At 30.3% G+C, this 126058-nt stretch overlaps 20 protein-coding genes across 23 annotated transcripts in view; 11 read left to right on the top strand and 9 right to left on the bottom strand.

Annotated features, from left to right (window-relative positions):
• LOC145753159 (protein fantom-like) overlaps window positions 1-3723 on the bottom strand; it is a 14373-nt gene extending 10650 nt beyond the window's left edge. The window contains exons 1-8 of the mRNA XM_082569555.1: window positions 3634-3723; window positions 3324-3463; window positions 2875-2939; window positions 2535-2635; window positions 2069-2202; window positions 1308-1465; window positions 891-1035; window positions 288-408 (exon numbers count right to left, since the gene is read on the bottom strand). Of these exons, the coding sequence (XP_082425681.1) occupies window positions 288-408; window positions 891-1035; window positions 1308-1465; window positions 2069-2202; window positions 2535-2635; window positions 2875-2939; window positions 3324-3463 (864 nt within the window). The 5' untranslated portion in view covers window positions 3634-3723. The remainder of the gene's footprint in view (window positions 1-287; window positions 409-890; window positions 1036-1307; window positions 1466-2068; window positions 2203-2534; window positions 2636-2874; window positions 2940-3323; window positions 3464-3633) is intronic.
• Window positions 3724-4540: 817 nt separating this feature from the next.
• LOC145752067 (peptidyl-prolyl cis-trans isomerase FKBP8-like) lies at window positions 4541-8424 on the bottom strand. Its single transcript, XM_082568266.1, has 8 exons — window positions 7920-8424; window positions 7493-7656; window positions 7128-7269; window positions 6717-6872; window positions 6195-6376; window positions 5674-5760; window positions 5204-5341; window positions 4541-4806 (listed from the first exon to the last, which is right to left on the bottom strand). Exons 1-8 carry the CDS (start codon window positions 8329-8331, stop codon window positions 4717-4719), a joined length of 1371 nt encoding a protein of 456 aa, XP_082424392.1. The 5' UTR covers window positions 8332-8424; the 3' UTR covers window positions 4541-4716.
• Window positions 8425-8446: 22 nt separating this feature from the next.
• Window positions 8447-9759, bottom strand: LOC145752068 (very-long-chain 3-oxoacyl-CoA reductase-like). Its single transcript, XM_082568267.1, has one exon. It carries the CDS (start codon window positions 9650-9652, stop codon window positions 8711-8713), a length of 942 nt encoding a protein of 313 aa, XP_082424393.1. The 5' UTR covers window positions 9653-9759; the 3' UTR covers window positions 8447-8710.
• A 16725-nt stretch (window positions 9760-26484) lies between these two features.
• On the bottom strand, window positions 26485-29435 carry LOC145752273 (protein YIF1B-like). The gene is made up of 8 exons (XM_082568529.1): window positions 29172-29435; window positions 28484-28704; window positions 28248-28352; window positions 28061-28139; window positions 27836-27893; window positions 27597-27752; window positions 27093-27186; window positions 26485-26990 (listed from the first exon to the last, which is right to left on the bottom strand). Exons 1-8 carry the CDS (start codon window positions 29197-29199, stop codon window positions 26829-26831), a joined length of 903 nt encoding a protein of 300 aa, XP_082424655.1. The 5' UTR covers window positions 29200-29435; the 3' UTR covers window positions 26485-26828.
• A 357-nt stretch (window positions 29436-29792) lies between these two features.
• Window positions 29793-31114, top strand: LOC145752955 (uncharacterized). Its single transcript, XM_082569334.1, has 2 exons — window positions 29793-29886; window positions 30351-31114. The coding sequence occupies exon 2, from the start codon at window positions 30370-30372 to the stop codon at window positions 30994-30996; it is 627 nt and encodes a 208-aa protein (XP_082425460.1). The 5' UTR covers window positions 29793-29886; window positions 30351-30369; the 3' UTR covers window positions 30997-31114.
• Window positions 31115-32441: 1327 nt separating this feature from the next.
• Window positions 32442-35682, bottom strand: LOC145753416 (putative G-protein coupled receptor 139). Its single transcript, XM_082569828.1, has 6 exons — window positions 35143-35682; window positions 34817-34952; window positions 34320-34527; window positions 33665-33858; window positions 33168-33366; window positions 32442-32834 (listed from the first exon to the last, which is right to left on the bottom strand). Exons 1-6 carry the CDS (start codon window positions 35252-35254, stop codon window positions 32442-32444), a joined length of 1242 nt encoding a protein of 413 aa, XP_082425954.1. The 5' UTR covers window positions 35255-35682.
• Window positions 35683-37519: 1837 nt separating this feature from the next.
• Window positions 37520-39575, top strand: LOC145753055 (uncharacterized). The gene is made up of 5 exons (XM_082569440.1): window positions 37520-37608; window positions 37763-38113; window positions 38297-38458; window positions 38548-38808; window positions 38935-39575. Exons 1-5 carry the CDS (start codon window positions 37536-37538, stop codon window positions 39051-39053), a joined length of 966 nt encoding a protein of 321 aa, XP_082425566.1. The 5' UTR covers window positions 37520-37535; the 3' UTR covers window positions 39054-39575.
• A 3766-nt stretch (window positions 39576-43341) lies between these two features.
• On the top strand, window positions 43342-46354 carry LOC145753415 (neuroserpin-like). Its single transcript, XM_082569827.1, has 7 exons — window positions 43342-43350; window positions 43539-43741; window positions 43876-44110; window positions 44628-44822; window positions 45199-45311; window positions 45489-45637; window positions 46158-46354. Exons 1-7 carry the CDS (start codon window positions 43342-43344, stop codon window positions 46352-46354), a joined length of 1101 nt encoding a protein of 366 aa, XP_082425953.1.
• Window positions 46355-47536: 1182 nt separating this feature from the next.
• On the top strand, window positions 47537-48752 carry LOC145752972 (uncharacterized). Its single transcript, XM_082569351.1, has one exon. The coding sequence runs from the start codon at window positions 47578-47580 to the stop codon at window positions 48619-48621; it is 1044 nt and encodes a 347-aa protein (XP_082425477.1). The 5' UTR covers window positions 47537-47577; the 3' UTR covers window positions 48622-48752.
• A 1192-nt stretch (window positions 48753-49944) lies between these two features.
• On the top strand, window positions 49945-51952 carry LOC145752131 (endonuclease domain-containing 1 protein-like). Its single transcript, XM_082568346.1, has one exon. It carries the CDS (start codon window positions 50443-50445, stop codon window positions 51469-51471), a length of 1029 nt encoding a protein of 342 aa, XP_082424472.1. The 5' UTR covers window positions 49945-50442; the 3' UTR covers window positions 51472-51952.
• On the bottom strand, window positions 51716-55260 carry LOC145752130 (elongin-B-like). 2 transcript variants are annotated; one of them, XM_082568345.1, is made up of 5 exons: window positions 53015-54049; window positions 52858-52900; window positions 52615-52764; window positions 52433-52532; window positions 51716-52247 (listed from the first exon to the last, which is right to left on the bottom strand). In XM_082568345.1, exons 2-5 carry the CDS (start codon window positions 52864-52866, stop codon window positions 52144-52146), a joined length of 363 nt encoding a protein of 120 aa, XP_082424471.1. In that variant the 5' UTR covers window positions 52867-52900; window positions 53015-54049; the 3' UTR covers window positions 51716-52143. The 2 variants fall into 2 exon arrangements, 1 of the variants encoding a protein (XP_082424471.1); XR_014283776.1 differs by lacking the exons at window positions 51716-52247; window positions 52433-52532; window positions 52615-52764 and having other exon boundaries at window positions 52862-52900; window positions 53015-55260.
• A 1050-nt stretch (window positions 55261-56310) lies between these two features.
• LOC145753160 (transforming growth factor-beta receptor-associated protein 1-like) lies at window positions 56311-59452 on the top strand. Its single transcript, XM_082569556.1, has one exon. The coding sequence runs from the start codon at window positions 56350-56352 to the stop codon at window positions 59056-59058; it is 2709 nt and encodes a 902-aa protein (XP_082425682.1). The 5' UTR covers window positions 56311-56349; the 3' UTR covers window positions 59059-59452.
• A 7-nt stretch (window positions 59453-59459) lies between these two features.
• LOC145753164 (anaphase-promoting complex subunit 11-like) lies at window positions 59460-60008 on the top strand. Its single transcript, XM_082569562.1, has 2 exons — window positions 59460-59640; window positions 59869-60008. Exons 1-2 carry the CDS (start codon window positions 59502-59504, stop codon window positions 59985-59987), a joined length of 258 nt encoding a protein of 85 aa, XP_082425688.1. The 5' UTR covers window positions 59460-59501; the 3' UTR covers window positions 59988-60008.
• A 49-nt stretch (window positions 60009-60057) lies between these two features.
• On the top strand, window positions 60058-61727 carry LOC145753162 (putative arginine--tRNA ligase, mitochondrial). The gene has a single exon (XM_082569559.1). It carries the CDS (start codon window positions 60058-60060, stop codon window positions 61594-61596), a length of 1539 nt encoding a protein of 512 aa, XP_082425685.1. The 3' UTR covers window positions 61597-61727.
• LOC145753163 (NAD-capped RNA hydrolase NUDT12-like) lies at window positions 61584-65501 on the bottom strand. 2 transcript variants are annotated; one of them, XM_082569560.1, is made up of 7 exons: window positions 65260-65501; window positions 64104-64545; window positions 63582-63724; window positions 63099-63218; window positions 62910-63028; window positions 62669-62849; window positions 61584-62253 (listed from the first exon to the last, which is right to left on the bottom strand). In XM_082569560.1, the coding sequence occupies exons 1-7, from the start codon at window positions 65475-65477 to the stop codon at window positions 62118-62120; spliced, it is 1359 nt and encodes a 452-aa protein (XP_082425686.1). In that variant the 5' UTR covers window positions 65478-65501; the 3' UTR covers window positions 61584-62117. The 2 variants fall into 2 exon arrangements, with proteins under 2 accessions (XP_082425686.1, XP_082425687.1); XM_082569561.1 differs by having other exon boundaries at window positions 65286-65501.
• A 627-nt stretch (window positions 65502-66128) lies between these two features.
• Window positions 66129-77424, bottom strand: LOC145752283 (centrosomal protein 128-like). The gene is made up of 23 exons (XM_082568541.1): window positions 77088-77424; window positions 76612-76768; window positions 76049-76125; window positions 75628-75710; window positions 75108-75290; window positions 74779-74921; window positions 73999-74127; window positions 73666-73826; window positions 72892-73049; window positions 72671-72778; window positions 72096-72223; window positions 71970-72016; window positions 71478-71629; window positions 70776-70875; window positions 70343-70504; window positions 69879-70025; window positions 69385-69549; window positions 68347-68577; window positions 68090-68179; window positions 67553-67655; window positions 67262-67347; window positions 66914-66957; window positions 66129-66697 (listed from the first exon to the last, which is right to left on the bottom strand). The coding sequence occupies exons 1-23, from the start codon at window positions 77364-77366 to the stop codon at window positions 66574-66576; spliced, it is 3057 nt and encodes a 1018-aa protein (XP_082424667.1). The 5' UTR covers window positions 77367-77424; the 3' UTR covers window positions 66129-66573.
• A 7647-nt stretch (window positions 77425-85071) lies between these two features.
• Window positions 85072-86988, top strand: LOC145753414 (homeobox protein ceh-32-like). The gene is made up of 4 exons (XM_082569826.1): window positions 85072-85569; window positions 85730-85873; window positions 86252-86415; window positions 86580-86988. The coding sequence occupies exons 1-4, from the start codon at window positions 85072-85074 to the stop codon at window positions 86986-86988; spliced, it is 1215 nt and encodes a 404-aa protein (XP_082425952.1).
• Window positions 86989-88498: 1510 nt separating this feature from the next.
• LOC145751849 (uncharacterized) lies at window positions 88499-97672 on the bottom strand. Of its 2 annotated transcripts, none has more exons than XM_082567970.1 (15): window positions 96884-97672; window positions 96616-96809; window positions 96158-96319; window positions 95551-95648; window positions 95424-95469; window positions 95097-95197; window positions 94518-94637; window positions 93967-94117; window positions 93585-93730; window positions 92757-92903; window positions 92368-92509; window positions 91565-91734; window positions 91341-91489; window positions 90859-91042; window positions 88499-90321 (listed from the first exon to the last, which is right to left on the bottom strand). In XM_082567970.1, the coding sequence occupies exons 2-15, from the start codon at window positions 96755-96757 to the stop codon at window positions 89209-89211; spliced, it is 2871 nt and encodes a 956-aa protein (XP_082424096.1). In that variant the 5' UTR covers window positions 96758-96809; window positions 96884-97672; the 3' UTR covers window positions 88499-89208. The 2 variants fall into 2 exon arrangements, with proteins under 2 accessions (XP_082424096.1, XP_082424097.1); XM_082567971.1 differs by having other exon boundaries at window positions 96616-97297; window positions 97371-97672.
• A 6201-nt stretch (window positions 97673-103873) lies between these two features.
• LOC145753413 (C4b-binding protein alpha chain-like) lies at window positions 103874-110800 on the top strand. The gene is made up of 16 exons (XM_082569825.1): window positions 103874-103937; window positions 104809-104962; window positions 105192-105262; window positions 105704-105760; window positions 106637-106756; window positions 106978-107166; window positions 107427-107618; window positions 107727-107909; window positions 108208-108393; window positions 108526-108729; window positions 108870-109067; window positions 109561-109743; window positions 109951-110139; window positions 110271-110450; window positions 110540-110716; window positions 110781-110800. Exons 1-16 carry the CDS (start codon window positions 103874-103876, stop codon window positions 110798-110800), a joined length of 2367 nt encoding a protein of 788 aa, XP_082425951.1.
• Window positions 110801-111745: 945 nt separating this feature from the next.
• Window positions 111746-116998, top strand: LOC145753412 (complement receptor type 2-like). Its single transcript, XM_082569824.1, has 12 exons — window positions 111746-111884; window positions 112027-112212; window positions 112557-112748; window positions 113421-113603; window positions 114110-114292; window positions 114462-114665; window positions 115036-115224; window positions 115373-115520; window positions 115982-116117; window positions 116229-116382; window positions 116460-116567; window positions 116871-116998. The coding sequence occupies exons 1-12, from the start codon at window positions 111746-111748 to the stop codon at window positions 116996-116998; spliced, it is 1950 nt and encodes a 649-aa protein (XP_082425950.1).
• Window positions 116999-126058: the final 9060 nt, after the last annotated feature.

Here is a 126058-nt window from a genome sequence, read left to right as displayed (position 1 = left end):
TTAAACAAATTTTATTTAATAGAATTTATTTTTGTTAAGGCCAAAAAAATACATAAAATATTTCCTTTTTTTAATAATAACAGTCAAAATATGGTCGCAACTCGCACTTTAACTTGCCCATAATAATATACTCCCGCACCACTACTACAGATTTTTATTTTGCCAAGGCTTTTAAATATGACATACGTACATATAATGTATTGTCCACCAAGTTTTATTATAAAAGTATATATATATTCACATGCAACATAAATTTCTTCTATATTTAAGTTTATGAGTCGACTTACTTGTAAATTAAGATTGGTATTCTCTGAATCTATGAGATTTGATTTAAGTCGATCCATTTCATTTAAAACTTGGTCGTAACTTCCTCTTATTTGCTCATAGTTCATCTGAAGATCATGAAACCTAATGCAAAATTTATAATATTAAAAACAAAACGTTTACTAAACACTACCAGAGTCTATTATCAATGTGACAAAAATTTAAGTTGCAAAAATATGTAAAAAATTATGTTTTGTTAAAATCATTATTACAACAAGTTTCTCTTTAGTAAGTTATAAAAAAATTAGTTAATTGATTCACAAGAAGGCCAATTCCAACATAATCTCAAAACTACTAAAATAACTAGTCTAGTGTCCGCTGTACAGAATGCATTTTAACTGACATAATTAGTCACATTTTGCCTATATATTGACAATGATACTTCACCCACCACAAGCAACAGTTTTTTTATTATAAAGCTTTTTAACACATTGTTCACTAAGTTTTATTACATATAAATAAACAACAAAAAATAAGCAACAATCTTAACAAACCAGCAACAATCTTAATTAATTAAGATTTAAAAAATACACATGGAAATCCTGATTTTTATAGTTTAAACTTACCTTCCTTCAAGTACTGCAAGATTTGTTGATTTATCTTTCATTTGTCGTTGAATTTTAATGAGCTCTACGTTGTCACCTAGTGTAGAACGTTGAGTTGTGTTAACATGCTCACGGAACTTTAACATTTCATCTTCACGAGAAGCATCTGAGTTAAAAATTAATATAATTTTTTATTGATAGAATTTATAAAATGTTGTTTAAATAAAAAATTTTTAAAATTAAATCTTACATATTTGTATTAGTTTTAAATTATTATTTAAATCTAGTCTAGGCTATTTAAATTGTCCATAAAATCTGGTAATTTAAATTTTCTACAAAATGGCAATATAAGGTTCTACAATAATATTACAAAGGCACTTTTAATAATTATTTTTTATGATTTTTCCAACAAGTTTTACAAAAAAAATTAAAACTTACGAAGTTTATTTAGCTGTGATCTCAACTTCTCATTCTCCTCTTCCATCCTACTTATCTGCTCATGAAAGATTAAAGTTTGCTCCTGGAGAATTTGATTTTCACTTCTTGCTTCCTCCAATAAACTGTGTCCATATCTTGGAGGAGAGGTGGGAGGGTGACTGCAAGAAAAAATAAGAAGATAAATAAAACCAAAATTATATATATATATGAGATTTTTTTATATTAGTGAAATTTTATTTTCCCGTGAAATTTTACCCTAGCTCCGTGAATGCCAGTTATATTTATTTCATAGGCCTATAAATTGGACATATCTTTATTTATATATCACCCACAATACAAAAATGCTAGTTAAACAAAAAAACTGTATACACATAAATAAGTGACAATAATATTTACAAAATGTTTAGTTTAGTATCTTTTGGACACAACTTAAGGTCTTTTCTTTAATACCTATTATTGCGTGCTGCAAGCAATAGCAGCCCAAAACATATAATCAAACAAGAAAAATACCTTTCTTATCTAGATTATATGGATTACATTGTTGTCAAATACAGGTAATGCATCAGTAAATCAGTTTGTTGATAAGTTAATTTTTACAAAAAAAAAACAACAAGTTGACATTGTTGTAGTGTTTAATTTAATAATACAAGTAAAAAATTACATGGCACTAAGCAATGCAAGATTCCACATCAATCATAAGGTCTTGCAATCGATTTTGTTAGCATAGCAACCGCTACAATAAATATTTTTTTTAAATTAACCTTGTTTTATCATTAAACTTTCCAGTTCTTAATTTTTCAGGAGTTTTAGGGGCTCCCCCTGTGTTGATACGAGATTGAACGTGGTTATATGAAGTTGAACGTTTTGTTTGGAGTTGTTGACTTAAGACCCGAATCTAAAATTTAAATTTAAAAATTGTTTAAAAAAATTTTAATTATTATATTTTGACACAAGGGTAAATAAAAAAAAATTGTTTAATTGTTAACATTTAGTACAGATTCCAGGCCTTATAACACCATACAATTTAATTTACACACAGGCTTTTTATTTTTTAAGAAACCTAGCTAACATAAAAAAGGATTTTATTAACTTAAACCTTAATTTGGAGTCTGAGAGGTACAATAATAAATGTTATTTAAATTTCATTTAAAAAACAAATGTTTAAAAGCTGCTACGTCTTTTAAAATTAATTACCAAAATGAAACTGTTATATAACATAAAAATTACTTTTTGTTTAAGCATTTCATTTTCCTTGTTATTTCTTCGAATTAAATCTTGTTGGTTTTCAATCTTTTCCTCCAATTCAACATCCCTGCCTGTTCGTGGCCCTAATATTAACAGAAGAATCTTAGTAAAAATAAATATAAAAAAATGAAAACCTAATTCAAAATCAAGTTTAAAATTTTTTTTAAATATATTCAATTTATCACATATATATAAAACAGCAATATTATTGCAAAATTAGCAAAATAATTCAGTTTAAATTTCTAAAGCACATCATTTATTCTAAAAGCGCATACACAATTAAAATTAGTATAAAATTAATAAGTAATGTAGGAACACACACCTGTTGATTGTTGAACCATTTGTTTCTTTCTATCATTTACCAACCTTACCAATTTTGTTGCCATTCTGTAGAATTAAATTCAAAAAAATAAAAATAATGAGCGTACATTAATATAAACCCAACAAACAAAAACAAACCGAGTTTACCTTATGATTTTCTAAAAACTTTAGAAACATAAAAGTAACAAAAACAATATATTGATAATATATATAAAAAAAACATAGTTAACCATCCCTACCCTTCCTCTCAACTTTAATACCAAAAATGTTCTAAATTCAATTCAACATAAACAATAAATCTGATAAATGCATCTTGTAACTTCGTTATAACAAATACTACATATACATATATATTTTGTATATTAAATTTTTCCCTTTTTCACTCTTTTTTGAAAACCTATTTAAGCTAATAAAATAAATATAATAAAGTGCCAATTACAAAATTTAAACCTTTTAATTTTGTCTTCCTGTTTACGAGCATGAGTCTTCAAGATTTCATTTTCATCTAAAATCCTGAGAAGTTGGTCCTCCAAATCTTCTCGTGGGAGCTTAGCCACTTGGGCACGCTGTTGAGTCTTACCAGCTGACATCTTAAGTGTTAAAATTAATACTTAATTAAATATTGTTAAGAAGTACTTTTATTAAGGCAGTGTAAAAGGAAAAACTTCTGCATAGCCAAAAAGTAATAGACAGATAACTCTTAAAAAACATTTTTTTTTATAATAAAAATTATACAAATACGAAAGAACTTATAACTTACTTTTTATTAATTTATTTTAGAGTTTAGACACTTGTCAACTTTATGGACAAACTTGTAAATGCATCATTATCTTGACTTTAATTAACCTACTAAGTAAGAACAAAAAATCAGTTAAACGTTTTTTTTTTATAAAGAACCATTAGTAAAAAAAAAGTCTTTCTATAAAACCTATCAAAAATATATTGATGTCATAGTGTTTTTATCTGAGTTTAAATAATAAACAGACAGGAATAGAAAATATTAACTTTACTTTCATAACAAACTGAAAAAAAATTCAATTTTATCAAATATTTTTCGCATCGTTGGTTTTAGCATCCCACGTGACAAAATAAAATTAATTTATAGTAACACCATAGAAACATAATATTACTTACTAATAAAAGTTGTACTATATTAATAAAAAAATTTTTTGAAATTAGTGCTTTTAAAAAATTAATTTTTTTATTACAATAACGATTGGTAAAAGTACTTGGCTTATTTTTATTTTAACTTAAATCGGTATAAACTGAACATATACTAATTCGTTAATACAAATCTTGGACTGGCTATTCTACGTTTAGTCTGTTAAGCTAAATCTTCCATATTTATAAAACCTAAATTGACATAAAATTTAACCAAAGAGTGATCCCTAAACGGGACATTCAATTTCTTTAATTCCCGCATACAAAGAAATCTCGACTTTAGAAGACTTTTATTAAAAACAAATATGTGTTTTTCAGTAAATATAGACAGTATAAAAATGCGTTACACATTTATTTTTTGAGTTACTAGCGAATCATTTTTAATATAATAATCCTATTACAAACATTAAAACAATAAACATAACATATAAAAAAAAACTTTTTTTAATTTTTTATTCTTACTAAAATAATTTACTATAATTATAAACAGCCAACTGTAGACCGGATTGTTTTAAAAAAGCTTTTATTTAATGTAAACTAACGAATAAAACGAAACAAAATTAAACTTTAAGTTAAAAATTTAACATGGCCAATATCTTTTAGATATATTTTACAATGTTACAAAATTGTTAAGATTATTAAAAAAATGGGTTAGTTTAAAGGTAAAATGGTGGTATAATTATTATCTATGTGAGAAATATAGGCCAAGTAAAACCGCGCCGGTAACAGCTACTAAAGAACAGCCAAGACTTTTGGGACTAAAAATTGATGCCTAAATTAAACAAAAATGTTAAAAATTCATTTGGTAAAAAAATTGGCCTAATATTAAAAACACACAGACATTATACAGGCAGCGTTGTGTAGTGGTAAAAACACTTCTACACCACACATGAGGTCGTGGGTTCAATCCTAACTGCTCTCATGCTGTAGCGCCCTTAAGTAAGGTCCTATGAATGGTATGAACTCCTGCTGAACCAGCACTTAATCAGCAGCATAATTACCGGGCAATTATAATCTATATAATATCCCAAATCGCTAAAGGCAACTTGAGACTGGGTCGGAGTAACTGTTATTACTCTATGTTTAGGTCGCGCATTCGACCTTCTCACACCGAGGATGAAAATATATACAAAAAAAAAATTATCAAAGAATATTTTTAACATTTTTACCCAAAATGAATTTGAATTAGTTGATTTATTGTTTTCTGTGGTTGCTGGAACTGGTTTGACACCAATCATTTTTTGGTACATTTTCTTTTGTTTTTCTTTTTGTTGTGTTAGTCGTTTTGTTTGTCTTGTTAATTCCGACTAAAAAAGCAATTAATTTTTTTTAATTTTACAAAAAAATAACAGCAGTAAAGGAACAACAAACATTTGGTACTGTGGTTAAACCATATATTAAAATCATAATGTTAGAAAACTTAACATTTTTGAAAAAAATCATTACCAAAAAAACTTAACATTTTTGGTAATGATTTTTAAACATTAACAATCTGGTGACTATGTAAATATAAACACAGTATATAATTTTGTCAAATTTTGTAAGGTAGTTTTTGATATAATTTAGTCCATCTTTTAATAAAAATTAAATTTACCAATATTTTTTTTTTTTAAATTAATTTTTTATAATTTTATCTTGCCTGTATTGCTTTGTCTTCAGGTTTTAGTTCTTTGGCTTTCTTTAAAATATTAACGGCACGAGAGACTTCATTTACTTGAATTAAAATCTAAAAGTAAAAAAAAATAAAATTTTAAAATAAAATAAAAAATAGTAAGATAATAAAGATAGAATCTACAGATGCAGTTATGATACTGTGGTGTAAGTTTCATAAAGACATTTTTTGGTATTACAAAAAAGATATTGATTTTTCAATTCTAGAAGCAGTCGAAAGCTATTATAAAGTACACTTTAATTGAATGGTACATAATGTATTAAAAATTTAATAAATCATTATTAAAATAACCTTGAAATATATACCAAGTCGGTAATAGTAAACAAACCTTAGGCGCAGGTACAAAGGTTTCAGGGCTATACACAAATATTTAACAATAAAGATCATAAATTAGTTTAAGATTTTTTAAATTTTATGGTTCATATTACAAACAACTTAAAATATTAATAAGACCTAATTTAACTAGTCTTAAAATAAGAAAACTCTACCTTTGCCTTGCGGAACAGTGTTTTAACATTATTTGGGTCCAATAGTTCGGCGACATTACAACATTCTAAAGCTTTTTTCCAGTCCTCGTTCATCATATAAGATGCAGCAAGATTGTTGTGACATTTGAGGCTAAAAGAAGCAATCTCTTGTTTTATTTCTTCGGTTTGTGGTTGATTTTGTGCTGTTGTTAAAATGATGATATTTTTATGATAAAATTTTTTGCTCTAACCAGTTAAAATAATCTATAGGTGATGGAAAAAAGAGTTTGTAGATTAAATGTATGATATATTAGCAGATCCCATTGAAAGGCAAGTATTGATCATAATTTGATAATTAAATGCAGCCAGCAATTGACTAGTATTACACTAATTAAACTAAATGGCTTTCGCAACTCTGTTTATTCTTTAAATTTCACTTAGTTTAGGTATTATCATGCCAACATTATCAAACATCAAAATATAATTAATATAATTTTTGGGCACTACTAATTTATTAACACTTGATATATTTTAACAATTGACCTTGTTGTAAAACTTTGGTGCATTTCATATATGTTTGAATCGCTTCAGGAAACTTTTTCTCCATGTAAAGTTGGTTTCCGGATGTTCGTTTTTTGTCCACCCAATCTAATCTTTTTCTTACAGGTACAGAGGTGTTGTATGGTCCTTCATTTATTTCTGAACTCAAACAAAACATGTTTAAAAAAATAATGTACATGAATAGTTCCAATAACTAGGCCAACTTTAGGTAGAACAAATACCTAATAAAACAATATATGTGCTATTTTGTAAAAAGGATTCGATTGGTTATATTTCTGGCCTTTTATTTAGCAATATGATACCAATATTTTAGTTTATAATATGTTGAGCATGGGTATCATATTATTATATTATCACTTTATTAACAGCCACATTTAACTAAAATTAACAAACCTTTAAGAAAAATGTTATAAATTATTGCTGAATTAGGAGGAATGTTTGGAAGTTTTCCGGCTTCACCGTGGCTATACTTTGCATCAGAAAAAACTTCACAGCGCTCATTTAATTCCATTAAATTTACGCAAAGATCTAGTGCCTTAAAGCAAGTAAGCATTTAGAAGAAAACAAAAAAATACTTTAAAAGGCTTTTAAACACATTAATTTTTTTATTTAATTCCTACATTATAAATACGAATTGGTTTTAAATAGATTTTTATTAAAATGTGTAATAGCAAAAAATAGGAATATATATACAATTAATGGTTAATTAAATTAACCAAAAATCAACAAAATTTAAGTTAAGCCATTTATTTAATTACCGGTACAACTTCTTGATCTGCCACAATAAAAATCATATCTTTGTTTTCTTCTACAATATCTCCAGAACTTAACTTTATAGTAACCTCAATATTGACCTCTTGACCCCGCTCTGCTTTAACTCCATTGCCGCTCGAAATTATTTCTTTTATCAATAAACCATTACCTAAAAAAAATAAATTTAATTTGTAAAATTCCAACAAATAAACTTTATTATAATCAAATGCCCACCCTACAGACTGCAATTCTAAGTTGTAATATGGTCACAACTTGAAACGTAATACCGCAAGTGCCGTGAATAACAGTTTTTTTTATTTAAAATCTCTTTAAAATTAAACATATATTGGTCACTAAGGTTTGTTAATTACATTTTTTAAAAGTTAGTGACATTTTTTTGTATTTAAGTTTAAAACAATGAATGCCACCTACCTAATACATCTAATTTTTTGTTTTCTTCAGTTTGTAAAATTTCAAAACTTTCGTCTTTTTGATTTAAATTTTCTTCGTCTTTAACAATATTCTTATCTTTTATGTCATCGTTTAAAAGTGAATAGTCTCCACTGCTTTGAAAGCTCAACGATGCAGAATCGATAACATTTTCAACAAAAGAATTTGCTTTTTCATTAATTAATTTTTCATTTATGTCATTTGTATCACTTTGCATTTCTTCTTCGTGTTTAGGGTTTATATTTTCATTTTCAGTTATATCTTCATTTTGGTCAGTTTTAATAAATTCAACATTTGTGATATCATTGTTAGTAGTTTCATCAGTGTTATAATCCTTCGCTTGTGACTCAGTTATATTAGCCAAATTATTTTCCTTATTTTCTATATTTTCCATTTTTCTGGATTATATAAATTGATTGTTTAAGTTAATTGTTACAAATTTTTAAACAAAATTTTATGATACCTAACTAAATAAAAAACAACTAGCTACGGCATATAAATTGTAGGAGTTGCAATAAGATACCATTGGTGTAATAACATATTATTAAATACAAAAAATAGTTTTTGCAATAAAATGGTAGCAATAAAATAAATAGGTAGCAATAAAATAAAAATAAATCACAATTTTTTCTGTTATCAGTAATTTTCATTAATTATACAACAATCTATTAAATACATTTATTTTAGGGCTATAATGTTTTTTAAAGTGGTTTTAATCTCACGAATTTAAACAAATTTAGTACCACAAAAAGATATTTTAAACTGCAAGTCTTCTATTCTTTTTTTAATTGAGCGACTTTTTGCAATTTTTTTAGGGCAACTTTCCTAATGTTATTATTCATGTTGGCTGAAACCTTGGCATAAATGCTTTCCGGAATTAATCCATAAATTGTAGCTTGCAGAGCATGCGCAAAGCAGCCATAAGATCTGGTTGTTTTACCAATGGTGTTTAAAGTGGAAACAGCAAAACTGGTAGGAGTCGGCACAAAAAAGCTAGGTCTTCGAATCTTTGATAGCTTTGTAGTAACATAGAAAGGCATGACACATTGTACAATAATTCCTCGAGCACTGTATTCGGCATGCAATGACTTGGAGAAACAGTCCACAAACTGTTTTGTTGCAGAGTAAAGGGTGAGTAGAGGAGTCGGCTTCAACGCAGCAGCAGAGGCAATGTTTAAAACTATTCCAGTTTTTTGATCCACCATGTTTGGCAAAACAAGTTCCGTCATTTTAATGACAGAAGTTACATTTAAAGCAATCATCTTTTGTATCATGTCCGGAAGATTTTGGACACCTAAGAAGTATTCTGGAAAAGGGTATGAGATTCCGACGTTGTTAATCAAAATTCCAATATCAAGCTCTTTAATTCCTTCTGCCACGTTTGCCCAAATATCACTTTGTGAAAAATCCACAGCGATTTCTTTAGTTTTTATATTAAAATTTTCCTGCAAATCCTTGGAAACTTTAGCCAATTTTTCTTGGTTTCTGCTGATAAGAACAATATTTTGCCCTTTTTTAGCAAGTTGTTCACAAAAAGCAAGACCTATGCCATCAGTGGCGCCAGTTACCACAGCCCAGCTTCCATACTTCTTTAAATTCGGACATGAACTCAAAAAATAAATATTTATCAAGTCCCAAATGCTAAGCACAATCTTCAAGCCAACGTAGATAGTTAAAACTGTACCAATAGTCTCAAGCATTGAACAACACGCCATTTTGAAGTCAGAAAGTTATATTACAAAAACTTGCTTTGTTACGTAACCTGTTCTGTTGTTTGTAAGACAGTAAGAGCAAATATAATATAAAAAATTAACGGTGTGGTTTAAAACGGGTCTACGTGAAGGGCGGAGTGCATGCAGAGTGCGGACTGTGAAATTATGTGCATCGGGTAAATGATATCATAGCTCCAGTGTGCCACATTTTAATAATGCTTGAGTTTACTTTAGCCCATAGTTGGATTGCTATGCTTTTATGAACTCTGCAAGTCGTGTGTTTAAGGAATTAACATATGCTAACATGTACTATTGAACAAACGTTTTAGAATAAAACTACATTAACGAGATACGTGGATTAAAAAAATAAGCCAAAACTTGATCTGGATTTAAGATAGTTTTCCTTGGTATGTGGTTAAAAGTAAATGTGTTTACTAAAAACTTACAAAAACGGTTTAAATTACAGGCAATTTCATAAAATGTTATAGCCTATAAACACATTGGTTGTTGTTTTGTTGTCGTTCATATTTTCAACTTTAGTTATAATAATCAACTTGTTTTCTTTTGTACTTAATAGCATGAAAGATCTACCAAAAATTATAAAACAAATTTTTTAACTAAAGATAAATTAGATCAAAGAATTTAATAAATAAATATTTTTTTTGTTTAAAATGTTTTCTTAAATTTTGTATTTAAAACTCTTCTTAAACCTATATAATTTAAATTTTCCATCGATTACGTAGCCCAATATAAACTTGGTAGTGACCTTTTTATTTTATTCAAGAATTTTTAATACCCAAGTTTGAGCGAAAATAGCGTGGCATTGCAGCGGTTTAAACTGGAAACCTTTCGGCTCGCAATCTGGTGACATCGCTATATTTTTTACAAATTTACTCCTTATTGCCCCCTTGTGGTTATTGTTTTAATTTAACTAGACTCTAAGGCAGCGGCTTTAAGTCGTGTAAATCCGGCGTTAATTTAATTGTTTGGTTGAATGTTATTACGTCATTAGCTCTTACAGTGACGTCACTATCAAGTTTTAAATATTTTTAGGTAAACATGTTAGCTGTTTTTTTTTATACAAACGTAACAACTGTAGGTAAGTTACATTCCCATTGTTGTTACCAAAAAAACCATGAAAAACATAAGTCCCCCAAATTATACCTTATACCTATCTTATTAACTTGAATGTGGGAAACTTTAAATTTAGGCCTCAAAAATTTACAGTCGATTTAACATATGTTAGTGCTAGGTTTATAATAAAGAAACTTTTCAGTATTATTTCAGATCAGTTTAAATTGTTTTTATTTAACTTTTTTAGTTTGTGAATGGCAAAACTACGTATTTGTATAATAATGTAACGAATCCGCCATCTTATTTTTTTAACCAGGATCTCGGTCCTGCCGAGATCCTGGTTCTTTGAAGTCGTAAAGAATTTTAAAGAAATATTGCTGCAAGAAATTACAATCGTGTGTTTCACACTTGTCGAATATAAAAATAGAAAATATTTATTCAAAATGGACCAATTTCTAACAACATCAATATCTATAGAAATTAAGCGCGTAGTTGAACGCGAGCTCTGGGAAATTAAACGGGAACTAGCGTCCCTGAAAAATAAATTAGATTCAAAGATGTTGTACCAATCAACAGAGCTATCAAGATCTAATCAAGAGCTAGAAAAATATACCGGCGAAACCGACGTCGAAGATTATTTAATGAAATTTGACCTTATGTCAAAGGCCAATGGTTGGGATTCACGGGAAAGCGGCTATAGACTAGCGCTAAGTTTATATGGTAAGGCTGCCAGTATCGTCACCAACTTATCTGGAAGTGACCGTACATCAGTAGCAGTTTTAAAAGATAAACTGCGTAAACGTTTTTCTTCCCCGAAGTTAAATTTATTGAACGAGCTACATAGCCGAAAAAGAAGAATGAACGAATCCTTAGATTCACTTTCAACCGACATTGCCAACATGGTTCGGCAATGTCCGATTTATACCAATTCAAGCACAAAAGAACTAGAAAAATTAAAGATGAATTGTTTCATGAATGCCATAAAACACGATGAAGAATTGCACTCCGCAATTTATCACCATTTACCATCTACAATCGAAAGTGCCCTGGAAACTGGACAACTTTACGAACAGCTGTATCGAATGGATTTAAGCCTTAACTCAATGTCGTGTACCAGCACTAAAGACTACATTACAAAATCAAGCCGTTCTAATTTACCATGTGCGTTTGATCCTATTTCCAGTCCGACAAAACCTTTTTCTTGTACAGAAATAAACACAATTCAACAACCAAAGGCGATTACTATCAAAAAGAAACTAGTTCAGGAAAATGAAACTTTTTATATGCCTATTCGTTCAATATCAAAATCAAATGACGATGATACTATTGAAAAGGAAATTGCCCAGGCCCAATTAGAAGACCCTGATATAATAAATGTAAAACTTTATCTTCGTTCTAAGCCAACTCATAATATAATTTCCACAAAGTTTGATGGCCAGCTATCTTCATTCGTGATCAAAGATGGTGTTCTATTTCGAAAATGGGAGTCGGCATCGGGGTCAAAATTCCACTTACAAATGGTTGTTCCAGCATCGCTGCAGGCAGGGATTTTAAAGAAGGCGAATGAAGGCCATAAGGGGGTTATGTCGACGCTGAAGAGATTACGACGACGTTTTTATTGGACATCATTAAAAGCTGATGTGATTAAATACAAAAGGCAGTGTGCGGGGTGCAAGGAAAGAAAAAGAGATAAAAATGGAGAATCGCGAAGTTTTGTTCCCGGAGAGACGGTCTGGCTTCGTAACAAAAGTTCGGGTGGAAATTTACAAAAAGACATTTGCGCAGCTTTTGTAATTACGCAAAAGCTCAATGACAATACCTATCGCATAAAAAAACCAAAATGTTCAAACAAACCTATGGTCGTTAGCAGAGCAAGGCTTCATAAACTCTGTTAGTTTCATGGTGAATTCGTTTCTTATTTTTGTTGTATATTTTCTGCTTTCATCGGGAAGGGAGGAATGTAACGAATCCGCCATCTTATTGTTTACGCCAAGGTTTTATCTATTCTGCAGATCACATGTTTACACCTATTGCCGATCTGTTACTCCTTATCTCTATCACGTGGCTTAATCACGTGATGTATTAGATTAACTGTTTCGGAAGTATTTGTATTTAGTATTCGTGGTACAAGCTTGTGAACGGTTGTATGTGTATCTTTCCGCAATAATAAACTATAAATTATAATACGGCTTTTCTTACAAAAGACAATCAGACTCGATTGTTACAATAACAACTAAATAATTACTGCAACGCTTTGTATACCAATATTTTAACCATTAATAAAAAGGTGTTTTGTAACCCTTATTAAAATATCATTTTAATGTAATTTATATGTTGCAGGTCGCTTAAACGGCTCAATAAAAAAAAAACAAGAAAGTTATAATTTTTACAACAAAGATTTTTTTATATAATATACTTTTATAATGGGGCCAGAAGATTTGGCCTGCAAAAATAATTCCCGTGTATAATGTCAGAGTAAGACCATATTTTACCGATATTCAAAACAAATTTTTGCAAAAAGTACAGTATATTTAACAGTTTTAATTGGTTGTTACTAGGGATGGAACAAAATTCAAATACCTCGGATTCGTTGAATCCGAGTAATTAAAAATAAGATTCGATCTAATCCGAGTACTCGCTATGACGTCATCAATTTAAATGTCAATCAGCGTAAGCCGAAGTAAACTGCGTAATTCAAATATAAGAGAGCTATTTTACCATTTATTTTTATTACAACTTTTAACGAAATCAAATTAATAGCAATAACTAACTTTTTCTAAATTTACGTGTACTAATGTTAACATTTTCACATGCTTTGACTTCTAACGATTTCGCAATGGCAAAACTACAACCGTCATATTTTTATTTATTTTTCTTTTTTTGGTGTATATTCTATAAAATGTATTTTAATCTATTGTAATTATTATTAATTTAATCTACACTGGGTTTGGTGATCATGCTATAATATACTATGAAATCTTTGTGTTAACATTAATACTTTTGGCATGTTTTAAATCATGAAATTGATTTTGTCATTTTTTCTCGTCGCATTATTGTACTATTTATACACAGAGACATGTTTAACTTAAAAAAAATTAAAAATGAAAAACCACCTCTCTCAAGTTGTTACAACTAATTAAATGTTCATGCGTAAGATTCGGCAGTCGAGTTCAAAAAAAATATTGGACAAGCCCGAATCCTAAAAAAAACTTAGTACTCGAACTCGGATTCGACTCAGCCCATTCCCAGTTGTTACGTTAATGATATTATGTTAGTTTTGAAATATTTTTTTTAAGACTTATGTTTCAAAATCTAATTTTATAAAAGATAAAAGACAAATGTTTTTGACCGGCAAAATTTTACAACTAATCGCTTTCGGCCTAAATTTTTTTTTATTAAACTGCAGGAAGTCTGTAGCGTAAAGCGCAATTTAAGTGTTAGCGTAAGACCATATTTTACCAAATTAAATAAAAAATTTTGCAAAAAGTACGATACATAAAAAAATTGTAATCATTTGTTACTATAAATAATTATGTTAGTTTTTAGAATATTATTTTTTTTAAACTTAGTCTCAAAAACGCAATTTTAAAACGGATTAAATACAAGTGCTTTTGGCCTGCAAAATTTACTTTCCGCCTGCGAAATTTTTTATCTTACTCCGGGATGTCCACGGCATAAAGCCCGCGTATATTTTTAAGGCAAGACCATATTTTATCGATATTCAAATTATAATTTTGCAAAATGTACAATCTATAAGTAAATTTTTTTTGGCTTTGGCAATTATGATATATCTTAGTTTAACTGTTTTTTTAATAATTTATACATTAAAAACTAAATTTAGAATGGATTAAATACAGAAGATTTTCGCTCTTGGTTCTCATTTTTTAACATGTAATAATTAATTTAAAAAAATCAAATTTTGCTATTTGTAAATTAGATTTTGTTTGTTTTTAAATAATTTAATTTTTTTAAATTAAATTTTTTTTTTTTTTGCAAATAAAATTTGTTTTTTGTAAATTGAATTTTTTTTAATTAAATTTTTGTTTAAATAAACAAATTTAGGATTTTTTGTTAGTTTTTGGTTTAAACAGAATAGGTGCTTTCGGTTTGTTACTTAGCACTAAATTTAAAATGTAAAGCTGAGATGAGCTGAATTTTTAATCTGTTCTAAATAATAAACTAAAGTTAAAAACTAGGAGTTATTAATAAACTAAAGTTTGAATCCAAGGGTAAATAATGAACTGTATTTTGAATTTTGGGCTGTATATTAAATAAACTTAGATTTTTTTTATATAGTGGATTGAATACAAAGACGTTAAAAAAATGAAATTCAATTTTCAAATAATTGTTTTAATAAAATTTCTTTCCTTAAATGTTATGCCTATGTGTTTGTTATTGTTTTTTTTTTATATATAAAATGCATTTTATTTCAGTAGGATTGAAATTATAATTAAATTTTTTTGCAATTTCGCTTTAAATATCAGTAATTTAAGTCTAATATCAATGTGATGTACGCTAGCACGAATTTTTCACCTCAAAAGCGCCCGTCTTTTATGCGTTTCAAAATTACGTTTTTGAGATAAAAATATTAAAAAAAAAATTAATATTTAAAAAATTAACATACATATTTATCTTAACAACCGGTTAAAACTTTTTTAACTATTGTACTTTTTGTTAAGTTTTATTTTGAATATTGGTAAAATATGGTCTTGCGTTGAAGTTATACGCGGGCTTTATGCCGCGGACTTCCCGGAAATAAATACAAAAATTTCGCAGGTCGAAAGTAAATTTTGCAGGCCATAATCACTTGTTTTTAATCCGTTTTAAAATTAGGTTTTTGAAACAAAATTTTTTTTAAAATAAATATTATTTTAAAAACTAACATGAATATTTATCGTTACAAAATGATTAATATTTATGTATTTTATTTTTTAAAAATTTAATTTTAAATATTGGTAAAATATGGTTTTACGCTGACTTTATACACGGGAATTTCGTTGCCGACTCTCCACCGTTTTTTGCAAGCCGAATCTTCTCACGGCCGAATCTTCTGGCAACCATTATAATTATTTCAAAGTTAGCTTTGTTATGAAGTATTATTTAAGTTTGGATCTCTATTAATTTCGCACGCCCTTAATGAACAAGGCGTTATAACCTAAGTATGGCAAATGTGCCACCAGATTTTTTAAAATCTGAAATGACGTCATAATTTTACATCGCATGACGTCATTATTTAGGCGTTTATTTTCAAAAACAATAAAAATTAGTTTAAAATATGTTTAATGAATTATTAATATTACTCAACAAACTACCCTTGACTTATTGGTTAATAACTCGAGCTTTAGTTAACTAAATTAAACGATTTAAAGTTTACACGAAAGAAGAAGACTTCACCCACAGCAATCACCCATCAAATTAACTCTATCGCACCCAAGCGGAAAATGCGTAAGCTAACTTTAATACAAATTAAATAAAGAAAAATCACAAGATTGAAAACATAGAAATACATAAAATATACATTCGTAGTTTAGCTTTTTTATTATTATTTCGTCACAGTCCTAATTGTTTTTTAACAATAAAGCCTCATGTAAAAAATATAGTCTCATTGCAGTCGTTTTAACTTTTCCACAAGGTTTGTGTGTTTTAATTTTGAGCATCTGTAGGTACTATTGAAATATAAAGATTATTTCAACGAGCATGTATAGTAAGAAGTTAACCAATTTGTATTAGTTCTGATTTTTTAAAACAAGGTTACCTATAAAAGTAGCTTTTTGATTCTTGTGTAAACCTAAGGATTTTATCATTTTATGTTATTTATATTGTAGATTTAAAAAATGGAACGTTATACTAGGGAAATTGATCTTCCACCTTCATTGTTTCAGCAATCCAGCAAAGGCATCCCTCATTTCCATGCAACTCATGACAATTGTGAAAGTAACAGCAGCAACCCTCTTTGGTAAGTTTACTTTTATACAAAAAACAAGCTTAATGTTGTATATTTCATACAATTGTATTTTCCATGAGCTACCTAATATATGCACGTTAAATTGTGATAGGACTCGTCAAACCAGACCTACAACGTTTCAGCAATCCAGCAAAGGCATCCCTCATTTCCATGCAACTCATGACAATTATGAAAGTAACAGCAGCAACCCTCTTTGGTAAGTTTATTTTTATACAAAAAACAAGCTTAATGTTGTATATTTCATGCAATTGGATTTTCCATAAGCTACCTAATATATGCTCGTTAAATTGTGATAGGACTCGTCAAATCAGAAAGTTTACCCCACTTGTGTGACGTTCCACAAAAATTACAGTTTTTTATCATTTTTTCGTTCATTTCTTCTAGGGTCTTTTTCCGATAGTTACCACTAGATTTTGCTTCAATTCTATTTACAAGCTGAGACTGAGATTGCATGCTACTAGACGACAATTCGTTTGCATGTTTTACAGACATTTCACTTGCACGACATATTTGTACGGTTTTCGTTAAATTTAAGGTTACTTCGCGAAGTAATAATTCTTGCAGTTTCCCAGTGACTGTAAATACAATTTTATCTCTTATCATTCTATCTTTATCTTGAAAATTGCATGCTTCTGCTCTTGTACGCAATTCATTTAGAAAGGTATCAAAAGGTTCTTGGTAAGCCACATTCCAAAAGCGGTATGTTTGTACCACCACATTCTGTCTAGGTGTATAATAGTTTTCTATGGCCTTTAACATTTTATTAGGATCATCTCGATCTTCAGGATCGTCAAATTCAAAATGTTTAGCAATGTCAATTACTTATGGTCCCGCACAATGTAAAATTATAGCTGCGCGTATCTTTTTGTCTTTTGTTGAAGCTCCACTTGCCAGCATGTAAACATCTAACTGCTGTCGCCAATTTCTAAAAGCTTCCGACAAATTACTATCATTGACATTTAATATAGGCGGTAATCGAAAATTAGCTTCTGCCATCTTTTTAAATCCGAATCCGTTTAGCTGCTACCATGTTAATAATCATAATATCTTGATTATTCTTGTAAGTTTATTTGTAGTAGCCACAAGGTTATTAGAACCACAACAAATAAAGTATAACGTTAGGAAAAATGAATTATGAGTCTGACTTAATCAACCTGACCAAAATATCGTACGTGATTGGCTGTTGGTATTCTCTGTTGCGTAACAGTAATCTCTGTTCCGTAACACAAAAATAACAATATATGCTTTTAAATAACAATGGGAGTTTTTACCGCGTAAATCTATAGTGTTATTCAGTTATAAAATTTTTAATAGATAGATTGTGTGACATTTAGGTAGTATTTTTTATTGGTAATTAAAATTAACTAACGGCATTTATGTTAATTTTTTAGAGAATACTACTGTAGTAGATTGCTGATTGCGTTTTTTAAAGCTCAATTTTTAAACATTAACCGGTTATAGTTCTTTAAGACTATTTCTACCAAAAACAGTTCTTTTCTATACTAAAACCGTTTTACCATATTTAATATATTGATTCTTTTGAACTTATTTGAAAATTGTGTAGCCTTTACTTTTATATAAAGTTTTTTAAAGTAGTTAAGGAAGTCAAGTAGGCTTCTACTAACGGTATATATAGTTTATTTTTAGAATATTGCAGGAACAAGAAAGGCAGGGGCAACAGAAGGAAAAAAAAGAAATGAACACTTCAGAAGTAAAATCGCCTTCGAGTATGCTGACTGTGGTACAGCTAAAATATTTTTGTTTTTTAATTTTTAAAAAACTATATTATCCTTTTGTTATTAAAAAACAGCATGTTAAAATTACATCTTAAATACAAATATTTTAGTTTGTTACAACAATTGAGGAGGTTGAGGCCACAATTACTAAATTTGAAACCTCCACCTTGACCAAGTTTGTACAGCGTCAAGTCCATAAGAGTAAAAGTGAGCAAATTTTATGGAACAAGGATTTTGTACCATACAGATTTATTGAAAGTTTTAATATGGAATGTCAACATGGCAAAGACCGTAGCAATAGCTTGAAAGCTAAGAGTAAAGTTATACCAGAGGTAAACCACTTAAATTATATTAATAATGATTTTGCTAAAGATAGGTCAAACTTAAAATTACTTAATAATTTACAATTTATTATTTTCAATTTTTAGCTTATTGATCATTTGGTACCTAGAACATACATGGGCTTACAAGGATCAAAAAAAACAAATTGTCCTGCTAACATTAGCATTACCAAAATAAAACTTTTTCCAACATACAAGGTTTATTTTAACATTTTAACTACTACCTAAAACACAATTGCAACATTATAATAACAAATTACATTTTCAAGATTAATTTTTATGAGTGCAAAGAAGAATTGAAACAACTTAAAAACCGAGTATCCAAAAGTTTAAAGTATGAACTGAGCAACTCACCATCATCTATAAAATCTAGAATTGTTTATAAAATAAATTTTCCACCAAGCCACTCACATGTTGGTCATGTAACTGGAAAGGTTATTTAAAAAAAAATTGTTATATATTTAAATACTTCTATAAAACAAAAAATAATATTAAATTATTGTAACAGGAAGCTGGATATCAGCAGGCAGTGGATAAGCGAATAATTGCTGAAATAGGAAAACTTCTTGACGAAGGTGTAAGCAGTGTCCGTGAACTTAAAAAAGCAATTGCTCTTTATGTTAGACATGATTTATTTAAAGATCAACCCCTGCCATGTCCTACAAATCGAAGATTTTATCCATGCATCAAGGATTTAAAAAACAGCTTTTATTATGCATTTGTAAATAAAAAACTATCAAAATTCGATCCAACCAACGTAAAACTTTTAATTGATGAATGGAAAAAGTCATATGGTACTAATGACAATGTTTTGTATTGACCATATGTGGCAGGAGAAGCAAACAATGTGAAAGAACAAGAAAGTGAATGGGATGAAATTCCTTTTATTAAGTGTAGGCAATCACTTTTATTTGTACATTAATTTGCTTGGCAAAAACGTTTGCTTGAAAGGTATGGGCAAGAGATGTGTCTTTTAGATGCTACCTACAAAACATCAAAATATGTCCTTCCCCTTTTTTTTCTTTGTGTAAAGACCAACGTTAACTATCAAGTTGTTGGGTCCTTTATTATACAAAATGAATCTGCTGATGATATTGAAGAGGCACTTAAAGTTTTGCGAAAATGGTGTCCCAATTGGAATCCCTTATATTTTATGACAGATAAGTGCGATGCTGAAATTCTTGCAATTGAGGCCATTTTTAAAGGTGTTATATATATTAGCCTAAAAAAACATTATATTATTTAAAAAGCATAAATAACAATTAAGCTGTTAATATTTTTTATTTATCGAAAGACTGTAGAGTATTGATTTGTGACTTTCACCGAGAACAAGCATGGGGGAGATGGGTGAGAAAACATGATAATGGCATTGGTGATAAAAGCAAGCAACAATGTGCATTGGGTTTATTGCGATCTGTTGCCTCAGCAGATACTGATGAGATGTTTACAACGGCAATAACTCAGTTGAAAAGTAGTAATATTTGGAATGATAATGCTAAGTTTCAAAGTTATTTTGAAAAATATTGGGAACCTACAAAAGAGGTAATTCAACAAACCATATCTAAGTGTTTAGATTTAATCAAAAAAATAAAATTAAAATCATTATTAATCTTTATTGCATTATTTTGTAGCGCTGGGCTTGGCTCTATAGAGTAAATAAGCTCAAAGTTATTATTAACACAAACAATGGTGTGGAGAGTCAAAACAAAACGTTAAAGGAATGCCATATACGCTTTCGCACAGACAGATCTTTATCTGGAGTTATCTCAGTGTTACATAAAGACTTTTTGCGTGAAAGTTTTCAAAGGTTAGTATATCATTTTTAATATGTGACCCCAATAGTAGCAGTATCATCAAGTTTTGTTTTATATTTTACACCTAAAACGGTAACTGTTGCTTTTTTAGGTACAGAAATGAAAACCTTGCGGCTTCCAATAACTATCGTCAATACCATGGTAATGTTCCTTCTTTTTTACATGATAGACCCCACAACATTATAAAACATTGCATCAAAAGAATGCTTTGTTCAACTGACATTTCTAGTGAATCAATATCAAGAGTAGAAGATATGTTTTATGTGAACAGCGCAGAAACAAAAGAAGTCTATGAAGTTTCTATTTATCAGGGACCAAAATGCTCATGTGTAGACTTTAAAAGAAACTGTTTACCATGCAAACATATGTTTAGCATTTTCAAAAAATTTCCAGATGTGTCATGGGAAAATTTTCCTACATGGTACACAAATTCTCCTTTTATGATTTTGGATCCTTGCATTGTTAATCCTACAAATCCAGTGTACCAAGCTACATGCAAAATTAAACAGACAGTACCACAATGACACGAACCCAATTGTGAATCCAAAACACCATCACAACAACTTAAAATACAAGAGAAAACAAAACACTCAACAATAACGAGAATCTCTAATGCTTTAACAACCATAAGAGATTTATCATTCGATGTTACTTCAGAAGAAGCCTTGTTGAAGGCTGAAGCGACACTAAATGAAGTTATCGAGGATATGAGAAATAATTGTAAACATGATGGTGGGTTGCGAGTGTTGGGATCAGAAGAAAAGATAAAAAAAAAATGGAAAAAAAATCAACCAAAGTAATTAAATCAAATGTAGCAGTTCATGATGAGCTTCCGAGAAAGTATCCAAAGGCAAACAAGTTTGTATCAAGACATGGTAAACATGCTGATTCTATGCGGGACCTATACCGAGTAACTTCTTTGTTTCCAAAAGGGTGTTCCTTTTATGATGATGGGTCCGACTTTCAAATTCTGCCAGTCAAAAAACCCCGTACTAACTATGTAGCAAAAACACCAGTAGCAATTATAAAGAAGGTTACTCCATCTATTGCGGTACTTAAAAAAGGGCTTACTTAAAAACTTGTTAAAAAATGGTCCATATAATATTTCATTAGTAAATATTAAGTCTTTGGATCCCCTTCTTTCCAAGAATGAATTACAAGTTTTACAAGCCAAGAGCTTTAAAATGCTCCTGCATTCCCCCTGTTGCCATGTAAAAAGAAACCTGGCCCTCAAATGTGTTTCCTGAAAAGTTCATTTCGAATTTAATGCAAACGTAAAATTTTATAACTGAATAACACTATAGATTTACGCGGTAAAAACTCCCATTGTTATTTAAAAGCATATATTGTTATTTTTGTGTTACGGAACAGAGATTACTGTTACGCAACAGAGAATACCAACAGCCAATCACGTACGATATTTTGGTCAGGTTGGTTAAGTCAGACTCATGAATTATGGGAACAAAGACAATGCATGAGTTATGACGCTAATATAAACACTTTAATCAACACAACTAAATTTAATTTTTACGATGCTGTTACACTCCTGGGCATTTCCTTTGATGGAATGTTTCCTTATGCTTGTAAATCTCCACTAGGAAGGCAAGTTAAAACAGAAAAAATACCTTTTACACTTAAACTAATTCAAACAGTTAGCAAAATGGCAAGTTTTATTAGGTCAGATGAGGATATAAAAAATGGTTACCACCTGGCTGATATGTTGATGACATCGTGTTTTGTTGCTGGTAATAAGCAAACATATCAACAATTTCAGAAATTTGTTAATAAGGAAATGTCTTTATTAAATGTAATGCAATATAAAATTTCAGTTAAAGAACAAATCCATAACAATATAAAATATTTTGATGTGGTAACTCAATTAGAAAACTTGCAGGATTGCAACAACTTTAACATAAAAAAAATGATTTACAGAAGTTCAACTTTATTTGTTTCAGCAATAGGTAAATTTCATGACATAAAGAAATCTTGCTGCTTTGACATTCTAGAAGTTCTTGTTCAACAAAAAATATTAAATAAAGAAGTTGGTTGTGATCTTAAATTTGCCATTGCTGTTGCATGTGAGACAAGATTACGAGTTTACATGAATGTGAAATCACAAGATGATATGGTTCAACAATCAGAAATAGAAAGTAAAATTATAGATAAAACGGTTGGGATAAAAAGCCTTGTTGAATATTTTTTAATAATTTCAACATTTCAAGAAAATTTATTTGACCTTGATAAAATAGCAAAACCTAAAATAATTTTGGTTCCAGCAATATGTTATATTTTAGGTTCTTATACCTATGCTATAAAGTGGTGGAACCCGAAAATATTTAAAACTGAGCTTACCAACAACTCAAAAAGTGACGGTGATAATTGTCATTTTTGGATTGGAAAATGCAAATACAAGCTCGGTCTTTATAAAAAAGCAATGTCCGATTTTCGAACTTCACTTACGATTTATCAACAAATTAATGACTATCCAACTAAAAGTAGGGTTGTTGCTATTCGTCGTTATTGGATTGGGAAGTGCAAATATGAGCTCCGTCACTATAAAGACGCATTAACCGATTTTTAAATTTTACTTGAAAACTACAAACAAATTAATGCTACTCCAACTAAAAGCAGTGTTGCTTATTGTCATTACAGAATTGGATTGTGCAAATATGAGCTCTGTCAATATAAAGAAGCATTATCCGATTTCCAAATTTCACTTAAAATCCACCAACAGATTAATGTTGATCCAACTGAAAGCAGTGTTGCTTATTGTTATTACAGAATTGGATTGTGCAAATATGAGCTCTGTCAATATAAAGACGCATTATCCGATTTCCAAATTTCACTTGAATTCCACAAACAATTTGATGACGATCCAACTAAAAGCAGTGTTGCTTATTGTCATTATTGGATTGAATTGTGCAAATATGAGCTCGGTCAATATAAAAAAGCTTTATTTGAAATGCAAACTTCACATGAAATTCAACAATTAATTGTTAACGATTCGACTAACAGCAGAGCTGTCGTTAATTGTCCACGTTTATTGCAAAGTGCAAATTTAAGCTAGGTAACTAGATTTATTTGATAAATAAAATATGGTTCGAAATTGTTTGATTTTTTTTATAAATATAATTTATTTAGTAGGTTTATTAATTAAATTATAAATTTAAATATGAACTTTTTTATATTTAAACCTAATTTTAACAAGCGAACACGCACTCATAGATATTGTAATATAAAAGTAAACTAAATTTAAAAGCAAAATACCGATCTTAATTTTTTAGTAATCAAACAAGTATTAAAATATAATAATAACAAAACAATTAAAACAAAAATTTTACACATTGTTTACTTATATTTTAACATTTTACTTAAATTTTCAACCAATATTTTTTACTTTAATGGACAGCGAAAAGGACGATTTTTGACGGCGACCAGAAAGCTATTAAATTATTCAAGCGTTAAACTTAGACTGATTCGTTATTTTATAAAAAAACTAAAATAATGATTAAACGATATTTAGCTAGAGTTAAATCTTCATTTTAAATAGCAACATACAAAATAATAATACCAACAACATATTAAAATTTCAGCAAATTTAATCTTTAAATTTTAATAATAAAATATATTAATTAGTAATTAGTGACATTTAAATGTCGTTAATAGGAGGTTTGCGATTCGTTGGGATAATAACAAACATACTAAAAATTCAGAACTTTTAGTTTTAAAGAACAAAAGTTATCGTCTTTCAAAATTTGTCAAATAAGAATAAAAACAATAATAATAATAATAAATATAATGACAATAACAATATGTTTCGAAATCTAAGATTTCGAACCATAATTATAAAGAAGCATTATCAGATTTTCAAACTTCACTTGAAATACATCAAAAAATTGTAGACGATCCAACTAACAGCGTTGATGTTGCTAACGATCATTATTTAATTGGAAAGTGTAAATATCAGCTTAGTCAAAATAAAGAAGCATTATCAGATTTTCAAACTTCACTTGAAATCTACCAAACAACTGATGAATATCCAACTAAGAGTGATGATGTTGTTAATCGTCGTTATTGGATTGGCTTGTGCAAATATGAGCTAGGTCAATATAAAGAAGCATTAGCTGATTTTAAAACTTTACTTGTAATTCAACAACAAATTATTGACGATCCAACTAAAAGCAGTGACGTTGCTAACAACCATTATTGGATTGGATTGTGCAGATATGAACTTGGTCAATAAGAAAAAGCATTATCTGATTTCCAAACTTCGCTCACGATCTACCAACATACTAATCAGAATCAAGATATGATTATGAATTGTCAACATTGGATTGGAAAATGTGAGGCCATGTCATTTATTTTAAAGTTTGTTGTAAAGAAATGTTAAGGCACAAATGATCAGCTTTTGAACCTGAATAAATATTGATAGTATTTTACTCTTATATATGTTTAAAAATATTTATATCGTGTGCAGATTTGTGCCTTAAAACCATGCTAAAACAATATATATTTGTAAAAAAATACTTTTGTTTGAAAAAGCCTTTTTCTTTTTTTTGCATATGTTATGTTATAACCATGTTTTAGCTGTTTTTTATGCGATTCATTTAAAGCTTATTAAACAGTTTTTATATCAAAATATTAAAGCACATATTTTTTATAGTAATATTAAACTTGATAAGGTGTACAAATTTAATTGTGTTTTTAAATGTTTTTTCTATATTTCAGAATTATTAGGATTTATTTAAAAATATTTAAATTGGTTTGATAACTGGAACTGCTACAGTGACATCACAAAGCCTGTTGTAAACTTCATGAAGAAATGTGATTTAACATTGGAAAACTGCAAACTAGTGAAATAAAATCAAAGTAGCCTAATTAGTGTTTGGTATTTTGTTGTCCTATAGGTATTTGCAATATTGATTAGTTCTTTAAAACTACGTTCCCTAACTTATTAATGTATTTTTTAGGCTTGTAAAATAATATTTGTAATAATAAACAGTTTAACTAATTAAAAATATGTATGTAAAGTTTTAATATAGTTCCATTTACTGTTTTATTATTTTCCTATAACCTTTAAGAAAATAAATTTTAAGGTTAAACCCCAATAAAGAAATCAGCACGTTATGGCTTAGAAACGAAAATTTAAACCCCATTATTTTTGGAAAACTAAAACATATATGTTAAATATGACATCTTAAATTTATAAGCACATAAGAGCTTTCTCTTTAACAAAATACTTATAAGGGTCAATATCAGATGTCTAGAATACTAATTTTGTTAAATATTACTAAAAAGTTAAAATTTACAACTTTCTACGAAGATTCAGTTGTACCATTAATGGCCAATTCACGATAGGTTTGTGCCATCATTTAGTCAAATGTTTCGTCCTGGGTTAATCTTTGGTCTTTTTGAACTCCAAAACCAGTCGTAACAGCTTAGGCTAGCGATAACAGAGTAGCTTTATTTTCGTCCAAAAGCTTTTAACGAAATTTCCGCCGTCTGGTTAAGCGGTCATGGCAGCGAACTACGAGCCGAAAGATTTCGAATTCGAGCCGCACCATTGCCTCATCATTTGCCCTTGAGCCCGCGTTTACAGATAGCTTATACACGTCACAATATCACACCCATACCCAATAAAAAATATAATACCTATCAGCTATCACCTTAAAGTAATATGAAAAAAAAATAATGTTCTCTAGAATATTAACATTCTTTTTTGCAAAATTAGGAAGAAAATTAAATTTGTTTTAAGGATGATTTATGTCGATACCGACCAAAAACTGATGTATAATGCTCTTGTTGGCCCCTGTATCCCACTTTTAGATAGCACCATTCATATATCAGTAACTGCTGCGTATAGTTTTTTTACGCCGAGACATCACAAAAATTACCAAACAAATGGTTTATTTCTAGAAGTAAGCAACTATTAGTTGTTGTACACCACAAAAGTTAAGAGCTTGTTAGTTTATAACTATATACTACATCATGTCTAACATGCACTTTAAATATTCCTTTAACAATATCTTTTACATCTATAAAAACAAAGCATTCAAAACTGTTTTTTAAAAAATAAATTTGCAGAATATATTTTTTTTACAGGACCTAATTATTTTAACTATATTACAACACTTAAAAATACGGTAAATTAAATATAAGCTCTCATTACATTCAAATTCATACCCAGCCTATAGCATTACATAAAGCCAAGTTAGGTGCTTTGTTATTATGATATTTAAAATAAAATTCTTAATTTATTGCACTGAGATGATAGGTTAACCAATACATAAGTAAAGGTTGAATAAGGGAAATAAATAATGTCAAATACATTCTTCTTTTACCCCCAGTATTTGTACCCAATCCAGATTCATCCGCACTATGGGGTAATATTTTTAACCTTAGTGTTTTTAGCTGCAAAAGGGTAATAATAGTTTTATGTTTAGTAATATACAAAACAGTGCAAAAATTTGCTATTTCAATGATGAATAATTTTATATAAAATTTCTGACTTACTGAAAAATAAGTGATTGTTATACTTGAGTAGCAAAGAACAACCCAGTATCCAGTTGAGTGAAAAATAAGACCACTGGTAAGTATGGCTATCATTCTAAAGACAAATAAATCAAAATTAAAAATTGGATAAATAAAAAAGATCAATTAACTGTAACAAATTTTACATATATAAACAATGTTTAGTTATTCTGTGTTTTCGTATCTAAATGCCCTGGGTGTGCCAAATTTTGTATCAAACCAATTTTTTGAAAAAAAAATTATTCTGTCGACTAACAATCAATAAAAGGAAAACGAAAAAAGCAATTTGGTTGATGTTCTTGTTTTTGCGGTTACTTTTTGACAGGCCGCTAAAGGGTATACCTTATTATAACTCCAGTTGTAGAATCACAACTGTGAGACTACAAACCAACTATATAATTATGAATTTATTTATTTTTTAAACAAAGGTAAATTATATTTAACATATACATAATTACGATTATACCAATACATGAGCTTACTTACCCAACATATTTGTAGCCACAGTAAGATATCACATCCCAGCTGGACAAATCTGTTTTAGCATTTACTAAATAAAGACTAAACATAATAATGCAAATTTCAATTGCATACCAAACAAATGCACTACTAGCTTGCATTCCCAGTTCTTCTGGGTTGAATCTGTAAATTAAATATTGATTGCATAACTTTATAAAATATACTACTTATTTTTCTTGTTAGTTAAAATAAATAACTTTACTTACTTTCCGCTAAGTCCTAGAGACACGCCAGCAAGTAGAATGTAAGTAACATAGGCCATTACTAAAAAAAAATGCATTTGAGAAAAATCTGAAACATTTTTTACAATCTATTTAAAAAAACATGAAAAGCAGGGTTACTAAAATAGCCTACAAACTTAAGTTTAATTAAATCTTGTTTAAACAATTTTCATTAAACTGATTTAACAAGTGTTTGCAATATTTGTAGACCTGGTATGTATAAATCTGGGGCATTTACATCAAACCTAGGTGCAACTGGTGTATCTTCGTGATATTGGACACTCCATTCCTACAAAATAATATATATTTGTCATTAAAATGATCAACATTGATTAACAATAATTTTATGTTCAATAACGTTTTACTTGTAAGAATTTAATTTTAACTTTAAACATACCTGATGAGTAAATGGAAAGGACAAAAGGGCAAGTTTTTTAGCTACGTAGGATGTATCAACAGCAAAATAATATTTTAATTTCGAAATTGAAATGTACTTATCAACCTAAAAGAGCAATAAAATTAATTAACTTTTTCTTGCAAGTCTTTAAAAGCCTACGTTTAATATTGTTCTGTTAAAGTATATACAATATAACCTAATCACATATAACATTTAAATAGCTTATTAAAAATCACATTTTTTTCGAGCATATCTTTTCCATGTCCAGCCAGACTGTGTCCATATTGCATTGCCATATTAGCCATGGGATCATTGATTAAGTTAGAACCAGGAAAGGCTCCCGGTTGCATTGGCTGGCCTTGTTGTATTCCATATTCACCTCCCTGTCGCATCTGACTTGTGTCCTCAAATAATTGGGGATCACCCGGTACTAAACCTCTTTGTCTAGCCTGCGAATCTAGGGAGTAAACATTCACAAATTACAATTCTTATTTTTTTGTAGAAATTATGCTTGTAGTAATATTTTTATAGATGATCGATTTTAGTTACACTTGTTGGTTTTGTACATTGCCGACCAAAATTTTTTATTATAATGCTAAAGATTTTAAATTGATAAAAATTTTGCATATGCTGACAAAAAGAGATGATGCTAACAAAGTATAAAAATTTTGCCCCTTTTTTCATTTTATAAAATTTTGTTAATGTTAACACTTGTTCTTGCTATTTTCTGTACCCCGCAACTTTTGCATCTTTTACTTTAACACTAACCCAATAACCATATATTTAAATTCTTGGTATAACATTTTAAGGAATAATACCTTGCCTATGCTATGTTAAGTATGTTACATGTAGATGTACATCATACAGACATGTCTATATGCCGAGCAATTATACAGTGCAGTATACATAAATAAACCAACTTACTTTGACTGTGTCCGATCGGAGCATTCATTTTAAACGTACTCAGGCCTTGCTTAGATTATCCCAAGATAAATAATCAACAAATCAATAAGCAGCAAACACAGGCGACACGCCTACAGACTGATAAATGGCAGGCCCAACAAGTGGATATTCCTTTATTAATTAGAAGGGACTTAACGCACTAACAGACTGTTTTTTTATATGTTAGATTAAAGATTTGATGAGCATTAAAGCAAGCAAAACAACGAACTAAAAAAGAAAGAGTGTTTTGCCGTGTTGTCCATTGTCTTTGATACGCATCAGTGTTTTTTTTTATCCATATTTATCCTCGTTGTAAAAAATAATTTATTGACTTTTAGCAATTATCAGAACACCACAGCAATAATAATATTTTAAGCAATTTAGCAAACAAAGAGTTTATAAAACACCCAGACCTTTAAACTAATTAATTTATAGTTTAAAAAAAAGACGAGTCGATCCGTACTCGGGTATATACGATCATTGCTCAGGGTTATGCGTCCTAGACGATCCGTACTCGTAACAACCGCTGTAAAACACTCCGCACAAGCACTCCGCTTTTTACATAGTGCCCAAATATTTGTCTGTAATTTATCCTCGCGTTAATGAACCGTTGCATTGTAAACATAAGAACTTAAAAAACTTCACAACCAAAAACCTTACGGCCCCTGGGACATGCCTTTTGTAAATATAAGTAAAGGTATATTTTTGCATTTATTTTTGAAGGTCAAAGGTGCAAAATAAAAAGGACTTGTAGGCCAAATATACCTTGATAATAGGTTAAATATATCATTCATGTTTAATATAGAACAGTTTTAAAGTATATTTTTTTTTCTGTATATATTTTTATCCTCGATGTGGGAAAGTCGAATGCGCGACTTAAACATAGAGTCAGTTACTCCGACCCAGTCTCGAGTTGCCTGTAGATTATAATTGCCCGATAATTATACTGCTGATTAAGTGCTGGCTCAGCAAGAGTTCGTACCGTTTATAGCGCCTTACTCAAGGACGCTACAGCATGAGATCAGTGGGGATTAAACCCACGACCTCATGTGTGATGTAGCAAGTGTTCTTACCACTACACCGCGCTGCCGGTTTATTGACAACAATTTTTTTAAATAATAAGATTCAAGTATTAAACTAATTGATTTTTACAATTTTTAGGCATTAACATCATCTGATCATGTTAAATTTAAGAAGAATAACTGGGCTTGGTCTAACAGATGCATATCCCATTTGTACCTACATAAACAAACATTTTTTTTATACTGGTACCAATAAAATGTCAAAGGATTACTATGATATCCTAAATGTATCCAAAAATGCTTCCGAAAAAGAAATCAAATCTGCCTATTTTCAGTTGGCAAAAAAGTATCATCCGGATTCCAACCCAGGAGACAAAGATGCAGCAAAAAAATTTCAAGACATTTCCGAAGCCTATGATATTTTGGGAAAAAGTAAAACCAAAAAAGATTATGACATGTTTGGTTCACACAACAATAGTAGCCATGGCAACTATCAAAGTCCATTTGGCAAACATAACACCAACAGCCAGCAACAATGGACTTATCAACATACAAATATAAACGAAAAGGAAGCTGCAGAAATGTTTCAAAAATTAATGAAAGAATTTTCTTCTCAACAATTTTCTCAAACAAACACTAAAAAAGGTCCCTTGAATTTTATATTGTCGAAAGCATTTGAAGGATTGGGAAATAAACTAATCAAAGATATGATGAATTCTGAAAATTCATTTGAAATTAAACAAACCCCACAAGGATTTAAATTTACTAAAAAGAAAAATAAATAATATCCATTAATTTAAGCCTAGGTCACAATTTTAAATGAAAGCTATCTTTTGTTAAATTAATAAAGTTCACAACCAAGTTAATTCCAATATCTTTATTACATAAGGTCCTTGGTTTAATCCCCACTGCAGTGCTTTTATGCATTAGCACCCTTAAAAAAGGCCCTAAAAACTAGTGCTGAACCTGCGCTTAATCACAGCGTAATTATTGGGCAATTATATTCTATAATATACCAAACTGCGAAAGACAACTCGAAACTGGCTTGGAGTAACTAATGTTAATGTTACTCTATGTTTAAGTCATGAAGTCGACCTTCCCACAACATGTATGGATAATGGTCAAAATGCTTGATATGCCCATGCGGATAACATGTATTCGTTGGCCGTCGATCAAAAAATTTAATTGATCCTTAAAGATATCTTTTATGCGAATTAAAAATCCTATTTAGATTTCAATTAAGTAAAAAACATTTGACCGTATATATACGACTACTTGGGTACAGGTTTCTATTTGCTACAATATTTTATATTATAGGAAGCTACTGTAGTTCAATTGCATTAATATTTATAAGCTATCCTAAATAGGTGTTTGCTATAAAAATAGCTACTTGATGCACATGACATACTAATACTATTACTTTGTTATACAAGAAAAAATTCTTTAAATATAATAGATGTCTAACGTTACATTCTAAAAGTGTAAGCAGGCCAAACAAACATACCGACTAAGAAAAACTGTCACAAGCAAAGTTCTATAACCAACAAGCTCTATTTAGTCTATAACAAACAAACCAAGACACACAACAAGCGCAAGGCATCTAACAAAAAGAACTAGCGAGCAACCTAAAGACAACGACGGATGAAGGCGTAAAAACTTGAGCCAAATTCAGGAGAAAAACAGTTGCTGACATAGCGTAGGTGATCCGATATCCAAAATTAAGCGAACAGTCGATCAAAGCTATCGGCCTAAAGGCACTACAAGTTGATCAGACGCACTTATAGAACCAATGAATATCCACGTACGGAGAAGCGGTTGGCCTCCCAGTGTTGCTGGGAGGCCTCCCATTTAAACTTACTCCAACTGTAAGATCAACATCGAAATCTTAAGCCTAGATTAAGCCTAAAATAAACCTGTTTGTGGTTCTTTGGTAAAAGTCTAGTTTCGACTTAAGCGTAAGTTAAAGCTTTGGTCTTGGGTTTACTTAAAAAATATATCATACATCTTGCATCTTATAAATATTGGTAAAGCCTAAAATTTATAAAAAGTTGTATCTACAAAATAAGTTTTATGCAATATCTGTCTTTACCAACTACAGTAAGTTATTATTTATAAATTTTTCGCATTTATTTTAATATAAATATTTTACAAAAAAATAACAGCAAAAGAAAAAGAAACGATTATTCTATAATTTCCTGAGAATGTTATCTAAATAATCAAAAACAATATTTTAAAACTTTTCTGCTTGAATAATATCGTTTTTGTTAGTTGGCTTACATTTTCCTTTTTTATATATTCGTAACTGTGGACTGCGCAATGCAATGTTGGGATTGGAAGCACCAGCGTTAAGATTTTTTTTAAAACAGCATAACCTATCGCTGTTAATATTAAAACAAAGTTTTGAAGATATAGATTTCCATGCTGCAGCACGAAATTTTTTAACTGTCATACAATAAAGAAAAAAATTTAACGCCGAATTGCTAAGACCGATAAGAGCCGCCACTGAGGCAACAAACTCGTCCTTTTTACTTGCATGGCTATGCGCGTCCACGTGTTCCATCAACAAAATCTCTTGGGGAAGCCAAAGCACTACAAATACACATCCAATAACCAGCATCATAATCTAAATTGAAATAAACAAATGAAATCCTATTTTCCTTCACTGCATGAGGTCCTGGGTTCTATTCCTAGTGATCTCATCCTGTATTTCCCTTGAGTAACTATGAACAGTTATGAACTTCTGCTGAACCAGTGCTTAATTAGCAGCTTAATTACTGGGCAATTATAATCTGTAATACCACAAACTGCTACAAGCAATTCGGGACTGGGTCGGGGTAGTGATGTTACTCTATATTTAGGTCGCGCATTTGACGTTTCCACATCGAGGATAAAGATATATAAAAAAAAAACATATAATTTTTTAAAACTTACGAAAGGCAGACTACAAAAACCTTACCGTTATTCTTCTGCCCAATCGATTACTAAACGTGTTTGTACTTTTTTTGCGGCAGTGCAGATTACGAAAGATCGCAATGTTTAGAAAAAGCAAAACGACGTAGGGGACCCAAAAGGCAAGACCAATGTGAAATATAAGGTTGATCACAAATGCGCTTTTATTTGACAAACTAGACACCAATGAGCAGCCTTCGATATATCTTTAAAAAAACAACAAAACACTTGTAAAAAATGATACAATCAACTACAGTAATTTAAAAAAAGGCAAATTTGCATTTGTTACCACGACCAGTCTCTAGTTGTTCAAAATTTGAAAAAAATAATTTTGGCTGATATTGATAGTGTGGATGGTTTTTAACTTGAGGTTTAGTGATTATAGCGCCTTAGTCTAAGGTGCTAGGACATGAAAGCAATTAACATTTGCATGGTCTTGTTGTGTATATTGAAATTTTACATTGAAATTTTTACATATACCCAACATTTAAGTAATCGACTTACACAATCTTGCTCTTGTTTTCTAAATCTAAAGTAATGTTTGTATATCTTAAAGAATTAAAAACTTCTGTTGAATTTATTATCGACGACGAACTATTTGTTGTGTTGTAATGATTTTCTTCTGTTTTAAACACAGGACCAACTGCCAAAAATGGAGTAGCCATTGCAACAGAAACTGTATACACAGCAATCGTTACCTTAAATAACAAATTATACTTTAAAATAAAATACCACTTGAGTTTTAATGTTTAAGTAAGTTAAAATAATTTAAAGTAAATTTTTGAATTACCCTAATTTTTTTTAAAGGAAAAAAACAGGAAAAATCGATAAAATTGATACGCGTGAAACTATCCTAAAAATTGGTCAATAAAATATGATTTAAGCATATCATTGTATATGTCAGTTTTTTTGTTTTTTTATCGATTTTGTTACTGCCATTTTAAATAATTTTAAATAAAAACCAATAAATCCCACGATACTTACAAAAGCATCATCAAAATTATAATATACAGATCACATATAGAGTAAACTCGGTCAATGTATTCTAGATCACATGGCAACTAATAACATAAGTATTCTACATTTACATACGTAAGCCCAGTCTTTGTATTATAACCTTTCAAACGATCTATCTTAACTATATTACCAAGATTCTTACCCTTTTAGCATTTTTGGCGTTTAAGTTAATTTCCCTGTAAGTAAACGGAAAAGAAACTGCGAGAAATCGATCAAAAGCCATAACCACGAGAAGCCACGCCGACGCGTTGTGAAACGTGTGCATTGAAAATCTATGCCAGCGGCAAAGATAGATCTCATAAAAGAACCCAGATGCTTCAGGCACATATAACCAGGCTACAATGCAATACCTATAACAATTAAGTTGTATAACTTGCAGAGAATTAAAATAGCCTATAGGAACAATTTTAATGCCTTTTTTATGTAACCTTATTAGAAAAATCAATTAAAAAGGCGAAGAAAATTCAGCTATTTTATTCCAAAAAAAACATAAACTGATAATTAATTAAACCACAAACAGAATTGTCTTAAAAAAAATTATGTAAAACAAAATCAATGTTATCGTGTTTTTGTAACACAGATTCAATAACTTAATTTAACTATAAAATTTAACATCAACCATTGTGAGTATAAACTAACCTTAGAATTCCAGTAAAAAACAGCATTCCGTTATCGGCAATTGCAAGAGCTATGACGTACACCCTATAGACATCCGATAATATTTTCTCCCGTCCACGTTTTCGCTGTGATAACAAAGCAATCGAAAAAGTATTTCCTAACAAAAAACATGTTTATTCTAAAAAATATATTTTCATAAACAGGACATGCCTATCATTACATTTATGTTGTTACAGTAATGTGCTACTAAGGCTATACTTCGCCTATAATATGTATGTAGCAATTTAAAATATTTATATAACAATAACTATTCATGTTTAGTTGAAATAATAATCATAAACACTTACCGAATATTCCAATTAAAGCTATAGAAAGAAACACGGCAAATAAAATCGTCTGTTGGGTAATGGAAATGGAGGAGCATTTTGTGGCTAAAGTAGTATTGTCTGAATCCTCCATTACTTAAATCTGAATATAAAAAATTGAACACGTTTGTTAATATTGAAACAATAAACATTTTGTTAATATATAAAAAAAAACAATAATGGCTATTTCGTAAGCCTTAAAGACCGACTATTGCTGGAAAAATTAATTCAAAAATACTTTTTTTAGAATTGAATTTTTTTAATTTTTCTATTAGATTAAAACTCCTTTTTAGCATCAAGTTCAAACTAAACCAATTACGATAACCTCAAAAGTTCAAAACTAAACCAATTACGATAACCTCAAAACTTTACATGGTCGATAATATGCCAAACCGTAAATCAAATTAAACGCGATTTTGAAAACCTAATCAATATAACTGATTAACGGAAGTTTAAAAACTAGCTTATTCGCTTATTGAATCAGAGCATACAAAAAGCTAGCCAATTTAACAAAGGCTTACTTAGTACTTTAAAAATAGAATGACTTAAATTTAGTACAAACATAAATGCTTTTAAACTGATTTTTTATACTGATTAAATTTACGGTTAATCAAAAAATAAAATTTAATAGCATAAAACAAGTTGGTATTTATATAGTTCCATCAGATATTCCCTACAATTTACTCTTTTGAAATCCATTTTTATTTTTGGTTTTAATAAATTGGGCCTTTTATGTTAACCCTGGTAAACATCATTAACCCTTTCGCTTGATTTTAAAGCAAAATAAGGCATTTTGGTTTAGGCCTTAGAATTTTGTTACGATTGAATTTTAAACAAATAACTAACCATGTCTTATACCACATACAGTAGAGCGACTTTTGGATAAGCTAAATTTAAATATATTTCCAGACAATTTCTGACCGCGAAATCTATCGTTATCAACAGTGACGAACAACTTAACATTTAGCAGGACGCATTGTATTTAAATGCATTCTGCCTAAAATGCAAAAACATTACGGTATAAGGTTTTTTATAAATCTTCTACTGCTGTCCAATGAAAAACTACATATCTCATAGTCTACATCTATTAAACGGTAACTATCTAATAAAGTCTAAATAAGCTTAAAATAAAACCAGATATTTGTACAATTTAACGTTTCTGCTTGACTACACATTTTTGTGGTGTTTAGCCTTCTGAATGAGTAACTTAGTTTGTTGGCCTACAGCTATCGTTGCACACGCTTATATGTGCGATTTGAATTAATTATATCTTGACACTATATTTGGAAAACACAAGAATTACTTTTTAAAGGCAGATTTTTATTTTATCGTTTTTTTTTTTTGTTTTTTTTGTCGCGGCTTGCGGGCTACTTTACGAATCATTAATTATTGATTTACGGAAAAAAAAGAAATTGCGTTACGACTTAAAAAATAGTTAAATAAAAATCATTTTCGTCAAATAGTTCTTATTTAATTACACAAAATAAACTTCAGTAAAATATTTTGTATATTGTGCGCTCGGCCAAAAAATTCTACAAAACAAAGATGATTAATAAAATATGATAACAATTACTGGGTTTTCTTAAAATTAAGTTACTTGCGAACGTCACAATTCGATTTTCCAATAACAGAATTAAATTTCGCTTAACATTTTTAACTATAAAGATTTTGATCGAGTTACTTTGATCAGTAAAAACATGATATTTTCAAATTTTTTTTCGTATTTTTTTAAATTTAGCTTTAAGCCATTTTTGTTTGCCTATTTAAGAACGGTTTAAAAAATATTTTCGTAACACGTGTATTTTACATATAACTTTTTACTATTTAAATAAACAGATTTATGTGGTTAGTAGGGCTTGATGATCTTATTTGCCAACAAAATACCATAATTAAATTCTATACCACTTGGATGCTGCTAAATTTTTTTTTAACAACGACATTTGTTATATGTAGAAAACAGACAAATAATATAGTTTTTATGTAAAGGTGATTTCAATTTCTAGGCCCGGATTTTGGGCTGAGACGAAACAAAGATAACTTTTCTTAACGCCTAAAACAACTTGAAGATAATCGAGTATTATGATAATGACACCAGCGTCATGTACTTAGATGAAAGGTTCTTAAAGTAATATTTTGGTTAAATTTAGCTATTAAAAAGTCAACAATGCTAAGTTGAAGTGTTATCTACTGAATGGGTTGGTTACAATACAGTGCTCTTACTTTTGATTGGTAATAAAATCACCTACCTATTGCCTAAGCACGTCAGGGCCATTACACAATTCCCATGGCAACAAGAGATTTGACTACTTTAAATTAAGGCACAAATCAGTAGGCCACCTTTATATTTTTGTAACTTAAAGAGTGAACTTCTCAAAATGAATTCTGGCAATATCAGGCCCGAATTTCAAGAAAAGGCAAGACAATTTTGGACGAATACAACTGCGCTCGGTAAAATGCATTTATAACAGAACCCCACTTAACCTTCTGTATAACTGTTTTATAAACAATTTTCATAGATATATAAATGTTTTAACTTAAATATACATGTGTTAATTGTTTCCTTTATATTTTAAAACGTGTAATTTAAAAATTTTTACCACAGCTTCGGGAGCTACCAGTGGAATTCGCGACCTTAGAGGGAGTATTAACAAAACGTTTGCGGATTTTAAAATCAAGACTGGGCAGGATATACAAAATTTAAGTACCCAAAAAATAGGCGAGTACTTCCGAGAGAGCTACCTTCGTCGACAACAACAAATTCGCAATTGGAAAGTGGCAGTTACTCTTGGCTTTGTGGTAATTGGAATGATGTTAATGGTTGTCGCGCTTTCCCTGCCAGAATGGTTTATATTGATTCAATTCGAAAGTATTGAAGGTCACGTTGGGTTCTTTCATCGATGTGTGTATGGACCATTGCCAGATACCAAGACGTGTTTGGAGAATACCATGTCAGGTAAAAAACTTTCTGAAAAACAAAATTTTTTTATTGATACGGAAAAAAAAAAAGTTTTTTATTTCTACCTCATTTAACTTTACTAGAACCCTAAATACCAAATGTACGAAAAGATAGGTATATTTTAATTATAAAAACGTTAAATTAAGCAAATACGGGTTAGTGTGCCTTATTTTTTTTTAGAGACCGCCACCTGCGTTGCAATGTTTATTATGGCGCTGTTAAGTTCGCTGGGGGCCTTCTTCTGCGGTATTTACCGCGTCATCAAAACAAAAGGAAGGCCCAAAGCGAACGACTCTCAGTCAACAGCTTTTAAGCGAATGAGGTTTTTGATACTGACTTCAGGTAAATTCGAAAAAAATCGTATTTAATAAAAAGAAATCCGTAAATAATGTAAGACAATTTTTTTTTAATAATTATCAATTTTTATATAGCTGTTTGTAGCTTTTGTGGAGTTGGCTCGTTTACCTACTTATACCACAACTACTTATATCCTGTCGCTGCAAGCTACGTGTTGGGTTGGTTGGCTACTGGTTTTCTATTAACGGGAGGTCTTTTGGGTTACTGCTTCGAGGAAAAACAAGATAGCGAAAGTACCGTAGACAACCTTGTAAGGGAAAAAATAACTGAGAGTAGGCAATACTGCAAAGTGATTTCACCTACTGTTTACAAGACGAAAATTCAAAAACACGAAGGTGAGTAAGGCGACAAACTATTAACAAATCAGACTTTTTTAAAAATAAATTTTGAGTAAAAAATCCACGGAGTAATTTAAAATTAAATATTTGAAACTACTATGTTTTTTTTTAATTTTATTATAGCAACAACTACAACTAAAGAAGTATGGAACCCCCCGACAATTGGAGCCAGAACTAGTCGCGGAGTTTCTTTGCCAAACCTTAGCAAAAACAAAAGTGTAGGGGTGCAGTCTAGTTCTTAATGGTGAACTTTTTATTCGATGTATAGTTGTATTAGATTTTAGCTTTGTTATAGTGAAACGCTTAATTTTTCTTTGTAGCAAACTGTTTTTAATTTGTACTAAAACAAATTACGAATTTGTGAAATTGAGAATATTATCATTTGATCAAAAACCACTTGACTAAATAGAAATTTGGCCAAAAACTACATGCCTGAAACGCCCTTTAAGCGATAGCAAGACATTTTACTTACCCCACATTGCCTAAACCTTTCTTTAAAAATGCTCTTTATTTTGTCAAAAAAATGTCAACCTAATTATGGGTAAGATGTCGTTTTTAGGACGTAAAATTGTACACAATATAAAACTGATAAGCTGATTATTATAAAATTATTTCTTTTTAGATTTTGTTGTTTTTCTAGCTAGTAGATGTTGCTACTGAGTAAATAGTTAACCATTTTTCACGCAACAAAAAAGTCGACTTTAGTAACGTGACTTTAAAGTTAATAAATTTTAATTTTATAAATGAACTATTTAAATCATTAAAAAAATTATATATAAAAAACTTACGATCTTGATTTGTTTAAATTAAATTCCATTTTTAGCAACTGTCGCCTTAATTGTAGTGTTTATTTTATCCAATGCTAGAATGCTACTTTAGATAAATATTAGACACATGATGGCGTCTCTGAGTAGCCGTGGCAAAAATAACTTTACGTAAAAATGTACGTCCGTTAGTGTGATATACGGCCATGGGCAACAGACAACGCCGAAAGGTTCAGGGTATAAGTTGCATCAAGACCACGCACGCTATTAGCGCTTGGTCCTCGCCTACACTCATAGCTAAAGGTCGTCACAACAGCATATTTTTCCCCTCAAAAATTAAAACCTATTTCTATTAGAAGATTTTAAGAAAAAACGTTGAAACTACAAAGAGCTTAAGTTTTCTATATTCATCACATTAATTTTAAGCTAATCCACAAAAAATAAATCAGTCATTTTCTAATATGACGTGATTCCAATAACTTAATTATTGTGTAAAAACAACAAAAAAAAACGATAAAAACACCAGCTAAGACGTAAGATATTTTGTGTCTTAATAATCATTTTAAGTTGTTTTTTTGTTATAAATTAAAAAAAAAAAACTTTTGTTCGTTGGGCTTTATTTGGCCCAAAAGGTATAACTGCAACAATTAAGGATCGAATTCGTAAGTTATAAAGTCAATAAAATGGTTCGTAAAGTAACGTAGGTATTTTTCGCGGAAGTGTCCAGCTTGCTAGGTCTTTAATGTGGCTTTTAAGTGCGACTGAATCGAATATTTTATGTAGCGTAACCTAATCCGAGTAAAAAGGCCCCCTTTATAGACTTTAATTACTATTTCAAGGCGGCACGTGTGCGTAAAATCCCGGTTTCAAGTCGCTCTCATTGCAATTTAAATAGATTAGACATAGCAACAACATGTAATACATCCTGGAGGACGATTTGTAGCTAAACGAGCGTACTTACTATAGGCTTGGATCATATTCTGTTTTAAAAATATGTAATTACGTTCGAGAAGAGGCCTGTTTAATGATACGGTTTAACGGTGTGGTCAATATGTTGCGGAAAAAATTTAATCCTTTCCTAGTATTTTGAAGAGGCGACGTTTATTTACAATAACAAGATTAACTCAAAACAACCGAACTAAAAAGATTTGAATGCTAAATTTAAACGAAAATGGCTAAAATGATTTATAAATTAACCAACTCAATACTTTAAAAGTTTCAAATATAAATTTTTAAAAATAAACCTATTCCACAAAAGCACTGGTGGGTGGAATACACAAGTGGTTGTCGTAACCGGCAACAAATAGTTATTTTTTTACAGTTTACCTATAATAAACAACATGCTTAAAATAGTTTAATACATTTCGAAAAAATTAAACAAAATAATGACATTGTGTTGATAAATATTAAATAATTATAAATAAATTATTAATATGTTTGAATCCTTATTATCATGGTTCTTGCTTAGTTGCTTAACGCTTTAAAAAGATTTGCAAATGTGTTCCTTGATAAACTTTCAGTGAATATTCAAAAGCACATTTTTTAAGTAAAAACAAAATTGTTATCGTTTCAATCAGATAATAATTAATATGACGAAAGCACCGGCATAATTAAAATTCTAGCCATTTCTGTTACGAAATCATGACATCATCAAAACTAGAACGGAGAATTGAAAGCTTAATTTCGGGTTTGCAACAGGATAATGTTTCACACAGTGGTTTTTGTGTCAACTGCTATCATGGATAACGTCGAACTACAAAAGCCGCAACGTGTTATCAATTAAGGATTTATTCCAACGTTCAAGTAGGAATCTGTGGGCGTGAATATCCGCGCAGTTTCGAAATCTTCGCGAAAACAAAATCGCAACGTCTGCTGACGTCATTTAAAATCTCAAAGCTGGGCGAAAAATAAAAAAAAAGTGTTGTGAATTTTAAATTAGTACACCAACCAGGCTTTTAATATTAAATCGCTATCAATATTCCAGTGTTAAAAATTCTTTAAAATTTGAATTATTAATTCCAAAAATTATCTTAATTTAATAGGGCCCCTTATACATTAATTTAACATAAAATAGTTATTTCAAACACAAAAGGTGTAATTTTTTCAACTGTCATATTATTATAAGAACGATGCCAAGTCATGCTGCAACTGCAATTAAATTTAAGCGGTTAAACCGATTTTTAAACCTCAAAATTATTGAAAATATTTTACATTTTTTTTACGTAGGCTCTTTTTGTTTCTGTTGTGTTAAAAACTTGATTATAAAAAATAGGAGATTCACAGTATCTATGATTTACATAAAACAAAATTGAGATTCGAATCAAATTTCATAGTCTTACACTATATATCACTGTCAATGTTATCTTAGATAATCAACGTCAATTGTAAAAAAATGTCTAACTGGTGACGTCATTTGTCAATTTAATTGTTATGAGTAAGATATTGAAAATGATTGACATTGCAAAATCACAGGTATTCGGAAAAAAACTTAGTTTTTAGATATGAATATACGTAATTCAAATGTGGAAAATAAAAGTGTTAAGTAAATGTCGGTAAGTTCATATCCATAAAAGCCTTTTAGACCGGCCTGTGGTACTAATGTTTGTTTTCGAATGCAAATATTCCTAATATATCATTGCCATTGAACTACATATCTTAACCAGATCTTAATAGAAAGCCCATCTTAATTGAATTGGGTATATTTAAGGCCTTATAAAGGCGTCATTTGTGGCTTATTTGTATACGTTATAGTTTGTGGATTTTCACATCAAGGACCACCGTATAGTTTTATCTTAACGCTAATTACAACTTATTGACTATGACAAATTTCTGCCGGATGACATCAATAAAATTCGATGGTTATAAGTGCAATTAAAATTCAACAGTAAAGAATAAGGTACAATAGTAGCATCTTTAAATAAAGTGATTTAGCGAACGAGATATATGTGTATGTCCAACTTATATGCCTACAAAATAAATAAAACTGTCCCTTTTGGTTATTAGGTGAATTATCAAGAGCAAATATTGGTTGCAAGTTGCGACCATATTACGACAATTAAAAATGCTGACTGTAGAGCTGGCTATCGAGTAAAAAAGTTAAAAAATTTATCCGGGTAAATAGTGCAAACGCAATATACAAAACATGTTTATGGGAACACCTTGATTGGCGGATTACGAAAATGTTTTGACTTGTCTAGAACATGTTGTTTATGTTTCAGTTTTAAAAAGGTGTTTGGGTTGTTAAACGTGATACAAATAATTACCGTGAAGGAAGGAAAGTCAATTAAACAAGATAATCAACTATGTGATCGCAGCCGATTACTCAAGATAAGTTCAGTCACAAAGTAAACCAATGTAACAACGTATGAACTAAAGTACATCAACATTACAAACTGTGTATTAACAAAAACTGCTTCAATTGTTCATAAAACGCACGAGTTTTTTTAGTGCCCGCATTTTTTTTGTAAAGCACTCTAAATTTTGTTTTCGAAAAAATACATTTTTCCTTTTTTTAATATACCCTTTTAAAATTGGTGAATATAAAAGAAAGTACGATCATTCGTAACAACCAGATATACCTAAGTCATATCAAAATAGTTTCATCAAGTAATGTTATTTTTTATTAAATATTAACATACATTATTTTTAGTTGTTTTTTTTATAGAAGTATAAAATTTCTTGATCAATCTAAAAAAAAAAAATTAAAAAAATGAATTTTTATTTATTTGGGATTTTAATTGCGAGCCATATTTTAACGAGTGAAACAATGCCATCGGTAAGTAAAAATTTATTAAACAAGGTTAAATCAAATTTTTACCTTATATTTATTTTTTTAAATATGTTAATTCAACGTATATTAAATTTATTTTTAAAAGGCGCGTTAGTTTTTAAAACTTTTAAAAAGTCGACATATGTTTAGGCTACTATAGTCTACACTACGTTAAACAATTAAGTCATTTTCAGGTTATTTACGGAAGAATTCTAAATTCACTGGACGTAACATCCGAACTGGACGCAGAATATTTTCAAGAAGTGGTGGAAGGCTACCGAAATTTTTCGTTACAAATTTTGATCAATTTACCAGGTCGAACGAACGTGATTTACTCGCCTTACGGAATTGCTAACATCCTGGGCATGCTAAGGCTCGGAGCAACAGGCAATACAAGGTAATTACCAAATTTAATTATAAACAACAAATGTCCATCAAATCAAAAAAATTGTTTTAAAAAGATTAATTTACAAACAAATAAATTTTCTTGAAGTCAAGACAATTTATTTGACCTAACAGTTTACTATTTAGGTCCAGTCTGGACAATTTATCCCTGTTCCGGGATCAAACTTTTAACATGAAAATAAAACACATGCGGTCGCTTGTTTTCCCCGATGCCGGACAAAGTCCAACGGAGTTCCTAACTAAAACAACTGTTTTTATGGCCACCCAACAAAGAGAGCTAATGCTAAGCAATTATTTAAGAAGCGTGTACTACTTTTTTAATGCAAAAGGAATATATTTGGACTATATAAATAACCCGCATGTAGGTTTCATTAAATACCATGTATTAGATAAATTACTGTTAAAACTAATTATAGACACCGTTAAATAAGTTCGTGTAGCTATGCCCACTGTGTTAATTGTTGGTTATAACTAAATACTTGTGGTAACTCGAAACATGGTGTATACATCGTGTATGTTTATAAACGATAAAATCAGTAAATTCAAAACAGTACACTTAAACGAAACTGGCAGCGTAGTGTAGTGGTAAGAACACTTGCTACACCACATGAGGTCGTGGGTTCAATTCCCACTGCTCTTATGCTGTAGCGCACTTGAGTAGGGCGCTATAAACAGTATAAATTCCTGCTGATCCAGCACTTAATCAGCAGCATAATTATTTATCTATACTATCCCAAACTGCCACAGGCAACTCGAGATTGGTTTGGGGTAACAGTTTTTACTTTATATTTAGGCCGCGCATTCGACCTTTCCACAAAAAGATATTTACATAAAAAATAAATAAGCTACATTTTAACATGCATGCATAAATATTCCAGTTTTCTTTGCGCCAAATGAATCAGTGGGCAAGTAACAACACGCGCGGTCAAATTCAAGAGCTGTTTACAACCGACGACATTACAACTGACACCAAAATAGTTTTGGCAAACACGGTTTACTTTAGTGGAAAGTGGGCTGAGAAATTTCAAGTGGTAGAAAACGGAAACTTCTATACCGGGAATAAAGTTATTCAGGTAATTAAAAATTTCTACCAAATTAAGATACAACCTACGTGAATTAAACTGAAACAACTGATTTGTTTGTGTAAAATAATTGTTTTTTTTCATATTCGTGTTAAGCATTTTGTTTAATTAATAACCCGTCGATTAATTTTAAGCTTAGCGGAAATTTATGCAATTTATAGTGCCTTACTTAAGGATTTATAAAAAAAGCGGTAATCGAACCAGAGACCCCATGTTGCAAAACTAGGGGTTTTAACATTCATCATGCTTTACTACTTTACAGTAAAAAAATTATGTTTTTTTTCCACCATTTTTAAAGTAATAAACTTCCTAGATTCGATTTTTTCGTAATTTCTAAACAACTACGCACAACTTTTTATTATTTAAGGTGCCGATGATGATGTCTAAGATATTTTTTACTCGGGCTCGAATATCGTGCACTACCAATCGAAATTGTGCGAGAAACACATACGGACCTGATATTATAGAAATTCCATTTGGGTAAGCAATTACGGGTTTTAAAGCCTACTTTTTTACTGGCTACCTAAATATTAAATGTAGTTATAATCCGGCCTACTAAACTGGTATTAAATAATTTAAGAATATGCAGTGGAAACCTATAACAAACGTATTAAAATGTGTTATTACTATATTATTAACTCAACATTTTAATTTCAGTGGTGGAAAAACACGTATGGTTATCATTTCTTCTACTAATCAAATAAGCATAGGCCGACTACAGCGAAATTTGTTAGAAAACCTTTCGCGCTGGAGAAACGAAGTTACTGACCAATTTGTGACGTTGACCATGCCTCAATTTACAGTAAGTAAATAAATTATTTACAATAAAAAGAAACTATACATAGATAGCTTATCAAAATTTAAACAAAAATAAATACTTTATTAATAAAAGTAAAAATCAATGTATATTTTTGTGCTAAAACATGAAAAATATATTTGCATTACAAGTAATAGTAGCTCATGTGAAATACCCGATTCATGTAGTCATATTTTAAATTCTTTTCAAAACCATAAGGCAAACATAGGCTGCAATGCTGCAAAAACTGTTAGGTATAATTATATTTTTTTAAATTAAAGCTTAAATCGGAAATCAATTTAAAACGGGTGCTACAACAACTCGGATTAAGAAATATATTTGACCCCGTAAGAGCCGAATTCGCGGCGATGTCAAGAAACAACGTTGCTGTATCTAAAGGTGGTTTGATATATACCTTATTATTTGACTTTAATTATACATTATTAACGTTAATATTTAGCATTTTATATACTTATGTTGGCCATGGTAGTAGTTACTTATACTAACTTAACAACATAAATTTCTTTTAGTATTACACAAAGCAACATTCCAGTTTAATTCAACTGGCGTGACGGCTTCTTCCGCTTCTTCGTCCTCAATTATTCTCAGAAGCAACGACATCTCAACACACGTTCAAATAAACAGACCGTTTATATTTTTAATAGAAGATATTTACACAGGAGCGCTAATGTTCATGGGCCGCGTCATATCTCCAACAAAAACTTGAAAAATATTTGATTTCTTACGAAAAAGAAAGTGGTCTAAGGCCTATAATTGCTCGAGGCAGTAATGTTTGATGACAAACAAAACAAAACGAAATTCAATTTGAACTGGAAATACAACATAAACTTAAGCAGCACAAAAAGTAAAATAGTCAAGGTCTTTCAAAAGAACACTTTTTTAGAGGTGCTTTTTAAATTATTATAAAAGCACGTCGCATAATTAAAAGGGCACTTTAATCAGATAGCAGTTAAATAACATTATTTTAATAAATTTCAAAACAGTAATGTATTGCGAAATATCAGCGTAAGTTTTTTTATTTGTTGATTTTATTTATTTTAATTTATTTGATTTGTACTATCGCTGTTAAATAAAATACGTGTATAAATATGATGGAATTAAGAAAAAATTGCGGAAGGAAAATATTGCATAAAACTTGAAGTATATTTTTTATATACTATAATAAAATATTTGCCAAATGTCAGTCTAAGCAAATTAAAAAAGCTGTAAATTTTATTGTGGTACAATGTAAACACTATTTAAAAAAATGCATTTAGCCACGATAAGTCAAGGATATTACAACATATATGATAAACTTTGCTCGTAAAAAAGCCATTTCAAAGGGTGGCGCAATGTAGACAAAACTTGGTTTACAAGTTAGGGGGAAACGAAATCAAGTAAATAAAAGCAAAACGTTTGCAAAAAATCCATGTAGAGTTAAAGCAACTAACCTAGGTATTTTAAGACATTTTTGTCCAGATTATACTTAAATAGATTAAGTAAACGATGTTTCTGTTAAGTATAGGATGTTTCAATTTTTAATGTTGAGAGCCTAATTATGAACTGGGAAAAAACATGTATGTGTTGTGTATCAATTGTTGCGTTAAATGCTTATTACTTGCCTTAATGAAAAGCCATTAAGGCGTTGTGAGGTCAATGGTTTGGCTAAGTTGGAAACTGTTTGTTTGTTATATGATATCTATGGCTGAGTATTGTTTAGCAAGCCTTTTTTGATATTAAATTTCATAACAAATAAGCTTAGGAATGCCGCGAAACTAAAAAAAGGAGAATAGAACTGCGCACAACACGTATTTTAGAAAACCTTGAACAATTTTATGTTTGAACTGAATAGAAACCGGATAAGATAAAATAAGAACTGTAAAATTTACTCGTTATTTTATTTAAGATTGTTTGACCTAAATTTTTAATTTAAATTCTTTAACTTCAATTATGAATTTGTTTATTAATTTATATCAGTTACTGCTGCTGATATCCTTGTCTTATAGTTTTCAAGAAATTCACAAGAAGACTAAAGTTATAAATGACTTTTTGCCTGCATGTCAATTATATTTTCATGGCACCCCGTGGCCTATGCTTAAAGATGTAGAAGAAACTGGTTTAGTAAAATTGTGCCAAAATAGAAAACTTGAAGATGAAGAAAGCCAAATACTTTTTGCAACATTATTTGACACGGTTTCAAGGACACCAATTTACACAGCTAATGTCGTTACATTAAGTTTAAATGGCACAAGATACCCTCGACCTAGTTCAAGATACTGGCAAAGAATATCTGACGGAATCTGTAATTATGTCAATGAGACTCTTCCGTTAAAGCCTATTCAATCACTTATAGAACGTGCAAACAAATCAGCTATGATAATCTGCGATAGCTTACAAGCAATACCCGATGACTATAAGAATAACGGATTTGACCTTACTAGAGGGCATCTATCTCCAAACTCTATTAACAGTCAAAATGAACAAAAACAGAAAGGTACATTTACACTTACTAATGCTGCTCCACAATTTGCAAATTTTAACGGTATTTCCTGGAGGGAATTTGAATGTGTAATACAGTATGCTGTAACTATTTTTTCACCTGATGAGGAGGTTTACATTATGACTGGTACTTATGGCACAGCATTAGATAGTGAAGGAAATCCATGGTGGTTATATTCAAAGGATAGGCATGAAAAACGAGTAAAAGTTCCAAAATATTACTGGAAAGCTGTGTGTTATCCAGGAACTTCTGAAAAGGAACCCTGGGCTGTAGCTGTTATACAAGAGAATGCCAATATTAAAAAACACGCGCAGTATGAGGATCTTATTACTTTAAAGGAATTTGCGTCCAAATATTTTGACGACTTGCCATTTGGTCCAAGTTGCATGAACGCAACCTTTGGTAGATTTGCTACTCTTTCGGAGAACTGGGACCAGGTCGTTAAAAAGGGTTGCGCACCAATCTTGCTAAAACCCACAGTAAACGTAGAATAATAAACAAAGAAGTAATAAAATGTACTGTGTAACTTCACAATATATAAACAGATTGTAAATTATATCAGGAGCAAACGTAAATCTTGTAATATTTTTTTTATTACACTTTTGTGCCAATAAAAATTTTGTTTCCACGAAGTGTTCACTTATATGGTTAAAATTGCATAACAATTGTACACGAAAGAAAAAATATGTAAAAATTTTGTTTAAATGGTTAGCACTAGAAGTTGTAATAGCCTTGTTAAAATCACTATCACAATATTAAACTTTACTAAGCAACACACGTGAATACTTACAATACCTGGTTGCTAGTGTGTTGCAAATACGCCCAATAAAAATAAATTTACGAAATACAAAAACACAAAACAACTTTTTGTGTAGACAAACTTGGTAAAGCAAAAGCAATTCAGAGTTAACTTATTAAAATTTTTATTTCGGCTAAAAAACACGTTGTGGTTTTAACACTTCGTGTTATGCGTAATAATAACACACAACACAAAATGCACTAGATCCCTGAAAAAAAAATGCAATATATACAATAACAGAGTTAACCAAAAATTTGGCCGCTAATATTAAACACTACACATTATGTAAATTTACAAAAATATATTTGAGCAAGGTATGAAAACGTTTCATATAAAAAAAAGGAGAAATAACAAGGCACCATTTGTTTATATGTTTTCTTAATAGTAATAAATTGTGCCTTTCTCAAGTTATAATAAACCATTTGTTGCTTCGTTTTTCGCTTATTTAGGCATTAATTTATTTGTTTACGTCAAATGATGCAATAGGCAGTAATAGTTGAAACTTTGAACTGCGATAATTTGAACTTCCGTTTCTGATGTGTCATCAGATATACAACAAACACAAAACAAATCACTTTATAAGAGAAAGTTTTTTGAATCTGAACAAGCAAAGCAATAAAAGCTACTGAGGAAATTGTAAACGGCATTCGCTTATTAAAATTTATTAGTATGTCGCAATACAGACAAAACTTGGTTTACACATAAGGGGATACCCGAAAAAGAGTATTTCAGTTAGAATTTTGCATTGGATTAAAACCGAGACAAATGTGCGGTAATACCCATTGACTTTATAAGCTATTATGCTTTTTGTAACTTGAATAGAATTACTAAGCGTTTTTTAAGCAATTTTACAATAGTAGGATGCGGCAAAAATAGACTGCTATTTTGCAGTTTCGTTTTTTTCGGGGGGAGGGGGCAAAATTAAACGAGAGTAGGTTTACAGAAATAGTGTAAGAAGACCTATTTTTCGGTCGTTTTTAACGTATTGGTTAGGTTATATTGGTTTGGTGTGATTTATTTAATAATTATTAATAAGACGAAGTGTTTGTTGCTAATAATAGGTACGCATCATGTAAGACAAAATAATAAATCAAACGAATTTATGGCGGAACCCTATAGCAGATATGTTTATTTTTGACATCAGGTTACAACCTGCATGGAGCTTAGCAACGCCGGGAAATTACAAACAAAGCAATCTCCTTTTTTTGCTTTAAAACATTTGCTGAAGGAAGTAGGAAACCCTATTAAAATATAACATATAAACAATACCTTTTTATATAACGTTATTATCTGCGCTTAATGACCAATATCCGTACATGCAAAGTACCAGTCTGGTTAGTAGCAATATTTTGTCTATGTTAACACACAAACTAACATTTAATTCATCTACGACCTCATAAGGCAGTAAGGTAACACAGCACTGGAATTAAAAATTAACCACCTAAAAAATAAACTATTTTACATTTTATTATAGATTGCTCAATCTACATTTCTTTACTAATATAGATTTTAAATCATGATTTTATTTGTTTTTTACATTTTTTTGCAACTGCTATCCTTGTCTTATAGTTTACAACAAAAGACAGCTGACCCACATGATTTTTTGCCTGCTTGCAACTCATATTTTCATGGCTCACCTTGGCCTATGCTAAAAGGTGTGGAAGAAACTGGTCTTGTAAAATTATGCCAAAATGAAAAACTTGAAAATGGTGAAAGTCAAATACTTTTTGCCACATTATTTGACACAGTTTCAAGAATACCAATTTACACAGCTAACCTTGTTACATTAAGTGTAAATGGTACCGAATTTCCCCGCCCTGGATCTGGATACTGGCAACGCGTATCTTATGGAATCTGTAATAATGACAAACATACTTTGCCTTTAAAACCAATCCAATCTCTCATTGACCATGCAAATGATTCTGTTATGACATCATGTGATGGTTTACAAGCAATACCAGAGGATTACTTCAAAAATGGATTTGACCTAGACAGAGGACACTTATCCCCAAACTCTATTAACAGTCAAAATAAGCAGAAACAAGAAGGTACATTTACACTTACCAATGCTGCTCCACAATTCGCAAAATTTAACAGAAACTCATGGAGGGAATTTGAATGTGTTGTACAGTATGCTATAACTAATTTCTCACCTGATGAGGAGGTTTACATTATGACTGGTACTTATGGCACAGCATTAAATAGTGAAGGAAATTCATGGTGGTTATATTCAAAGGATAACAATGAAAAACGAGTAAAAATTCCGAAATATTACTGGAAAGCTGTGTGTTATCCAGGTAGTTCTAAACAAGAATCTTGGGCTGTAGCCGTTATACAAGAAAATGTTGATATTGAAAAAACTGCTGATTTCAATGACTTCATGACCTTAGAGCAATTTGCATCAATTTATTTTGACGACTTGCCTTTCGACACAAATTGCATGAACTCAGGCTTTGGTAGATTTGCCACCCTTTTTGAAGATTGGCACAAGGTCGTGAAGGAGGATTGTGCACCAAGTTGGTTAAAACCCAAGGAAGAGTTATAAACGAAAGCGTATTATATGAAGCACTAAAAAACTATTTTTGCACAACATTTCTGTTAAACAGATTGAATAACTTGTTACTTAAACAATCAAGTACTTATATTTGTAAATGGTTATATTGTTTTGTTATTATTGGTTATGTTTTTTTATTATTATCATAAGTATTTTAAGGAAATTGATTTTATTATTAACAGTGAATATTTTTAATAACCCCCAATACTATATTGTAGGCCAACAATGTTCAATAATATTTAACCTATAAAAAAAGGTCAGTATTGTATCTTGTATTTTTTGTATAACCTTTCGTATTAAGTATTAAAAAGTTTTGAATGGAATTTTTACCAAACAATTATTTTATTTTAAAATGGTTACACAGTGTTAATTTGAAATTATATAAACAAGTTGCAAGGTATATGAACTATTTTTTTCCAACTTAAATTTAACCAACTGTTCTGATTTAATAAAAAAGTTGTGATATTTGTGTTCATTTCAGTTAGGTTTTTTAATATAAAAGTTGTATATTCAAAGTCAAAATAGGTCTCAATTGTGCCAAAATGGCACACTATATAAACTTAAATAAAACAAAACGAAGAAACAGCATTAACATTTCATAACCATTGTAGAAGAGTAAAAGTGTGATGTTTGAATATAAAATTGATAGCATCCCAAGTAAAACTACTTTTTCTGATCACCAGTTGCAGTACCATCATGAGGTTTCATTACATCGGGAAGCTCAGGAGGGGAAGAATACTCCTCCACATTAACAGGTTCACATACGTCTATTAAAAACAGCTTACTGTTTTATCATAGAAAACAATTTTACCAAATAGACATTTGACCAACAATGAGACATTTTCTATTAAGCCCAGCTTACCCAAACCCTTAGAAAATGCTTTTAATTTTTGAAGAAATGTTGAGCTAAATTTTGGTAAAATGTCATTCTGGTTTTCATTTTTGCACTTACCATCTTTTTTAACTGCCAATTTAAGATATGCTGGTGCCTGGGCCTTAGCTGTAGCTTGCGTATATCCACTATCTGCTAAAGATTTGTTGTCATCTAAAACCTTAAAAATTAAAAAAAATTTTTTGGTCAACCATTACCAAGTAATAATAAAAAATTTCATTTGAAAATGATGTCCATTTTACCTGGTCATTGGTTCCATCATAAAGCACTTGATCATCAGTAGACACCTTTAATATTCCTTCAATAATCTTTTTTAGTTCTAAAACCGTGTTTGATTCCTTGGCGTCAGCAAATATGGTGGTTTTATTTCGCCGAATGGTTAAAAATATTTCCTGTATGAGGTTGTATGTTGTTTTCCGTATAATCAATCGGATACCGAAGTCTATTTTTAAATATTAGGCAATTTAAATAATTTTTATACTTACTGTACTCATTGTAACGTTTTTTGTAGCCTTTTTTCCTTTCAATCTAAAAAAAAAATAAAATCTCTGTGAAATGTATAATTTAATAAATCAAATCTACAAATACAAATATTTACTTAAAAAATGAAAATTTTATCCGAATAAAAAAATAACAACTTACAATTCCAAGTAGGTCTTGAAGAAAATTGTCAGAGAATAAAACTTATATTAAAAAATCATCGACCACCTAATTTTAACCTGGAATAAACACAGTAATTATTCAGAGAAACAAATTATTTACAATTGTTCCCATTAAACAAACATTAAATTGGGGGTGTACGAAGTACACAAGAATAAAAATTGATAACATTGGCGTGTAGTATATGTATATTAAAACACGAATATTAATATATTTTCAGCATTTTTTGCATAAAAATCAAATTACTTATACTTGCTATGATATGCGAAGTACTACACAGAAATACAAAAAATGTTTGTTATGTACTTTACACATAATTCAAATTGAAACATGACTGAGAGTGGGTAATAATAATTTTCTAAAACAACAAAACATTATGCGAGATGGGTTTATACAGCAAATATTATAAAAAAATAATTAATTTTATTACAAAATAAAACTACATGTCGTAAATTAAAAATATATATATACAACATATCCTTTAAAATGGTAAACATCTAATTGAATAACAAAAACATGTTACCATAAAATTTAAATATAACGTATGTTAACTTATATATATACACATATACAACAAAATAAAAAATCACCCCTTTAAAATTAAAACATATTTAAAAAAGTTATGCCAGTTGAAAAAATGATTTAAAAAAAATCTTACAGTTTAAGACGATTTTAATGAAAAATAAAAACACCCAACTAAATATTTATTAAAAATTATATAAATTTCCATTATTGGTTTACTGTTACCAATTCTGTACAATGTTTAAAGCAATCTTATATTTTATAAGCAAGCAACAAAGTTCCATAAATTAATTAAACTGCCAATATTATATTTCTCAAAAAATCTTATAATTATGGCTTACACAAACTTGCAGAACGGCAGTAAGCCACTTCTGTAATTCAAAATTAAAACACTATGTTGCATAGGGTTTAATAATGTTTTTACTGTCTTAAAATATATATACATAAGGTTAAAATCAATTAGAAAGTTAAACACTGTTTCAGGGGTAGGTGAACATCAATTTTTTTTTTAATTTCAAAAGTTACTGCGACTTTTCCTCGCCTGTTTTTCTCGGGGGAATCGTAAATATGTTTATTTTTAGATGATTTGCAATCTGTTTGTAAGTGTGCGATAAATATTGCAAGAGATCAACACTGGAATGAATAAAGCAGATCCACAACAGAAAATACTCGTTTATCAGACAGCCAAAGTACTGGTTTAAAAATAAAAATAAAGGTCCAAGTAGTGAGGTATCTAAAAGCTGAAGCTCACTTCTTGTCATGTGTGCCACAACCAATCTATTCGTTGCCTTTGCTGAAACTAACCCAAAAAAGAGAAGAAAAAGAACGGGGTGGTTTTGACACAGCAAGGTCTTAGACTGCGATGCGATGCTTACGGCAAACATTATGATTATGCTGATATTAAAAAATGGAGATATAACACTGGTGTCTGCGATAGTTGCACCATTTTCACCGCAACCGCCTTTAAAAATCAAACTTGCAAACCTATAGTAGGTCATAGTTGTTCCAACAAATACAAATAAGACCGGTAATGTGTGTAGAGGATAGCCCAATATTGGTATTGCTGAACTCCATATTGCAGGCCCAAATTTTCCTGTCACGAAAAACACGAGAATAGTATAGAGCTGCAGTTCAGTGACATCTATTTTACCGAATTCTAAAACCCCAGTGACGTAAGAGCACCAATGACTAAAATAGAATGCAAAGTATGATGAAATGCACATATAGGTGATAATCCACATGTGATTACCCAATTGCATTGTGCAGCCTATAGCAATTGAAACAAAAACTGTCGAAATGGAATCACAGCCATGGTCAAAGAGTTCGCCAAGAGGCGATGACGTTCCAGTCCTTCTTGCTTGCTTTCCATCTATAGCATCTAATGACTGATAAATAAACAACCCAATTCCATTCACAACATAGACCCATCCTGGTGCAGTTTCCGTTGCTGTTGGACAGTATGCCATTAACAGAAATGCAGTTACTATGTTAATAACCAAACCAATAATTGTTATCATGTTTGGGGCGATCCACATTGGAAACAGCTCAACGAGCCACCTCCAAAAAACTTGAAAATAAGGCTCGATTAGCGAAGTTCCATTTGAGTTGTATTTATGAGTTTCCAATCTTTTTAGCTGGAGAGGAGATAGAACTTCCATTTTACAACAATTGTAAACAAGCACAAATTTATACCTAGAACACTAGTTATCCTTAAATAAAAATCAACAAAGAGGTTATATAAATTTTAAACAAAAATCCACTAGCCTCTAAAAAGTCCCCGAATAGTAAATACAAATTAGAAATGGCTTAAATAAAAGCTGTTATTTTCCTGGTTAAAGTATGCCTTTTGAATAAAAGTTTTTTTTTTACACACTGTTCCGCTTTTTTGTTGTGATACGAAATTCTTTTAAAATCGCTGGCGGTGCAGCTGTCCAGTCAACTTTTTTTTACACTTACACTTTTTTTTAAATTAACGGCTAATGAAATGCACATGTAGGTGGCTTAAACTGTTAAAATATAACCTTATAATTAACTAGAAATAAAAGCAAACGGCTACAAATGACAAAAAGTCATTCTTAGCGTCCATGGTTCCTTAAAAGCACGTTGACGAACCTTTAAAACGAATTCATGATCAAAGTTCAATTTAGACAAGCGAAAAAATAACAACCAACAACAAATTTCATTTAGTTACCTTTACAAAACTGATCAGAAAAAATAATATGCTTGACTACGTTTGCTATCCAAGCGTAAAATTTAATTTTAACTTTATAATTCTTGCTTGAATTATTATAATGAATTTTAATATAAAAAATTTAAAATAAAAAATGTGTTTTGTAATTAGATGTTCGTGTTTTATTTCTCCTTACTACTTTTAGTTAAGACCACTACTTTTTTTTGCATTTTTCGAAACTGCCGGTATTTTGATGACGGCGTTTAGTATAGATTGTTTAACGTTAAAAGGTCGTTTACACATTAATTATACAGCGGTGTATTGATTTGCCTATACAGTCAGTACGTTCTAAGTAGGTATTCAATTATCTAATTTTTTTAGTACTAGCTGCTGAGGAAACACGGACAGACGGAGCATTACTAAATTTTAAGACGAAACAAGCTATTAAAATTTTTTTTAAAATACTCTAATTTTGTATATACATCCTTTATATCATTTTTTAAACATGCTTGTGTGCAGCATTGTAAAATGGCCAGCCTCAATAAACTACATTTATATTCAATATTTGTTAATAAAAAATAGATATTTTGTAAAAAGAGTTTTGTTTAAACTATCATTAACCATCATGAGTGTGAAGGTATTTGATCTTCAACTTTTAGTTGGAAGAGAAAAAATTATGGGAGACAAACCGAAAGTATGCATCGAGAGTATTGAATCATGCGGAAAAAACCTGTACATTGGGACAAACAATTCTAGTATCCATCTCTACTTTTTAGAAATTTCTCTTACAGAAAATCAAAAAAGTGAAAAAATTGTCGCCAATTATAAAACTATGAAACACTTGGCTATGAAAAAGGCAGTGATTCAAATTAAATCTGCCACTGCCTTAAATCACTTGATGGTAAATTGTGATAACACATTGTTGTTGTTAAGTATGCTCGATTTAACTATAAATCCAATTCTGAGCGCCAAAATTAAAAACATGAAAACCTTTTGCATCAACGAACGTCCCACTAATCATAACCCATTTTGTGTTGAGATCTGTGTGTCCTTTGTCAAAAAGAAAAATCTTCAGATTTACCAACTTCAGGAGGATGCCATAGTTCCTATGATCGAAGTAGCAATGCCAGAACATGCCCTTAACTTTAGCATTGATAACAAAGATATCTGTGCTTGTACCCATACATTTTATATGACTATCGATTCAGAAACTGGAACCAGACAGGAGTTGTTACCGTTTAGTAATGTCGATGGAAATTTACCCATGATACATTGTGTTGGACCATCGGAGTTTATAATTGCTGCCACAAATGCTTTGGGTGTGTTTGTCTCACCCGACGGAACATCGAATAAACCACCCTTGCAATGGTCACAGAGTGTTTTTACCACTTCTGTTGCCCACCCATTTATTATTGCTCTTGATGATGAATTTATAACCATACACAGCATTTTGGACCAGCGCCAAAAGCAGAGTATTCGCTTTCAGGGGGGCTCCATTACGCAAAGTTGTAGTGGTGGTATGGTGCTTATTTGTTCTCCAAAAGATGTATTTTTAATGGTTCCGATTCCCTTGCAAACTCAATTGGAAACTTTGCTTTCTGAAAAAAAGGTTGATGAAGCCTTAGCCACCTTAGAAGCATCGCAAAACAAATTTTCCCCCGAACGGTATGTGGTTCTTTGTAACATGGTTAATTCCATGTCTGCGTTTATTTATTTTCAAGACTTTGAATTTGATGATGCATTGCTTTATTTTAATAATGGCAAAATGGACCCAAGGGAGCTGATTTCATTGTTTCCCGCTCTTCTGCCAAAAACGTCCAGTTTTTATAGAGCTGTTCCAAAGCTAAACAACATTGCAGATGTTGAACAAATGTGCAAGAATGATGCAGTGAAGATTGCAGAATGCAAAGAATTTTTGGCCTTGTATTTAGAATTAGTGTGTGAAGATTTAATTTCACATCTGAATAATGAAGATAAATCGATTTATGCAGAAAACTTAAGCTCAAGTGATTTAAATATTTTGGTTTCCGAAGTAATTTTTTCCACAATACTTCTTTTTGCTGAACTGGATAAGCAAGAACCAATACTGCATTTTCTTCAGCAAAAATTAACTGTGGGCACTCAATCTACGGTGCTTATAGATTTAATTCCAGCTGATGATATAGCTATACTGGTTTCAAATTTAAAAGAAAGGAATAGTTTACATGTAGCAGCATGCATGTTGCTTAGCTCGGGAGATCTAGATAATGCAATGCGAACATGGCATGTTTTAGTTGATGAAAAAATTAAAGACCGCTCCTTTCCTGGATTAAGTTATGTTGCGAGCCAGTTGGCACAATTCTGTGATCAACCTCAATTGATATGGCATCACACTGAGTGGATACTCCGAATCAACGAAACTGCTGGTGCTAAAGTATTTACCGGGATGATAAATTCTAAATTGAAGAAAGACGATTTGGTAAAACCTGATGCAGTTATCAGCTTTCTTCACCAATATCCTACTGCTTTGTTGCAATATCTTCACAACTTGGTAATGGTGAAAAATATTGACAAGGAAAAGTTTCATACCCTTCTTGCCGTTATGCGTCTTGACTCTGTTATCAAAGCCCATGATCAAAAAGATATGACTAGTTTTGCTTCGCTTCGACTTGAGTTACAGAAAGTTTTACGCTTCTCCTCACTCTACAGAGTTCAGCTTATTTTGGAAAAAGCCAAAGAGTATGATTTGTATGAAGAACAGGTGATATTATACAGTAAATTAGGTGATTACAAGCATGCACTCGAAACCCTGGTACACAAAATCAAGGACCCTGGTGCAGCCAAAATGTACTGTCTGGAACAAAGTAAGAATAACCCGGAGTTTAAAAAAAATATTTTCCAAAAACTTCTCTATGTTTATGTGCAAGACATTATCAGTTCAAACGGAAACAGCGGCTCCACGGAAGCTGCAATAGAGCTTTTAAACAATCATTCCTCAAATTTTGACCCAGAGAGTGTTCTCCACAGCATACCAAAGCAATGGTCCATAACGGTTCTATCTAACTATCTGCACCATTCACTAAGGCAGCCCTCACATGAATGTAGAAATAAAGTGTTAGAGTACAAGCTTGCCAGATCTGAAGTCCTTAACTTACAAAAACAAAGTTTGCATCTTGACTCTACCCCTGTGGTTCTTCAGGAAAACAAATTATGTTTGGTATGTAACCGAGTGATATCTGGGAATACATTTGCAAGATACCCTAATGGAATTGTTGTTCATACCCACTGCAGTAAAAACAAATACATTTGTCCAGTTACAGGAAACTTATTTCGGACACTAAAAAAAACTGATTAAATCTTTATTTATTTCTCCTATAATTGTTCCTTATTAAAAAAATTGTATAGTTTTTTAAATTGCTAACTTTTTTGGGGCCATTTTTCGTTTATATTTTAGACAAATTATTGGTGTTATTTTTTGTTCCTTTAATTTATTTTCAACAATAATAGCTAATCACTGTACCTGTATTAAAAATGTGCAATACTTTTAAATGATTTTCTATTGTACCCATGCAGTTCTCCTTTGATTTAATATAAAACATTAAAGTCTAAATAACCAACATCTGTATAACATACAATATATTTAGTAAGCTTTAAATTTAAACCTGTTCAATATTCATATAACATATTATTGGTTAAATTAGTTTTTAATGAAACTTTTTATTTAATTACAAAAATTTCTTTTAAATTTTAGACAAGTGTAGGGCTATCAGGCAAAAATAGGTAAGTTATAGCTATATTATGAAAGTTACGATAAAGAAATGGCATCCAGTAGCAAGATGGAAATGGCAGGCTTCAGATGAAAGCTGTGGTATATGTAGATACCCCTTCGAATATTGCTGTTCCAATTGCAAAACTGCTGGTGATGACTGCCCTATAGGTAAAAAAAAACTAATGGAGGCACCTAAATATCTGTTCGATAATGCTTTCTTGTTATTTAAACAGTACCCACCACAAATGTATCAATCCACCCATGATAGTTTCACTTTAAGATCATTAGCAATAAGTGAAAAATACTAAATTTTTGCAGTATTGTTTAGAATTCTTAAATTTTCAAGTTCATTTAAAATTTATGTATTTGGTTTAATTGATCTTATATTTGTTTTAGTTTGGGGCCAGTGCACACACTGTTTTCATATGCATTGTATATTAAGATGGCTTCAGTCCCAGCCCATGAACCAACAATGCCCTATGTGTCGCCAGGATTGGAAATTTAAAGACACCTAAACAGCATTCCAATTATTTGTTTCTTTAGTTTTTAGATGTTTTTTCTTGGCAGGCATTTAATGATATTGTAATGTTGTTTGTTAAAAATGTATCCCAAATTCTAGTAAGCCGAAGACTAACAAACTATGCTGCCAATACCTTAATTCAAGAAATACAAGAACATAAATTCAATTACGGGTTTCACACCAAAAAGTTCAAAAATATAAATCCTAAAAAAATTATCGTTGAATTCAGCTCGCCCAATATAGCAAAGATTTTTCATGCTGGACACTTTAGGTCAACTATTATAGGAAATGTGATCAGCAATTTATTAAAACAGGCGGGACATGACGTTTACAAAATAAACTACCTCGGTGACTGGGGGTTTCAATTTGCGTTGCTTGCCGCTGGATTTGAAAAATATGGTGACGAAGAAAAACTAAAAGAAACACCACTTGAACATTTGTATAATGTCTATATTAAAACTTCAAAGTTGGTCACACCAGAACTAAAGGATATCGCACAACAAGTGTTTTTAAAAATGGAACAGGGGGATGAAGTGACTTTAAAGTTTTGGAAAACATGCCGCAATGAAAGCCTAAAGGAATTTAAAAGAATATACGACTTGCTTGATATTCAATTTGATGAATACTCTGGCGAATCAAAATTTCACTATAAAATAAAACATAATGTTCTAGATAAACTAAAAGAAAAAGGATTACTTAAGACAATGGAGGACCAGGCAATTTGTGTTGATTTATCAGGTTGCAATTGGATAACTCAAAATGATAATGCCACCAAACATCCTGTTATCCTTAAAAACAATGGAACATCTCTTTATCTGACCAGGGATGTGGTTGCAGCCCAGGAAAGATATAACAATCATAAGTTTGATCATATGATTTATGTAACTGACTTTTCTCAAGGTGTTCATTTTCAACAACTGTTTGCTATGTTAGAGAAGCTAGGTCATGGTTGGGCCAAAAAAGATGAGAACATTCTAGTACACAAAACTTTTGGGAGAATTATAAAAATGCAGTCTCGAACTGGAAACAGCGTCGCGTTTGTTAAAATATTTAACGAAGCAGTAGAAGCCATTCAAACAGATCGCTTAAAACATTCCACTAGAAAAAAAGTTTCTGAGACTGAAAACAAAGTTGTACAAACCTTAGCTTTGACTAGCTTGATATGCCTAGATCTAAAATCGTCACTCAATAAAGATTATAAATTTACATGGGATGCAGTGTTGGCTTGGAAAGGCAACAGCGGCATATTTTTACAGTATACACACTGTCGGCTATGCAGTCTTGAGCGCAACTGTGGAGTGACCATCAATTGGAATGCGAACATTGCCCATATTGACCAACAAACTGATTTAATTTCTATGCTTGATATGTTGTCGGAATACAAAAACTTTACCGAGTCGGCAGTAAACTTATTAGAACCATGCATTATTGTTCAATATTTATTTAAATTAAGCCATTTGGTTGCAAAGGCGCTAAAAACGAACCCAGTCAAAGGACAAAACATTGATAAAGCTGAAGCTGTTTTGCTTTGTTTTTGTAGTGCTAAACAAGTACTCGGCAATGGTTTAAGAATTTTGGGTGTTACACCACTTGAAAAAATGTAATACCTTATTCCCAAAAATATTTTAACGTGTTTAAATTTTGTCAAAAAAGCTTGACTTAAAACATTTTACTATGTGACGTACAACAGCATTTTTTTGTTTTAAACCTTCCCAACCAAATAAAAAACATTATTTAATAATTATGGTGTTTATTTATTATTAAGTTATAGTAATAAATCAACTTAAGTTAAAAAGGTAGACTACATTATAAATTTTAATATAGATAAATTATGGTAAATATAGCAAAATCTAAAAATAGGCTAAATAAAATTTTGAACTTTTAAGATAAGGATTTTCTTGACACCTAAGTCAAATTTTATAATAAGAATTGAAATTCTGGTTTTATAAATGTTATTCTGGATTTTTTGGAATGGAATAGGCCTATCCATTTTTCTTCTTTATTGCCTACTTTTAGCACTATTAAAAAACTTTTGTTCTTAAAAATATATATAGAATCAATTAAAATAAATTAGATATGCGTAGATTTAGGAAATAAAAAATTAAATGTTTCAACAAATATAAAGTTATAAATTTGAGGTAATCTGTAACCATGATTTAATAAGTTGGTGTGCAATGGCATAAGGTGGGGGAACTTTTAAACCTTTTGGTCGATGAAATCCTTCGGCCAAAGATTCGGCAACTGTCTGTCTATCAAACCATCTGCAAAACGGATAGGTTATATTATACCATATTGAATAATTATTATATATATTTAAGTTTGTTATATAAAGTAAGTATATACTTTGTGTGATAACATTTAAAAATCTTGTTTAATAGGTCGCATACATTTGTTTACATCACTTTTTGATAAATTTGCTTAGCAGGTTAAATATTGGGCAATTATGATTATATTCCTAAGTGGAAAAGTCAACTCTAGACTGGGTACGGGCGTAATACATTACCCCGTTAGACTGGGTACTGGCGTATTACGTTACCTATTTAGGGCCATAAATGTGCCTTTTCAATCAAGGATATATTATATGTATATAAAGTTTAAAATTAATTGTTAAAAACAAAATATATATCAAAAAAATTTTAAAGTCATAACATTTACTGTAAAAATATTAACACTCACTTTGCATCTTCCAATTCCACTTCATCTATTTTTATATCGTCACAAAGTGCATTTCCAATCAAACCTATCATTAAGTTTGAGGGAAAGGGCCATGGTTGTGATGAATGATATTTAAGTTTACCAACCCTTACACCTGTTTCTTCCAACACCTCCCTTCTAGCCGCATCCTCAATACTTTCACCTTTAAAATTAGGGTAGTTAAAAATAAATAAAATTCACTTAAAATTTGTTCTAAGAATACCTGGTTCCATAAATCCAGCAACACAAGAATACATCATTGGCGGAAACCGCTTTTGTCTACCAAGAAGACATTTAGTTCCATCTTTGGAAGTAATAAGTGCAATTACAACCGGATCTGTCCTGAAATGGTTAAATTCTATTTTAATTAATGCTATTTTGGTTTATTTTAATACATGATTACCGTGTCTACCTTGGAAAAGAAGTGTTATGAGCACCTTGTGTTGTTATGCAGTCGTCAAAAGTACAAACTCTCTTATAACCTGAATCCCCCATTTTTGTTTTATTTCCGCAGGTTGGACAAAAAAGATATCTATAAACAATTTTTTTTATTTAATAATTTTAATGCTTTGAATGGAAAAAAATACCAATATTCCTGCGATGTGACGGAAAAAGGGATAACATCAAATTTATAACCAAAACATGCCAAAATGTTACATGTTTATAAATAACTTTATAGTATAACATGGTCAAGAAACCAAAATATATTTAAAAAAAATAATGTAAAAATATTACAACCCTAACAGCAAATACTAACTAACGAAAAACCAGGACAACAAAGGTAGAAATAGTTACAATTTCACAATTCACTTTAACATTTTTTTAAAATTTATTCTGCATCCCACTAAATCAACATTAATATTAGAAACTTGTGTGATTAAAATAATAAGCTTACCTATCATTCCAAGCCAACACTGATCTAGCTTGGGCAACCATACCCGATTGTTTCTTTTTTACCACAGTTATTCCTGCATTGTAAGCACGATCCACAAACATTCCCTGGTAATCTTCTATTGGTAATTCTTTCTCAGTTGGTTTCTAATTAAAACAAAGTAAAAGTATAAGTAAAACTAAGATACAATTTAGGAAGATACGACAATATCAAAGTAAAAAACACGCCTTTTTGTACTTGCTCAGTTTACTATTTAATTAAATTTATAAAAAGGGTCCAATAATATTTTAAACCAACCCGAAAATTTTTTAAGTTTAAAATACCAGATTGGGCAAAGTGTAAAAATAAAACCCCATAGTTTACTTTGAACAATTTAACGTATGTTCTAAATGCAGTTAATTGTTACAGTTTGTCAAAAAATAAATATTAGGTATACCAATCTTGAAAACATTTATTAAATTCTTTAACAGAAACATAACAAATAAATGTTATTAATGTTTAGGTTAAAGTTTTAATTAAACTCACCTTTTTAAAGTTGATTGCAAAATATGCAAAGTCATCTTCACTACCGCATTGTGTTTCCCTCAACAATTTTCCAATGTCAATATTACCAGTTCCTAAAAAAATAATATCATTTTCCAAATCATGAGTGAGTGCTTTCTCAATGGTGGGCCAATCTAAAAACACAGCTTCATTTTCCGAGTCTTTCTTAGTAACTAGTAATTGCAACTCAGCAAAGACCATAAACCTGGATTTTTCGCTTTCCATAGCAGACTTAATATGATCTAAATCAGTTCGCTTATAAGATTGACGATCAATCGAGGAATGTCCATAAAAATTAACCTGCTCAAATATTGGAGTCTTGTTGGAAACGTTTTGAAAGAGTTTGGTGATTGAGCGTTGGTTCCAGAATTTAGCAATGTCAATTGCCGACTGGCCACTTTTGTTCATAGTTTTAGGATCGGACCTAGAAAAATAAGATATATTTAAAAAAAAAATTAAATCTATTTTTTATATTTTTGGAACACTTATGAAAGATAAGTGGTTTTGTCTTATATTTATTGCAAGATTAAAATGGAAAAATTTTGCACAGTCATTGTGATCCTAACTGTACAAACAAGTTTTAAATACTTGAAGTAAACAAAGCTCTTTTTAAAAAAATGCAAGTAATATTTCAACAGTAAGTTTAAAATAACAGAACATCTAATTTTTTATAAACCTTTAAGTGATTATTTGATTATTTGTTTATAATTTTCTAACAAAATTTCTTTTGCAATTAATTACAAACTTATTTGTTATAGTTTTGTATGCTTAAAAATTAATAAAATCTATTTTAGTTCTACAGCTTAGCACATTGTGCCCAAAATTAGACTTATATACAGCATTAAGCCAGCTTATGCAAAAAAACTTTACACAACATATTATTCATTTTCCCATATATATACTTCTTAAAAACATTTTCACTATTTCTACAAGTTGAATTACAATTATTAACAACTTATCTTAAAATTAAGCGTTGCAGCAAAATCATGTAAATCACACATTAATACTTTTAATTTTGTGTCAAATATATTTTGCCTTACAACTTTATTAGATGTTATTAGATAAATCAAGTGTAACAAAACACAAGCATTTAAAACTTATGCTTAATTATGCCCGTTGTTTATAGAAAAATAGATACCCATTTTTAAGTAAAAACTCCACAACCTCCAAATGGCCATTCCTCGTTGCAAGCATAAGTGCTGTCCAACCGCGTTCGTCCGTAGCATCTTTCGGGAGTGCAGAGTGGAAAATGCCTCCACCTTGCAGCGATTTGAGATCTCCGTGCTCAGCGGCTTCCAGCATTTTGTCAACATAAATCTTTTGCATATTACTGTTGTCATATTTTTTATCAGTCATCGCAATTGCATATCTGTAAACGAGAATTATGAATTGATACAAAATACTAATAACACTACTGAAAAACGGCGTCATAACTGAATGTGACATTTTTGCTTAATTTCTGTTTTTTTTACGTTTTTAAATATCCTCGATCTCGATATCAATATGTACGCTAACTTTTGTTACATTTATACAATCTCAAAATAATTTTCAATATTTTTGGATTTGTTTACTTGGTAAAATAGCCCAAAAGCTTTGAGCCAAAAAACTTTTGGCTCGACACAATAAAACACCGATATCGCCTTTCATAGGCACCATATAGGGAAAAATAATGAATATCGATCTAAAGCAATGTCTTTAACTAGTTCCCCTCCGCGGTTTTTAAATGCTGCAAAAGTGGGTTATTTTTTAAACAGATTAGGAGAAGTTAAATTATAGAATACAACCTTTGACAATCTCGTAAATTATCAGACTGTAGTGAATTTGAATGCAAACCCCTGCAAGTGTATATAGTATATTTATTCTGTAACCTTCCTTTTATAAACGCCACAAAGATAAAGTCTACATCTTTAAAATTGTGTATTTTAATATAAATCTTTTACTAGCATAATATATAATAATAAATTTCTCTACATACAATAAAAAATCTATTAAAAAAATCTAGGCACAATTAGTAACATTATATATAAATGTGAAAAAATGGATTTACCCTGAATAAAACGTGAAAAGCAACAAAAAGCACTAAAAATTAATAACGAACCATCATTAAAATCATAATCTAAAACAACTAATTCTATAGTTCGGCACACATTAAAAAAAGGTTAAAAATACTACCATAGATTTTTAAATATTTTTTAGAAAATGAGTAAAAATTAACTCAATAAACTAATGTTGCTATATACAATACTTACATTACTTAAAACATTGTAATTTAACAATAAATATTAGCTATAATTATTGTATCAGTAACTACAACGGGCAAGAAACTAGAATTTTTAAATTATATCACCTCTGCATATCAATTCAAAATAAAAATAAAATTATAATTAAATTAAAAAAAAACCTTAATACAATTTACAGCATTACATTTAATTAAGAAAGAAAAAAAAATTACTCAGGTTCTTTTATTAGGAGAGGGCGATCTTCTATAATTTCTTGGGTTCAATCTAGTGACGTGACCTTCTTTTTTTCCCTGGTCTTCCAAATCGGCTTGTAGTGAATTGATGGTGTCTTTATATCTTTAAAACATAAAAATAGAGTTATAAGAGTCTTCTTTTTATTGAAAAATGTTGATTCTAATTTTATGTTGAATATATTTACCACAAAATGATGGTTTGATTTTAGTGTAATAAATAACTATTATTGAATCAACAAAATTAATTATTTAAGCTAGTTAAACACGCATATCAAAAATTAAAATTGTAAAGTTTGTTGATATCCACATCATAACTTACTTCATATATCGTTGGTGTATTTTTTCTCTCTCCTTTTGAGATTCCTAAAAGTAAAAAAATTCACAAAATCTGATAAATAAACATTTTTTAGGTGTCAATACTTACTAAACATAAAAAAAAAACTTGGTTACCCAACTCAGTCTTAATTTGTATTTGGCAGTTGGTATAATTACTGATTATAATTTCGCAACAATTAGTCTGCAGATTAATTTTAAACTTGTTAGAAGTTTGTTCCATTAATAGAGCCATACTTAAGGTTGCTACACCACAGAAATAAAGGAAATCGAACCCCTAACCATATTTAGTAAGATGACTGATTAGTTTCAAACTGGTTGAAATAACACTTACATTTTGAAGACTACAAGTTAGATTAGTGACCTTGTCTTCAAGATCATGAACTATGATCCGTGCTTCTTTGTTCTCAAGAAGTAAAGCTAAAATAATAACATATTTTTCAACTTAATATAACAACCATAATCTTTAATACATTTAAGCAAAAAATGCAAGTTTTTTTTTATTATTATTATTTTTTTTTAATAAGTATTTTTTTAAGTTCAACTTTAACTAGGCATATTTTTATTGAATATACAAAATCAATTTAAATTAAGATATTGCAAAAAAAGAATTTGAAAAACTTACAAGCTTTCTCTTTGCTTAGAGAATCGATCAATTTATGTTGTTCTGTGACTTCTTCAATTAAATGATCTTGGTCCCCTTTAAGTGATTTATAACAGTTTTTCATCTATTAAAAGCAAATATTTTAGTTAACAATGCTTTTTTTAATACCGTATTTTTTTAATATTTTTTTTTTAATTTTTTTAATACACAAGATTGTAACACATAAAATACAAAATGTTTAAACTTGTTTTTAAATTGTCTACAAAAAAACAGTATTGGACAATACTCATAATGTAATAGACTGTACAGAGATATTTTTTATTGTTATAACATAGGTAAGTATTACATAAAGTAAAAAATAATGTTTTCAAATAGTAACTTGGCATAAAGTATTTCAACAAAAAATTTAAAATAAAGCTAAAAATTGCTGAATATTTTTCTTCATGCCTATTATAATAAAACAGCACAGCTTAACACTAATTTTTTGTAAGCAGTTTTTACATTTAGTTTTAATGTAGTTTTAATGTAAAGTTGAACAACTGACAAAAATGTAATTACCTCTTCTTTTTGTTTATCTAGTTCATCCAATAGTTTTAGTCTGTGATCAAGTTTGGCCTGGACTTCGAACTTCACAGAATCCAATTTTTTCTGAAAACAATTTTATTAATATTATTAATATCTAGTTTGACAAACTTTTTGAACAACATTTCGTTGCAACATTTTTATCTCATGGTAACTATTAAAAATTTAATTTAAGATAAATCTATATCAACTTTAGTCATATCATTTAAATAATAATTCAACAAAAAAATTACCCTTAGCATTAAGATCCATACATGAATATCATTACTAGATTCCGAGAAAGATTTTGTCATTTGATCCGACGTCACCAGACCCAAAATAATCTGAAGTTCATTAACATCTTGGGAAATTCCATTATTAGCAACCTCGAGACATTGTTCCAACTTTCTTACTTTATCCCGAGACCAAAGTAGATCCACGTCCAGTTGTTCTATTCTTGCATTGTTATGGCCAAGTTCTTTGTACTACAATATTAAAAGAGTTTAATTGCAATGTAAGACGAAAAAACTTTTAACTTTAAAAGTCACTGAAATTACAAGCTTTAAAATGTTGTCTTTTTATTTTATTTTTGGTATATATTTTTATCCTCGATGTGGGAAGGTCGAATGCATGACCTAAACATAGAGTAACATCAGTTATTCCGACCCAGTCTCGAGTTGCCTTTTAGCAGTTTGGGATATCAAAAGATTATATAATTGCCCGGTAACTATGCTGCTGATTAAGTGTTGGTTCTGTAGGAGTTACTGTTTATATACTGTTTATAGCGCCTTACTCAAGGGTGCTACAGCATGAAAGCAATGGGGATTAAACCCCCAACCTTATGGTGGTGTAGCAAGTGTTCTTACCACTACACCATGCTGCCGGTATATTATGTTTATTATGACTTAACAACTATAACAGAATATGGTCATATCACCAAAAACATATATACATAACGAGCTTAGTGGACAATATATATATTTGCATGTCCAATTTATAACCTTGAAAAAAATAACATTCGTGGTGTGCGGGCAAATAATCGCAAATATTATTTCCGTCCTTAGAGCAAGCTATTATTTAATTCTAGTTTAACGAATGGACCAAAAAGGCTATTTCACCGACTATGAGATGAGACATTTTTTTTGATCCCTTTCTACCCTACCCTGTGAAATGCCCTTAAAATTTTGATCCTTAGAATTTTGGTTTTCAAGGAAAACTTCCCTCAGTTAAATAATTTTTAGTCATAAGAGCAGATTCCATATGATTAGTATATCATAAAAATTTAGATTTACATTTTTTTCGTAGGTTGAGTTCAGAAGTTGATATTTTTCTCTATAAACTTGGTTTTCCATTTCAAGTCTTCGTAAATCGGAGGATTTTGAGTTAAGTTCATCTTTGGTTTCCTTCAATATTTTTTGGACTTCCTTGTGTAAACATTTTTCTTCATTCATATCCATCTGTTATAAAAAAAATAGATAAAGGTAGATAAAATAATTATTTTATTTAGATTTATGTTATTTTTACCATGCTACATTTAATAAATGTAAGCATGAGAAATATATATTAAACAATAAATTATGGAGAAGATTGTTGCAATTAACTGTGGAGTCAGCAAAATTTTTTAACAAAATAAAATAAAAAACATAAGCACGGCATAAAACAACCATTATAAGAACTGGGTACACTTTGTTATTAAAATAAATACTAACATACAAAAGTCACCAAAACCAAACTAGAGACCAGTTTGATAGTTGGCAAACTTAGTATGCAGGATTTAAATACTTACATTAATCTTGTGAATTTCACTTTCAAGTAAGCAGCGCTCGTTGTTTGCCTTTTTGCTTACATCTTGTACGGCTTGTATTTTCTCAACCTCGCCCGAGTGAATTTCAGAGTTTAGTTTCTGGAGTTCAGATTTGTGAGTGGAGCGTTCCTAGTATAAAGTAAGTGTTTAAATAACAAGTGTTAAAAATGTTTTAAAATAAAATGTTTTTGCAAAAATATTTTAGAAAAAAATTATTAGTGAAATTTAAAGCGAGTTTTACAATATTATGACAGGGTAAGTTGCCTTTATACCAAAAAAAACAAACTTTTTTTAAAAAAAAAACTTTATATTTTTTTTCTTACTTTTTAAAGTGATGTTAATTTTAACACTAACTACAATATTAATTTTGTAGTTTAAATATTTAGTTTTGAACTATAGCCATTTAAAATCTACAAAAAGTTGATGACAAACAATTTTGTTTTTACAATGTTTAGTTGTTTGTGAACTGAGTTAACTTCCAACTTCATCGCTTCCATTTGTTTGTTGTTCGACTCCAAAACTTTTTCGGCCTCGCTGAATTTCATTTTTTCACTTAAAATCTCAGATTGCAAATTTGAGTTTTCTCTTTTAGCATTACCAATTTCCGACTAAAATCAAACGCACAAATAAAAGAAAATGTATATAGTTTTAAATCAGTATTTTTTTATTCACATCATTGAAATGAATAAAATAATCTTTAAATAAAATCATAACAATTTTATTCTAAGATAAATTAACTTTAAAAATCGCAAGCACAAAAAAGGTGAAAAAATATCCAAATAAAACCAAAAAGAAGATTATTATAGTCAAGGTTAATATAAACACATTATTAGAATTATAATTATTATATTTGTATGTTAATGATTTAATTCAAGTCACCTGAACATTTTCAATTTGTTTTTTAGTGAAGTCGCACATTGATCTCAAACTATCATTTTCTCTGTGGGATTTTTCTAATGCACAATTGGTTGCAGTTATTCTAAAAACAACGTAATTTTATGAAAAGTATGCAGGCGAGTTGCACTAGTTTATATGTAGGACTACACATAACTACATTTAAACCATTGTATTCGATAATGTTAGCAAAATCCATTGGGCAAACTGACCTTCAAAAAAAAACATTTGACCAAAATTTGGGGAAACATTTTTTTTAATTGAAAAGCATTCCTTAGAGAATGGGTCAGGGAAAAGTTAAAAAAACAGTGTAATAATGTGAACAAGGATTTGACATTCAAAAAAATGTCTATTTGGTAAAATAGTTTTTGATGATATGATAGTAATTTTATCTGTACAGAACTGAATAAGAAGCAAAATGTCTTTTAGTTTACATGAAGTCCTGCCTAACTTTTTCCTTTACTTAAACTAATAAGCTCAAAAACCTGTGCAGTATTTTTATGAGTCCTTTGAAATAATAAATACGTTAAATATGGATAACTTAAAAAAATTATTTAAATTCAGATATCATAGAAAATATTAAAGCTTATCAGCCTAATTTGGCATGGGATTTAAATAAATACTTTTTTACTGTATTTAAAACATGATTTTAATTAATCTTTTTTTAAAAAAACCTATATAACTTACTTGTTTGATAAATCTTTTATTTTCTCTTCATATTGTCTCATATTTAGGTTCGAGTCGTCCAAATTTTTTGCCAGCATCATTTTCTCTTCAGCAAACTTTGTCATCTCGACGTCATATTTATGTAATTGCTCAGCCATCTCTGCTCGTTTGCCCTAAGTTGTCAATAAAAGTAAAAACTTATTAAACACAATATGCTATACTATCCTGTATGTGATAAGGCCAACAGGCTAAACACAAATTAATATTTTTTAGTTTAGACCTTATAATATTGCTTTATAATTAACCTGCCCAGTAATTTGAGGGTGCAGTATTGTAGAAGCATTGGGGATTAAACCAAAGATCTTATGTAGTAAAGTCAATCCATTAGATTAATTAATAATAAGTAGTCACACATTTAAGCTTGATGAAAATCCAACCAGGCTTTGTGATAGTTTTTTATTTTATTTTTAGGTAAAAATTTTAAACAATAATTCAAAAAAAATTATGACTTACAATGCCATTCTCTACTTCCAATCGGAGATTCTCTACTTGCTGGAAGGCTTACAAAATATCATAAAGTTAATTAATTTAGAATATTATTTTTAGTGGTTTAGTTTAAATTTAAAAAAAAAAAACTACCATTATTTGCTTGCGTTTTGCTGACTACATTTTGTCGAGCCAAATCTTCGTTTTTGAGATTAAGTTGATGAACTTTTTCGTTCAATCTTTCAACATCTTTTTCACACTTTCTACACTTTTGTTTCCAACTAGATAGAAAAACAATTAAACTGTAGTCTTAATGTTAAGTTAACTAACATTAAACAATTCAGTAAAACAAAAATTTGATTAAAGTAGAATATATAGTTAAAATTTCAGCCCCTGTTTAAGGTACCATAGTAACTAAACATAAATAAAAGGTTTGCTAACAACCAATCACACAAGAGAAAAAATTGAAAAGCACCTCTTTTATAGTAATACAACAAAGCTACTTTAATGTTGATGAAAAAACTTTATCATAGGATTTTAGGTAAATAATATGTCGCAAACAAAATTAAAAAAAAATTAACTAATTTGCTCTAATTTTTATGTAAATTTTTTAATTTTGTTAAATACCAAAAACTTTTTTTTTTGCGTAAGGTTACCTTGTGTAACTAGGTTCTTTGTTTTTAGATGTATGTTTATATTAAATTATTTCAAATGTTTTAAAAACATACTGTCTGATTGTGTCCTGAGCCGTACTCTTCAGCTCCTCATTTTCCTTTTCGGCAGCCATTTTTCGTTCCACCATTTTTTGAAAATCACTTTCGTATTTTTCTGTCTCCCTGTTGTAACAAAAATCATCTTTTAAAAAAACACAATAGCACAATTAAATATTAAAACTTCTACTCAGAAAATCCCTTTGATAACATTTATTAAAAACTGAAAATCAAATTACTTGACTTGGTCTTTAAACTTGGATATTGTGTCTTCAAGCTGTCTGTAATTATAATCGTTTGATCTTTCAGATTCAACAAATTTTCGCTGAGTTTCGTTTAATTCGTTCAAGGTTCGACTGAGGGCCATATCTTTTTTCTCAAGGTCTTTGGTCAAAACCTGACATAAAAATTAAAAAGGTAGTGTAAAATTAGGTCTGTAAAACATAGACATTTGCTGCTTTTTTTAACAACCTTACATAAGTGAATTTAGCTGGCAGTTAATTACTTAATGCCTAAAGTTTAATTTTTACTTTTATCATAGCAATCTGGTGATCATTAAATAATCTCCACACTTATTTTCCAAGCTAGTTTTTAAATATAATTTTTTAAAACATGATTAACTAAAAGTGCTGTGAAACTACATTGCTTTTTCAGGTGTAAAGGAACTTTTGATTGCCATGTATTTTGTTAAGTAAGTTCTTTTTGCGTTAAATTAACAGGTCGCCGACATTTATTTTAATGAACATTTTTGATCCAGTAAGGGTGTAAAAAAAGAGTATTTGTAAAAATGATTGCAATTTATAAAATTTGACTAATTTGGTTACGTTTTTTCGGCTATTATTTTTTTAATAAAAACCTTTAAAGTGTGTTGCTCAATTCGTTTAAATTTAACATTGACTTGTGTAATTTAAATCGACTTGAGTTGATTCCAAAATTGGGTTTTTGCATCACTTATTTTAACTTTACTAATTAACAATTTATAGTTGAGAAAAAACCTGATGTTTTATGTTTACCTCAATGTGGTCGGAGAGGTGTTGTCTCTGCCTCTCGCTTTTTTCCAAATTCCTCCTCACTTCATCAAGTTGGACAACTCCTCCGGATCGTTTTATCGCAGCTCTGAGGTCGTCGATTTCATTTGCTTGTCTTAATCTCTCACATTCCTGACGTTCTAAACCTAAAAAAGTATAAAGAAATTAAAAAAAGAACTAATAAATTAAGAATTAAAAGCAAATAAATAAATAAAAGAAAAATTAAAACTTGAAAACTGTTTTTTTAAATTTTTTGTGTAATATAAATAAACTAGCGATTTATATCAAATTATGAAAAATTGAAAAACCATATTTTACCTGCTAATTTTTCCTTCATCTCAAACTCTTTTTCTATCTTGGATTTTTGCTCCATTGCCTGCCTTTCAATATCATGCTTGAGGTTAGCACGTTCTTTATCTGATTGGGTAATAAGATTTCTCAGTTCATCTAAAAGAAAAAAAAATTTGAAAATATATTTGCATGTCAGAGAAATTTAATGTTTTTGCGTACACTTTTTGTATTTGTTTATACGATGTGGATAGTTTATTCACCAATTTTTTGACTTAAATAAAGATGTTTGTTACCCTGGCGCAATCTTGAGTTACTTAAACAGTTTTGGATATATTTGATTACATCTGATCACTAATTGGTCTGCTGATTGGATTTTGGCTTAGCAGAAGTTTATAGCATCATACTTTAGGGGACTACAGCATTAAAGGCAGCATGGTGTATTGGTAAGAACACTTGCTACCCCACCATGAGGTCGTGGATTCAATCCCCACTGTATAACTGGTACTCCTGCTGAGCCAGCACTTAATCAGCAGCATAATTACCGGGCAATTAAAAGTTCTATAATATCCCGAACTGCTAAAGGCAACTCGAGAATGGGTCGGAGTAACTGATGTTACTCTATGTTTAGGTTGTGCATTCGACCTTCCCACATTAAGAATAAATTTATACCCAAAAAAAAGCAGTAGGGATTTAACCCTTAATCTAATGTAATAAATCTAACCATTTTAGCAAATTGAATCAACCTTTCTTTATTTAGAAAAAAGTGGACATACATTTTAGCTTGTAAATTAAGTATAACATTTTTACTTATTTGTGACACGAGGGCTTCCCGACCTCCCTCCGATTGTTCCAACCTTCTTCTTGTAATCTCTAATTCACTTTCAACATTTCTTTTACTGTTCTCCATATCAAGAAATCTGTTCCTTGATCCAAAATCATCATCCAGTTGCCTTTGTGAATGCATTTTTAGAAATTTAGTTATATATATATATCAAAACATACAAATTATGGTAAAACCACAGAAAACAATGTTTATAGCCTATATACAATTTATCCAATTTTGCAACACATTGTTTAAATTTTTGCCCGAAAAAAATAGTTTTCATTTTTCAGGCCCTAAAGCCTATAAAACTGACCTGGTTTGGCTTTTTCTTAACACGCTATCAGCAACTCTGCTTGCCATCTGGGATTCCAAATTACGATCTTTACTCAAACCTTTTTCGATTTCCTTTAACCTTTGTTCTACCCGATCTGGAGGTCTTACCAACCTCATGCTTTCATTAAGGTCGTTAATTGCTCTTCGTGTCCCAGTTTCAGATCTAAAATTTAAAAGAAATTAATTATACTTGAAAAGTAGTATAGGAATTGCTGTAACCAAAAACCATTTTACCGAATAGACTATTAAAAAAAGCAATTTTACTAACAATGGGACATTTTCTAATAACCATCTTACCCCAACTCCATTTTAAAAAAAAAAACTTAAATTTCTGAAAATATGTTGACCTAAAATTTCGATAAAAAGTTGTTTTTAAAATTTCGTTTTTTAGGCTAGTGTTTTATTTACATGTCAAACAATTTAATTTAGATATAATTTGTTGATGACTGGTTATATTAAAGACATAAATAGAAATTTCAGCAGCTTATTAAAATAATTACCGGATTCTTTGTGATATTTCATCATTAAGATCGCGCTCCAATTTTGCTTGATTCGACGATAAATCAGTCACTGTTTCGTGGATCTAAAAATTATAGAATGGCAAATGCTAGAGTGAGTTTTTTTGATATTACTCCAAGAGTCAGCCTCTCAAATATTTTTTTGAAGAAATGTAGACAGGGGTGTAAAGAATTTTTGTGGTTTAAAAAGTTTTTATTTTAGGTTTAAAAAAAACAATGTTGAAACGGAGGGTTTTAAATTGAAGTCCTTGGTCCCAAAAATTAAAAAAGGGCATTGTTGGTAGCCCTTTTTATGCCACCTTCAAACTATCTATATTTGGATTCATTTTCAAAAGCTACAACTGTCATACACAAAACTTGCTGAGTTGCAAAATAAATGAGTTTTAATTTAAATTATTAATACCACAGATGAATAATGATCTCCCCCTCCACCATGTCTGTTGAAACCCAAACTACTTGATGGTCGTTTTGTGCTCCTTCCTAGATCAATGAAAAAAAAATTATTAACAAATTTAATTTCTGATGCAGTTTCAGCTAGTTGTTTAGGCCCTTTTAATACAACTTTTAATTTAAATAACTATTTTTTTTTATAAAAATGATAATGTAATGTGTTTGAACATATAAAAAATTACAACGATTTATTTTCGAATATTAAAATTTACAAAAAAAAAAAAATTAATATATATTTATAATTATTTTTTTATTTAATAATTTTAAAAGTGTTTAAAATTCAAAACAAATAAAATAGTATACAACTTCTTAAGGGTAATAAATAAGTTAAATTTACAAAAAATTAGGCTATAAAAAAATTTAAAACTTTTATACCATTGACATGATAACCAAACTATGTTGGCAACTACGTGAAATTAAAATAACTTCTCAAGACCAGCGTTATTTCATTTTTTTATGATTAGAAACAAATCAAAACATAAATAAACCTTAAAAACTAAATAATCAAAAGATTACCCAATAAATCAGTTTCAGAGTTGTAATTTCTTGTTCTTGGTGCCACGGAAGAAGATCTTAGTTCACTCCGATGTAAAGTTTCGTTTCCGTTAAGAAGTGTTCGTCTTTTTCGTGATGATTTCAAACGACCAATTGAACCCTCTAAATCTTCTTGCAGCTAAATTTAAAAATTAATTAATTATAAATAAAAAGGTAAGAGTTATTGGTTAGTTAATATTTAGATAAATGCACTAAAGCATTGGGTAATCACCCATTTACCTATAAAGTTTTAATGGTTAGTGCACATTGGAAAAATTATGTTAAGCAACATTTATGTAAAGTAAAATTATTTAAAAAAAAAAAAAAATTAAAACAGTTTAAAAAACAATACACAATTTAAGGCAAACTGAGACCATTTTAGATAAAAAAAAATGCGAAAGTATGATACGAATACAGTAAATATATTATTAGTTTGTAAAAAAATATATATTAAATACTTTTGTCAAAGCAGACATTGAATCATCTTGAACATCTCGGTACTCTGATAATTTACTGTCGACACCACTTAAATTTCGTGCCGCATCATCAAGGTTGTCAGCAATCCTGTATACTCTACGACTCAGGGAATCAGGATCTGCGATGGTGACATGCCGATTTCGGTTCCGGAGAATTCCTTCCGATGGAGCGGAAGGTAATCTTCTTCTACTGGAAGAAAAGTTGTTTCGCGAAGAGCTTTCGCTGGATGAGGAATAGCGATGCACACTGCTTTGTGACATTTTATTTGTTGATAACTTACTATGAAATTTAAACTAAACCATTGCAAATTAAATAATAATCACATTTACTAAAAAAATGTGAGTAAGTTTAGATTAAAAAATTAATAATGAGTTATCACTTTATACATTGGTCATATTTATATTCTGTTTATGTAGCATATGCTGGTTAACACTGCAAAACTTAAATTTTCTACACCAAAGATTTACACTAGTAAACAATTTGCAAACTTTTAGGTAATTTTTTAAACATTTATCTCGTAACTACTTACAGACTTAGTTTTACTAAAATTTATGCCACCTTACTGCTTTATGCTCATTTCTAATAAAATTTTTATAAAATCTTTTTGCACAAGTTCAGGTCAGCAAGTGGTTTTTCTTACAGATAACAGAATACATGTGACATGAAACCATAAAAACTTTAAATAAGAAAATATACAACATTATCTAATGCACATTTTTCTTTTTATCATTTAAACGCTCGAGCAACCTGCTAGAAAGTTAATCAGTCAGCTTATTACATTAATCAGTCGATTGAGAGTAATTAAATTATAAATTTATTAAATTCTTGTACTTTCAATTATGGTCAGACAGTTTCTAAAGTTTAATTCTAAATTTAAAAAAAAAATATATATAACTCTAAGTTCAAAGGCAACTGTTATTAAAACAATTATACCGTTAGTATTAAGCCAATCTTTATATTTAATTAAAAATACATCCGAAATTAGTCGTGTTTAGTATTCGTAACTGTCAATCTGTTTACACTGCAATAGATAGCCTGATAGCAACAAAGCAAAACAAGTAGAGAAATATCATTTAAACACACCGCCGGTTGGGTAAACACTTTAAGATAATTACGCAAAATATAAAAAATAAAAGTTTTAACTACAATTATTATTAAAGTTCGAAATCTTGGATTCCGAAACAGTATTCTAGTTTTAATATAAATTCTAAACAACTAAACAATACATAAAAATGACACTTTTATTATTTATTCTTGGTTATTTCCTGAAAAGCACGTATACATTTTGTGCATTTAATAACACTTTTTTTTCTTTTGATTTTAACTATGTTATTGTCAAAATTTTAATTATGTTATTGAAACATATTGTTTTTGTCAGTGTATTTATTATTGTTTTTTTCTTTCTAGTCAGAATTTCGAAAGACGATAACTTCTGTTCTTTAAAATTAAAAGTTCCAAATTTTCAGTATGGATGTTATTATCCTAATGTGTAGCAAACCTTCTATTAACGAACTCTCATTAGTGTTTGTTAAAATGTTTCAGAAAATACAAGGCTCCCGTATAACTAAACTTTACAAAGCCGAAAAATGTTTTGTTTAAATGTCGCTGGGAAAAAAAACAAAATTGTTCCGTTATAAAAACCACGCTAATTACTGACCTAAGTTTTAGGCTCTTTTGTAAGATTGCTACAAATTAAAAAAAGTTTTTTTACTGGGAAACTTAAGCAGAGATCAATATGTGTCAAATTCGTGCGTTACAACAAAGATTAAAAGTTTTAAAATATTCTTTAAAATTAAACGCGTGAATTTACAAATCTATATTACTCGCCACTGCAATCTAGCGGGAAGAAAAACTGATAAATTTTAGTGACTACAATCCATCAACTCGTTTTATTTGAACACATTAGCAGAACTTACACTAAAAATAGATGTATGAAATATATTTAAGGGGCAAATTTAAAATACAAAATAACAAAATCAATTTAAAACATAGAATAAGTCCAGTTTTTGGCACTATTAGAGTTTGCTTTTCAATTTGCTTTTTGTTTGTTGAAAAAAACTTCCGAATCCCAACTATTTCTACAATTAAAAAAAAAATAAATAAAAAAGAACTAAAATGAAGAAATCATAATATAAACAAATAAATGAAAAAGTTGTTAAATTAAGTGGCTATGTTATGATACTTAGTAAATGTAGGTGTAAAAAATGTATACACTTAATATTTTTATTATTATTATTATTAAGAACGCAGATTCTATAAAAAAAATCATTCAAACGAATTAGTGTGGGATGACAGACACTAAAACAGAAATTAAGTGGAAAGAATTTAAATGAAAAAAAAACATTGGAATGGATTTTATAAAAGCTGACTTTCAACGGATACATTCAAAGCGGATAATTTAAAATGGAAACAAATAAAACAACTTATATAAAACGGATTTAAATGAAAAGGAATTAAATGTAAATTGAAGATTGATATTTTGCTTCCAAATTTTTTTTATGTATTACGATAAAACTCTAAAAACTGTTTTAAACTTTAGTTTTTGTTTATTTATTAAAATGTAATACATGTTTTATTGTTAAAAAACAAATATCGATATTTTGCTTAAAAATTTTGTTTAGTTATATCTTGCAATATCAATGCGTGCATGTTTATTAAAAATATTAAAAAAATTTAATGAGATTTATAATTTGTTTAATAGATTTATATGTATATAAAAATATTAATTCGATTTTACTATTTTTGCCTTAAGTTTCTATTATGAAAATTTCCATCTGTTCTGCGTCTTGCAAGAGGGCGCTATCGTGTCGACTATGCATTGTTTGCTATTTACTGTTTTTTATACATGGCGGCGGTTTACAGGCCAACAAGTTTTACCTTTAAGTCCCACTGCAGCCACAATATTTGTTTTCGAAACAGGTAGCTTAAACACGTAACAACAAAATTAGCAAACAAAAGGTTTTTAACTTTATTTTTAAAATCAAGACCTATCAGACATCAGTACGTTACTTGATGCTGGGGCTACCACCACTATACTTCTTATATAATACTATATTATGCCTCTTATGATTTTACTTCTATTAAAAAGGTATTTAAACTATTTCAGTAAGATATCATATTATATATTTTTTAATATTTTTTTAAAAAGAAGAATTTTGTTGTGATGGTAAGCTTGTGCATTAAATTAAAAAAATATTCGAAATATTTCAGTAATATTAAATTTATTAATAAATTAAAGTATCTTAACGTTTATAATTTTAAATGGCTTTATTGTAATTCCCATTTGCTTTAAAATTTTCAAAATACAAAATTAGTCATAATATTTTTTTTATCAATGGTTATCATTATCATGTGGAATTAAAGATTTTAAATTGTAGACCACACAACCGACATTATGACGTCACAAAACAGTTGACTATGGTTCGATGCCGGTGGTCGGACGTCAATTACAATAAGTCGATTATTTCCGCAAAATATTTAAAAGCTTTATTAGCTCATGTACCATTTTATGGACTTTATCAAAAACGCACTGTAGCCAATATTAAAGATATTTTCAAACACCCTAAAAGTAAATGTGTTCATTTATAGTATTCATTTTACCCTTAACTAAATAAGTCACGACAAAGGGTAATCCAGGTAAAATATCGGGCTTTAAATCACTCTCAGCACAAATCGAATGACAACAAATTAGACGAAGAAAACAAGACCATTTGTTCGCATCGGTAACAACAGTATCCCGCAGCGCGTTAACGAACGCCACAGTAATTCTATTGAAGGCATTGGCGCCCTACTACACAGGCGCTTATATCTGTTATGACATGTCCGTGTTATTAAGATATAAACTAAGATCGAAGTAATTTTTTGCTTCTTAGTAATCTCGTTGGTATATACGTGGGTATAGACGACAATATCTTGAAATAGATTAAACTCCTGTAGAGTTTTTATATTAATAATCCCCATACAGGCTAATTAGAAATCATTTTATTTGAACAACGAAATATCCTTTACTTCAAAATTGTATTTTTTATTTTGAGCAATATTAAATATTAAATCCAATTAATAAACTAAATTTTTTTGTTGTTAATTGGGAAAAAATATTAAAATAAATTATTAAAATAAAATTAGTTTTTTTTTAGGAAAAATATATTTAAAACTTAATCAAGATTTTTTAATACGTAATACTACTTAATTTTTAAAACTGCTTATTTGTTAAGAGACGACAATTTAAGATTGTTGGTGACCTTCAAAAAAAATTTTTTATCCTATTTTTATTAATAAATATTCAATGATATAAATTTGAACCAAATAAAAAATAAAATATATTATATATTTTATCGTAATTAATATTAATTTAATTTATATTGGGTTTGGTGACCATGCCATAACATACTTAAAATCTTTATGTAAACATTAATACTTTTGGCATGTTTTAAATCATAAAATTGATTTTGTCATTTTTTCCCGTCGCATTGTTGTAATATTAATTGTATATCGTATTTATTATTTACTTTTATCAACGCGCGAAAAACCAAAATAAAAAAACAAAAATATTCTAGCTTTATAAGCGTATTAACTTCCCTTGCATTAACTTTAACACAAGTAAAATAATTTTTATCAATCATCGACCCAGTTTAAAATAAAAGGTAATTTATCTAATATACAATACTGCCATAATTACGTTAATCTTAAATCCCATTGTATTGGTATTTAGATCTTTGATTTGTAGTACAAAGAGAACCCTGACAATAGATGAGATATTAAGAACAAAATTCCCCCAAGGAGCATATTTTTTTACAATAAATTACGTAAGATTAGTAAAGGTGTTTTGAGGTAACAATATATTAATTCTACCTTCACAAACAAATCCTATTTTAGTTGATTAAGGTCACTAGTTCATTAAATATTCTTTTTAAAAAACAAAATATTTGTAGAAATCCTTTTAAATAAGCAAAAAATATTACTATTTTTATTATATTCATAAAAAAATATTACATTCTTTATTTTTAAAAATATCATTATTTTTTATCATATTTATAAAAAAATTATTATATTTCTTTTTTAAAAAAATATTATAAATTTTTATCATCCTTACCTTTATTAAAGTAAAATACAAATAAACTTAATATATGTATTAAAATATAATAAACAACTTTAATTAACATACTTGATTTATTAATTTTGTGATAAATATCAAAGTAACAAATAGATAGTAAAAATAACGCCATTAATTAAAGTTTGTTACATTTTAAAATAAATTCTATACTTGTGTTATTAATGCACATTTAAATTTTACTATATAATTTTAACAATTTAATAAAAAATAATTTTATTCAAAAATACAATAAAAAAAATAATTTTAAAATATAATTGACGGAAAAAATTCATTAGCAATAACGAGCTAAAATCTAACAGAATTACTTACTTACCTATGCTTATACTTAGTGACATATTTTTAAGGACGTATTTTAAATCGTAATGTTAGCGGAAGAACAAATCTATAAGCGAAGCAAAAGAGTTTAGTCCCCAAGCAAACCACATTATACGCTCTACTAATATTCCAATAGAAATATGTCCAAAAAATAAAAAAATAACATTAGTGTAGCGTGCTAGACACAAATAAAAATGTAAATAAAAATTTTAAAATATTTAATTTAAAAAAAAATTGAAAGTTTTTATTTAACACAAAAAAAGTTGTGTTATATTTTTTAAACATAATTTTAATAACAAAATATTTAAATTTTTTTATTTTTTTATCTAAGCATTTTTTTAAAGGTCAGATGTTTTACTATCGATAAATTTCTTGAATTTATTTGTTAGTCATGATTAATTTACAACTTTTGCTTGATCGTAGGTAATTTCTAATGATCGATACAATATATTTAATCAATTGTGCTCGCAATCCAATAATGCTTAACGCAAAACCGAATAACTCGCCGAAATTTCTTTAAAAAAATTCTTTTCGCCAATCACGGCGAGGGATCAGGCGGGCCAGATTTTTTAATAACACGGCCCGATTCGGCGATGAAGTGATATAATGAACGCGAAGTGCTCTTTAATGGGGAAAAGCTAAATAAACGCGACCACAAAACGGATTAATGATTTCAAGGAGTTAAAACGAAATGCAATTGTGTCTTTAACTTCGCCCTTAAACAGGTTAGGCTAATTCGGTTTGGGATTCGACGAGTCGGCAGCGCACCATTACCGTTCGATCGAACAGCGCACGCCGTCTTCGCGAAAGATTGACACGATTTTCTATGACCACGTGACCGACTCGCGTGCGCCATTTTGTTTCTACACACCGCTTGAATGTTGTGACAGCGGATCAACGAAAACCAATTGGCGCAATTAAAACTTAATCTCCAGAAATCGAAGTATTAACATAAATGTTTTTTTAGTCGGTATGTTATTTGAAATGGCCTTTGAAAGTCTAAAAACCGCAGCAATTTGAAACAAAAGCGACAAAGAAAACAGAGAACAACACTATTATCCCGATCTAAAATAAATGCGGTTATATCCTAAAGTATTTTATTTCGGGGATTTTAATTCAAATAATAACATTAATTAGTTGTTACCTAAATTGTGAATGTTTTTATTTACGATAAGTGTTTTTGTAATAATGCAATAAATAACGCGATTAGATTTTGCCAGTAAAAATTAAAGATGGCGTTAATACATCATATTTAAAAAATATAGGTATTTTAAAAAATTATGAACGATCGAACTAATTTGTACACGTATACGTAAAACGCAGGTCATTTATTAATCATCGGCCTACTTTCTTATTGAAAACCTGTCACTTTTCACTCGGACAATGCAAGATAATTTCGAACTGTTTTAAGCTTGTAAATGCTTCAATCATCTTGGATTACCACCGTATGAGGTAATACTGGGCTCCCCGTGACGTCATTTGCAGGCGAGAATTTTCCTACAGTCTCACGTATTACTTAAGTTGCCGTAATCTTGTTTGTACATGCTTGTTAGTCGGTAGGCATAGTGCTCTAAGTAAATATAGTATTGTTACCTAATATGCCGTCAATCAAGGCCCGCTGTGTGCATTTGTTATGCAGCAAGGCGACTAATTGAGCTTTTATCTTTTGAAACGATCATTTCATATCAAAAATTCTATTGTCGTATGAAAATAACTACATCTATATATTTTTACCTATATTAAAAATCAAACTTTACTATTTTTTGTGGTATATAATTTGTTTTATATGGTAAAATAATTTTACATAAGGCCCTAATGCATTATCAGCGTTATTAAAATAAAAAATAAACAATAATTTAAACTAAAATTTGGATTAAAAATGTAAAATTTGGAATTAATATATGTACATTTGTGAATAAAATTATACAAACATTACCTTCTCTTTTTTTATTAAATTTCAAGACACATTTTTTAATATTAAAATTTAATTTAAAAATAAATTAAATTATTACAACAAAAGTATCAAGTAATGCTATATAAAAAATAACTAAAATCAAATGTGTACGTCTTGTTTTAAATTATATTCTTTCAAAGTTTAAAAAATAACTTTAATTCAATTTTTTTAATATTTAATTATTTAACATGAGCGATAATAGTGTGGTAACATTATACAAGATCAATAAACTTAAAAGAAAACCTTATGTTAGTTAAACACAGGCAAAGTCAATATTTAGTCTTGTAATCTGAATATTAATCCCGATTTGGAAAGTAATCGGGTTGGAGCACCCGGGTAGCGTTTGATGCCCTGCAATAAACCTAAGTGAATCTACAAAAGAAATGAAAGAGCGGATTATAAATATCAGAAAAAGGGAGGCGGGAATATGCTTGGACGTAAAGGGCGATAGGTTGTCATTCCTACATTGATATCTTGACAGTATAGGCTAATAAGCAGCATAGAGGAATATAGAAATTAAACATTACTTTATAAAGTTTTAAATATTAGAAATTTATATTGAATTTTTGAAAGAAATTTAAAGATGCTTTTTAATCGAAATGAAATGCAAGAGCACACCAGTCATTCCCCTGATACGACAACGTCAACGATGCCATCTCCAAAACAGAGTATTATCAACTTTTTGGCCCAGACCGCCGACGCGCGAGCCAACCTAGAAGTACTCTGCCCCAGCATTCGCCCCAACATCCTAGCAGCTGCAAACGCTTTGCGGTCCCTCTTTAACCAAAATCTAAACGCCAACCTTACGCCGCCAACACAACCTTTTCCGGTTTTGACGTTCAGCCCCTCTCAGATTGCGACGGTTTGTGCCAGCCTTCAGGAAAGTGGGGATATTGAGCGATTGGCCCGGTTCCTCTGGTCTCTTCCGGCTGTACCGGGAGTTCTAGAAGTTTTAAACACAAACGAAACCGTGTTACGTGCTCGAGCCATGGTTGCTTACCACCAGGGCCATTTTCGCGACCTGTACGCCATTTTGGAAAATCACCGATTTCAGCAAAAAGATTCCCACGGCAAATTGCAGGTAAATATTAGGAAGCGTTTGTAAATAAGTTTAACACCATTTAACTTATTTAAAACGATGCGAGCTTATCTAATTTTAATTATCCTAAGTTTGAGTTTTTAATTTATTAATTTTTAAACACCAAACAATAATTAAAAAAATGACCAAAATATTTTTGAAGGCGATGTGGCTGGAAGCTCATTACCGCGAGGCGGAAAAGTTAAGAGGAAGACCGCTCGGCCCCGTCGACAAATACCGCATCCGGAAGAAGTTTCCCCTTCCCAGAACCATCTGGGACGGGGAGCAAAAAACTCACTGCTTTAAAGTAAGTTTTGTTTATATTGCTAAAAAGTCGTTAGAATAATTTTTTACCGGAAAAAAAGTAAGACTTCGGTTCCCAGTATATTATCCAATACCATATTTAAAAATTAAATGTCATTTAGAACCAGATTTCAGATTTAATTTTTATATAACACAATAATTTATAAATTAGATTTACATTTTAAATGGGGTGCCAAATAATAACTTGATTTTTATACCCAACTTTCTGTTGATTATTTTGTCATAATAATTTGTTTTAATATGTGTTTATAATTTTTATTTAAAAAACAAAAAAATTCATGTCTAAGGCAGTTGTTTACATCAATAAATTTTTAAAACAATATTCTTATACAGCAAAATATTTATATTAATTTTCATTTAGGAACGAACGAGAAGCCTATTGCGCGAATGGTATCTTCAAGACCCTTACCCGAACCCAACCAAAAAACGGGAGCTGGCTCTTGCCACGGGACTTACCCCAACACAAGTGGGTAACTGGTTTAAAAACCGTCGACAACGAGATAGAGCAGCAGCCGCAAAAAACAAGTAAAAATTTAATTAAAATTATTTGCAAAAAAACGCATTTTGTTTAACGTCTAAAGTTTACCATTTTGTTTTATTTAAAATAGTTGTTTTTAATTTTAATTTTTAGTTTAAATTAAGATTTTTAGATTTATCAAATTTAAAATTTTTTTTTTTGTAATTCGCAGTCGACTTCAACAAATAGACACTGTCAGCCCGCGTCAGAAAAGTCCCTCGCCCCAATCCTACCCGAACGAAATGCTACGTAACTACGCTCACCCAAGTAATTCTTTTTGGTCCGGCAAATTTCATAATTTTAGCCTGAACATGGCGAACTTTTCCAAACTTCAATCTGCCGAGAACAGCATGTTTGCGCAGGCTGCTGCCAAGCCGCCGAGTTCGGCCATGTTTTTTCCGATATCACCGCAAACGACGCCGACGCAAAATTCGTCCTCGCCGACGCATCTCTTGTCGCCCGAGTCGCCCAATTCCAATTACAACGACGATGAAGGTAACAAAAGCGATGGTACCAGTGACCAAGAAACAATTCGTGTGAAAAAATTGGAAAGCACTAATAAAGTGGTACAACTAGTATAAGACAACTCGTAGTCGCACATACAGTAGCGGTAAAGTTTTTATTTTTTGCACTCTTTTTGTTTCACTTTGTGCAACCCCGTTGGTGTAGAATACAAATATTTTCAATTTCATGTTTGATAAAATGTTACTTGCACAAGCGGCTCTGGTTGGAAACATTTGAATAAAGGAAATGCGGATTGACATTTTCATATTTAATCTTTTAACGAATTACTCGACGTCAAAGGAGTTTAATGCCAGCAAATTCGAGTAATATTTCCTACGCAGTCGGTCTGTGCTTAGCAGTCCTCGGAGAATAGGTTTTAGGTAGTCCATAAGTAGTGACTAATTTTTATAATACCAGCGTTAAGAACGACGCAGGGAATGTAATTAAAATAATGCTTGGATATTGTGAAACGTACAACCATTATCGACCTAAGCGATTGATATTGTTCAGATTGAGGCAATCAAAAAATAAATAAGTACGTATTAGTAACCTCGTGAGAAACGCTATATCCATAGAGGTTTAAAAAGCTAAACCAGTAATTAATATAATAATCATCATAATCATAGAAAGCGTTTCTACTGAGGTTAAAACCCATGCTTAAAGTATACCAGATACACATTTTATCATTTTTATAAATTTAGTTTATAATTAGGTACATAAAGTTGCGCAAACAGTATACGCAATTAGGAGACTTAGAAAGCGTAGGCTGTCGTTTTTTCTTCAGCAAAAGCGCATATAAACAACCGTACAAAACAAATAAGTATAATCGCTTGTCATAACGAAACTGGTCGAAAATATTGATCCAATTATTGTTCCTTTTAAAATTACGCATGACAGTAAGGTGAAATCTATTCACAAAGATCTAAATCTACAATGACATTTCCCTTACGTTTAGATAGAATATGCTTTGCCTTATTTAAAAAAAATGGTAGCGATTCTACTTGTAAGTTTTATGTTAAACGAATTATTGAGTGGTATCAAAATATCTTATTTAAAAAAAATCTATTTAAAACAATAATGTTAACTTACTCATAATTGTAAAAGTTGTGACAAAATGTTTTTTTTTACAAAGTTTCAGGAAGTATTTTCTTATATTAAACACAAATTTGCAGTTGTGTTAGTATAGTTATATTAGATAAAAAAACAAAACCTTTTTTTCCACATCTACCAGGAAAAATGGCATCATGTGCTGATTCAAATTAACATAAACAAACGTTTTGATCCACATGTGACACAGTTTATATTAAGAGTTTTTTGTTACTGGAGCTGCAAAAGTTTTTTTTGTATTAAATCAACCTTACTTGTAAGTTGTTTTTAGACTTTTGAATTCATTGCTTTTAATGCTTAAGTATACATTTCAGCTTTAAAAATCCATCTTTATTATGAAAAAATGGTAAAATTCAACCCAGAACTTCATGAAATAAAGTGTTTCAACAACAACACTACATCAGGCTTTGGACAAACTGAAGCATGCTTAAAAACTTACCTTGTTTTTTTAAAAAATTCTAGAATTAGTATAACTAAAGGTAACCTGTATCTAGTTACATTTATTATAGTTTCGCTAAACAAATTCTGTTTATAACACAAAATTGCACCAGACTAAATAAAACGCATTATTATATAGGTCTATACAAAAAACCATGATATACATCCTAATAGAATAAAAAGTAACAATATATTAAGAATACGAGATAGAAAAGAATGCTTTATGTACAAAATTATGTCTTGAATTTTTTACCTGAAACATGTAAAACTCAACAGTTTGTTTTAAATGGTAAAACTATTTACCAAAACATTAATTAAAAAAACAATTAATGGCATAGACCAAAGAGCAAGTATAAAAAGGGATACTGCAATTTTACAGAGTGATTTACAAAAACTTTTAACATTATTGAACTAAATCCAATCATTTAAAAAGAAAGATAATATTCAACTTTAAACAGTAGATAAGAATGCTCCAAAGAGAAAGCACAAACAAAAAATAAGCTAGAGAAATTTCACACATTTAAAAAAAGGTTTGAAAATTATTTTGAAATCAACCGCACGTACTTTAGCAAATAAAACAATTTGTGCACCCAATTTACCGGCGTAATCGAATCAAACAGCCCTGCACGCATTTAAAACAAAACAGAAAAATATTTAGAAAAAAGTTTCGCACCAAATTTTTTTGTTGTCGTATTTTTTAGCAAAATTTCAAAGAAAAAGGTAATCGAAAAGAAAGTAACAATTAAAGTCTATTAGGAATGTGGAAACAGGCTAAGATCAAAGTGAGTTACAGTGACATTGGTTTCAGTATCTGTTGAAGATTTTTCAATATTATCGGAGTTGGTATATTCTGATGCTTTCTCAGAAACATTTATTCCACCTCCTTCCCTATTTTCAATACTGACATTGTCCAAACTAGGTAATTGTGCGGTGATATTTTTATCATCACCATGACAGTTCTTGTGATCATCAACATTTTTATGATCCTTGCGTTTATGATTGTCATGATCACTTTCATTATCCTCGTGGTCATTTTCATGATCCTCATGATCACTTTCATGATCGCTTTCATGATCACTTTCATGATCCTCATGATCCTTATGATCCCTTTCATGATCTTCATGATCACTTTCATGATGTATCAGTACACTTTCAGGATTTTTATTACAATTTTCCCTGTTATGATTCTCATGATAAACGTCATGATCTTCATTATTTGCGAGGTCATTTTGATGATCAACATAATCCCCTTTTTGATCTTCATGAGCATTTTTATGATCTATATAAGCACTTTCAGAATCATGATTAAAATTGTCATTTTCAGGATTTACCGACAAACTTGTTTCACTCTTCCTAGAACTTTTATTAGTTGTCACATCAGTTTTACAGTTTTCATCTTTTACTTTATTGTCGGGTGTGATAAGGGTCTCATCTGAAATGTCAGGTTTTTGTTCAGATTCATCAACATTTGATAGATTTTTTACATCACAGGTATTCATTTCATGGCCTAAATTATTGTTGTCCTTTTGAATTTGATTAGATGCTGATGTAGGAGGACTCTCTTCTGGTGGATTTTCAAAAATATCGAATGATTCCTCTTCTGAAGTTTCGGTAACATCTGTGATATTTTGTTTTGGCAATTTATCTTCAGATGCTGATAAATTAGTGATAGGTTTATGCTGATCAGATTGTGAAGTTTCTGTGTTATTGACATTGGTGTGCATAAAGGTAACTGCTTCTTTAGAAGTATCTGGTTTTATGTCAGGAGTTTCAGGCAATGATGGTAAAGTTTTCGAGGTTTCTTGATTTTCGTTTGATTTTGATCTTTTTTCAATTTCACAACTGCTATACATTATCGGTAAAACCTAAAATTTTACAGTAAACTGCTTTTTAAAGAAATTTGAAAGCACATATAAATCAAATCCTATTTTTATATGTACAATTTAAGTATATTTACTAATAAGGTTTTTTAGATAATAAATAGTGCTTAGAAATGTATTTCTTTGTGTTGTGGCTATGTCATATCAGAACTGATTTCATACAGGTAGTATTAAATTTTATATTAAATTATAAACTGCCAGCTAAAATGCCTAATAATAAATTTTTAAAACAACTTTAGCCATGAATTAAATAATATTTATGCAGATAAAATTTTTTGAATGTTTGTAAGCCAAGGGTTTTGCCCACTACATGCTGTCGCCTTAATAAATACTTTCACAAAAAAAAGGTTGCCCTTATTTACGATGTAAAAAAATAAACCATGTGTTGTAGTATGTATATGTCGTGAAAACAACCTTCCCACATTGAGGATAAAGATATATGTATATAAAAAAAAAACTTTAAAATTAATTTTTTTAATTTTAACAGTTACTCTAATTAATATTATTAAACTATAGTCTTACATGATGATATGATACACTATTGCTGGGTAGAAACTCAGGTGAATTTATGGGACTGTCATCGGCGTAAGACGCAAATAACTTATCACTGTTTGATGCAAAGTTATTGTTGCTGTTGTTTGAGCTTTTGGTTGGCATAGCTGAAGTGTTGACCGGCGAATTTGCAGCATTTGTCATGTCCATATACCTGGTATAAACCTTACAATTATAATATCTTATTATAGATTGATTTTCAAGTAATACTGATTGATAGCTCATCCTTCCAAGGCATTTTACTTGTTGTATTGTGGTAGTAACTCATCCAGCGATAATTTACCCATGCACAACAAATGGCAGTTTTATTTATTTTGTACTTCTACATAATTAACATATATATAATGTCCATAAAGCCACCATTGTTTTATATGTGAGGTCACTTTTTAAAATTATTTTAATTGTTGTTTTATAGGAAAACATATACAATAACAATATATTGTTTTGTATACCTGAGTCCAGACGCAACATCTTCTTCTGTTTTTCGGGCTCGATCTTTTTGAACGTTTAGCACTCTTCTTAGAGCATTTTCCTTGTTTCTGGCGGCGTACAGTAAAATGTCGGAAAAAAGCGACTCCTGCTTTTCTTGCAGCTCTTTCAACTGTATTAAATTTGGGTTATACATAATTAAATGGAGTACTTGTCAAAGTAAAATGAAATATTAGCGACTATTTACCGTTGTGTCTTTAGAATTTGGTTTATCAATATCAAGACGAAGCAGTGAATAATTAATTTTAAACGCTAAGCTAAGAGCCATTAATCCAGCAACTTTGATGTTGTTGTTTCTAAGATCCAGGCGAATTATTCGCGGTGATTCTGCCAGAAATTCTGCCAGAGCTATTGCACCTAAAAACAAATGTGTTTAAAATAATATTTTTGATATTATGTTACCTTAACAACCCCAGACATTTTTAACCTACAAAAAAATAGGGGGACAACTTAAAACGGGCTTACCTAAGCCTACTTAACTTAAGCCAACATAATTTGGGAATGAATATCTGTAAAAAAGTCTTGTCTTAAAAAAAGTTACGTCTTAAAAAAAGTTTTTTGTTAGAAAAGTATTAATAATTTTGCTCTAAATTTATTTTAAACGGTTTAACATTTTTATCAAGCTATAAATATTAGTGTTTCATAACCATAATTTGCAAACTCTTTTAACTTAGGCTTGCATATTTGCACAACATACTGACATAGTTATTTTAACACACAGTAGCTATTTATAAATATTACAAATATCACATAATAAAAACATATTATAGTTATGCTGATATAAAGTTATCAATTCAAATTATCAAAAATAAAGTTATCAAATATGCATTGTTTGTTTTTGTAAGGTATACAAGTTTATTCAGCCAATAGGTGTATAGCAATGGTAGTAACACACTCACCTAAAATACAGGATATCCGTGTAATATTGTTTGAAAATTACCAAGATTATATATATACAATATTTATTAGTTGTAAACAAATTATATTTACCTTCGCAAGTTAGTTTTGCACCAACTAATCCCAATCTTAACAAGGAATGATTTTGAAGTAACCCTTCTTTAAGTTTTGATACCCCGTCATCACCCAACACATTCTGACCCAGGTTCAACGTCGACAAACTGACAATATGTCGCTAAAGTAACAGGAAAAAAATAAATATGCATTGATAGAGTAATTGCTTAAGAATTTAATTACAGGAAGGGCAGAAGACACTTCCTTGTTTTTATATTGCTTGCTTTACTCTGCTTTAAAGGCCTCCAAATCTCTAACACAGTCAATTTTAATTTAAACGAAAACTGATAGGGCGAAAGCCAAATTTAAAATTCAAAAACGCAAAAACAAAATATCAATTTAAATTAAGAAGAACGTAAACACCATACCAATGTCATGGCAAGTTTAGCCATGCTTTGGTGCGAAATTTGGTTGTTCCACAACACCAGCGTTTGAAGACCAGCAACGCCATTTACATTATTATGTGATTGGTTTTGGCTCATTAGACCAGCACAAATATGGCAAAGTCCAGCGTCCTGTATTTAAATGCAAATTAAATTTAAAGAAGAAATTAAACTAAACTTTTTTATGCAAAAATACTATTGGTAAATATTACAATATGACTCAACATTAGTCAGGCTGTACACATTACATGTTTTGGTTAGAACACGTTTTGATTTTTCCTAATAACATGTTATCAGTCCTAAAGATCATACTCAAGTAGTTAATTACATGACCGTACTAACTTTATTTAATGACTTAAATATAATTGGCAATTAACAATAAAATAATTTTACATAACCTAATGTTAATTAATCTATGAAAATGAATATTTTGATTCAAAACACATTTTATACATAAACTGATTGTTGAGGTTAATTCAACTAATGTATTTAACTTATAGCATTAAACGGATCTAGCTCATTTTATTAAAGAATTTTTAAGATTTTTTAAATGCTAGAATAAACTTTATCCAGCCATATATTAAAAACTAAAACAAAAGTTTAGTAAATAACGTTTTATCAAAATTTGGGTCTTCCCAGAAAAAGGTTATAATAAGAGGGGTAAATAAAAAAATGTTGGTAAAATGGTATTTTCGGTATCTTGTTTTTAAAGGACAACAGTAATTCAGTTTTAACAGTTGTTATTTAATTTATACACACAAATATTTTAGTTTAAAATATAGTCTTAAAAAAATACATTTTTGTTTATAAAACCTGTATTAAATTGTTTCTTATATCCAGCAGTTGCAGAATGATGTTGGATCTTAGTAGATTAGCAATCTGTAGGGCATCTGTTGAAAGCAGGCGATTGTCAGCCAGAAATAATTCTCTAAGTGTTGTGTTCATTCTTAATGCAGCCACTAGAAGTATAACGGTTTAAAAAAAAGTTTAAAATCGTGTTGTTTTCTTACAAAAAATTGCTTTTAAATAAGACTCCGAATTAAGTCAATAATTGTATACACATAAAAATTCAACTTTTTTTTAAAAAAAATATAGCATTATAATTTATTGTCTGTATTTTGCAAAATGCAGTATTTAACAACCATTTAAATAAAATTTACAGTTCCCAAAAGTACAAACTATAAGTCCAACAAACCTATAAGTAACATAGGCCTTCCACTGAGCATAGCATTTTCAAGATGAAGGGTTACAAGTGTGTTACTTAATCTCAGTGCTCTACCAACAAATGGAACGGCTTGATCCGTTAGAGGCACGCTGTGTCCATCAAATAACCGTAAACACGACATCTAAATTTCCATATAAACAAACAGAATTATTTCAATGTGTATGGAGGTGTTTCTTTATTTAGTAAAACTGTATGTCTAGTGTTTTATGCCCTAAAACATGTTGAAACTGGACTGTTCCTAATCTGCTTTAATTATCTTTGTTAAACTTTAATATATTGCATGTCAGACTAGACACATATATAATCAAAACCATTTGGCCACATTGACATTTTTCCAACAAAAATTTTGAGAAACGATATTTCGCTTAAATTTGGGTCAACATATATTTTTAGAAAATAAGGGAGTATTTTCAAAAGTGGGTAAGGGTAAAAAAGGGTTAAAAAAAGTCTTGTTGTCAGTAAGATGGCACTTTCAGTCAAACATCTATTCAATTAAATGTATGATAAAAAATAATATTTACCTTTCTCATCATATGAGCAGCAGCTTGCCAACCTCTTGTCCCAAAATTTCGGTTAAAACCAATCAATACATTTACAGCAGATTCATAATATTCAATCATGTCGAACAGTGCTGCAGCAGACTAAAAAGTATAAATGAGTACACTTAAGATTTAATACAGAAAAAAGTTTAAAAATATTATATAGCTAAAATTTATGCGATTTAAAATATAATTTTTTTGTATATATTTATTCGCAATGTGGGAAGGTCGACTTCCCAGCTTAAACATAGAATAACACCAGTTACCCGGGCCCAGCCTCAAGTTGGTGTCTAAAGTTTAGAATATTATAGTTTCTAATTGCTCGACAATTTTAAGCTGCTGATAAAGTGCTGGCTCAACAGAAGTTTAAACTGTTTATAGTGCCTTACTCAAGGGCGCTACAGCACGAGAGCAGTGGGATCGAACCAAGGACCTCATGTAGTGAAGCCAAATGTTTTGACCACTTCACCATGCTGCTGGTAAGATTTTAAGATTTACCAAAAATAAGATTTTTAAGATTTAATAATTCATAGTTTTATTTTTAAACACAAATTATCTTACATCATCGTCTAAGTTTGTTGCCTCCAGATCCATGATAACAAATTGAACTCTTTTAAAAACAGCTTCAAGTGTTTCAACAACCTTTGAATCCAATTTTTCCCCTAATGTCAATAAAAAATTTGGTTAGACGAAAAATAAAAATTTTTAATATTTTATTTTTTAAATTTATTAAGGCTGTATTGATTAACGAGAAATATTACATTTTCTTAAGTTCCATTAGGTATCAAAGTATAGCAGTACTGGGAGTTAAATCCAAAACCCCAAAATTAATAGGAGGACATACTAGTTAGATTAGACCGTTATCTACCAATGAGCATAGCCACTTACCTTTCAATGTTAAAGAGTGGGTTCTTATTGAAAAGTCCTTAATTTCCTAAAAATTAACAATAAATTATCAAAAAATCCTTGCCAAAAGTTTAAAATGATTAACTTAAAATTCAATTCAAGGAAATACCTGTAGTTGAACTAGTAGTTTTGTTATGGGTTTGACCCCCCAGTGTTGACAGGATTGTGTATAAGCTTGAATTAATTCCTCTGTAGAGGTAAACTTTGCTAAAAAACAAAAACATTTTCACTTTTAAGTAATTGAAAAGTAAACAAAAAAAAAAAATAAACATGGATATTTTATCAAGTCCTATTTGACGATTCAGTATTAAAAAAAATGATAAGAAATGTTTTCTGAAATAAACTGTCATTGAAATATTTGTTTTTTTTACAGATCGACACATTCAAAAATCGAACACAAGACCGTAGAATCTTAACATAAAGTAACACAAGACCGTAGAATCTTAACATAAAAAACTGTTGTTACATTAACTCCATTTAAAGTCATTGGTGGTTTAAATATTACCACTCTGAGTTTGTAATGTTTATAGCACCTTACTTGCTGCTACTACATAAAATTAGTGTAGCTTAAACCCCAAACCTATGTGGTTAAGTTAACCAACCTAACCACTTTGGATTTAAGTTATAAGAATTTAACTAAAATTGGCTCTTTTTCTTAAAGTTTTCGGTTATTTAAACGTTTTTTTTTTGTTTAAACGATTTATAAGAACACTAACCAGATGCCCATGGATTTCGGGGTTCACCGTAACCACTTATAATCTTGTCGCCATCAGGAAAGCTCACTCTTCGGGAATAATTTTTAATCTTTTGTTGCGATAAAATACTGCTCACGTTGTTGCTTTGTTGTTGAAAACTTTTTGACATTTCTGCCACAGTGTCTTAAAAATAATAAAAAAAACATCATATAAACATTAAAAATGCACTGCCTAATTATACAATGCCTTTTACTTAATGATTCATCAGTAATGTTTTTATTAAAATTATACGATTATAAAAAGAAATACTAAAAAATCTAAACAAAAAATATTTTTTTCTTAAATGAATTTAATTGGCTTTAACTTTAGGCAACAAATTACAAACTTAATAACTAATTTATATAAATTGTATTTACACTCAAAGCACAATTTTTTTTAAAAAGGCAGACACTAAGCATTAAAGCATAAATTGTAAATACCATCTTTGTTTTCAGCCAGCTCATAAATTGGTTCATTTTCCTCTGGTTCAAGTATTCTTGGCGAATTTAAGGAAATTGAATTTATTGAAGCTTCGGTGATATAATCACTATTGTCCCTTATATCGGCTGCCGATAACGACATGATAATATTTTATAAAATATGATCCACTTATTTAATTTTGACAGTCGAAGTACTGGCCAAAAAGTAAAAAAATTGGAGTTAATAAATGAGTTAATAAAACAAAAAAATAATGAGCAGTACTAAAACCTTTAAAGTCGAACCCGCATAATCTCTCAGCTCTTTAGGTAAATACCGCATTCATCCCAAAGTAAAATACAAAAATGCCGTTCCGTCCTCCATTTCGCAAATTTTTGTTAATGTTTACATATAGGCCAACACTATCCCGCATCCCATACTTTAGTATTGTCCAAAATAATACATTTCGGCAATTGACACGAAAGTTAAGAAAGACAATAAGCAGATAGACCTTTTTACAGATACTTATAAAATTTACAAGATTGAAGTATCAAATAGACCAAACTTATTATAAATGGGTATTAAAAGGATCAAAGGGATCAAATGTATACTAAATGGTTAACGAATAAATTGAATGGATCAAATGGATCACATGTTAAAGTTCATGCTGAATGGCAGAATGGGTAAGGCTGTACAGCTGTCAGGCTGTAAAGGTAGGGGTTAAGTTAAATTTTATTTATCAACTTCTCTAATTATCAATTAACGTTTTGGTGCCCACCTTTGTCCTTAAATATGTTTTTTTGGTGTGACTTACTCTTATTAGCCTGCTAGACAGCTAGAGCTATAGAGTGACACTAGAGTAACTGTCTAAGATGGACCAAGAGCAGAAGAGTGTCAAGTATAAAAGGCCTGACTGAAAACTTGCTATGTCCGTTTGTTGTTTGTATGTAAAAAAAAGGTAAACGTAACATTTCACTTTAAAGTCTTTAATATTAAAACTATTTTATAACTGAACGGGCCTGACCGCAAACAAAACGTGTTTACTATCTTTGTCAAAACTTAAAATGTGGCAGTTTTTTACCTAAATGCAATGTTTTCGTTTTCTTTTTGTAAACAGAGATTATAACCAAAACTGTGGTGCCGTGAAAAAATTGTGATAAAAATATAAAAACTTTAAAATAAGGATGTAGAAATCGGCATTACAATAACAAATGGTACTAATATTATAACATTTTTTCAAATTATGATTAAATGACTAAAATGTTGGTCCATAACAATTTTTAACAATCGAAAAAGCTTTTTCGCATATACCACCGTAGATATATTTCTGCATAATACATGTTATCGAATACCTGAATATACATTATATTTTAATGTATACATCAATATTCAATATATATCAATGTATGCGTATATATAAGTACTTTTATGTATAAACCATTTTGCAAAGCCTAAAAAGGTGACGTTTTGTCCTGTAGATTACTTCCTGTTCCTGCAGGTATTGAACGGCCATATCCAAATAAAGGATTAGAAGCATTTATAGTCAGTTGCCTTTCTTCAAGACATTTGTTTAATTTCAAAAATATTTTAGCTATAAATTATTTTCCTATATTTTTTGATGTTTTAAAACATATTTTTTTTGATGTTTTAAACCATATTACTTCTTGCATTACATTTTATAAGAAATATTTGTTACTTTTTACGTGTTTTTTATTTACTACCTTTTTACTTGTTTTTTATTTGTTAAATAAAACAAAAGAATGTTATACTTTTTTACATTTGTTACATATTTACTGGTTCATGATGATTTATATATTACATAATATACGACAAATATACGTTTCATTATTAAGACCATGTAAAATACAATCGACTCTTAGTCCTGCGATGGTTGCTCTGTAAAGTTCATAAAACATCGCTCCAGTTGGGCATTTGTTATTCCGTTTTCTGCAAAAAATAAAACAATTAAATAATTTAAATGTTACCGTTGATGTTTAAAAACCCTCTTTAACAATATTTTTTTTAAATTTATTACGATAATATTAAAAAATAGACTGTCGATTCGTGTAGTAGAAGCTATTAATTAATTGGCAATTTGATTACCGTTTTTTTATAAAAAACATATCGGGCTAGTTAACGTAATAGTCGATAAATTTTACAAAAAATTTGAGCGGGCATCTGGGGAATTTTGATTTATGAAAAAAACGTTTTTATATAGCTACCCGATTCACCATGGTACAATAATTTATAAAGATAATGAGGTCTTTGACGTATGCATTTTGCTGTTTTATTAGCGTGTATATATTTTATTTCTATATAGGTTGCGTCATTATATTTATTCTATGCTGTTAATTTTGAACAATACGAAACATTTTTTTAAGAAAATCAACCCGTGTATATCTCAATATTTTATGCAGTCAATTTAGGCGGAACCTTCTCGAAGCCTAATAACTCTCTCGCTGTTAATTATTCACCTTCCCAGGGGCACACAAAATATTATATTTTACGCATCTCTTATTGAATTATTTGATAACATAATGCCAATGCTATTTGTATTTCTAAAAATCTAATTAGTTGCGCACCAACAGATTTCGAGCTGTGTCCTTTTAAGAAATCCCTTGTAAAAATAATAGTGTTGACCGGAACCGTAAATATCGTTAGGTTAATTACAATTTTTGCTTTTGAAATAAATTAGGTTTATTTTATTAATAATCACCTCTTAGTTTTAGAAAGAAAATGAACTCTTTTATAATATAGTTGAAATCCGTACCAATCTTGAAATCGTATCTATCCTCTAAAACACAAATAAAAATGACAATTAATTTTAAATTTGCAATAATTTGTTTACTGAATTCATTTTTTTGAAATTGCAAATTACCAAGGTTTATATCGCTTCGTTTTCCGAACAGTTTTTGAAGTGCACCTAAATTTTTAAAACATTTAATTATTTTGCTGATTTGAAAAAAAATACAAACCAAGGAACTATTATCAAAAATAACAAACAAGAACCCAACAAAGTTAAAACGAATCTATTTATAATATAACGGCAAACAACAAACATTTTTATTAAAATTTCATTTTTAAATAAACTAACCTAATCCACCGTTGTATCCCACACTGTTTAACGTCCAGCCGCCTTGATTTCTATATGGTCTTTTTACTCCAACGAATTCTCCCTACACAAAGGTTAAGGAATGGTTTTAATATAAAACTAGGTTTAGATTTAATTCTTATGTGATCATTAAAAGATAAGGCTATACTGGCAATAAATTTTTTTATCAAGATTAGTAACAACCTTTGCATTTCCTAACAAGACCAACATGGTTGACAGTAGTAATAAAAGGCCAACAGTCTTCGTATAGTTAGTTCCGAACATTTTTCACTTTTCTGTCTAAATATATATGTTTTTTATATAGTTGTAAAATTACGCGTAATTAAAAAAAATATTTAATTTTATTTTTTACCTATTCCTTTACTTACATTTTATAGTAGGTAGTTTTAAAAATAATTTTTAACTGAGCTATAGCCATGGTGGGGTTGTTGCTTTTATAGAATTTTCTTTTTTTTTATTTTCTTAAAATTTTTTTTATAACATCTGGACGTATAGATTTGGCCTTTCTGGGTAATTAAATATATCTTGGATGTTTATTAACTGATTTATGACCTTTAAAAACGTTGATTTTCTTCTTTTTTTAATTTAAAAAAAATATACAGTGGGCCCTTAATATTATACAGACTGTTGGATTCGTCAAATTTTTATAAAAATGTCAAAAAATCAAATTTTAAAACTGAAAAAAAAAGATTGAAGTTAAATATATTTTGATAACTTTAGTTAAGTTGTTTTAAAATATCATATTATTGGCGTTAAAAAATATTTTGTAGCAAATTTAATTTTAATTATGAAAAATCTAATTTTTAAACCCTTGCAGGGTCAACAGGCAAATAATTTAATTTAAAAATACATTGTCGATATCCGAATAACACAATTTGTAAAACATGTGTAATCTTACTAAATAGTGTGAACCTACATAGAATAATTGTCGTTATTTGACAATGTGTTATCGGAAGCATATGGGCATCATAACTGAATATTGACATAATTATTTTGGTTGACAAGTTAAGTAATGGAGAACAAATAAATTTTCGACCTTCGATTTATTTGAAGACAATAAAATTATACGAACATTGCTTGTAATAAACATATATTACATAATTAAACGCGCAACGAGGCTGTTAGAATAAATAGGTTTATTGTAGTAAGAATATTGATACAAAAACAACATTTAGCGTGTACAAATACGTCAGCTTATTACGAAGAATAAACATTCTATGTTAACAAACCTTGAAAATTTAACGATTTTTCCAGTTTTTGACATATTTGGTTTTCGCGTTTTTTTCGATTTATAATATTTTTGTAAAAAATTAGCAAGGTGAATTTTAAAATCGATTTCTTAAAAAGGTAAGTACTTTAAACTATTAGGAAGCCTATTTTGAAAATGTAATTCTTGAAATTTAAAAAGTAGCGTAGCATTTCAATTTTAATCTTTTTTACTTTTTATCTTCTGAATTATTTGTATTACATTTTAGCCACAGTATTCGCCATTGAGTCTGCAGCGTTTACGAATACCCCAAACCAGGATCGCTAGAACTTTAAAAATACGAACCTATCACCTTCATATAATATAAAAATAAATTATTTGTTTTAAAGTTCTTTTGTTTAAGTTTTTTATTTAAAACCTTTCTTAGTGCCACATGTAGGATCACTTGTACTTTACGGTTCTCAGAAAAATTCTCGTACTTTAAGGCCCTACCCAATTGTCTTTTGTTCTTTACTTGCCTAGCTGATTATCTCGTATAGTTAACGGTCCTAGCAAATTCCGTCTCGTGCTATACGGTTTTTTAAATTTCAGAGAACCGTTAAGTACAATTAAGTGGTCCCACATGTCATCAGGTTACGAATTGAAACGTTTCGAATTTGAACCACTATTGATATACTATACGGCTTTGAACCCAGCGTTCATGGCTATAACTTGAAACACGTCACAACATTTTTCCAATAAAAATATAAAGCCAATTTGAGGTAAAAAAATATATTCAGGTTCTAAAGTGTTATGGCATCTAATAACATGCTGTGTGGTTCAAGGTTTAAGTCCGGTCAAAGCCGCGCTGGTCGCCCTTGAGCAAGGTGTTGCATGAATAGATATCAGTAACACAACTCACTTCAATATAATATAAAATAAATATTTGTTTTTTAAAATGGTTTTTAAACTTTTGCTCGTTAATGCTTTATCTGCTAAAGATTAGTTTTTGTGTCATTATTATAAAAATTAAAACATGTGTTGTTGTCCATCCGAAATAATATAAATTACTTGGCATAAGATGGAATTTTTATTCTTTTTTATTTTTTGAATTTGATTCGCACCAAAGCACGGTACTTGGTCTACTCTTGGCTTTTATAAAAACACAAACGAAAATATGACACCATATTCGTTGAAATGCTTAAGGCAAACAGTGCAGTTAACTAAGGTTTAAGTTTTCGAAATTTTAAGGCTTTACCAAGGCTGTGATTATTGGTTGTTAAAATTTCTTTCTGCTTTTTAAAATGTTATTTACGTTTTGCTTTTACTTGAAATATTTATGTGAAATAAAATTGACAGAGCTATATTGATATATCTTACTAAAGATTAAACTTTTTTTAACAAAAAGAACAATTATTACATATGACAATTGTTGGATCCACTAAAGGCTTAGTTAACCTACTGTTTTGCTTTCTTTAAACAGCGACAAAATTTATAAATTTAGGCATTTTATTTACCATTAACCAAATAATAACATAAACATCAGATTGAATAAAGCATACAAAATAAAGCTTGTAACTAAAAATGAAGAATGAGATCTTAAGTAAAAACTTACGGAAAAAACATTATTTAATTTCATACAATATCAATTTAATTATTTTAGAAAATAGTATAAATCTAATTAATTTTTTAAGGTAATATCTATCAATAATATAGGCCTATAATAGATTTTTTCAAGCACATTTTAGTATCACATTTGCAAGTAAGGGCAAATTTATTATTTGGTATAAGTCGTTATAACGTACAAATAAGTAAGATTTTTAAGGCCTATGTTTTTTAAGTTATATTTAAACCTTAACTATATGGGACCGGTACTAGCCTTTGACTACGCCTATGCCCGGGGCCAGAGTACTTCGGTAAAAATATTAACTTTAAATTTCTGCTACAAATTTAAGAGAAAAGAGATAATCATTCAGATAATCATGTTGTAAATTCACAGGCTCAACTAATTTCTGCCCAAATCACCCTTTTTAAATCGATTTCTATTTAAATTTGAAGTCAAAATGCCGTAAAATCAGCTTGAACAACACGTTGTCATTTTATTTAAAATTTAGTTAAAAAATGCCATTGTTTTTATATCCATGAACAAGGTACTACTCAGAGTCCATCACGTATAGGAGATGCCTACGGCAAAGCAATGGAATACAATATAACTGTTATTTGTCACCTACGGTAATTCGAATACACGAAATAAATATTAGATTATGACAAGTAATTGTACCATTGCAATTTTAATGCCATGTCATATTATAATAATTGCGATACATTTCGGCTAGGATTAATAAACGGCAATAATGTTTTTTCAGGATGACAATTACAAAAACTATTTATTAAAACGTATGTTATGCTTATATTCTATGTCTTATAATATGTCATTTTTAACAAGTAAAGCCTGCGATATATTTTAAAGGGAGCAAAATTGTTGTACAAAATTTGGTTACCTTTTTTTAAGTGGCCTGGGGCCATGTAATTTCAAATTTAACCCAAATGAATGGTGACCTGCTATCTAAATATTTAACAGTATGACCGCTAACGTTGATGGATAATTCAAACGGTTACGTGGCCTATATATTTTCATACGTTTTACCAGAAAATTAATTAACTAATTATTAAAACTGTTTGCGGAAGAGTAAATAAAAAAGAATTGAAAAAAAGGGGCTGTCGTATTTAATAATTGGATTTTGCATTTTAAATTTAATTTAAAAACCGATCGCAAAAAGAAAGGAGACGAATTCTTTTTTAAACAGTTATTATGATTAAACATGTAACAACTTTATTTACATTTTTTGCAGCAGCTAGGGAGTGCTTGTTCATAAGTCAAATATGGGGATGCCTAAACTGTTTGGGTTAGCCGTACTTTTTGTTTTTGCAATTTTCTTAAAGACGACGTTTTCAATTAGGTCTTGCGGCATTTCGATTCTAAATGGACGAGATCCCTGCTTTGCCTCAAGAACAGGAATTAGTGAATTCGCGTGTAGAAATAACACGTGAGTATAAAATCATTTAATCTGAATTTGTCTATACCTGAATTATTCTTTAAAACAAAGCATTTTATTTTAAGAAATTGTTGCTGGGACGAAGAATATGCAAACACAGGCTTTCCAAGATGCTTTCGTAAACGTATGTATTGTTAGTTTTTAATTTTTTAGACGCAGAATTGCATATTAATTGGGGTTTATTTATTTTAGGAAATGTTTTGAACACGGCTTTCAGAACAACTGTAAGTCCAGCAGGCCTAGGTGCCCGAAACCCAAACGGCGGTAAGCTCGTAATATATTTATTAATATAATAAAACGTTATAAAACGATATTTAAATGCGGTAAAACGATATTTAAATACGTAGAATTTTTTTTATAAATATTATAGTTTTTAGTTCATGTATTATCGTTTATCATGTATCCACAAAGTTTTGGCCCAAAATCTTGCTCAAATGTAGGTATATTTTTTTGGTCGATAGACCAAACCTTGGTTGTTTGTGGGCGCTTAAATATATTGTTGCACAAAGAAATTGTGCATAAATTACCAAGGTTCCGACGTATTGGCCATGCGAGGAAATTAAAATAATTTGATTTCTGTGTTGAGACACATTCGGTTACAGGATCTCGTGACCTAAAATGTTGCGAGTTTGTCTTATTATTATGGCTAGTAATGGCATCGGGTTTCAGTTCTAAAAGGCTTGCTTTAAACCACTTATCGATTGTTTACATTACCTATTGTCACATCCTTAAAAAAATGTTTTTTACATCGCTGCTATAGGGTATATGGAAACAGTGCAAAACTTTAAACCATATGGTCAAGTAGACCCAAGATTTTTTCTTAATATTTACAATATATACATATTTATTTCAATTTGTGCAGCAAGCCTTTTGAGTTTTGGAGGAGAGACTGGATTTCCAGGTTCAAAGATTCTTGTTCATTGCGTTCGAAGCGGTAGAACTACCGATCCTTTTGGCTTCTCAGCCCGTAGAAATCCCTTTTTAGGGCGACCCGGAAACTGCTATACTACTGACCCGTAAATTTTTAAATTATTTTAACCCTAATATTTATCAAATATTAGTTTTTTTTGTTGACAACGTTAAAAAAATATATAAAATGGGTTTATGTTGTAACTTTTTAGGTAAGTTTTATAAAAACCTAAGTTTTTCTATTCAATATGGTTAAAGGCTTACTTAACTTACTACGACGACACTCTAACTTTTAAGATGATAAGTGAATTAATATTCGTTTTCTTACATATAAAGTGGAACTTGCTTCCGAAGAGGTTGTTGCTGGGACCGAAATTCGAATACATGCTACTCAGGCACATTTTATGGTGAGTTAAGTGATATTGATATAGTTTAATTACTTTACACTTAAACAAAACACAAGGAACGGTAAGCATTTGGAACTATTTATAATTGTCCTATTGATTTTTGTTACGTATAGTTGGATTACAAAATAAAATCAAAAAAAGGTATGTGTGCCAATCACATAAATCGTGTGCCAGTCACACAAAAACGTTTCGAACCATGCGCCGACTGGTAGCAGTCGAACGGAAGTCTGCGGCCGGCACAAATCCCTTGTTTAAATTTTGGCGTTCTTAACATGTCGTTATCGGCAAAGCAGCAAGCTCCTGCATCACAGCTGATGAATAACTTGTAAAAAAGTTGTTGTCAATTTTTATTAATAAAAATAGAAAAATTTTTTTTAGAAAAGATCAGCTTCCCCCCAAAAAGTTACAATTGAATATTAACCCCCTTTTTAATATTTTTAGTTATCAGGCTTCGACGAAATTGTCCACCAGGGTTCACTTCGCCGCCTAGATGCGATGGTAAGTGACCTAAGGCATTTTTTTGCTTTAAGCTGGCACGATAGAAAATTTAAATTAAGTTTTACACCAGGCTAGGCGAATCGTTGGTTTATTGATAAATATTTACCTTATAAAATAATCGTATTACGCCATAGTTTCCTTTTTTTATTCGCAAAATATTTAAAAAGAAAGTGGTACCAAGCGATACCATGGGCGAAAAAAGTCATATTACGCCCACAGGCTAAAAAGTCAAATCGTTGGATTTCGTAACTAACTTTTTTTAACCAGTCACAAGAATGCGAAATTTATCAACTTGCGCTTTAACGAAAGGGCGTGGCTTTAAGGCCATGTAAAATTTTCGTGCTGCGTTATATAAAATTTACATAAAAACAACACTTTTTGCAAGGTTTTCTTAATACTTTGCAACAAAAAAGGTTTTTTCTAATCTTTTATTACACTATTGAAAATAAAAATATTAAAATTATATAGGGTAGATTTTTAAATAAAAATGAGTTTATAATGTGTAAACGATATATAGAAACGATCCGCAATAATTTTATATTATTTGCCTTTGAGCCTGTTGTTAATGAAAAGGTTAATCAAACTGATATTACAACCTTTTCTTAAAACAAATCCCATACCCGTAAGATAGTACCAAAAAAATATTAAAATATTGGATACAAATAGCAGTGATCTAACTACGTTTAATTTTTTAAAGACATAGTAAAATGTTTTAAAAGAGATCTAGACTTAAAAATGAAAATTTAGGTTGAAGTTCAAAAATTAAAAAAGAATTATCGATATTAAGTTAACCTAAAGTGTTTTTTTTTCTGTAGGTTATGTCGTCATAAAGTGTTTATTGTTATTAAAAGTTTATTGTTAATCAATTTTTTATAGAAATTGATGAATGCACAACTGATCCCGTTGGCTGCAATGGAAATGGTGTATGCACAGACAGAATAAACGGATTTGACTGTGATTGTATGCCTGGATTCGCGGGACCAAACTGTCGAAGAGGTAAGCAATGTATATTTATAATAATACTACAGTTGCTTTATTTAAACTATTGCATGCTCACTGCCTCTGTCTATCCTAAAACTATCCTTTATTAGGAACAATTTTATCGTTTTACCTTTTTACAATAAGTTATTCAAAAAAACATTTCATTAGGGTCATGCCCAACCCCTTCTCTTTTGTTATTAAAAAGTTTTAATACCTTAAAAACATTTGTGTTTAAGGTTGTGGAAGTTTTCCTACAATTGCTGGAGGAATGACTGATATACCCAATGATGAGGGCTTTGTACCTGGTTCTACGGTAACCTATTCCTGTCCCCCTGGTTCTTTAATAGATAGTCCCGTTAATATATATTCATGCAGTCCTTCAACATTCCAATGGAGTTCTCTTGTTGCACCTAATTGTATTGTAGGTTGGTAAATTAAGTTACTTGTTTGTTTATCGTTGTTAAAAAAGTTTGTTTATCGTTGTAAAAAAGTGCTGTGTTTATTCTGTTACGTCTTTTTTATTTATTTAGCAGATTTTTTTACAGATTATACAACTTGATAACTTTTTTCTTATTTAAATGGAATTCCACACACATTAATATATACATAAAACGAATAAATAAAATAGTATAATTATCCGAAAATAACCAACATTATGTTTTTACTAATAAAACTTTTATTTAAGGGTGTGGTCAGCCACCAAGTCCCATTTCTGGGTTTTATCAGCCCCCCCTGTTGGCATTTAGTCCAGGAAATGTAGTTACATACGAATGTAATCTCGGTTTTTCAATTTCCGGTGATTTATCCAACACTTGCAATGAAGCAAGTCCTGGCATGTATGTGTGGTCCAATGCGGCAGCGGTTTGTACTCAAAATGGCAAGTAAAAACTTTGATTACTTGAAATAATTTTTAATGAGTAACATTTTTTGTTCAACTAAAATAACATTTTTTGTATAGACATTTAAAAGGCGTTATTTTTTTTAGAATGCCCAATTCCTCCTCCGATAACTGTCGGCTCAGGGTCTGTCGATATTACGGTGCCACAGCCTCCAAATGCATTGGCAACTTATACATGTGATTCTCCATTTGCGCCTGCAACAAATCCAGTACTTACATGTCAGTATGATGGAACTTGGTCACCCTCTTACTCTCCGCAATGTGTTATAGGTTCGATGCATTTTTAAATAGGCTATTTAATGTTTATAGACCATTACAAAGCAATAAAACCAGACAACCAAACTAAGGATACATTAACCCTACCAACTTACTAACACTTTTTTTTGTTGGATTTTTTTTATTAAAACAAACCCCCAGGAGATATTGTTTTTTTTTTGGTTGATTGGACAAGAGGGGATTTGTCCTTGCGTTAAATAGAAGGGGTCATTATGATAACGGAAACCTGTGATTTTCAGGCTTTTTGACTTAATGTTTCTACATGCATATATTTTGTAAATTTATTTTGTAGATTGTGGAGGACCTCCAATCAGCGCTGCAGTAACCTTTTCCGAGTTTAAACCTCCCCCATTTTTTCCTGGAGAATCGGTTACTTATAGCTGTGTGGATTCAACAATGGCCATTGATGGTCCTACTAACAATATTTGCCAAAGCAGCGGAGACTGGTCTATACCAACTGCACCCACTTGTAGCTCGGGTAAAAAGTTTTATAAATTTATAGTGCATGCGGTAAAATTCAATATTTAGTGTTAGTTTTTGTTAGCGTTTTTTTGTCAACGGTATGTAATCCAATTTTTACACTGTACAAAAATGCTTTATTTTTATTTAGCTTGTCCGTCTCTTCCGGTAGTCCCTGCTTCCAACACTCCTACACCTGTTCAAAGTACATATTCACAAGGAACAACCGTTACATATACATGTGAAGCTGGCTTTGCGCTTCAGGGGGGACCTAATTCCGGACAAATCACATGCATTTCGCCTATACCCGGCTCACTAGAATGGTCTGCGCCAACCCCGGCTTGTGACCCAATTAGTATGATTTTTTTGTTTTAAAACAAAATCAAATATAAACAAGACCAATAATTTTAATCATCTATTCACTGTTTAAAATTAAATTACATCATTGATCCACTAACTTTGTTTACAATAATAAGCAATAACAATTATTTTTAGCGTGTGCTAGTCCTCCACCAAGTTTCTCAGGTTCTATTACATCTCCAACTCCTAATGTAGGCACTCTATATTTTGTGAATGGGTTTGTGTCATATTCCTGCACCGGAAGTTTGGTTCTTGTCGGTAGCCGTATGAATACATGCCAAGAAAATGGCGAATGGTCTCAAACCATTCCTAACCTACCACAATGTGTTATGCGTAAGTCTTTTTGTAAAGATCGGTCCGATTCTCACTGCTTCTATCTTATAGTGCCCTAAAGCAAGATGCTATAAATGGTACTTTTTTTTGCTAAAGACAAAAACAATCAGCAGGCTAACAAATCTGGCAATTTTTTTAACGTTGTCAAAAACTGATAATGACAACTTGAAACTGGTTTTGGGTAACAATTGTTGCCTTCTGTTTAGGCCCAGAAATCGTCCTTACCATTCTTTTCAAACACAAACTTTTTTGTATTTTTAAAAATAGTAATTAAGTACAATTAAAAAAATATTAAACAAAATGTGTTTTTTAATAACTTGTATTTACACAATACAAGCATATAAAAAATTTTATTGTAAAAAATAACTACGAAACAATTAACCCCTGATTTAACTGCTTGTTTAAATAAATATTTATCCATATCCTATGTGATTATATTTATTTAACTTTACTATGATTTTATTCCAATTTTTAATTAATTACTCGTTTTTAGCATGTCCATCACCACCTGTTATTGTTTCACCGGGCTCAATGACAACCCAAGATCAATATTTACCCGGTGACATTGTGACTTACAGCTGTACTGGTACATCACTGGTGCTTAATGGGCAAGCGGAAAACATGTGCCAGTCCACCGATTCCAATTGGGCTTTACCTGCCCCGATGTGTGTTGTGCGTAAGTACTAATATAATATTTCGGAAGCCGCTTACATATTAAAAATTAAAAATAAAAAATTTAATAACCTGTACTTTACTGTCCTTAAATGAACTCACTTCCATTGGTCCAACTATTTTTTCAAAAACAATGTAGTCCAAAGTGCTTGTTGTACAAATAAATGATCTTAAAAATTCAAGCTAAAATATTTGCATTTTAATGTTTTAGCTTGTTCTAATCCGCCAGCTATCGCTTCCCCTGGGTATATTATGGAAGTGGGTCCTTACATTCCTGGAGATTCTATAAATTATGCATGTCCTGATGGTTTTGCCATCGTGAGCGGAAATATAAATAGCTTTTGTCAACCCGACTTTTCGTGGTCCGATCCAGTCCCAAATCCAAGGCAATGTGCACGAGGTTAGTATATTTAATTTATTATATTAATTTATTTTTGTATTTTTTTTTGAAAATGTCATTTAAAAATAATTTATTTGCTATATAAATATTTAAATCAAAAAAAAAAAAATTAATCCTCTTTTTTATTTTAGTTTGTGGGGATCCCCCTGTAACTGTAGGGGTAACTTCTGTCTCAGGCGACACCGCTCCCTACTTTACCGGTGAAACAGTTCAATACGCATGCGATACACCGGGGGATTTTGTTTCGGGACCTGCTGATAGTACGTGTAATGGCATGACGTGGTCTTTAGCTGAACCTCTATGTGTTTCTGGTGTGTTTTTAGTTTTCATCTTTTTACATTCGATTTTTTTCAGTTTTTTTTTTAAAAAACACAGTGAACAAAACATTTTTGTTTTTTAGAATGTACTTTGCCAGATATGGCGTCAGGTATTGGTGGTGCAACCGCACCATTCCTAGATGGAGATCAAATACAATATATGTGTCCGATGCCATCAATTCTAGATCCCCCTGATGATGGAATAAGGACTTGTCAAGAAACTGGCATGTTTGATTCTGGAGCTCCAACTTGTGTCATTCGTAAGTAAAACTTCTGGTGTGGCATTTTCCAATTAATTAACAATTTAAAACTTTGATTTTTTAGTACCTCTTTTTTTGAAATAAACTAGACTTAGTGCATTAGTGGATACAACTAACGATGTAAACTTTTATAGCGTGCGGTGCCCCCCCCATGATAACTGATGGAACGTTTTCTCCTCCGATGGGGCCATATGCCCCGACAGAGGTCGTCACATATACATGCAACACTGATGTTCCTAGAGCATTAACTCGAGGTGCAGTAACAACCACTTGTACAGTACAATCTCAAACCCTGTCAGACTGGGACTCTCTAGATCCGCGTCTTTGCTCACCAGGTAATACCAATATAATACTTGGTTTAGTTTATGTTTTAAGAAGTGTCTTATCTTACCTATATTTATTTAATAGTTTGTCCCGATCCACCTACACTAATTGGTAGTGGATCTAGAATGGGAATGCCCCCTTACACAGAAAATTCCTTAGTTGAATATGTTTGCGATCTTAACCACGCTTTGAGGGACGGAATGGAGTTTATTAACTGTCTTAACTCAGCAGGCTTAAACTGGGACGGACCACTGCCAGATCCTCGAGAGTGTGCACCAAGTATATAAATAACCGCATTTGAATCTTTTTAATATAAATTGAAAAAAAAATTATCCTTGATGTGGAAGGATCAACTTTACGACCTAAACATAGGGTTACCTTTACCCCGACCTAGTCTCGAGTGAACTTTGGCAGTTTGGAATAATGGGGTTAAAGATTATTGCCTTAATATTTATCTGCTAATTGATATGTCGCTCGATGGAATCAACACCGTTTAATTTGCGTTATTTTTATTTATATATATATATTTTTTTTTATATCACCTTAAGGTAATGGATTTTATATTTTTTATTGGGTAGGGGTGTGATATCGTGACTTGTTGAAGCTATCCGTAAACGCCGGGCTTAAGGGCGAAATTAATTTGCGTTATTTTGTATAGCTTGTCCTGATCCTCCTCCTATGCCACCTGCTGGCGGGGTTACGATTATGGCAGCGACGGGCCCCTACTTTGAAGGGGATAGTATAACATATATGTGCGACGATCCTGCCTTATCACTAGAAGATAATTTAAATACATGTATAGGTGGCTCTTGGTCAAGATCAAATATTCCTGATTGCCAAAGGGGTATGTTATCTAGTTTAACGTGGCTAATGTTTTGTTTTTTTTAAATTGTTTCTTGAGTTACAGTACATTTTTTTGGAATGTAAGCGTAGTTGTGAAAAAATAGATTGTATTATTAATTCAACAACTTTGTTTTGTGCAACAGCTTGCCCTACCGTGCCAACAACACCAGGGGTCAGTATTATGGACCCGCAAAATAATTATTATCCTGCTGATTCGGTTATTTATGAATGTGACAATGCATTGGCCCGCATAGTACCAGGAGACGCGAGTACTAATATTTGCAACGCTATGTCCCAATGGACTACGAGTGCACCATCTTGTGAAGAACGTAAGTTTATAAATAGAAGATGAAGATAACGTAAATTAAGTTTTTTTTGCAAATTTGCAACGAGTCTCCTGTTTTATTTTTTATTGTGCCATATACGGTGTAATTTTTAAATTAAAAATGTTTGTGAAACAAATACTTGTTTGTTACTATAGTTCAAAAAGTTAATAAATACATTTAGTATTTGTGGTAGGTTATAAAATATAAAATCGAATTTTTCCGTTTTTTTTTCTGTGAGATTAATGTTAAACTTGCAGTACACCTAATTATGAGTTTAATTGATGCGTAAAGTCCTTGGCAAAAAAAACAGAATTTGCAAAATACCAATTTATATTACATACTTTTAGCTTGTCCGGTTGTTCCTACGGTAGAGAACGCTGACGCTGATCCCCAGGGAGGACCCACAGCCCCTCCTTATTTTCCGGGCGACACAATCCATTATGAGTGCTTCTCTACGCACACAATAAATGGGGATGGAGTCCAAAATTGTGTAACCGGTTCCATGTGGTCTTTAGTTACGCTACCAACCTGTTTAATAAGTATATCACGTTTTTTTATATTTGTGTATTTATTTAATATTGACTTTATCTAGCCTACTTCTTAGCCCAAACAAAGAGTAACATTTGTTATCCAATTTTAAGTTGCCTTTTACGGTTATTGTGCCTTGCTTAATGGTAATATAATGGTAACATGGGAGCAGTGGAGATTAAACCCAGGGCCTCATGAAGCGAATTGTAAAATAAGATGTTTAGACAACGATTATATTTTTTCGAAAAAATTGTTGATACTTCATTCGATTTTTAAATTTTTTTTTACATTACCTTAAGGTGACAGGTTTTTAAATTTTTTATTGGGAAAGAGTGTGCTGACGTGTTTGAGCTATCTGTAAACGCTGGGCTCAAGGGCAAACAGTGCGGATCGAACCATAATCCTTTCGGCTCGTAGTCCGCTGCCACGACTGCTTAGCCACACTACCGGACTAAATTTCGTTATTTTTTTTCCGTATCACCTTAATGTGATAGATTTTTAATTTTTGTTTATTGGGAAAAGGTGTGCTGTTATGACGTGTTTGAGCTATCCGTAAACGCCGGGCTCAGAGGCGAATAGTGTGGCAATGGTTCGGCTCGAAACCGAAACCTTTCGGCTCGTAGTCCGCTGCCATGACCGGTTCACCACACTACCAGAGTAATTTTCGTTAATAATTTAAACAGATTGTCCTGCTGCACCACGTCCCCCTAGCGATGGTGTTACGATTATGCCCGCTGGTCCTTATGTTGAAGGTATAAGTATAACCTACACGTGCACAGGGTCTGGACTTACGTTACTTGATGATACCAACATGTGTAATGCTATGGGAAATTGGGAAAGAACTATAATACCAGAATGCCAACAGGGTAAGTGTTTAAAATTAAAAACGATGACAAAATAACTGGTCATTACTGGCTATACCTTAAAAATTTTTTGTATTTTTAAATATTCAAGTCAAAAACGCGTGTATGGGAATTATGTTTTTTTTTTAAAGGTTTGACTTTACTACCTTCATTTTTATCCATATTTTAATCATCAATTTAAATCGTATTTTAAAAGATTTAGGCTTTTCTTTTATTAGGTAATATTACGTAAACCATGCCTTTAATTAAAACATTCAAATATTAGGAAAACGTCTGTTTAAAGTTTGTTTTTGATTAATTAAGTTTTATTTATTGTTTAAATTTTAGTTTACTCGTAATATATTAAATACGTGTTAAGTTGTATTATTTAGTAACATAGTTAACGCCTAAAAATAGACAAACTTTGGTATTAACAACTTAAATTCTACCTCGTATCTTATTTAGAGGTGGCCAAGTTTTGTTGCTTACTGTTAGGAATTTACGATATAAAACTGATTTACTTGTAACAGCTTGCCCAATGGTACCTACTACATCTGACCTTATGGTTACTCCTGAACAGGCTCGCTACTACCCGGGCGACGATGTTAGCTATACTTGTATTGATCCGACTCATATGCTAATACCCTCCCCATCTACAAACATGTGTTCTAGTGCGTCAATATGGACAAATACAGTTCCGTCGTGCATACCACGTAATATTGACTTTCTTTTTTTTGTAAATTAAAATAAATTTAACTATATCTCATGTTAATAGAAATTATACAAAAATATTAAAGTTTAACGTTACCAGACATTAATCAAAAGATGTATTGTATGTATGAACTACAAACGAGACTTTAAATTTGGTGTTATGTATATTAGCCTGTCCACCTGTGCCGATGATCACCAATTTCTTTATGTTTGTTGGTGATGGAGACGCCGGTCCAACGTTTTATCCAGATGAAAACGGAATGTACACTTGTGATACAAACTTCCAACTTCAAGGAAGTCCAGCAAACCAATGCCAAGCGGGATCAACATGGCAAATCCCCCAAGACGATCCCGGGTTGCCCGAATGTGTCATGGGTAAATAAACAATTTGGAATCGGTTGCTCGAACACAGTCATTGCTTGCAAATATAATAATGCCTTTTTTAAAATAGTATACCTCTCTCATCTTCTTATTAAATTGGGTGCTCCATTTTTTATCGTTATAAATAAACTCACTTACTGGTGAGATTATTTTATTTTGGGCTTTACGCTTTTTGTTGGTTAGGCTTGACTTTTTTTTGTTTGGCGCTTATTGAGTCCGAAGCGAAATAAAAGGTTAACTAATAAGGCTAATTAAGAGGTGGTCTAAACAAAAGCGAAACAAAAGGTAAACTAAACAAACGCGTAATGAAAGGTGGACAAAAAAAAGTCCACTTATTTGTAATCATATCTGTTTATTAATCAAGATTGTCCCGCTGTCCCAACAACAACAGCATACACGGTCATAGACATACAGGGTTCTTCTCCTTACAATAATGGAGATATGGTCCAATACTCCTGTGTCGATCCAGGCTTCTCAATACAAGGAGACGAGGATACAAACACTTGCAATAACGGAGTTTGGTCCCGTTCTGTACCACCACCTTGTGTACAAAGTAAAATCTGCTACATTTTAAACTTAAAATATTGTTAAATAATATCTAGAAGGGCTCATAAAAAGTTCTTTTTTTAATGAAATAAAACTTAAGTGGGTTAATTTTAAATAAAAACTTTTAAATTTTTTTTAAATTGTTTGGGGTTTAGATTATGATGTAATGATTTCATATGACCAAACTAGAGGTGGAGCTGACTGCTCTGGGTTTATGAATGTGCCACCTTTTATATATGACGTAGACCCGTACACAATGGCTAATTTTCCAGACTTGTATCAAGAACAGGTCGCAATAATTAAGTAAGAACTTATGTAGTGACGAAAACACATTTGGTTTTAATTGTAGAAGCTCTTACCATTAGCGTTTTGTTTAATTTTTAATAAATCAGGTTTTGTTTTAAATTTTTTTTTTGTATATATCTTTATCCTCGATGTGGGAAAGTCGAATACGCGACTTAAACATAGAGTAACATCAGTTACTCCGACCCAGTCTCGAGTTGCCTGTGGCAGTTTGGGATATTATAGATTATAATTACCCAGTAATTATACTGCTGATTAAGTGCTGGCTCAGCAGGAGTTCATACCGTTTATAGCGCCTTACTCAAGTGCGCTACAGCATGAGATCAGTGGGGATTGAACCAACGACCCCATGTGTGGTGTAGCAAGTGTTCTTACCACTACACCACGCTGCCGGTCTCATATAAAATGTTGCAGTTTTTTTTATACTGATTTTGCTAATGTATAAAACTGTTATAACACAGCCTAGCCAATCTGCTTAACCCAGGATTGAGCAAAACACGTATAGGATTAATTGTTCAGGATTCTGGTCTATGTGAGCCGGATGATGTTTTGAGAACATTGGATATGGCGTGGGATGTAACTGCGGCTAGAAATAATGTTTGTACTTTAAACCTACTACTTTAAAGGAATCATTTACTTTGTGTAATTTTTGTAATGAAATAAGAAATGTTGTTATAACGCGACTTAAAGAATTTTTTTTATTTTTAGCTACAAAGGGATTTTGATTGTAACACTGACAATTTTGCCGTTGCTGGTCGTTGTGCCATAGATGCATTCACTGAACCGGCAGGAGCGGATAGAGCCGAAGCAACAAACTACATAATTATGTTTGTTCATGATTCGGAAGAGATAACAATGCGAGGTTTATTTTACTTAATTTTTTTAAATAGGAATCACATCAAATCCTATTTTAACAACTTTTTTTATCCAAATATTTAGATATGACAATCTCTACTTTTGATATGTTACAATCAAATCCACCAACCGTAGTATTTGCAATTCTTACTCTACCAACGACAGATCCAAATTTTGGTTTAAGTGCCGCTTGTAAGTTTTAGATTTATTTAAATCAGCTTTTATTTATTTTAATTTAGCATTCAAGTAAACACGCAAATTTTACTATTAACTCATGGACCGTTTAAATTTTACGTTGCCTTAGCTATGTTTTTTTTTATAATTAAATCGATGATAATGCAAGTATTTTTAAAACATTTGGTTGGACCTTGCATCGCTTAGTTTCTTTTAATGTTTTTTTGACATTATTACCCTAAAAAATAATATTAAAAACAAATTTTACATTTCAACCAATTTTAAAAAATTCACACAACTTTTACGTTTCAATTTATTTAGTCTGGGGAGAATTTGTATGCCAGAAGTTTGCCCAACCAGATTGTAGTTCGGGGCGATTTTTAGGATCTGTTTATGAAGCAGCAACTACTTTGTTTGCCAGACTAGATGCCGCATTAGCCAACATATAAGCTACACCCTTTTGTTTACTTTAAGCATACTAACATAAGTTTAACATTTTTAATTATATGTGAAAAAAAATGTAATACAATTTTTTTACGATTTGTTTAGGCCTTTAATTTTTTTAATTTTGAGGTAATATTGTAACTTTTTTGTAAATAAACATTTTAATTGGTGACTACATTTGTTATGTTGTTTAGCTATTAACCGAAATTCACTAAAGGCTGTCCTAGATTTTAAAATAAAATAATGAAAAAGTAAAATTACGCATTTACAGCATTTTATTTTTTTAAGGTTACGATTCTCCCCTTTTTCTTAAACTCGAATTTCCGTTTTTTTATTTTTCATTTCCTCAAATTTTGCGTGTATACAGTCTATTTTGTGAAAATATTGAAAGACCGGATGTGTAAGAGAAAACAAAACGATTTGTAGCGACACAAGTCGTTAAAAAAATAAATATTCCAAAAACTAACATATATATTTATTGTAACAAGCAATTCTTTTTGCCAAGTTTTATTTTGAATATCGTGAAAATTATGGTCTTACGCTGACATTATACGCGTAAAGTTCGCCGCCGACTCCCCGCCGTTTTTGCATTGTGCCACCCTTTAAACTAATCAGGCTCATATAAATGCCGAATTGGCTTATTAAATATGTCATATCTTGGTAGTAATGTGCGATAAGAACTTATACGTACGGTGGCCCAGAAGGGCAAACCAAAAAATAATAAAAAACGAAAATATATTTTAAAAACCGAAAATAAGTTTTTAAAACCGAAAAAAAATAATAAAAAAAACGAAAATATATTTTAAAAAACGAAAATAAGTTTTTAAAAAACGAAAATGAGTTTTCAAAAACTGCAAATAAGTTTTACGTAAACCGAAAATAAGTTTTCAAAAACTGGAACGAAGTTTTCAAAAAACGAAAATAAGTTTTCAAAAACTGGAACGAAGTTTTCAAAAACCGAAAATAAGTTTTCAAAAACCGAAAATAGGTTTTACGTAAACCGAAAATAAGTTTTCAAAAACCGAAAATAAGTTTTACGTAAACCGAAAATAAGTTTTCAAAAACTGGAACGAAGTTTTCAAAAAACGAAAATAAGTTTTACGTAAACCGAAAATAAGTTTTACGTAAACCGAAAATAAGTTTACGTAAACCGAAAATAAGTTTTCAAAATTCGAAAATAATTTTTCAAAAACCGCAAATATATTTTCATGACCTTTCACCTTTGCAAAGGCTTAACTTTACTAGCCTTATGCGAAGGAACTCCGGTTAGCGATTAGCCTTCTCTTTCGGGTTAAAAAGAATATTTGTTTAATAAATGTCAAACTTGTAAGGTTAAAACTAGTTTATTTAATATGGTACCTAGTATATTTTGCTTGCTTATGCCTAGTTTTGTAATTATTAATCCAAATTGCACTGGCAGACTGGTGTAGTGGTCAGAACACTTGGCTTGGCATGAGGTCCTGGGTTCGACGCTATAAACAGTATGAACTCCTGCTGACCCAACACTAAATTAGCAGCTTAATTATCAAGCAAAATAATCTATAATGTTCTAAACTGCCAAAGTCAAATCGAGACCAGGTCGTGTTAACTGATGGTACTCTATATTTAGGTCTAGAACCCACGTCGAGAATAAATAAATATTTATAAAAAAATTGGTAATTACCAGGCACGCTGTGTGACAATGACAGTCTGTCACACAAAAACTTCATTTAACAGTTATATACATTGTAATTTCTTCCTTTTCAAAAAAATTTCTTTCCTAAGAAAAAAATCATTTATGTTAAAATAATGGGATTTTGTAAAATCTGTGGTTATCCAATTCAAGCTCTTTATAAATATTGTCCGCAATGTAGCCTTCCTATTGAAAAAAATGATGCTACTGAGGTAACATCACATTCAAGCAATGATGTTGTTCATAATAGTTTAAGTAACAAACGCCCAATGACTTATAATGACTACTATAATCAACAGTCAACCAAGCGTCAATCTCTGTCTTTTCGAACAAAAGAAAAGTTTTTAAAGTTGGATAAAGAAGTAACTATTGACATTGGGTTAATGAATAACAACTTTCAAATTATGCGTGGTTCTGTTTTACCCTTAAAAATAACAAAGGGGTGTTCTTCAGGTACAATTAGACAAGAGGCAATAAAAAAGAGAATTGCATACGATCAACATTTTAACAGCCATATAGATTATAACCTACTGTACCCGGATGGAACAATAGTTAACAGTATTCCAGGCATCCATACAAAATCCAGCAGTAATTGGGTCCTGGAACACAGTATGATCTTCTTTTTAATTTTTTTGCCCGTCTTAATGAAGATCCCCCAGGATCAAGTTCTCGAAAAGCAATTTCTACACTCTTTCTGGTGGTTATGACACCATCCAATTTTCTGGTGGTTATGACACCATCCAAGAATTCCACATCATTCTGTAACGCATTAGGCAGCCATTTCCATTAATTTTTTCTTTGATTAAATTTTTTAATTCATTTTCATTTAACAAAGAGCGGCGTGACAAATTATAAACTGATAGTCTTGACTTAAAAGTTCTTGTGCCTAATTTTATGCCATGATGCTTGTACAGAAAGTTGGTTATAACATCATATGTATGTATATCCTTTAAAAAAATAATATCTTATAGCCATCTCTTCTTTAATACTTACAAATAATAAACACCATTTTTCTCTTTAAAACATAAAAACAAATTTAACAATGTGCAAACTAGGTAAATATTGGGACTTGCACCTTTAAGGCTGATTTTTTTTTAATTAGCTTCCCAGCCCTATTAAAGGGTAACATTTTTTTAACAAACTTAGTTTTAAGTTGCCTTTATAAGTTTTGAATGTTGTTAATCATATTGACCAATAAATAACTTGCCGCACCTTACTGCTTATAGAAGAGCAAAGCCCAACTAAAACTTACACCAAAACAATTTGGACATGATTTATAAATTGGAAGATAACTACAGTCGGACACAGTTTTACCTCATTTTTTTATCTTATATTAACAGATTAAGATTAATAATATAGTGCCCAGCTTAAATAAACAAGTTATATCTTTACAAATCATTTATTAAACAAATATTCTTTTTAACCCGAAAGAGAAGGCTTATCGCTAACCGGAGTTCCTTCGCACAAGGCTAGTAAAGTTAAGCCTTTGCAAAGGTGAAAAGTCATGAAAATATATTTGCGGTTTTTGAAAACTTATTTTCGGTTTACGTAAAACTTATTTTTGTTTTTTGAAAACTTATTTTCGGTTTACGTAAAACTTATTTTCGGTTTTTGAAAACTTATTTTCGGTTTACGTAAAACTTATTTTCGGTTTTTGAATACTTATTTTCGGTTTACGTAAAACTTATTTGCGATTTTTGAAAACTTATTTTCGGTTTACGTAAAACTTATTTGCGGTTTTTGAAATATATTTTCGTTTTTTTATTATTTTTTTTCGGTTTTAAAAACTTATTTTGGGTTTTTAAAATATATTTTCGTTTTTTATTATTTTTTGGTTTGCCCTTCTGGGCCACCGTATATACGTGTGGTACTTCGTATTGTTAATAATTTTAATACAATTTAATACAACGATGGCATGTTATAAAGGCGAACCACCGTGTAACAATAACTTTTAAAGAATAAGTCAATTTATACAATTTCCATTTACATATCAAAGCTACCGCCCTTATTTTACGTTTGTATTATTTGCAATAATTAAAAAAAGTTTTTTTTAATGGTTAAAAAAAGGCCACTAAAAAAATGTGAACAAAACAAAAATTCATTACCACTTTTACGTCGTCCTTGCAGGCTTTCATACACTGGTTAACATAAGAAAACACTCAAATAAACAGTATATAAAACATTTGAAACCACGTGCTTACCAAATCATTTTGAAACAAAACCCAGTTGAACAATAAATCAGTATGGTCCTGTTTGCTTGGTAATTCGGTTTATCATTTACTCAAATTTACACAATGTTCATAAAAAAATGATAAGATTAGACTAGACTAAAACAGATAAAACTAACACGCTAAACTTACAAACTCTGACAATACAGGGCTATAGTAAGATCATAAATCAGTCAAGCGTAAAAGTATATGGCGATAAATTCACAATGGCGAACGTTAAAAAACACACTGCATAGTGCAACACATTTATTGTTGCGTATATCCAATATTATTTGTTAAAAAAATATAAATAGATAATAACTATCGACACATGATGTTTACGATTAATGTAATAACTGGAGTACGGATCGTCGTTGATATGGCGGCTTGCGGGGCGGTGTGCAAGGCGAAAAACTCCCGCAGAGAAATTTTGAAATTCTCGTTGTTTCGAGTACAAATCGACTGCTTATGCACAATATAAAAATTGTAATACTTATATATATTCTGTAAATATAATTAATTTTTATTTTTTTCCCACAAACTATTAAAAATTATAGCCTAAAAAGTCATTTCTTTTACCGTAGGCCTACAATAGTTACTGTACTGTAAAATAAGGTTAACTGTTCGGTGGGCGATACTTCAATTTGAAAAAAAATGAAACCCAAAAGTGATGTTACGTCAAGAAATAAAAGAAAATCTTCAAAAACAAAGAAAAAAACTGCCAAAGTTGGAATAAAAACAACCGGTACACTTTCAATAGACTATGCTGCTTGAGAATGTTTGTTGCTTTAAAGTATATACATTTACCCAGAAGCGTGGTGTAGTGGTCAGAAGACGTTTTACCCTACATGAGGTTCTAGGTTTGATCTCAAAGATCGGATGCTGAAGCTCTATTGAGTAAGGCGTTGTAACTGATATGAACTCCTTCTGAGCAAGCACCTGATCAGCAGCTCAATTTTATTGAACAGTTATATTCTATGATATCCAAAACTTCCACAGGCAACTTGAGACTGGGTCGGGGTAACTGTTGTTACTCTATGCTTAGGTCCCACTTTAAGAATAAAGATTTATACAAAAAAAGAGAATGTTTATTACAAAATTTTAAGGAATGAATTAGAAATTTTTTAAATTCTAAAAGACTTGGTTTGCTTTAGGTTGTTAAGTCAATCAGTTTATTTATTTTTTTTTAGTAAAATCGAAAAAAAGAAAACACACAAAGAGTGAAAACAGATTAAAACTGTACATTGCTGCATTTACTTTCTTACTATGTGCAGCCGCTGTAGCCATTGCCATGTTCATAGTATGTAAGAAAATATTTTTGTTATATTTAATGTATATATAATATCTTTATTTTATTTTAAAAAAAATAGTAAACATTTGCTAAAAGCAGGCAGTTTTTAAACTGTCACTGTACCTAAATTACTATTTTTTGAGAAAATTTTTTTTTGTACTATTAGTTACTATCCAAGATTCATGTGATTTTACTAAAAGGGATCCGACAGAATACGATATTCAAGTTTGTGCAAGTAAGTTAACTTTTTATAAAATATTAGTTTTAAAATAATAAATTAACCTTTAAATCACAATGGTAATACAATCCTTTTATGGTAAAGGAATAGAAGATGACGAGGATTGTACATTTAGTGCCGATTCCTGTTCAGACGGCTGTGTTTTAGGCTATGAACAAAATGAATACTCTTGTGAAATCAGCTGTAACTGTGCAACTGAGGGAACTTTTGAAAGTGACATTAGATTTAACCCAAACACAATTGAAGACGTGCTGGCTGTAAGTTTTTTTTTTTTTTTTGAGAACATTAACATAGTGTTTGCATTTTGATTAAGAGTCTTTGATGAAGGTAACGTAAGCAAGGCTAACTACTACAGAGCCAAAACTTTATGTTAATTACCAAAATTAGTTGAAGTAAAACTTATACTTTTAAGGCTATAGCCACTCTTTTTCATTGAGTTGCTAATTTACAACTGGTTTTTGGTTTAGAAAGAATAAAAACATTTTACTACCTTTCGGAGGCCTAATTTTATAACCCCTTTTGTTTTTATTTTTTACTTCTCATTAGTACTATCAGTAAATGTTATTTATAACAATTTAACAAAAACATAAATTTTTATAACATAAATTTTTTCGTTTTTTGACTTAAATTTTTAGGCTTATATTACTGAAGAAGACAGTGCACTAGAACTAAGTAAGACCAGCTCAGTAAGTACAGGCACCAGGCTTTGGGATTTGGATATTAAAAATGGGAGAATTAGAGTCCCTTATGTCCTTGCTCCAACTTTATGTAAGTTTTATTTTGCAATTTTAATAGTGCTTGTATTATTTTGAAAGAAAAATTATAATTGAACAAATTTTTTTTGTTCAATCTTTAATTTAGCAATGTTTTTAATTATATTGTTGGGAAATAGATAAAACAAAGGCCTTTAAATGTGTGCTAAAATTGTGTAAAAAAATAAGGCTTGGCTTACCAACATTAAAGCGTTTAGCCCTTAATACTTCAATAGACTTTGAATATGGGTAACAGTTTATTTTAAATTAAATGAAGTACCACATTTATTTTAGAACACTTGGTAATTAGTTTGTGTGTTGTAAATGTAATTTTTTTTATATATATCTTTATCCTCGATGTGGAAGGTCGACTTTTCAACCTAAACATAAAGTAAATCAGTTACTTTGGTTCAGCCTAAGTTGCCATTGGCATTAGGCCTCTTTTTAAGTGCTGGCTCAGCATGAGTTCATACAGTTCATAATGCATTACTCAAGGATGCTACTGCATGAAAAAAGGGAGGATCGAACCCATGACCACATGTAGTGTAGCAAGTGTTCTGACCACTACACCTCGCTGCCAGTTAATCAGCATAGTAAATGTATTTTATGATTTTGATGTAGTATATTAAGGCTTAAAGATGAATTAGACAAAATATATAATTATTCCAAAACTTCTAAAAGCAACTCAATACTGAGTTTGGGTAAAATGTATTAAGCTATAAAATTTGTCTTCCCACATTAAAATTTAATATTAACTTTAAAATTTATAATACAAAAAAGTTATTTATGCAATTAACAGTTGAGACTGAAGTTATTTACACTGCCGTAAAGGATGCATTTGAGCAATTCTCCAATAAAACTTGTATTGATTTTCGTCCTAGAACAGACCAACTTGACTATCTGGAAATTGGAGATGAAAGAAGGGGTTGCAGGTTTAAATTGGTTTCAAAAACATGTTCGTTATTAAGACTTATGCTCCAGATTTAAAAGCAATGTCAGTTTTTTAATGATATTACATGTTTAAATTAAAAAGACTTAAACTTGTGCAATTAATAACTTAGTTGCATCAGGCTTTTAAATCAACCTTTGTTTTCGATGCAGACAAAAAGGCTGTACTATTAATATTGTGAATAATTTTTAGTTCCCATATTGGACGCAAAGGTGGTCGCCAGTATGTGTCCATTGGTAAGCGCTGTGCAAGAGTGGGCACAGTACTGCATGAACTTCTACACGCTTTGGGATTTTATCATGAGCAGTCAAGACCTGACCGTGATACTGTAATAAACATACATCTTGAGAATATTAACAAAGGTACTAAAGAAGTGTCAGTAAACACAAACTAAACATAATTAAATAGTGTTTTAATATTTTAAAACGGTTAAATTATTAATTTACCGGCAGTGTGGCGTAGTGGTAAGAACACTTGCTACACCACACATAAGGTCGTGGGTTCAATCCCCATTGATCTTATGCTGTAGCGCCTTTAAGTAAGGTGCTATAAACGGTATGAACTCCTGCTGAGCCAGCACTTAATCAGCAGCATAATTATCGGGCAATTATAATCTCTATTATATCCCAAACTGCCACAGGCAACTCGAGACTGGGTCGGAGTAACTGATGTTACTCTATGTTTAAGTAGCGCATTCGACTTTCCCACATCGAGGATAAAGACATATACAAAAAAAAAAAAAAATTGATAAGTCTACTGTAGAATCAATCATTATTCCACAATGGCCATTCTCCACTGCTTTGATGTCATAGCACCCTTGAGTAAGGTACTTTTACACTACGACTTTTACCAAGCATAAACCCAGTTAGTAGGTTAGTAATTTGACGAAATGCATTACAATATCTGAAACTGCCAAAGAAAACTTGAGACTGGGTCGGGGTACCAAATGTCACCAATGTTTAAGTTGTGAAGACAGCCTTGAACAACAAGTTTAATGATATACAAAAAAAATCACATCTTCTTAAATGTAACTTGATGGTTGATTTTTGGGTTTTTAATGTGGTGTAGCTAAGCAACACAACTTTCGTGCCCGAGGTAAAAACAGTGTCAGAGATCTTCAGTCACCTTACGACTTGGGATCAATTATGCAGTACGGTGGTTACGCTTTTACTAAGAACCGAAAGGCAACGATAACAATAGACACGACCGACAAACCTGTTGTTTCGCAAAGAAAGGGATTCTCTTCTGAGGATTTGTTTGAAGTAAACAATCTTTACTTGTGCCAAACGGAAGTCAATACCAAAAGTAAGTCTTTAAAACCAAACTTTAAAAAAAATAATAGGACATCAATTTTTGTTAGTTAAATTCAAAACGTTTTAAATTTTTTTTTATTAATACTAAAAGTTGTTAAAGTTAAAATAAATAGTAAGTCAGGCTGGAGACACTTGGGAAGATTGGGGCTCTTGGCAGCAGTGTAGCGCCTCTTGTGGTGAAGGATTAAAAGTCCGAAACAGGGAATGTGTCAGTAATAGTAGCGAAGTAGTGCACAGTACAAGATGCCAAGGAGAGTTTTTCGAGTACGAATCATGTTCAGCTGTGGAGTGTACTCAGGGTTTATATGGACCATGGTCTTCATGCGACGTCACTTGTGGCACAGGCAGAAGAAGAAGGTAGAAATTAAAATATTCGAAATTTAGCAATGGCGTTTATGCGATAGTTACTAATAATTTTTGCCGGTGCAGTCATCTAATACTTTTTGTGTTTGATTGTTGTGCATGACAAGTGTGTTAATTGGCAGGTCTTCTAGATTTTTTATTGGAGTTCAAAATAACTTATTTCTATTAGTTTATTAAAGTAGAACAGACTAGAAGAATATTTTTAGCCTATAAAAAATAAAAACGAGAGCGTTGTCTTGAGCAAACAGCCAATATATTTGTCTTTAAAATTAAAAAAAGT

This window comes from Corella eumyota, chromosome 5 (genome assembly GCF_963082875.1).
Source record: "Corella eumyota chromosome 5, kaCorEumy4.1, whole genome shotgun sequence".
Lineage (NCBI taxonomy): Eukaryota > Metazoa > Chordata > Ascidiacea > Phlebobranchia > Corellidae > Corella > Corella eumyota.
Note: the sequence above shows the minus strand (reverse complement) of the source record. Positions and strands in the feature narration are given on the sequence as shown.

Coding starts and splice junctions, on each gene's coding strand:
- LOC145753164 (XM_082569562.1), top strand. CDS start 59,502: ATGAAAGTTACGATAAAGAAATGGCATCCAGTAGCAAGATGGAAATGG. Junction 59,641..59,868: donor TGGTGATGACTGCCCTATAG/GTAAAAAAAAAC, acceptor TATTTGTTTTAG/TTTGGGGCCAGTGCACACAC.
- LOC145752972 (XM_082569351.1), top strand. CDS start 47,578: ATGAATTTGTTTATTAATTTATATCAGTTACTGCTGCTGATATCCTTG.
- LOC145753162 (XM_082569559.1), top strand. CDS start 60,058: ATGTTGTTTGTTAAAAATGTATCCCAAATTCTAGTAAGCCGAAGACTA.
- LOC145753414 (XM_082569826.1), top strand. CDS start 85,072: ATGCTTTTTAATCGAAATGAAATGCAAGAGCACACCAGTCATTCCCCT. Junction 85,570..85,729: donor ATTCCCACGGCAAATTGCAG/GTAAATATTAGG, acceptor ATATTTTTGAAG/GCGATGTGGCTGGAAGCTCA. Junction 86,416..86,579: donor GCAGCAGCCGCAAAAAACAA/GTAAAAATTTAA, acceptor TGTAATTCGCAG/TCGACTTCAACAAATAGACA.
- LOC145752068 (XM_082568267.1), bottom strand. CDS start 9,652: ATGGCGTGTTGTTCAATGCTTGAGACTATTGGTACAGTTTTAACTATC.
- LOC145752955 (XM_082569334.1), top strand. CDS start 30,370: ATGTTAAATTTAAGAAGAATAACTGGGCTTGGTCTAACAGATGCATAT.
- LOC145751849 (XM_082567970.1), bottom strand. CDS start 96,757: ATGTCGTTATCGGCAGCCGATATAAGGGACAATAGTGATTATATCACC. Junction 96,320..96,615: donor GCTGGCTGAAAACAAAGATG/GTATTTACAATT, acceptor ATTATTTTTAAG/ACACTGTGGCAGAAATGTCA. Junction 92,904..93,584: donor TAAGAAACAATTTAATACAG/GTTTTATAAACA, acceptor ATTTAAATACAG/GACGCTGGACTTTGCCATAT.
- LOC145753415 (XM_082569827.1), top strand. Junction 44,823..45,198: donor CCGGGAATAAAGTTATTCAG/GTAATTAAAAAT, acceptor TTATTATTTAAG/GTGCCGATGATGATGTCTAA. Junction 45,312..45,488: donor ATTATAGAAATTCCATTTGG/GTAAGCAATTAC, acceptor TTTTAATTTCAG/TGGTGGAAAAACACGTATGG.
- LOC145753412 (XM_082569824.1), top strand. CDS start 111,746: ATGGCAGCGACGGGCCCCTACTTTGAAGGGGATAGTATAACATATATG. Junction 111,885..112,026: donor TATTCCTGATTGCCAAAGGG/GTATGTTATCTA, acceptor TTTGTGCAACAG/CTTGCCCTACCGTGCCAACA. Junction 115,521..115,981: donor GAACAGGTCGCAATAATTAA/GTAAGAACTTAT, acceptor GTTATAACACAG/CCTAGCCAATCTGCTTAACC.
- LOC145753163 (XM_082569560.1), bottom strand. CDS start 65,477: ATGACTGATAAAAAATATGACAACAGTAATATGCAAAAGATTTATGTT. Junction 63,029..63,098: donor CATAACACTTCTTTTCCAAG/GTAGACACGGTA, acceptor TAACCATTTCAG/GACAGATCCGGTTGTAATTG. Junction 62,850..62,909: donor TGCTGGATTTATGGAACCAG/GTATTCTTAGAA, acceptor CTAATTTTAAAG/GTGAAAGTATTGAGGATGCG.
- LOC145752131 (XM_082568346.1), top strand. CDS start 50,443: ATGATTTTATTTGTTTTTTACATTTTTTTGCAACTGCTATCCTTGTCT.
- LOC145753416 (XM_082569828.1), bottom strand. CDS start 35,254: ATGGAGGATTCAGACAATACTACTTTAGCCACAAAATGCTCCTCCATT. Junction 34,953..35,142: donor AGCTTTAATTGGAATATTCG/GTAAGTGTTTAT, acceptor GTTTTTTGTTAG/GAAATACTTTTTCGATTGCT. Junction 33,859..34,319: donor ACGCCAAAAATGCTAAAAGG/GTAAGAATCTTG, acceptor TTGTTATTTAAG/GTAACGATTGCTGTGTATAC.
- LOC145753055 (XM_082569440.1), top strand. CDS start 37,536: ATGAATTCTGGCAATATCAGGCCCGAATTTCAAGAAAAGGCAAGACAA. Junction 38,459..38,547: donor GTTTTTGATACTGACTTCAG/GTAAATTCGAAA, acceptor ATTTTTATATAG/CTGTTTGTAGCTTTTGTGGA. Junction 38,809..38,934: donor GAAAATTCAAAAACACGAAG/GTGAGTAAGGCG, acceptor ATTTTATTATAG/CAACAACTACAACTAAAGAA.
- LOC145753160 (XM_082569556.1), top strand. CDS start 56,350: ATGAGTGTGAAGGTATTTGATCTTCAACTTTTAGTTGGAAGAGAAAAA.
- LOC145752067 (XM_082568266.1), bottom strand. CDS start 8,331: ATGGAAAATATAGAAAATAAGGAAAATAATTTGGCTAATATAACTGAG. Junction 6,377..6,716: donor CACCAAAGTTTTACAACAAG/GTCAATTGTTAA, acceptor TTTTAACAACAG/CACAAAATCAACCACAAACC. Junction 5,342..5,673: donor CTGAAGACAAAGCAATACAG/GCAAGATAAAAT, acceptor TTGCTTTTTTAG/TCGGAATTAACAAGACAAAC.
- LOC145753413 (XM_082569825.1), top strand. CDS start 103,874: ATGGACGAGATCCCTGCTTTGCCTCAAGAACAGGAATTAGTGAATTCG. Junction 107,910..108,207: donor CTCTCCGCAATGTGTTATAG/GTTCGATGCATT, acceptor TTTATTTTGTAG/ATTGTGGAGGACCTCCAATC. Junction 110,451..110,539: donor TGAACCTCTATGTGTTTCTG/GTGTGTTTTTAG, acceptor TTTGTTTTTTAG/AATGTACTTTGCCAGATATG.
- LOC145752130 (XM_082568345.1), bottom strand. Junction 52,533..52,614: donor ATGATGGAACCAATGACCAG/GTAAAATGGACA, acceptor TTAATTTTTAAG/GTTTTAGATGACAACAAATC. Junction 52,248..52,432: donor ATTGGCAGTTAAAAAAGATG/GTAAGTGCAAAA, acceptor TGTTTTTAATAG/ACGTATGTGAACCTGTTAAT.
- LOC145752283 (XM_082568541.1), bottom strand. CDS start 77,366: ATGTCACAAAGCAGTGTGCATCGCTATTCCTCATCCAGCGAAAGCTCT. Junction 73,050..73,665: donor ACCTCTCCGACCACATTGAG/GTAAACATAAAA, acceptor TTTTTATGTCAG/GTTTTGACCAAAGACCTTGA. Junction 68,578..69,384: donor ACTCAACCTACGAAAAAAAT/GTAAATCTAAAT, acceptor TTAATATTGTAG/TACAAAGAACTTGGCCATAA.
- LOC145752273 (XM_082568529.1), bottom strand. CDS start 29,199: ATGAATGCTCCGATCGGACACAGTCAAA. Junction 27,894..28,060: donor CCCAGATTTATACATACCAG/GTCTACAAATAT, acceptor ATTTTTTTTTAG/TAATGGCCTATGTTACTTAC. Junction 27,187..27,596: donor TGTGGCTACAAATATGTTGG/GTAAGTAAGCTC, acceptor ATTTGTCTTTAG/AATGATAGCCATACTTACCA.